This window comes from Salvelinus namaycush, chromosome 13 (assembly GCF_016432855.1).
Source record: "Salvelinus namaycush isolate Seneca chromosome 13, SaNama_1.0, whole genome shotgun sequence".
Taxonomy (NCBI): Eukaryota; Metazoa; Chordata; class Actinopteri; order Salmoniformes; family Salmonidae; genus Salvelinus; species Salvelinus namaycush.
Window position 1 is genome coordinate 14,339,885 of NC_052319.1, and position 144,179 is coordinate 14,484,063.

At 42.6% G+C, this 144,179-nt stretch overlaps 3 protein-coding genes across 4 annotated transcripts in view; all 3 read right to left on the reverse strand.

Moving 5' to 3' along the window:
- Positions 1-1,829: 1,829 nt before the first annotated feature.
- On the reverse strand, positions 1,830-17,322 carry slc15a1a (solute carrier family 15 member 1a). The gene is made up of 21 exons (XM_039006809.1): positions 17,184-17,322; positions 16,868-17,009; positions 16,651-16,770; positions 16,397-16,496; positions 14,482-14,572; positions 14,242-14,325; positions 13,719-13,801; positions 13,492-13,578; positions 13,295-13,384; positions 13,145-13,189; positions 13,020-13,052; positions 12,846-12,934; positions 12,650-12,731; positions 10,927-11,046; positions 10,330-10,476; positions 10,190-10,236; positions 9,947-10,042; positions 2,813-2,924; positions 2,580-2,717; positions 2,280-2,387; positions 1,830-2,051 (listed from the first exon to the last, which is right to left on the reverse strand). The coding sequence occupies exons 1-21, from the start codon at positions 17,320-17,322 to the stop codon at positions 1,830-1,832; spliced, it is 2,175 nt and encodes a 724-aa protein (XP_038862737.1).
- A 2,336-nt stretch (positions 17,323-19,658) lies between these two features.
- LOC120058271 (dedicator of cytokinesis protein 9-like) lies at positions 19,659-106,265 on the reverse strand (the record flags this gene model as incomplete). The annotated part of the gene is made up of 53 exons (XM_039006810.1): positions 19,659-20,969; positions 21,349-21,487; positions 21,610-21,710; positions 21,968-22,158; positions 22,977-23,187; positions 23,321-23,467; positions 24,995-25,108; positions 25,238-25,360; positions 26,025-26,131; positions 28,540-28,597; positions 28,817-29,032; positions 29,172-29,285; positions 29,446-29,628; positions 29,733-29,870; positions 30,175-30,290; positions 31,186-31,325; positions 32,533-32,580; positions 32,720-32,786; positions 33,002-33,116; positions 36,429-36,562; positions 36,682-36,796; positions 36,889-37,005; positions 37,103-37,281; positions 38,922-39,033; positions 39,130-39,213; positions 39,374-39,520; positions 40,090-40,161; positions 40,267-40,392; positions 40,488-40,557; positions 40,776-40,891; positions 41,969-42,058; positions 42,184-42,264; positions 43,122-43,240; positions 44,438-44,561; positions 44,696-44,788; positions 44,907-44,972; positions 45,265-45,452; positions 45,595-45,674; positions 46,056-46,178; positions 46,634-46,716; positions 47,170-47,292; positions 47,415-47,627; positions 48,245-48,385; positions 48,475-48,549; positions 49,109-49,161; positions 50,308-50,482; positions 55,279-55,413; positions 55,707-55,802; positions 58,206-58,275; positions 59,108-59,190; positions 63,142-63,231; positions 71,434-71,550; positions 106,179-106,265. Coding segments are annotated over 53 exons (6,231 nt in total), but the record flags the coding sequence as incomplete, so codon positions are not given.
- Positions 106,266-139,974: 33,709 nt separating this feature from the next.
- The window catches only part of LOC120058272 (FERM, ARHGEF and pleckstrin domain-containing protein 1-like), an 81,892-nt gene continuing 77,687 nt past the window's right edge, over positions 139,975-144,179 (reverse strand). For both annotated transcript variants that reach the window (XM_039006812.1, XM_039006811.1), the window contains exons 25-27: positions 142,278-142,385; positions 140,784-140,935; positions 139,975-140,686 (exon numbers count right to left, since the gene is read on the reverse strand). In XM_039006812.1, coding sequence (XP_038862740.1) covers positions 140,605-140,686; positions 140,784-140,935; positions 142,278-142,385 — 342 coding nt within the window. In that variant the 3' untranslated portion in view covers positions 139,975-140,604. The remainder of the gene's footprint in view (positions 140,687-140,783; positions 140,936-142,277; positions 142,386-144,179) is intronic.

A 144,179-nucleotide genomic window follows, 5' to 3' on the forward strand; every position in this document is an offset into this window, starting at 1 on the left:
AATTTTCCTAACTCATGATGCCATCTATTTTGTGAAGTGCACCAGTCCCTCCTGCAGCACAGCACCACCACAACATGATGCTGCCACCCCCGTGCTTCACAGTTGGGATGGTGTTCTTCATCTTGCAAACATCCCCCTTTTTCCTCCAAACATAACGATAGACATTATGGCCAAACAGTTCTATTTTTGTTTCATCAGACCAGAGGAACGTACGATCTTTGTCCCCATGTGCAGTTGCAAACCGTAGTCTGGCTTTTTTATGGTGGGTTTGGAGCAGTGGCTTCTTCCGTGCTGAGCGGCCTTTCAGGTTATGTCGATATAGGACTCGTTTTACTGTGGATATAGATACTTTTGTACCTGTTTCCTCCAGCATCTTCACAAGGTCCTTTGCTGTTTTTCTGGGATTGATTTGCACTTTTTGCACCAAAGAATGCATCTCCTTCCTGAACAGTTTGACGGCTGCGTGGTCCCATGGTGTTTATACGTGCGTACTATTGTTTCTACAGATGAACGTGGTACCTTCAGGTGTTTGGAAATTCCTCCCAATGATGAACCAGACTTGTGGAGGTCTTGCCTAATTTCTTTTGATTTTCCCATGATGCCAAGCAAAGAGGCACTGAGTTTGAAGGTAGGCCTTGAAATACATTTACAGGTACACCTCCAATAGACTCAAATTATGTCAATTAGCCTATCAGAAGCTTCTAAAGCCATGACATAATTTTCTGGAATTTTCCAAGCTGTTTAAAGGCACAGTCAATTTAGTGTATGTAAACTTCTGACCCACTGGAACTGTGATACAGTGAATTATAAGTGAAATAATCTGTAAACAATTGTTGGAAAAATTACTTGTGTCATGCAGAAAGTAGATGTCCTAACCGACTTGCCAAAACTATAGTTTGTTAACAAGAAATTTGTTGAGTGGTTGAAAAACAAGTTTTAATGACTCCAATCTAAGTGTATGTAAACTTCCGACTTCAACTGTATTTTAGGCAAGTCTAAAGAAACATGATATGAATAAAATGTATTTAAGAAGAGCAGAATATGAGTTGGCCTAATGTATGTTATCTGACACATATTGTCTCATTATGACCCAAAAAGTAACTTAATTATAAATGATTGGCCTGTGCAAACCCAGTCCTCTTTTAAAAATGTATGTTATAGTCTAAGGCAGATCACATGGACTATAAATTGTATTATGCCCAAGCCACAGATGAATGTAAGTGAGCCTAAATGAGAGCCATGGTAAAAATGTCTTCTTCATGTTTATTTTAGCAATGACAGATTTTTTTCCAGTTATATAATTAAATGTTTAGAAAATCTAGCTTTTTTTTTTAATACACACTAACTTCTATATTAATAACAATGCAACCTATACAGTATAATCATACAAAATTAATCCTGATCGATGGACATTGGGATGTTTTACAGTTTTTTTCAAAAACAGATTGTCCATTTGTAATGTTTTGTTGTTTTCTCTTACAGCCGAAAGCTTAAAACAAGTCTGGAATTTAAATGTATTTTAAATGTAGCAAAAATGTTATTTTCCCTCTCTGCACCATACTTGGAGCAGTTATTTTGTGCATATCAAAACTATAATATAATACAATTGGTATTCATGTTCTTTCTCTTGCCCCTTCTCTCTTTCTCTCTTACGCACGCACGCACGCACACACACACACACACACACACACACACACACACCTCCACACACACCTCCACACACACCTCCACACACACCTCCACACACACCTCCACACACACACACACACACACACACACACACACACACACACACACACACACACACAATTATGCAAATTTACAGAAATTTACATTTTGGATTGTTTGGCTTCATCATCTTGATTGTGATGGGCTACGGAATCTTTCTTCTGCATTTGAAACTCCTCTTTGTCTGATTCTTCCTTACCACCTTCGTCCCTGAACTGGGCCTCGATCTCTGCAGGGTCCATGTAGGTATAGAAATAGGCCATGATGGAGAAGATGACACACACTGCCACTAGGAGCGAGGCAAAAAGGACAAACTCTGCCCACTGCAGGAGGAAAAAACACAAAGATTTGACACGTCACATATTTTCCTCATCAGATCTGGCCCTTGAGGTATGATTCATGGGCACTGAACACTTCAACTCTTTCACCCATAGAGTCAGGGCTGGCTTTCCCAATATGCAGACAACGTGCCGCAAGAGGGCTGTGAGTGTGTCCTCAGAGGACATAGAATGAGAGGTTTATCTTTAGAGTGTAGTGTAGTGTCACTGTACCTGTTCTTCGATCTGTGCAATCTCAGCCACAATAAGGACAATAAAGTTGCCAATAGCTACAGTGAACAGCCAGCCTGCTTGTAGCACTGCCTTCATGTTGCTCGGTGCCTTTGAAGAAAGAAATATAGCTTGGTAAATTAGGCTGCAAATTGGAGTACAGCCACCCATTATTTTACAACTGAAAATTCAAGAGATTACTTTATACTTTCCCCTGTTGTTGGGCAGATCAAAATGATTCAAGTTCAGCACAGGGTCTAACATATGACTAAATGTCGACTAATAAGGTTGTGTGTGCTTCACCTGTGAATAAGAGAACTCCAGGCCAGTAACAGAGAACACCACCTCTCCACAGGTAATGAGGAAGTACTGTGGGATCTGCCAGCCCATGTGGAAGGAGTTGGGCTGGATATCCTCAACCCCAGAAATGGATTCCGAGCACTATATAAAAGAGAATCAAAACTGTAACTTTCTGAAGCTGATTATGGGATATATCACTGTATTATTAAGTGACACGTAGAAGGAGTGAAACTTACAGTCGGGCCCCATGCAAAATGACTGGGGATAAGCAGAGTGTAAGAACTCCCGAATCCAAATTCTCTGGAGTATTCACATGTGTTTGCACCATTGGTAATGGTGAAGGTGGCTCTGGAAATGAGTAAGAAGAGATGCTTTGGAAATCTGTGTTTGTGAGTCTTATAACGTAAGCAAAATCAGTTAAATACACATTTTAAGGATTTAGCTGCATATTCCTTTTTTTTTTTTTTTTTTTTTCTGGGGGGGTGGATCAGCTTAATATTGCGGAAAGAATGTTGCTTCCAATGTAATTGTCTGCATCATTTCCAATCCCCCATATTTTTTTGGGTAAACATATATATCCATTCACGTATGCATACATATACACATATATACATACACATACCTACATAGACATACATACTTTTTTAAAGAGTATACCTTTATTATTATTCCCCGCAAACCCTACCACCGATCCCCCAATTGGAGTAAACTGATAAACATTTCTGTTTTTACCTTCAATTTATACATCTTATACACATTTTACAGACACAGTCTACTTTATAATAGTTCTCTCTTGTTTGTTCTTAGTCCTTCCTCTATTTCTGTTGTCCATCCAGTTTGATTTCCACTTGTAACTGTGCTATTTCACAATAGCTCCGCACCTATACACATTTCACAGATCCCGTATGCCCTACATTGTTTATCTTGTTATTAGTCCCACCCTTCAGCTCCACTCAACCTTTCCCATCTATCTTCCAACATCATCCATTTCGGATTTTTATTTGCCATATATTTTTCAACTGTGCTGTGATGCTTCACAAAAGATTTGAATCTTCCTATTCTCATAGCTTCCACGGATTGTAAATTAAAAATAAACATTTTTGCTAAAATAATTATTATATTATTGATTGATTGACTATGGCTTTTCAAATCCCCCAGTATTGCTATCTGTAGCGTTAGTTCTACGCAAATGTTGCAATTCTTCAACCATTCCTGGACCTGTGACCAAAAACGAGCTACATGCGGACAATACCAAAATAAATGGTCTAATGACTCTGCCTCCTCACAGCAGAATCTACAGAGCTGGGAAGATTGTATCCCCCATATATATAACATTCTATTAGTTGCAAGAATTTTGTACAATAATTTAAATTGAAAAATTCGAAGTTTTGAATCCGGCGTTGTTTTGCGTATCAATTCATACACCATGTGCCATGGAATGGGTACATCGAAAATCTCTTCCCAACTATTTTGCAATTTATATGGCACAGCTGTAAGTTTTTTGGTCCTTAAATGAAATTGGTATATGTTTTTATTTATCACACTTTTCTTTAACCATTTATGTTCTTTAATATAAGGCCGACATACAAGTTCCTTACTTTTATCCCCTTCCACCTGCCTCTTCCATTTTTGTGGTAATGCTGCAATTAATTGGTTGTAATTTTGGGTAGAGCAGACATTTCCATATGTCTGTGTTAGCTGCATGTGTGACATTACTCCACCAGTCCTATTTATGATATCATTCACAAAAATTATACCTTTTTTAAACATTTCTTCGATAAATACAGTTTTTTTATCAATTACTATATTTGAATTTAACCACAAGATTTGTTGTACTATTTGTTCCGTCCTTTCAGGTGGATTAAACTGAAATTGCAACCAACTTTCTAAGGCTTGCTTAAAAAATAAAGATATTTTGGAGATTATTTCCTTTTCAAGCAACCGAAAGTGAGCAGGTGTAATCTGAATAAAGGGAAAAAGGCCCTTCTTGAACATAGGATGAGACATTCGTACCAATCTACTAGAGAACCAGTTTGGATTTAAGTATAACTTTTGTATGACTGATGCCTTTAGTGAGAGGTCTAATGCTTTAATATTTAATAATTTCTGCCCTCCGAATTCATATTCGTTATATAAATAGGCCCTTTTAATTTTATCTGGCTTGCCGTTCCAAATAAAATTGAATATTTTTTGTTCATATAATTTAAAAAGCAGGTCACTAGGTGTAGGCAAAACCATAAGCAAATAGGTAAACTGTGATATGATTAAAGAGTTAATCAGGGTGATTTTCCCACAAATAGACAGGTATTTTCCTTTCCATGGTAGCAAGATCTTATCTATTTTTGCTAACTTTCTATAAAAATTTATTGGAGTGAGATCATTTCTTTCTTTTGGGATTTGTATACCGAGTATGTCCACATCACCGTCAGACCATTTAATTGGTAAACTACATGGCAATGTAAAATGTGTATTTTTTAGTGATCCAATACGTAATATGGTACATTTATCATAATTTGGTTTTAATCCAGAGAGGATAGCAAATGTATCTAGATCCTCTAAGAGGCCGTGGAGAGATTCTAGTTGTGGTTTTAAAAGAAAACATGAATCATCAGCGTACAATGACACCTTAGTTTTTAGGCCCTGGATTTCTAATCCCTTAATATTAATGTTTGATCTAATTTTAACAGCTAACATTTCGATGGCAATAATAAATAGATATGCCGATAGTGGACAACCTTGTTTTACTCCTCTAGATAGTTTAAAACTTTCTGAGATGTAGCCATTATTTACTATTTTACACCTAGGGTTACTATACATAATTTTTACCCATTTTATAAGAGATTCCCCAAAATTGAAATATTCTAGGCATTTATATATAAACTCCAGTCGTACTTTATCAAAAGCCTTTTCAAAATCAGCTATGAAAACCAGGCCTGGTGTCCCCGATATTTCATAGTGTTCTATTGTTTCCAGTACTTGCCTTATATTATCTCCAATGTATCGTCCATGTAAAAAACCTGTCTGATTAGGATGAATAATATCTGACAAAACTTTTTTTATTCTATGCGCCAAGCATTTTGCTAGGATTTTTGCATCACAACACTGAAGTGTAAGAGGTCTCCAATTTTTTAAATGGACTGGATCTTTATATATACCACTTGGGTCCTGTTTCAGTAATAATGATATCACACCTTCTTGTTGCGTGTCTGATAATCTATCATTTATATAGGAGTGGTTAAAACAAGCTAATAATGGTCCTTTGAGTATATCAAAAAAATGTTTGTATACTTCCACTGGTATGCCATCCAGTCCTGGAGTTTTCCCATCCTTAAAGGCCCCAATTGCATCAAGTAGTTCCTCCTCTGTAATTAGGCCTTCACATGAGTCTTTCTGTACAGATGTTAATTTTACATTATTATTAGGGAAAAAATCCATACAATTAGTTTCAGTTAGTGGAGATGGAGGAGCCTGAAACGAAAATATATTCTTAAAGTACTTTACTTCCTCTTTCAAAATATCATTTGGTGAATCATGCGTGACTCCATCATTTGTAACAAGTTTTAATATGTTTTTTTTGGTAGCATTTCTATATTGAAGATTGAAAAAGAATTTGGTGCATTTTTCCCCATATTCCATCCAGTTCGCTTTATTTTTGTAATATATTACACTGGATCTTTCTTGAATAAGTTCCTCCATTTCTTTTTGTTTTTCCTCTAACTTATTCTGTGCCTCTATGGTACCGTTTTTATTGTTATCTAACTGTACTGTTAGTCCTTCAATTTCCTTTGTTAATATGGACTCTTTTGATCGAAATTGCTTTTGTTTTATAGATGAGTACTGAATTGCATGGCCTCTAAAGCCACACTTAAAAGTGTCCCATACAATATGGGGATCTGCTGTACCTATGTTATGTCTAAAAAAGTCAGTTATAAATTCTTCTGTCCTAGTTCTAAACAATTTATCATCTAGTAGGCTTTGATTAAATTTCCAATATCCTCGCCCACGTGGAAATTCTGTAAGAGTAATATATATGCCAATTATGTGATGGTCCGACCGCATTCTGTCCCCTATCAAACACTTTTTAACTTTTGGTGCCAGAGAGAATGATATAAGAAAGTAGTCAAGGCGACTAGCTTGATTAAGCCTCCGCCATGTATATCTCACTAGGTCAGGGTATTTAAGTCTCCATATATCCACTAATTCCAATATATCCATGACATTCCTGATTTCCTTAAGTGCCTGAGGGTGATAGTTTGTAGTGTGATTTCCTTTCCGGTCCATAGAGGTATTTAAGACCGTATTAAAATCTCCCACTATAATAATAGAGTCTAGTGTTGCTTGTAGAGTTGATACATTCTTATATATATTGTCAAAGAAGCTTGGATCATCATTATTCGGACCGTATAGGTTAATAAGCCATATATGTTTATTGTCCAATAACATATTTAAAATAATCCATCTACCTTGAGGATCTGTTTGGACAAGTTGCACATTTGGATCAAAGTTATTATTAATTAAAACCATCACCCCTTTTGAATTTCTTTGCCCATGGGAGAAATATATTTCGCCCCCCCAGTTCTTTTTCCACAAAACTTCATCTAAAACTGTCGAATGGGTTTCCTGTAAACAGTAGATATTATAATCCTTCTCTTTTAGCCAGGTAAATACTGATCGTCTTTTCTTATTATCTGCTAAGCCATTACAATTGTAACTGGCTATACTTATTTCACCACTTACCATAATGAGACACACCTTTCAATTATTTTTATCAAAATATATGTTTGTAAACGTCCTATTAAAAAGTAACATAATGGTTGAGTGTCTATATAGTTGTACCATGACATTTGCATCTCCACTAAGCAAACCTCCAATTGGTCCCCACTATTCCACCCGCCAAAAGCCCCCATCTCGAGTTGGGTTGTCATCCCAATGACCGGCAGACCACCCCCGACCCCCCGCATCGCACAGCCCCGGACCGACTGGGATCCATCCTTCGAAAAGTGCACACAGCGCCATCCACCGAACCGAAGCAGATCCATTGCCAAATGCATTTCCATCGCCCTCACCTCTATTTTTATTACATATTGCTGTGAATCATCCTCTATAGTCCCTAACATCTTTTACTTCTTCCTTCGCAACAGTTGTGGGATACACACATACACCCACACACATTCAGCCCTTACCCCCACACAACCATAAGCTCACCCTCTCAACAATTGCACCATCCCAGAGCCCAACTCAAGATGGATCATGATTTACAAATGTACTTGCAGTTGCAGCTGCATGAGAAGGCCTGCAAGACCGCGCAAAAAATGAGCATAAATGTAGAGATTTATTTACCATTGTCACATCCTAAATGATGGAGGTCAAATGTAGACCTTCTTCCTGAAACACCCACAATACGGTCATCCATTTTGACCATGTTCCCAAGCATCTCCATGCAGTCCGACTTGATTTCGTGCCACCAGGGCCACAATAATATACCCCCTCTCTGAATGTCCGAGTGTGACCCCCTCCCCATGGGTTACTGCAGCTAGTGTTGCCAGCACTGCCACTGCCTGGGTGGGGGCACCCCACCGGAATCCCCACCGGCTAGGTACAAGGTCGTCAAGGTTCTCATTAGCAGCTTTGAGAATTTCCTTGTTTATTATGCTCTCCCTTTAGGGGGCTTTGGCTTTGCAGGACCAACCCTGCCAAGCAGGCTCAGAATCTTGAGGGGGCAGTGCTGCTCTTGGTCCCTGACCTCATTTTGGCTGCATACAGACCGCTTACAGCATGCACATAAAACAGTTAGGGACTTCTCCTTAGTATCTGGGCCATTCATGTGGGTGTCTAGGGTATAGGGCCATGGACCGTACCATTAAAATAGGATAATAAATAATTAGATATAATTTATTTTAAAAATGTAGTTCCCCATGATAGGACAATAAATAAATAAGACGTATAATTCATTATAAAAGTATATCCATCATCTGAACAACATTGAAAGCCCTCTCATACCCGGCCCACAGCAATACACTGGCTCTGGGATATGCAACTATTTCATTACTCACTCACTCAACTTTCCAAACATAACAAATAAAAATAAACACACACCACACCATCCACACATACTGTGCCTTCTGTTTACTTAGTTTTTATCTTCACTATGTAGAAATAGTGCTTGTGTTCAATTAGTTATATATGAAGATTTATAGAAAAGCTATATTTTGTATTGTATTGTTACAATCAATAACCGGGCTTGAATTGTGTTTATTTTCCTCATCTATGAGAACTTTGTAATTTTTAAAATAACCATGGAGTAGTCTTTGTGTCTCTGAACAACTGGTTATCAATATATAGTTTATCAACGACGAGAGCTACTCGTTTCGCTTTTAATCTATTTTCTTTGAAAATTGGATACAGAACTTTGCGCCGTTCTGCAATTTCTTTCGGAAACTGATCATTCATGCCAATTTTGGTCCCAGCAAGTCTTTTACCCAGGCTTTTAACCATTATTTTATCTTTAAATGAAGCAAATTTGGCAACGATTGGGCGTTCGTACCTCTGCCCTCTCTGTCCGAGGCGGTGTACACGTTCAAGTTGGATCTTATCGATAACTTCGTGTGGAATCTGAAGCGCTGCAAAAAGGAACTCTCTAACTACAGATTCAGGAACCTCTCCTTCTTTCTCTTGGATACCTGTAAGTACCAAATTCTCTCTCATGGATCTAGTTTGTATGTCTAGTAAGCATTCCTTCAGAACGGTGTTCTCCTTTTTAATTTCATTCATTTCGGTTTCAATTTTATTGACTGTCCCTTTTAGCGCGTGTGTTTCCTTCTCCAATGTCGCAGCTTTTTCATCACTCATCTCTAGGCTTGCCTTCAACTCTTTTATATCTTTACTAACTAATTCAAGTATACCCAGTTTGTCATTTATTGATTTTAACAGATCGGTTTCGACCTTTACCATTGCCGGTGGTGAGAATATTAAATCATCAGTGTCGGTTGAGGAGTCACGTTTTCGTTTTTGAATCGGTTCCCCTGTCTTACTCTCCGTCATGTTTGGGTGTTGCTTGTTTTCGTAATATTTGTCGATAAATGTCTCTAATCTTAGGATTTGTTTTGTGTTATTATCCAGATTGAAGGTTATCACCCACCAGATTATTTAGTGCTAATATTTTAGTCTAATTTAGCAGATATTTCGAATATTATGTTTTATCTTGAGGTGCTCTACATAACTTCGTTCAGTCCGCCATTACCTTTACGTTACCTTTACGTCCGCCGTCCTACGTCCTACGTCTACCCTTGAAGTGCTAGCTGCATATTCTTTATGTCATCCTCTTTATTATACTACATATTTGCAAGTATAATCAATAAATAATTCCTTACTTTCCATTTGATATGAGAGAGTAGTTGGAAGCAGAGGAGTAGTCAATGCTTCCAAAAGTTGACACATTCACCGCTCCAGCCATACCATTAACAAATCTGGAAATGAATACACATAGAGTTGAGAAACAGCATCAACAAAAAAACACATCCAAATTAACCATGAATGGCTATAGATTATCTGGAAATGTATGTTCATTTCGGTCATCTCGGCAAACAAACATTGGGAAATGCATCCAAATTTACCTGATTGCATTGGCCCCTTGCTCTGGCTTTGCCATCACATCATCAGTCTGCAACAGAGGATCCGAGAAAATGTATATTGACTTAATACATGATGTTAATACTGTACTTTTATAAGGGTGCAATAATAGGTATGTACTTACCACCTCCCACATTGGTGCACTGAGGTTTGAGGGAATTAGAAGTGTTTGTCGCTTGTCCTTTGCTAAGGAAATAGTCCTAGATATTGCAGGACTCTGAAATGAAACTTGGATGCTTTCTTCCTCAAATGTAAGGTAATTTGCACTAGCCTGTAAAATATATAAGTGGAGTCAGTCCCACAACAAGGTGTAAACACTTGACAGTTACAGTGAAGCACTTGGTTTAATTAGAAAAGTTACTACAACTGATACATGTCTTCATGTAATGTTTTGGTTGATCATAACTTCGCCATTCTACTTAAACCATTACTTGAGGACCTTATTACTGACGAATGGCTTTGTTTTTTATGACCGTGTGTTCTTTCTGCTTGCATTTTGTATTTATATTTTGATGTGTGTATTTTCTGTAAATTCTGTAATTCAGGGCTCATCTGTAAAAGAGACCTTTCTCTCAGTATGACTCCCTGATAAAATAAAGGTTAAATAAAACATGTAAAAGATATTCTTCTAGTAGACATCAACATCTGTGTAAGATTTCTGCCAATACAGTCAGGTTTTGTGATATGAATGCCTAAGAGAACCTCCTCAAGATGGTTTTACCTTAGCTGCTTCAATGACGAATGGATCATTATTGGGTAGGGTAACTGTCAAGGGGATACTGCCCATGTTGAGTAATTTTAATTGGCTCTGGGAGGATGATGGGAAGGTTGGCAAGGTTTTCTGAAATAGATACAAGCAGAGTCATATATTTATATATACAGTTGAAGTCGGAAGTTTACATACACCTTAGCCAAATACAAATGTTCTATAGGATTGAGGTCAGGGCTTTGTGATGGCCACTCCAATGTTGTCCTTAATAAGCCATTTTGCCACAACTTTGGAAGTATGCTTGGGGTCATTGTCCATTTGGAAGACCCATTTGCGACCAAGCTTTAACTTCCTGACTGATGTCTTGAGATGTTGCTTCAATATATCCACATAATCTTCCTAACTCATGATGCCATCTATTTTGTGAAGTGCACCAGTCCCTCCTGCAGCAAAGCACCCCCACAACATGATGCTGCCACCCCCGTACTTCACGGTTGGGATGGTGTTCTTTGACTCGCAAGCTTCCCGCTTTTTCCTCCAAACAGAACGATGGTCATTATGGCCAAACAGTTCTATTTTTGTTTCATCAGACCAGAGGACATTTCTCCAAAAAGTACGATCTTTGTCCCCATGTGCAGTTGCAAACCGTAGTCTGGCTTTTTATGGCGGTTTTGGAGCAGTGGCTTCTTCCTTGCTGAGTGGCCTTTCAGGTTATGTCGATATAGGACTCATTTTACTGTGGATGTAGATACTTTCGTACCTGTTTCCTCCAGCATCTTCACAAGGTCCTTTGCTGCTGTTCTGGGATTGATTTGCACTTTTTGCACCAAAGTATGTTAATCTCTAGGAGACAGAATGTGTCTCCTTCCTGAGCGGTTTGACGGCTATGTGGTCCCATGGAGTTTATACTTGTGTACTATTGTTTGTACAGATGAACGTGGTACCTTCAGGCATTTGGAAATTGCTCCCAAGGATGAACCAGACTTGTGGAGGTCTACAATTTGTTTTCTGAGGTCTTGGCTGATTTATTTTGATTTTCCCATGATGCCAAGCAAAGAGGCACTGAGTTTGAAGGTAGGCCTTGAAATACATCCACAGGTACACCTCAAATTGACTCAAATTATGTAAATTAGCATATCAGAAGCTTCTAAAGCCATGACATCATTTTCTGGAATTTTCCAAGCTGTTTAAAGGCACAGTCAACTACGTGTATGTAAACTTCTGACCCACTGGAACTGTGATAAAGTGAATTATAAGTGAAATAATATGTCTGTAAACAATTGTTGGAAAAATTAAGTGTCATGCAGAAAGTAGATGTCCTAACCGACTTGCCAAAACTATAGTTTGTTAACAAGAAATTTGTGGAGTGGTTGAAAAACGAGTTTCAATGACTCCAAAATATGTGTATGTAGACTTCCGACTTCAACTGTAGATAGATATATGTTAGTATATGGCTCTGGGTACAAGTAAGGATTTAGCAAATAATATAATCTCTTTGTTATGCGTTCCAATTCTATAGACAGTGAAAGTATTGCCATTAAGAGGGTCAAAATGGGATACTCTCCATTTTGACTTCGTCATAATAGAGATTTCCTGTAGCCCGGGTTCTAGACTGTTTCTGCTTTCAACAATGCTACATCTATTCCTAGCCATACAAGGCATGATAGCATCAAAGAATACTTTACTAAACCAGAAACAAACTGCCACACAATGTAGATGTATCGTACACACTTACATCAATCTGGATCTGTACCAAAGCTGCAGCAACAAAGGCCATGGCTGCCAAAAACATCCCCACTGTCATTCTCCTCAAAGGACTGTTGAGGAAAGGTTCATGGTTAGATTCCTAAGCATGCTTACACCTGCCTCTTCACTGTTTTGGAGATACTGCACAGGCATTTGTTTGATCATTTTCTTTAAGTAGAACTTACGTGAAGTTCAGGCCACATTTCTTTATCAGTGGGTACACCACACTGTCCATGATCGGTACCAGAGTCAGGATCAGGATAGGGTTGACAGTCTGTCAAAAATATGGTTTCTATGGTAAGAAGTGCATTTAGCCATGGATGAAAACAAACAGGAACCATAAAGTACCTCTAACGTACCTGCATTTGATCAGGCTGCAGAATGAGGGCTCCCTGGAAAGAGAGCAAGGTTATTACTAACAAGAACAACTTGCAAACTGTAGCTTTAGTTGACTTTTTACAGTGGGATGGTTTTGCAAACGTACAAAGTTCCCATCCATGGTGGTGGCCTGAAGAGTCCACCTAGAGCCCTGAGAGGGAGCAGAACGTTTTACTTGATTATACCATATGGATATTACAAGTTACATCACATATTGCAGGACAAACTAGATTATTTACCAACGTATGTCAGATACCTTTTGGTCAAATAGGGTCCAGAACATGGGAAGGGGAATGTACAGAAATAGAACCTTCAGCACCATCTTTATCTGAGCAATGAGGAGTTTCTACAAGCACAAAAAGAGAGAAAGACAATATGAGGTGTTGCTCATATATTTGAGACCGAACATGCCATTTAGATAGTACTGTGTAGTTTGCAGTGTAGATAACCTACCTCGTGTTTCTCTTCGGCCCAGTCCATCCAGTGGGTTCTCTTCGGGTAGGAGCTACTCCTGTGCCTGAAGCGGTTCTTTATTGCAAACTGTAAAGGCAGACACAGAAATGATCCTTTCAGAAACACCAGGATGGCTGCAGGGAAGAGTCCACCAGTCATTTTTCACATCGTTGTGAAAGTTGATGCAATTATGCTGAATGCTGGTACTAGATAATGTTTTGACTTACCCCAATACATTTACACACATCCAGCATTATGTTTCCCTGCGGTTCAGTCTTATGGTACATACCACTTCCAATTATGAACACGACTGTAGGGACAAACAGCAAAACAGCACTTTCAAACTACATTTTTATACTCTTTATCAGAATTTTTTTTTACAGCAAAACCACGGGACAAGGTACAGTTGTAGGATCTTAATTTGATCACTCTTTTGTTGCTGAGAATTTTCCTTCACCGCAGGAAATGCAAAAGAGCTTCGTGATTTACATAAATTCACTGAAAACCCACACTAACACATGGTTATATTAACAGTATTGCACTTTTCCTGCAGCCTACTTTTGCCCGGCTAATAGTCTGACCACTGAACAAGCAAAATTACAGACTGAACATTCAAATACTGTTGCTGTAGGATTTAACTTGCTGTGACAATATAGGTCAAATTAATATAGGTCAATATAGGTCAAACAATAGGTCAAATTAAGATCCTACATCTGTAGGTAGAATAAAGAAGATGGTAGAGACACTAACCAAGGGCGACCACCATGAGCGCAGCAGGAACACCGAAGGCCAGAGGGTAACACTTCTGCTGGCTGTGGATGCCACACTCCTGGCCTAAACACAGGGACACAGCACAGACATCACTCATCTATACACTAGCTGCAGTTGTGTTGTGTATTAAATAGTTATTTATGCAGATTTGTGGTAATATCTTCAGACGGCATTAGAGTTATTATACATAGCCTGGCCTGGCTTGGACATTCCCCCTACCTCTGAGGATTGGTGTAATGATAGTAGACAGGAGACTCCCACCATTGATACACAGGTAGAAAACCGAGAAGAAAGTGCTCCTCTGTTTTGCCTGCGAAAATAAAAAGGAATAGATTTGTATCGTGTGTAAAGTTTGTACTGTACCAGTCAAAAGTTTGGACACACCTACTCATTCAAGGGTTTTTGTTTATTTTGACATTGTAGAATAATAGTGAAGACATCAAAACTATGAAATAACACATCTGGAATCATGTAGTAACCAAAAAAGTGCTATATAAAATATATTTTGATTTGTTTTTGGACATTATTCAAAGTAGCCACCCTTTGCCTTGATGACACCTTTGCACACTGTTGGCATTCTTTCAACCAGCTTCACCTGGAATGCTTTTCCAACAGTCTTGAAGGAGTTCCCACATATGCAGAGCACTTGTTGCTGCTTTTCCTTAACTCTGCGGTCCATCTCTTCCCAAACCATCTCAATTGGGTTGAGGTCAGGTGATTGTGGAGGCAAGGTCATCTGACGCAGCACTCCATCACTCTCTTTCATCACTCTCAAATAGCCCTTACACAGCCTGGAAGTGTGTTGTGTCATTGTCCTGTTGGAAAACAAATGACAGTCCCACTAAGCGCAAACCAGATGGGATGGCGTATCGCTGCAGAATGCTGTGGTAGCCATGCTGGTTAAGTGTGCCTTGAATTCTAAATAAATCACAGAGAGTGTCACCAGCAAAGCACCCCCACACCATCACACCTCTTCCTCCAAGCTTCACGGTTGGAACCACACATCCGGAGATCATCCGTTCACCTACTCCCTGTCTCACAAAGACACGGAGGTTGGAACCAAAAATCGCAAATTTGGACTCATCAGACCAAAGGACACATTTCCACTGGTCTAATGTCCATTGCTCGTGTTTCTTGGCCCAAGCAAGTCTTATTATTGGTGTCCTTCAGTAGTGGTTTCTTTGCAGCAATTTGACCATGAAGGCCTGATTCACGCAGTCTCCTCTGAACAGTTGATGTTGAGATGTGTTTGTTACCTGAACTCTGTGAAGTATTTATTTGGGCTGCAATCTGAGGTGCAGTTAATTGCCCATTTCTGAGGCTGGTAACTTTAATGAACTTATCCTCTGCAGCAGATGTAACTCTGGGTCTTCCTTTCCTGTGGCGGTCCTCATGAGAGCCAGTTTCATCATAGCGCTTGATGGTGTTTGCGACTGCATTTAATTAAAGAAACTTTCAAAGTTCTTGAAATGTTCCAGATTGACTGCCTTCATGTCTTAAAGTAATGATGGACTGTCGTTTCTCTTTGCTTATTTGAGCTGTTCTTGCCATAATATGGACTTGGTCTTTTACCAAATAGGGCTATCTTCTGTATACCACCCCTACTTTTGTTACAACAATACCGAAGGAAAGAAATTCCACAAACGAACGTTTAACAAGGCACGCCTGTTAATTGAAATGCATTCCAGGTGACTACCTCATGAAGCTGGTTGAGAGAATGCCAAGTATGCAAAGCTGTCATCAAGACAAAGGGTGGCTACTTTGAAGTATCTAAAATATATTTTGATTTGTTTAACAGTTATTTTGTTACTACATGATTCCATATGTGTTATTTCATAGTGTTGATGTCTTTACTATTATTCTACAATGTAGAAAATAGTAAAAATGAATCAGTAGGTGCCCAAGCTTTTGACTGGTACTGTATATTATGTGCCATTCATAGGAGATACATGTACATTACACTTATCAAAGGAGCAAGGTTCTCCTACACGTTCTTAATTTCAAGGTTAACATCAGTGTTCGTGGGTATTAAAATGACTTGGCAGCTGTAGTGAGGAAATATCTGCCTACTGACAAAGATACAGACAGACACAGTGGTGGTGTTATTCTCCGAATACTGAGTTATTCTGCTAACCTGGTGGTCCTGAAACTGGTCTCCTCCAAAAGCAGCTACACATGGTTTGATACCACCTGTACCCAGCGCAATGAGGAGCAGGCCCACCATGGACAGCACACTGAGAGAGGAGGGATAGCAATATTGTTAGGCCATGCATTCAGTAGCACCTCACAAAGTCCATGTAGTCAGGACATACCCCAGCAAGCCTTCGCATGTGACTTGTGTTTGCGGAAGCGAATCTATGAACTTGACTTTAAATGAGGACGACTCACATATGCAAGGTCAAGTTGTCTGGCGTGCCATCTCTGTCTGTGTCCGTGATGTCATGAATGGCGCTGACTGCCATCACAACCTGGCCAATTGCATAGACAATGGACAAGTAGATGATAGTCCTGCAGGAAGGGGAAATCAAGGTGTTAGCTACCAGTGCAAGAACAAATTCCTGTTCTGTAATACACCCTAGTTCTAGGACTCCGAACAGTCACTTACTTAAACTTGCCCAACCAGGAGTCTGCTACAATGGCTCCCAGGATGGGAGTCAGGTAGCACAGAGCCACAAAGGTGTGGTAGATGGAGGTGGCCAGGTCATCATCAAACCGAAGGAAGTACCTGAAGTACAGCACCAGCACAGCTGTGGACAGGAGAGAGAGAAGGGGAAGCTCCTCAGGATGGGCACTCCACAAAGCCACTATAGTTGTTCCCAGTGGGCAAAACTCGTGGAAATTAGACATTTTTAACTTGTTTTGCTCACTGGGTTAGAACTGTTGATTACTCCCATGTAGTAGATACTGTGTCATATTCTTACCTCGCATGCCATAGTAGGAGAATCTCTCGCAGAACTCATTTACAACAATGAAGAATATGCTTAGGGGATAGCCACATACCTCCTGTTCATACAGACACAAAATAAGGGCCATATTACGCTGGTATCTGTATAACTTCATCTATACTATATCTGAATAAAAGCCAAGTTACTTTAAAATTGCAGAGTGCAGTTAAAAATAAGGATTCCCTTACAGCTATGATATTGAATGAAATACACATACACTATATATACAAAAGTATGTGGACACCCCTTCAAATTAGTGGATTTGGCTATTTCAGCCACACTCGTTGCTGATAGGTGTATAAAATCGAGCACACAGCCATGCAATCTCAATAGACAAACATTGGCAGTAGAATAGCCTTACTGAAGAGCTCAGTGACTTTCAACGTGGCACCGGCATAGGATGCCACCTTTCCAACAAGTCAGTTTGTCAAATATCTGCCCTTCTAGAACTGCCCCCAGTCAACTGTAAATCCTGTTATTGTGAAGTGGAAACGTTTTGGAGCAACAATGGCTCAGCTGCGAAGTGGTAGGACACACAAGCTCACAGAACGGAACCACAGAGTGCTGAAGCACGTAGCGTTTAAATAGTCTGTCGTCAGTTGCAAAACTCACTAATGAGTTCCAAACTGTTTCTGGAAGCAACATCAGCACAAGAACTGTTCGTCGGGAGCTTCATGAAAAGGGTTTCCATGGCCGAGCAGCAGCACAGAAGCCTAAGATCCCCATGTGCAACGCCAAACGTCGGCTGAAGTGGTGTAAAGCTCGCCGCCATTGGACACTGTAGCAGTGGAAACACATTCTCTGGAGTGATGAATCACGCTTCACCATCTGGCAGTCCGACAGACAAATCTTGGTTTGGCGGATTCCAGGAAAAAGCTACCTGCCCAAATGCATAGTGCAAACTGTAAAGTTTGGTGGAGGAGGAGTAATGGTCTGCGGCTATTTTTCATGGTTCGGGCTAGGCCCCTTAGATCCTGTGAAGGGAAATCTTAACGCTATCAATCAATCAATCACATTTATTTATAAAGCCCTTTTTACATCAGCCGATGTCAAAAAGTGCTATACAGAAACCCAACTTAAAACCACAAACAGCAAGCAATGCAGATGTAGTAGCACAGTGGCTTGGAAAAACTCCCTAGAAAGGAAGGAACCTAGAGAGGAACCAGGCTCTGAGGGGTGACCAGTCCTCTTCTGGCTGTGCTGGGTTGAGATTATAACAGCACATGGCCAAGATGTTCAAACGTTCATAGATGACCAGCAGGGTCAAATAATAATAACAATAATCACGGTGGTTGCAGAGGCTGCAACAGGTCAGCACCTCATAAGTAAATGTCAGTTGGCATTTCCATTCTAGACGATAATGTGCTTCCAACTTTTTGGCAACAGTTTGGTGAAGGCCCTTTCCTGTTTCAGCATAACAATGCCACCATGCACAAAGTAAGGTCTATCCAGAAATAATTTGTCAATCGGTGTGGAAGAACTTGACTGGCCTGCAGAGCCCTGCCCTCAACTCCACCTTTGGGATGAATTGGAACGTCGACTGCGAACAAGGCCTAATCGCCCAACATCAGTGCCGGACCTCACTAATGCTCGTGGATGACTGGAAAGCAAGTCCCCGCAGCAAAGTTCCAACATCTAGTTGAAAGCCTTCCCAACAGCAAGGGCACCAACTCCATATTAATGCTCATGATTTTGGAATGAGATGTTCGACAAGCAGGTGTCCAAATACTTTTGGTCGTGTAGTGTAGCTGAATATGCAAGCTTGAATTGCGTATATCAATTGGTGCTAGTTAATTTAATCTATGAAGCATTTATTGATTTTTCAGAGCATCACGTGTAAAATAAATTAATCCAGACAATGGACAGTGCACTAGAAGTCTTACCTTTGACTTGCCCTTCTTAACAACGTCTTCATCTTTTTGTGTGTGAGAAATAAAACCATTAGGTTAAATATATAAAATATTAGAGATATCTAAGCAGGGTACTGATGTAACAATTAAATAGATGCATTTTTTTCCCACCAATAACATAAGCCTATCAGAAAATGCCAGATATCTGAATAGCATAGATCCATAATATAATTTAACAGATGCAATTTTTGCAATTTTAATAGCATTTTGTTGCCTGACCTGTCATGATGGCAGTGTATAGAGACTGCTCTTCGTCCTGTAATGTTTAGTATCCTTTAGTGATCCCTTCCAGGCTAACACAGTGATTCCTGCCACTAAGACTAGGAGGCACGACCCTGGAATGGTATCCCAGAATGCTGTTTTATGGTTTTATCTTGTGCGAGAACACCAGAGCCAGGAAGGTGAGAGTGAGTCAATACCTCAAATTAGCTAATAATTAGATAATACTGTATCATACAAAACAACGTTACAGTCAATAAGCTACTAGACTACTTCCATCAATGTTGTTGTGAGAAAGGTTCATAAGTAAATCAAGTAGAAGTGCAGAGAAATAAGGGAATTTTATTTAAAAGAAAAGCATTAGGGAACATTTCTGTATACAGCAGAACAGTGACTTTCTGTTAAATAAAAATAAAAAACCCAATGCTTCCCAAATATAAAAATGATTTCATTAACATTTGAATGAACACTAAAATGGTCAAAGCTTCATATAAACTACCACAGTAGATCTCGTCTCTGGATCCACACCTCATTGCTTTGGCAAGAAGGACAAACATCTTTACAGTGTATTGAACCCAACACAGCAAGACACCTTGCAAAAGACAAATATTGCACTCCTTTTTTATATACAAGAATTAACAGCTTGGAATATACTTATATGCAACGGCTGTAAAAAAAAAAATATTAAAAAAAATCCCATTCTAAGACATTTCAGTGATTAAGGTTGAACACTAATGTTTTCATAGGAGGCTCTTTTTCCATTAAGTTGCAGCTTTGTAAAAACATAACGAGTCTTCATGTACAGAGAGATGAATGCCAATGTATGCAGCAAATATAGTTCGCCAAGACATCAATATGAGATTTATCAAAGTGGAATAATGTACATACAAGATCACTTGAAGAGTTCAGAGCAGAAGACCAATGATCAAAACAAAAAGATGAAAATGAGACGACAGGAGGCTGATGGGGAGCTAGTGACATCACATGCACATTTGTGTTGCTTTAAGGATCCCTACAGGAACGTCTCCACAGGAAACACTACCAGTGATGTCATATACAGTATATATCATGGAACCCCAGTCAGACTCAAGACACAGGGTGGAGGATACACCAGTCCCCCCTCATTCTGTATGTCTGCTCCACAGATAGACAGCCCCACCCTGCCTCACCTCACCTCCCCCCACCCCCCTATGTTCATGTGGACCTCCTTTAGTTCAGTCACCCTCATGGATCAATGTCCCTTGTCCCATCCTCCACAGAGGGGCTGTACTGTATACGATAGTGAAAACAGAAAACGACATGGTCCTTTGTCCTGGCCCACGGTACAAGCCAAAGGAGGTGGTGAGAGAAGGTAAAAGAACATTAATAGTGTCTCACTTTAGCCAGAGCAAACTTGATGATAAGGAGAGCAGTGAAGCAGGAATGGGGGCTCATGGCAGCACTGGCACACTGGTTGGCGCGTGCATGCGGAGCGTTGAGGTCAGGAGTCAGCCAATCCCAGTGGATCTCACACCACAGAGGAGGAGTTGGGCATGCCCGCAATGGTGGCACCGCTGGGGGTACCACTGATGGCATTGAAGATGTGCAGCGAGTCTGGAAGAACGCTCTTCATGCCATCCTCCACTGGAATGATCTGGAAGGCGGAGGAAGGGAGCGAGGGAGAGAGTTCAAGGTGATGCTAAATGATAAATGGTCTATTTTAGACAATTTAATTAGGATTAATCACACATAATGAAGCCCATGCCAAAGATGTTTTACCATCCAATCTGCTCATGTCAGCACAAAGGAAAAACAGAGGGAAAAGGGGGATATCAAAGACCAAATATTAGACTATGCAATTCCCTTATAATAACGATTACGTTCATAACATTCCTCAAACTAAACTGTTTCACCAGCATTACAATCAGAACAAATAGAACAGATTCATCCAAAATGTACAAATCATTAAAAACAACTGATGCACAAACAATATTGAGTCCCAATGTTTGTTATGCTAGCAGGTAGCTCCTTACTGGCTCGTGCATGATGGCGGACAGCTCTCTGGCCAGGTCTCTGTAGTTGGCCTTCATCTCGTCATGGTACTCCTGCTGGTCCTCTTTGATCAGCCGCTCGTTGATGCCCAGGCCATGGCCACACGCCTCCACAAACTGCCTGCTCCACAAAAGGCCAGTGTCATACATAATACATAGTGTATGTAATTCATGGTCTTCTGTAATTACTTAGTGGATAGATATGTTGTGTGGCATGGGAATGTGTATTCTGTAAGAACTCACCTAAAGACTTCTTTAAGTTGTTTGACCTTGTTGTCAGGATACTTCTTGGTGCTGGCATCATCCAGGAAAGCTCTGGCATATGCGAGGGGACCAGCATTTACCTAAAAGGTGAGAAGAACATTTATTTCAGATTGGAAAGTTAAGGGATGTCTTTGCCATATAGAATTTCTATATAGTGAATAAAATAGGTGAATGGGTAAAAAAATGAGGAAGTTGTGTTTCTGTGCTCTGTGAGGACAGAGGATGTGGTTTGTGAGGACAGAAGATTTGGCTTGTGAGCAGAGGATGTGGTTAGTGAGGACAGGGGATGTGGTTAGTGAGGACAGGAATTGTGGTTTATGAGGACATAAGCCTGCACCTGGACACTGATGCTGCCCTGTAGTTTGAGCTGCAGGCGGATCATGTCCACATCACTGGTGGAAACCAGCTGTCTCAGCTCGGCCACCTTCTTGCTCATCTCGTCTATAGCCACCTCTATGGGGTTCAGGTCTGTGTGATGTTGGTACATCACCGCAATACGCTTCTTCACATAGGGGAAACAGTGTGTTGCTATGAGAGAGAAAGAGAGAGAAAATGGATGTGAACATGGTTGCTCAACCTATTAGGTGCGTAAAACATCCTCACCCTCACATACGTTTATTAGGGGTTCAGACAGATATGTGTCCTAAGCAGTTTGATGGCGTGAGACTTGCCCATTCACTCACTAAAGACCTTTGAGGCAAGGCAGCCTTATCAGATAATGAAGATATAAGATTAAGTTTGTACATTGGAGTGTTTTACACTGTAAAACAATAAAACACAACCAATTGGGATGAAGAAATATTATTAACAAAGAGCTGACATACTCAGAACCTAATCAGATATTTCCATTATTGCACAGGACCCTTCCTACAGCAATATTATGCCAGGTACAGGTACATACATACATGCCAGTACTAGCAAAGGTTTCTATGGGTATAAGGTGCTTGTCTAAGTAAATACTATAGATGCTACGACATGTTTAACATCAATATTCCCCTGTGACTGGAACTGTGTTGACCGATGTGTTTTATTACCGTTGTCTGCGCCACAGCATGATCCCATGGACTGTACATATCTGTAGATTACCTGGATACCCTCCCCTTTCCCAGCTACACGCAGGGAGTGTTCTAAGCAGTATGCACGGATCATGTTTGAGTGATAAGGAATGTGTCTGATATTTGCGTCACATTATTTTCCGTGAGAGTCATCTATAGGTTTGTCCCACTGTGTAAGCAATAGGAAAATCTTTACAAATCTGTACATCCATGAACATACATTTGGAATAAGATGTCGACCTATGGGTCCCTTCATTGGCCCTAACTGTCTAGATGAAGTGGAACACCTACTGGTCAGGATGGTCCTGCGTTTGCACTGCTCCTCCACCCCTCCCTGCTTCTTCCCCGACACGGTGAAGGGCATCTCGAAGACAAAGCGACGGATGTTGTGGCTCTTCTCAAAGTCTGTCTTCCTGTCCACCAGCTCCTTCTCTTCCAGGAACGGGATGACATGGGTCACCTGGATGTAGGCATACTTCGAGTCGAGATCTTTAGGGTTGATCTGGATAGGACACATAACACAAAATACCAATCAGAACACATAACATAAATGACCAATAAGAGGAATGACCAATCACAACCATCGAAAACACAAATCGAGGGTCAAATACCAAGAGTAAAGATTTGACACTTACCCTCCCAGAGTCCTGAATGATCTTCACATTCTCTGGGCCAAACTTGTCAGAGTAGAGCTTGAGTAGCCTCTGAGATATCTCTGACAGTGGGGTGAATTTGGGTTCTTTGTAGATGTACTCTTTACCATCTTCATCCTCAAAGAATCCCTAGCAGGTAGCCAAAAATACACACTATGGTTACAGTACTAGAGAAAAGGAAACCAACGAAAACCCAAATGTCAAGGTGTTCATGTAACGACGACGTCAAAAGCAGTATGAAGACTTAAAAACAAGAGTATAACAGACAAATGAGCAAGGCACTACGCCGTGTTGACTAATTGTCTGTGGAAATGGGATGAGTGACAGCAACAATTTCATATCCTGACCCTAAGAGCAAGAAATATTCCCAAAATACATATCCCTGGATCAATGTCACAGTCAAAGCCCAGAAACAAACAACAAAACTGATCTAGAATCAGTGCTACTGGACAAATAAAAGGACGGATGAAGGGGTTTGGATTTCACACCATCAAAGGATGCACAGTATTTATACCCAAAAAACAATAATACAAAAATCCCTCAGCACTGTAGCTGAATGGGGAAGTAGCTATCACCTGGATGAATGGATACAGAGATGAAAAATGGAATCCTCCCATTGAACCTTGAATAATATGCTTGTTGTCAGGGCAACACTAAGCCAGAGAGTAGTAGAGGGTTGAGATGGATAAGCTAGGCGGCGGTTAATACCACTGACTGCACTAACAGGGGCACATCACAAGCCTTAAGCTCTAACGCAGAGTGCCTACCACGTTATTCGCTTTCTCATTCATTTACCTCAGCCTCAGAGTCAGTAAACTGGTACTGCTACGGAGTTGTAGGTAGAGCAACAGAAAACAAAAAAATCATAGTTATTCCAACACTACCCAGACTACAACTATAGCATGTAAGTGTTCACACTATAACACCACATACAGAAGTAACATGGTTCTATGAAAGTTATCCACGCCAACAAAGCAAACTGTCAAAAGCAACAACTGCAAAACACAAGAGTTAACACAGTGAAAGACGAGGAAGAACCAGATGTAAGAAGACTTTGAAAATAACATTGGAAAATGGAAGCTAAGAAGACAGTCTATTACTCCATTGAATCAGCAACATGCAATGCTGTTGCAACAACCAAACACAAATAGTTGGCGGAAGGTTAGTGAGTTAATGTAACTGCTAAGAGCTTTAAGCAGCACACTTTGGCTGAAAAAAATGGCATGGATTACAGCAACAGCACACCACACACAGATTTTGGCTGTTCAGGAGCAGATCCTACTGCAGAACTTACCGCTGCCTTTAAAGAGGATAAAAAAGCAGGGGGAAAAAGTATTAGATTGGATAATAAAAAGGGCACGTGACGTGGTCATGCTTTTATCAATCAAAACGCTTCCAGCATCTCCCATGCTCAAATCAAGACTATTTTGGGGGGGGACAAAGGGCACTTATAAATTTAGCCATTTGCGCCTTGAATTTGAATTAATCTTAAACAATACATTGAAAATATAATTAGTTAAAAATCTAAAATACCTGCATACTGTATTTGAAAGAGCAAAGCAATAGTATAGCGGGAAAGTGAAACAATTTGTGAGATCTCCATTGCATTGTTTTGTGATACAACAGTCTACCGTCAGACTTCAATCGCTAGCTCACCTGACCAAAGAAAGCCACTCTGAAATATGTGCCCAGCAGCCTCTTGCCCGTGTGCATGACCTCGGTCACTTTGCTGTAGGCACGATGGAGCGTGTCATACAGGTGAGCTAGTTTCTGTGGAATTGAGAAACACACCGATAAGAACCAGCATCTTTTAATCAATGTTTGGGCCTTTATCCTTTACTGTTGAGCCCCATGACCTTGAGAGTGGAACCAACAGTGGGTGCAGGTCTGCTGCTGTACCTCAAAGTCCCTACGCTTCTCATAGATGGGGATGATGAGCTTGTAGACGTCTGAGATGAGCTCATAGCGCTCAGCCTTCCACAGGCCATCAGCACACTCCTCCAACAGCTCCATCAGTACATCCTGTTTTGGAGAAAGGACGAGAGAAAACACCACTTTTCATATGGTGTCCACACGAAGGTGATCTGAACATAGACAACACGAGGGCTTCATTTCAAAGCTTTATGAAGGTTAGTGCAAAGAGAAAGTACTAGAGGCCTATTGTCCTTGACTCAACCCAACATGAACGGTTGTATAACTCCAATGACATCCTGTATAATGAGGATATGGTGAACAGGATATGAAAATGGGATTTAAAATGCACATTTGTTCGGCATCAACTCTAAATGGCTATTGGACGGCTATCATATGCCACAATGATAAGCTACACTGTGCCTTATTAGAGAACAGCGAGGATTTATTTGTAATAAATTCAAGCGTATCATTAGATGTGGAATTGGTTGCATGTTGTTCAGTAAGTGCTTTTGTTTTGCATGTTGTTTGATAGTGTGGAGCAGAGCTGATTCACAGATAACATCTCTACAAGATAGCTGCCTAGTTATCTCCAGGAAAGTGCAAACTCCAAAATTTAGCAGCAAGTGTGCTGGAAATGATCCAAGGATATAAACTGATCATAAAAAAAAAAGATAGAGTTGTGAATGCCCCGCCCAAAACACGACATTCAAACGAGCACCAGAACTCATGTCATGACCTAGCAGCAGAGAGCAGCGGGCTCCTAGTCTCTCACCTCGTTGAAGTGGACATCCTGCATGCCCACATCCTCCATCATGGACACCTCTTCATCAATGTTGGGAGTGACCACCCGGAAGGCTGAGCAACCCTGTTTGAACATGCCTACGGACGTTAAGGAGATGGGACCATCAGCAATAAACCAAATAGACAGACATTTTATTCTTTCTGAGGTGTTTTATACAGGTTCTACACTAAGGGGAAAATAGCTTCATTCAGAACATTATCTGGTGTACTAACAGGCAAAAGGTCAAAGTTTGTTGTCAGGGAAACAGATAATTGCTCTCTTATACAGTGTGCTATGAGTGGACCTGCTTTCACAGAGCTGATTAACCCTCTGGTGTTAAGAAGCTGTGTGTGAAACAACACAGACGGACAGATTACAATGTTACATGACAAAATATGTGGCTGTATGTATCAAGCATCTCAGAGCAAAAGTGCTGATTTATGATCAGTTTAGCCTTTTAGATCACATTGAATACGGACAGGGAGGACCTGATCCTAGATCAGCACTAACTCTGAGGCGCTTGATACATACTAGGTCTGGGAACTCACGATACAATATTATCACGATACTTAGGTGGAGATACGATATCTTTTGCGATTCTCACGATTCTACAGTTGAAGTCGGAAGTTTACATACACTTAGATTGGAGTCATTAAAACTCGTTTTTCAACCACTACACAAATTTCTTGTTAACAAACTATAGTTTTGGCAAGTCGGTTAGGACATCTACTTTCTGCATGACAGAACAAATTTCTCCGACAATTGTTTACAGATTATTTAACTTATAATTCACTGCATCACAATTCCAGTGAGTCAGAAGTTTACGTACACTAAGTTGACTGTGCCTTTAAACAGCTTGGAAAATCCCAGGAAATGTGGTCAAGACTTTAGAAGCTTCTGATAGGCTAATTGACATAATTTGAGTCTATTGGAGGTGTACCTGTGAATGTATTTCAAGGCCTACCTTCAAACTCAGTGTCTCTTTGCTTGACATCATGGGAAAATCAAAATAAATCAGCGGAGACCTCAGAAAGAAATGTAGACCTCCACAAGTCTGGTTCATCCTTGGGAGCAATTTCCAAACGCCTGAAGGTACTACGTTCATCTGTACAAACAATAGTACGCATGGGGACAAAGATTGTACTTTTTGGAGAAATGTCCTCTGGTCTGATGAACACAAAAATGGAACCGTTTGGCCATAATGACCATCATTATGTTTGGAGGAAAAAGGGGGAGGCTTGCAAGCCGAAGAACACCATCCCAACCGTGAAGCACGGGGGTGGCAGCATCATGTTGTGGGGGTGCTTTGCTGCAGGAGGGACTGGTGCACTTCACAAAATAAATAGAATCATGAGGGAGGAAAATTATGTGGATATATTGAAGCAACATCTCAAGACATTAGTCAGGAAGTTAATGGTCGCAGATGGGTCTTCCAAATGGACAATGACACCAAGCATACTTCCAAAGTTGTGGCAAAATGACTTAAGGACAACAAAGTCAAGGTATTGAAGTGGCCATCACAAAGCCCTGACCTCAATCCCATAGAAAATGTGTGGGCAGAACTGAAAAAGCGTGTGCAAGCAAGGAGGCCTACAAACCTGACTCAGTTACACCAGCTCTGTCAGGAGAAATGGGCCAAAATTCACTGAACTTATTGTGGGAAGCTTGTGGAAGGCTACCCGAAATGTTTGACCCAAGTTAAACAATTTAAAGGCAATGCTACCAAATACTAATTGAGTGTATGTAAACTTCTGACCCACTGGGAATGTGATGAAAGAAATAAAAGCTGAAATAAATCATTCTCTCTACTATTATTCTGACATTTCACATTCTTAAAATAAAGTGGTGATCCTAACTGACCTAAGACAGGGAATTTTTACTAGGATTAAATGTCAGGAATTTTGAAAAACGTATTTTAAATGTATTCGGCTAAGGTGTATGTAAACTTCCGACTTCAACTGTATATGTATTGCGATCTGACAGCGCCATTTTATTGCGATTTGATGTTCTAAACATATTCCTCACCATATGTCTGCTGCAGAGGGACAGAGAGCCTTGAGAAAACTACTTTTGATCAGTCATAGAAATAAAAGTGCTATTTAAAAAGAAGACGGAGAAAAGGCTATGAAGGAGTTTTGGTGCAGGTACAGCCAACTAGCGCAAAAATAATATTGCGATATTGTCAAAACAACACCCTATATCGTCAAAAATAATATCCCTTTTTGTCACTGTATCGATTTTCTCCCCCATCCTTAATACATACGGCCCCTGATCGTATCGGAACGTAGAAAGAATGACAAATTACATAGTGCTATGTACACTCAATCACAGTATAGTATTGGACTACTGACTAATAACAAACTAATAACTACCAATAATTTCATTAAAATCACATTGCTCTGACCATTCATGAACCCCTTGTGAAGTTCTCCTGTCTTGAAAAGAGACAACGGCACCATCGAATGACAATCATCAGCAACATCTCTACTGCTGACGGAAAACGCACCTTTTCTCCGGAGATACTCGGCCACCAGTGCCGCCACGTGCACATAACACATGGCTGCCTGTGAACAACAGAGAACATCCCAGATAGATCAGTATGTTTTACCAGCCACCCACATGACTTGAATTCAACATATAACATCATCATACTGTGTAGAGAGATTCTACCATAATCCATTCCTTAAATATCTACACCTATCAAAATAACACCTATCCCTCTGGCATTGACTTATACTCATATATTTTTAGGCCCAAACTCTGACCCCTAGCCTGGTACAGACCTCGGACAGGTCTCCATTCTTCACATGGATGCGGGCCATGCTGTCCAGCCAAGTCTTGCGGAGTTCGGGCGTGCTGGCGTAGGACTTGGCTAGGCTATACTGCAGGTCCACCAGCATCTCCGGGTCCCTCTCATGCTCCTTCATCTGAGCCGTGGCCATCAGGACCGTCCGGATCCGCTTGGTCAGGTCCTTCACATCTGACGGGAAAGCGGTGTTCTACACAGGATAATACAGCAGATTATTCAAGTGGTCCAACCTTGGCTGTAATATATTTCATATAATATGTCCATTAAAGACCAAGCAATACTGATGACATGGAGTTTGAATGTGAATAGAGTGTCCATCGGGATCTGACCTTGATGGTCTTATCACTGTTGGCACAGTTGTTGATGATAGACAGGGACTGTTGGAAGCGGGTTCCTCCAATACCGATGACGTCAGCGATCAGCTGACTGACAGCGATCACCACCTGGGCGTGAGGACAGGAAATGCACATCAATACGAAACTACTAACACAACCATCAACCAAACCGCTCTTTATGAAAGCTCCATAGAGCGTGCTGCTACATAGAGATGTTCTGAGGAGACAAATGTATCAGCATGTGGAAGGGAAACCCTCTATCTCTCACTTGGAGGTGAGTGCGGACGAAAGACTTGCGCCCGGTGTAGTCAAAGTTACTCTTCATGAGGAAGTAGAGGAGGTGGGCGGCATCACTGCGGATGGAGCTCAGCTTGGAGTTGCAGCACTTCAGGATCTCGTAGCAGAACGAAGCACACATGTCCGCTCGGCCCTCGAAGAAGGTGCAGGGGAACTGGAAACAAACACATAGTGACAATTAGATACTCGGCACATTTAAGACCGGGAGAGAAAAACACTTCACTACTGCGAAGTGTTGAAGACCAATGGCCTCCTTACTTTGTAGATGAAGGTGCGCAGCGAGGTGAAGACCTGCTTGAGGGCCGTCTCTGATTGGTTGATCTGCAGGAAGCAGAGGTGTACCTGGAACACCTTCTTCATGAGCGGGTTGTGGCCATGGTCCGAACAGAGCTGGGTCTGACAACATAAAAGTACAGACAGTTATCTTCAAAATCCCGGGGACTGGCAGTAATAGACAACATCAAGTAAGAAGTGTGGAAAAAGGTGACATAATCCAATAAAATGGCAAACAAGACATATCAAATGCATGCACTGTATGTACACAAACAGGATTGTGTTCTTGTCAGGGATTGGTAAGGCAAAACTGAAGAGGGAGTTTCAACTTTTAGATAACATAATCACATAAGTAAGGCATTGAGATTACTTTTACATGTTGAGGACTGCTTATTATAACCAACAGAAAGCACAGCTAGGAGTGTACCTTGAATCCCATGATGAAGATGCTGAGAGTGTCCAGCACGGTGAGGCAGACCTCCGTGGCGATGTTAGCTTCCAGGACCGATTGGTTCATCACGTCAGCATCAGAGTGGCTATAGGCTGCAGGGTACACACACACACACACCACACTGCTGGAGCACTTTCAAATCACCCCTAAATTCTTATGCTGCTCCGACTGAGTCTCAAATTGCAACGTATTCCCTATTTAGTGCACTACTTTTAAACAGGACCCATAGGGCTCTGGTATAGGGAATAGGGTGCCATTTGGGCTGCAGCCTGAGTCAGGGCTGCATAAATGCCGTCGTGAGAAATCCTTACAATACAGTCAGAGAGAATAGTCATCATTAGTATCAAGGTAAAAAACCTTGCTTCAAAAGGAGGAAGTAATATTCTGTGGAGTTGAAAACAAAATGCATTTTACTTGTGATTTTTCAAAGGTTTGAATACAATGAAATTAGTTAAGGGAACAGAAATGAACAGGATAGAGGGATCAGAGGGTTTAAAATGGCATGCTCTTAATTCAACCAGATGAACAGAGCTAATAGTAAATAGTCTGAAAGCTGCCTGTCGTTGACCTGATACATTCTTACCATGGTCTACAGATATTCCAAGAACACTTGAAATCTTTCTTACACTGAAAACACAAAGAAACTCACTTCATTAAAGGGAATCATGTAACAGACACCCTATACTATAGAGTTGAATCTCTTTTGCTTTCGGTGAAGTCAGTATAACGTTACACAGTGAACTTGGCCCGATGAAAACCATCCCTTCAACACAAGGGTTCATGTACTCTCTAGGATAAAACCCCTAACTTTTATTCACTCAAAACCACAACATCCATGGACGGCTCTAGAACGGCTGACTTTGGACTTGGGTTTGGCACACATGATTCTAATGAAGAGGAGGATGATGATGATGATGATGATGACTGACTACAGAGGGAGGAGCAGAGGGGCCTTTGGTTTAGGGGTGGGTGTTTGGGGGGACTTACTGTGGTTAAAAGTGTATGAGTTATCCAGGCTGCTGAGTTGCTGTAAGCGGGCATGCATCATTCCCGCCCTGTTACGGGACACAGGCAGAGTCTGAGACTTCCGCTCATGTGCTGCTACGAGTCCCACCCCTTCCTGGTTCCTGATGAGGAAACAGGACACTGTTAAACGAGTGGCTCATTACCAGCAGGACCAGGGTTAGTCAAGCAGGTTAGAGTGGATATTACACATACCTAACTATTCTATTGATTTAGAAAATGGTAGGATATACTGTATAGCCTGGAAACCAGATCAGTTTAAGACTCCTTTGTGGTCGTCTTAATCATAAACTGTTTCCCAGGCTAGAAATAGGGTTAAAGAGAAAATCAAGCGCACCTCTAGGACATGAACAAATGTCTGTTTTAGGTATATTTTGAGCATCTTTTAGCTAATTTAACACACTGCTACTCTTCCCACTTGTGATCATCTATACAGTCTTGATTCAGTGTTGAGAAGTAAAAGCATAGCTGTGAGGCGTTTCAGAGAAGCGTGTTTCTCATGCGATGGGTCAGACAGTGCCAGATCAGCATCACAGCAGTTAGTAGCAGCAGAAGCCAGCGCATGCACATGACAGTGACAGACACTATATACGGTGACGCTTATGTCAGGGTAGAGTAGTGAGGTGCTATTACATGCCCAATCAGTTGTGTGCTGTTATAAGATGGCCAATCAGAAAAGAGAGAAGACAACATGCTTTTAGTATAGGAGAGTTAATTCCACTTCTAGTCTTACCCAAGCAGGAGGGGCAGGAGCCATGTTTTTTTTAAACTATATTAAACTTGCCAGCATTTAAATGAACAGAAAAACAGAGAGAGTGGTGGTGGGTTAGAGAGAGTGGAGAGTGAGAACCATAGCCATCAGTGTGTCCGGCGCAGAGCTCCCACAGAGAATGTGTGTGCCAGAGTCCAAAGGCAAATTATGAGCGTACTGTATAGTGTGTTTATAAGGTGTAGTGTTTCAGGGGCTTTACTGTACACACAATGTTAACCAAGCTCAACAAACCACACATTAGTACTGTTTTGGGCCTATTGGTAGAAATATCAGTCACAGGTTTGTGTTCTGGTCTCAAGTGTTACTACAAAACGACATTCATTCCTATACCTTAAAATAGCACAATATTATGTCACTAAAATGGTTGGACAATATTCACACAACATTAACATAACATTTGAATCAACACAATTATATAAACAATAATATAAACATAAAATATATGAAACTGTAATAAATTATGAATGTAGAGTAGTCTCATACAGGTATTACATACAAGCTCCATACAACTAATTGAACCATTCTGACAACAACATTACCTTGCGATGGATCTTTTTCCTATGTATCTGAATTGATGGAGACACACCCTGGAAACAGAAACGTTGGGAGACTCATCGTTACACAATGTGGACAGAGGACGCTTAAACATCCCCTGATATGCACGGTAAATGGTATGGAGTAGCATCAGGTCAATAATAACACGGCCAAGCCGAGTTCACTTCTTACTCTACTAGTGTGAAGAAGTCCATGAGCTCAGAAGATGAGGCCTTGTTCCAGTATGTAAACAGAGCATCTGAACGAAGGATAGAAGGGAGTTAGAGAGTCACCTGCGCTGCTTCCCGAATGGCACTGGGTCAAAAGCAGTGCACTAAATAGAGGATAGGGGATGTAGTCTTGGGGAAACTACTGGCTGTAGAAAACACAGGTCACTAAGCATATCCTAACCCCCCCCCCCCAAAAAAAAAACATATAATCATGTAATTGTACTAGAGAGAGGTGTGGTCTTACCCTCAGACATGCTCTTGAGGACATGCAGGAAGCACATGAGCAGGCTCTTGATCTCAGTCTGGTCCAGTTTGTCACAGCGCAGTAGGCTGCTGCCCAGGGCTGAGGCTGGCTGGTTCTGAGGGACAGATGCGCTGGTCAGAGATCAGCTGGAATACACTACAACACACTACTTATGCCCTGTTGCATGACTCTATTCACAGCATAATGCTATTGGGAGATTTGTAGTATTTGTCCTATTGCTGTCTTTGTTGACATATTTGCCATTTTGTTGTCTACTTCTTCATCTTATCTTAATCCGTCCATGTTCTAAAAGGCAAAACGGGTAGAAAAAAAACAAGGACATTTTAAATATTGAAAACAGTAAAACATTAGAGTTTATCATTGTCATTATTATGTAATACTAAATTGCACTTCAGTACATCTACATCCTATACATTAGTATTCATGTGATATGATGTGCTGATAAGCATGTAGTATGACTCACGGTGCAGTATGACTACACTAATGGAGTCAGTCACTCAGGCCCTGTTGGCCTCTAGACGTGGGTGAGACTTCCAGATCAACTCTACGTGCAGGGCCTAATCACTAGAATTCTCCAAGCCGGGACAGAGAGCACGGAGCAGGAACCAGCAGTTATAGCACAGCGTGGGTTTGGTGGAATACAGCGTCTTCCGTTGCCAGCGGTGAGTTAGTCTAGACCAGAACTCCTAACTGAGGATGACCTCACGGAAAGACTGAAGCTATGTCTTGTCTTGGAGTGTTGACAGAGAAAGTTAGCAGCTAAACTTAGCTGCCCCAAATAAGTCTGGGAACTTGACTGAAGAGGGTAGGTGATCATTTGCATGAATTCTTTATTAAGAAGGATTTATAATTGGAAATATACTAGATGGGTATCATTCACAGCCTAAAAATTAAGCAGATATTACACATTCATGTTTTTCTTTCCCCTTCTGGCGAGCTGTCTCCTCAGAGTATCATTCCCCCCCCAAAAAAATGGGAAAAAAAATGGAGAAACATAACACAAAGAAAGGGAATATCCTACAAAAACTGGTCCTCGGAACTCTTACAGACTGAGATAGAAAAGTCACACAGCACATGTGAGCGAGATCAAAAATAAAGAGGCTCCAGCTGTGTGTATCACTCCTACAGAAAGCCCCCATGAAGCCACACAGTAGCTGTGCTTCATGGCACCAGAGACGAAACTGTGTATCATCCGCCTGGCAAAGAAAGGAACTCGGCAAAGACTAAAACACACACACTCGCTCACACACACTCCCAGATGGGACACTCTTGGGAGGAAGGGGGGGTGAGGGAGGTTTATTGGTATTCTGTACTTGGAGTGGAGTGGTGGTGTGATGCGGGACATGATTCTCTGAGACACTGGGGACAGTGAGCAGGGAAAAGTCCATGGTGGCGCGCTTGGAGCGAATGGATAGCACGGAGTCCTCGGGCTCGGAAAAGAAGCGCAGCACGTTGGCAGAGTGTCTCCGCCTGATATTCTCCTTCGGCCAGCAGCAGGAGTGTGTGGGTGGGTGGAGGAGTCAATGGTACAACGATAAGTTAATAGGGGGTAACCTCATAACTGTCACAGGTATACAGTGGCAAGAAAAAGTATGTGAACCATTTGAAATTACTTGGATTTCAGCATAAATTGGTCATAAAATTTGATCTGATCTATATCTAAGTCACAACAATAGACAAACATAGAAAACTAATAACACACAAATTGTATTTTTCTTGTCTAAAAGTATGTGAACCCCTAGGCTAATGACTTCTCCAAAAGCTAATTGGAGTCAGGAGTCAGCTGACCTGGAGTCCAATCAATGAGATGAGATTGGAGATGTTGGTTACGCTCACAAAATTTTAGTTTGCTATTCACAAGAAGCATTGCCTGATGTGAACCATGCCTCGAACAAAAGATCTCAGAAGGCCTAAGATTAAGAATTGTTGACTTGCATCAAGCTGGAAAGGGTTACAAAAGTATCTCTAAAAGCCTTGATGTTCATCAGTCCACAGTAAGACACATTGTCTATAAATGGAGAAATTTCAGCACTGTTGCTACTCTCCCTATGAGTGTCCTTCCTGCAAAGATGACTGCAAGAGCACAGCGCAGGATGCTCAATGAGGTTAAGAAGAATCCTAGAGTGTCAGCTAAAGACTTACAGAAATCTCTGGAACATGCTAACAACCTACGATACGTAATAAACTAAACAAGAATGGTGTTCATAGGAGGATCCCACGGATAAAGCCACTGCTGCCCAAAAAAAACATTGCTGCACATCTGAAGTTCACAAAAGTGCACCTGGATGTTCCACAGCGCAACTGACAAAATATTCAGTGGACAGATGAAACTAAAGTTGAGGTGTTTGGAAGGAACACACGACACTGTGTGGAGAATAAAAGGCACAGCACACCAACATCAAAACCTCATCCCAACTGTAAAGTATGGTGGAGGAGCAACATGGTTTGGGGCTGCTTTGCTGCCTCAGGGCCTGGACAGCTTGCTATCAGACGGAAAAATGTATTCCCAAGTTTATCAAGACATTTTGCAGGAGAATGTAAGGCTATCTGTCCACCAATTGACGCTCAACAGATGATGGGTGATGCAACAGGACAACGACCCAAAACACAGAAGTAAATCAACAAAAGAATGGCTTCAACAGAAGAAAATACGCCTTCTGGAGTGGCCCAGTCAGAGTCCTGACCTCAACCCGATTGAGATGCTGTGGTCTGACCTCAAGAGAGCAGTTCACACCAGACATCCCAAGAACATTGCTGAACTGAAACAGTTTTGTAAAGAGGAATGGTCCAAAATTCCTCCTGACCGTTGTGCAGGTCTGATCCGCAACTACAGAAAACGTTTGGTTGCGGTTGTTGCTGCCAAAGGAGGGTCAACCAGTTATTAAATCCAAGGGTTCACATACTTTTTCACCCTACACTGAATGTTTACACGGTGTGTTCAATAAAGACATGATAACATATAATTGTTTGTGTGTTATTAGTTTAAGCAGACTGTGTTCGTCTATTGTTGTGACCTAGATAAAGATCAGATCAAATGTTATGACCAATTTATGCAGAAATCCAGGTATTTTCAAAGGGTTCACATACTTTTTCTTGCCACTGTAATGGATGCACCTCTTATGTGTCAGTGAGAAATACACAAAATGATGCATGAAACATCAACTAAATACGTGGCCTGAATCTCATTCACTGAATAGCTGCTCAACTCATATTGACTCGTACACATTTATTTCTAGCCCAAATGGACTAACAGCACTGCAGTGATCTGATATCCTGATGGAGGTCATGTGCCAGTTGGACACATGCAACAGACATAGGCTACACCCTCAATAAGTGAAAGCAGAAATGATCAACTTTAAGTAATAGTCCATGACAGTGGCTGTACTCTGACTCCATGGAGTTGTACCTTGTCCAGAGAGTTGGTCTTATCATTGCTCTTCTCATGAAGACTGTTGCCAGAGTCAGTGCTGATGAGGGAGCCCCGGGAGTCAGCGTGGCGGACAGAGTTAATGTTGGGGGTGGAGGACGCGTGGGGGGAGGCTGGAGAACACAAAGACAACAGCACAGTTAAACTCATGGCCCGCATGCCGCTCAATCGCCACGGGACAACATGAGTCGAGTGTCATATCGTTGCCTGCCAAAAGCAGACTGAATCTCACCGGTGCCAGAGATAACCCCAAACACATCCTTGTGCAAACTGTTGTCTAACAAAGTACTGGAGCGTGGAGGCGTCATCATCATGGAGTTGCCCAAGAGTGGGTCATCTCTTCCATTCTGAAAGGAAAATGGACCATTAGTAAAGCCAAACATTTACAGGTAGGGCCTTTGAGTTGTGGTGGTAGTCAGCCACTAGATGTCAGCCTTACATTGTTGGAGTGGTTGATGATGAATGGGGAGACTTCCTTCACATTGAGCCTGTTGACGTTCTCCTGGAGCAGACCGAACAGGGGCAGGTAGAGAGTTGCCAACCTAGCCTGCTGGCTCTGAAATAGAGATAAAGCTCTGATTAAACTTCATTGTCCCTTATGATGAATTTTGAAACGACTAGAGGAAAGAGGCAGGGAGAATTAGTCTGCTTACCTTGGAGGTGTAGCGTTCGTCAAAGGTGTGCTTGACCATCAGGTTCTTGAGCACGTGGATGGATATTTGACGGATCTCTCGAAACTCCTGCAGGGCCCCGCCCACCTCCCGCAGCAGCAGCCCAACCAGGAAGTGGTTCTTACAGAAGTCGTCTGTCAGCGAGTAGTCCAACTGGAGGTCTGGAAGGAGGACAAACAGGAGACAAACTTTAGGAGGAAGTCCTGAACCTAAACTATCTGCCCCGATGTAAACAATACCACCAGTGTAGCACTGAGCCGACCTTTGCCCTTAAATAGACTGGCGCCATCCGAATGAAGTTCAACTGCACTTAAACTCTAATGAAGATTGTAATCAGGGCCACAAAACTATTTCCAACGCTGAGAAACTTTTCCAACAAGATAAAGTATTCAAACAAACCAACAACAAAACAACCCCAATACATGCTGATAATCTATTTGCGTAAGGATAGGATAACACATATTGGTTACAGTGAGCTACTATATGATTCCATTTCTTATGATAATTGATTAGATAAAATAATTTAAAAAAATACACAACTAAAATCAAAGAAGAGTGGTTGTAAAATTATGACTTTCTAAAGTATTACAATAAAATGTATATAACAGAGATTATCAGTCAAAATAGACAACCAGACAGGAGTCATAACCTCGTACAACCATCCTGGAAGGCTCACGAGCTTACATTCTGTTTTGCTACACAGATCGGCAATTTGTCTGGTAATTATGAGTCTAAAGGAGTCGGGGACCAGGCAGTGAATAAACAGATACAGTTAGCAAGCAGGGTGGTTGTTATGGGTAACAGACCGGCAAATAAACTGATCGCTTCACAGAGCATGAGGCACAAGTCAAATCAAATCACAAGTGACACACAGAAGGTGTACTGAAATGATGGTGCTAAAATGTCACATCCACTATTAGCCTCAATATGAGCTGTAATTGGTTTACATGCACATTTTAAATGTAAACACCTCCGAAATGTTAAATTGAAGAAAAAAAAAAATGGGAAAAAAATTGTTTGCCCTTAAGTACAAACCTATTGCTATAGTCGCACAATCCAAACCCTTGACACAGAAATAAGAACGCTTTGTAGTCCAAAGAATTAAAACGTACACACACCCATACCTTTTCTAACTCACTCATTACAGCCAATTACAGTTCATAGAGACAGAGATCATTTTTATGATTTATCATTTAGTATTAGACATGGGAGAGACAAATGAATCATTCTACATCCACACCAAATGTATGCAATGACGCTGTTGAATGAATGACTCAATTGAGTTGTTCAAGGGGATTCTTTTGCCTAAGTGGTCATAATTAAAAGGGGGGGGGTCAAAGTATTTTTTTTTCTGACAGGACAAGCAGACAGCACACCTTGAACCTACCTACAGGATTACTGTATGACTCCATGTTGGGAGAAAGTAAAGCTAATTGGCAAAAGAGAGAAGAGGAACAAAGTGGAAACAAACAAATAAGCTCTATTCCAAAACAGAGGTAGCAAGAACACAAAGAGAACAGTACATGATATACTGTAACGTGTCTTTATGACATTTGGCTGACAGAACTTGGACAGTACGGGTATTGTGCTTGAGTTCGACGAGATGCTGCTGGAGAAACGATTGAATCCACTATCTGCTGAAACACTATGTAAAAATGGACAAGAGCCTTTGGCAGACAGCCCTCAAAACTTCATATTACAAAAGCCTTGTGCTTCTAGTTCAATAGATGTACCTCATATGACCCTGGTATACCTGCATACAGTCGCTTTTATTTTGCCCAAACGATAGAAATGTGCTCACCTTGAAATCTCTGTATCCTCCCCTTTCCAAAAGGCATGGGCAGATTCAAGGGAATATAGTGCTCGTGGTTGCATATGACACGCAGGAACTCAAACTTGAACTCAAACAGAGTCTGAAAAAAGAGCACATTAGTGTAAGAAACAAAAGGTCTAGTGGTGGACTATCATTTGTAATGACTCATCGTATTTATTTAAATCATGATAACTACCTTGGGGTCTCCGGGCACAAAACAGTTGATGTAGTTGTTGATCTGCTTGAAGACAAAGCCTCTATCCATCAGGGTGAAACAGCGCTGTGGACACAGGAAGGAAAGGACATTCCCACATACAGTTCAGTATAGTACAGAGGATATCATCAACCTCTAATGAACACCAATACATTGTTACTATCCAGAACCGACTACAAGGAGGACCAACGGTGCTAGACTAGCCAATCAGACGGCGCCAGCTGACCTTGATGAAGACAGCCAGGCTGTGGTTGGCGTTGCGGGCTGCGTCCAGGTTGTCCTTGTACTTCTGGGTGATGTGGGGCATCATCATGTTGACCAGGGTCTCCACCGTGTGGTGGAAGCCGGCCGAGAAACGCTGGTTCCTGGACAGCTGAGAAACAAGAGACAAGCTGTTACCGCCAGAGCTGTCACTGTCCGTGGTGTTACAGTACATTTTTTATTTGATTGAATTACCTTTTTGGTTAGTATTACAGTAGGGCCAAGAGGATAACACATGAAATTCATATACAACACTAATTTCCAATGTGGTGCTTGAGGAGCGACAACAACAACTCGCTGTTGTGTTTCTGATCCCACCACAGCTATTCCCAGAGAGAGGCCATCCCAGTGAACCACCACAAAACCACAGCAGAGGGGGAATCCTTAATGGAGTGTCCCTGTTTCCTCTGTTTAGTGTGGCACACTCCTAATGGTTCCTACAGCAGCTTCCTGATTATACACGGCCATGCCAGAGAGGAAACTCAGGGCTATGGTTGGTTAGGAGAGATTGCTGTGGATAGCATTGAGGCGATGGTTAGTTATGGCTGTGTTTATTCTGTGGGAGGAATGTGGCAGCCCACATGGCTGTGCATGTTAGGAGCTATCACTGATAAGCTGACATTTCTATTAAAAGAAAAAGGAAGACTTAGTTGGCTTAGTAAAGTTTTACATCTGACTTACCTTGACTTTACTGCTCTCAATCAAGTACTGGGCCATGGACTTCACTAAGGCTTCGAAGAAATACCAGGAGTACTACGAAACAGAAATACGGAAACAAATACAAATCAATGCCAACATGAAACCTGATGCAAATGTCCATAGCCTCCTTTTCCACACTAATGCTGTGCTATCTATTACCTTGAGCAGCTTGTTGCTGGTGAGGAAGTCTGTGGAAGGCTTTAGAATTGCAGTCATGGCTTTGGCCAGCTCCTCATGTACTGTTCTCGTGGCAGTGGCTGTGTATGGCTCGGTCTTAAACACATACTGAACGAGGAAAGAGACAAAAAAAAAGAAGCTTTTCTAGAAACACAGCATAAGAAAATGTGCCATTTAAATAAATGGACCAGTATGACGATTACCTTGACATATGATCGTAGGTGGTGCTCCAACCCCTCTTCGTGGCACTGGGCAACAATGTGAATCATGACTCTGAACGGGGCAAAAAGCATGTGTAAGAGTTGTGCAATAATAACATGTTTGTGGTTTATGTCTCAATACTCAGGCTTCACATAGAGAATCCAGTGTACCATGTCTATGGCTACGTGCATAACGGCAGCCTATTCCCCATATAGTTTCCCTATGGGCCCTAGTCAAATGTATTGCACTAGATAGGGAATAGGGTGCCATTTGGGAGCCAGACTACTGACCTGGTGACGTTGACGGCCACCTCCTCATGGGTGGCACTTGTCAACACCCGGAAGAGCTGGTTGAGAGTGGTGGGCAGGAACTTAACCATCACGTGACTTTCCATAGCATGAAGACTCTGAGGTGGGTGGGGGGAGAATGCAGTAAATCAGATGCTCAAGGCATTGTGTTTTTCTGTGCTCCCCTCCCAGCTAAAATGCTGAACCTGCAGAATATCATCCACAAGCACATCAAATGTCTAGACAGGTTTAACTGCATGATCAGAATTGACTTAAAATGATAAAACTATTCTGAGGGGGAGATAAAACAAGGCTACATGAGAACAAGAATCAGCTTCAACGTAAATGCTTGGTGGCGTACTGTAAACATTCCCTCCCATCCTGGCTCTAATCAGTCTCGGAGTCTATGAGGGGGTGAAAGTTCCATCCCACATCCAAAAGAGGCGGAAAAAAACCCAACAGAAGCTTGCGTAAGAGGAAACGGAAGTCGCACAGAATAACAGGACACACCTGAGAATAAGCATGTGTTAATCACACACAAACACGTCTATCCTGGAATGAGGCAGAGCGGGGCACTGGTGCATCACTGGCTATTTAGGATCTTAATTTGAGCCAGTTTGCTAGAGTAGGAAAATAATCCTGTGGCAACAGGAAATTTGAAATATGTGGATTATAATTAATGGACATTTTTGTAGGGGTTGATAAAAAAAAATGATAACAGAAGATCAAGTGTAAAATTTCAAAGTGGAAGTTAAAAACTTCAGCAGCCTTTTTAAACCGCAACATTGCAGGAAAGTTCCCCTGCAACAAAGTGATCAAATTAAGAGCCTACATTTGTAGGGGCTGCTAACACAGCCAAAGCCAGCCAAATACTTTGGCAACCTGCCAGTGAAACGCTCTCTGCTAAATCCTGATCTTGTGTGACCCTCTTGCAATTGTTTGTGTGCTGTGGACTCGTGTGTTTACATGAGCACCCCAGAGATGCATCTGAAAATGTCGATGTCCACAGGGGGACAATGGAGAGAGCACCCGTGGATTAGAGCCTAGGGTCATGTTAGCATTGTCCCACCCCGGCCTGAGGAAACAAGCACAGATTTCTAAACATCCTGAGGAAATCAGAGTGATGGGTGACAGGTGTTGGGGAGAGAGATGTGACATGTCTGTCAGACCCAGAGGTGCCACAGTTACTGCTTTACCTTCAGATACTTGACCAGCTCTCCTGCTGCCACCGGGGCTGCACACTCTGTGCTCTGACAGTGGGCAAAGAAATTGTGCAAATGTTGATCCTACAGAGGAAAGAAAAAGGTAGAGATGTTAGAACACAAGATTTCTAGAACAGACAATGGAGAACAAGCCTTTAAGAATCCTGGGTCAGTTGTGTCCCTGAGCTAATCTGTGAAATGATACCAACCTGAGTGTACACTGTGGAGACGAGGTGAGTGGACACCTTGAACAAAGGTTTTCCTCCATCCACCCATTTGATTTCAGGATGCTGCTGCGTGAGACATAGGACATATTTTAATCATAAAAACAACGACAGTGGTTATCATTGGTTTTGTACTGGATCACGCAACATGTATTGGTGAAGTATTTAAAACGGCACTCCGTGATAGGAGTCACTGTCGCAATGCCACAAGAGGGTAGGAGATACTTCAAACGTTGCTTGTTAGGGGGAGGTAGTTGCAGAAACGTATACAAAATGAAAGGCATTTAAGTTTACCGTAGGTTGATCCAAAACAACGCTGAGAACAGATCTAAAGCTCAACATTAAGTTGAAACTCACATCAGTAAATAATTCAGCCATATATTCTCATGCAATTAGCTTAATATTGTTTGGTCACACTGTTGTAATTATCCAATCAGGGAAGGTGAAAGCGTACATCTCACACAACCTTGAGGCAGACAACAAGTAATCCCCACAGTGCCAACTCTAATTTACAGGCAGGGCACTACACACAAAGGTTAAGTCTGTGGCTCACGGCTCTACTTTCTTTCACGGCTAAAATAGGTTCGATTTTACTGATCTAAAATGACTGGATAGGTTTAAATCCGATTGCTTTAAACCCATTATGTTCTTTCAGTCTTGTGGTGATGAAGGACGGGGCAGCAGGTAGCCTAGTGGTTAGAGCGTAGGGCCAGTAACCGAAAGGTTGCTAGATCAAATCCCTGAGCTGACAAGGTAAAAATCTGCCCCTGAACAAGGCAGTTAACCTAGGTCGTCATTGTAAATAAGAATTTGTTCTTAACTGACTTGCCTAGGTCAAATTGTTTTTATAAAAAAATAAAAAAAGGAGCCACGGAAAGGGAGAAGGACAGTGTGTGTGTCTGTGGGAGTGAAGGGAGCGCTACCTTGCTGACACCGTCCTGACAGCTGAGGTAGCCAGCGGGCAGGTTGGCAGCCACGGGGACGTGACTCTCATTCATGATCACCCTGCCATCCTTCAGCAGAGGCAGCCAGGCGTAACCCACTGGGGAGAGACAAGGACAAGAGACAGGACTGTCAGTCTGCTCACAGACAGTGTCATACCCATAGAATTAGGAATTAGAATACTAATTCATTTACTAGGATCTCTATGGTCACGCCCAACAGTGACTCAGCACTGGGAGAATAGGGAAGAATGGAAACTGGCACAGATACAAATCGTTATACTGGGGAGGGCAATGGATAGAAAGAGGGTGGATACAATGAATCTGCAAGGCTTAACACTGGATCTAGGCCTTGAGGGCTGTATCCTAGGTAGGGTTGCAAAATGTCATTCCCGGTTGGAGGATTGCCTGAAATCAGGAGGGAATAAGTAGGAAATCTGTAATGCTCCAACCAGGATAAAAAATATATATATTAAAAAAAGGGAATTTATTGAAAATTCCCGGAATTTTGCAACCCTAATCCTGGGTCTGGTGTCTACCTGCGAACTGGATGTAGTCTATCTATCCGTTTTGTCACCAAAGCCCCATATACTAACCACCACCGCAACCTGTATGCTCTCGTTTGCTGGCCCTCGCTACATATTCATCACCAAACCCACTGGCTCCAGGTCATCTATAAGTCTATGCTAGGTAAAGCCCCGCCTTATCTCAGCTCACTGGTCACCATAGCAACACCCACCCGTAGCACGCGCTCCAGCAGGTATATTTCACTGGTCACCCCCAAAGCCAACACTTCCTTTGGCCGCCTTTCCTTACAGTTCTCTGCTGCCAATGACTGGAACGAATTGCAAAAATCACTGAAGCTGGAGTCTTATATCTCCCTCTCTAACTTTAAGCATCAGCTGTCAGAGCTACTTACCAATCACTGTACACAGCCAATCTGTAAATAGCACACCCAACTACCTCATCCCTATATTGTAACTTATCCTCTTGCTCTTTTGCACCCCAGTATCTCTACTTGTACATCATCATCTGCACATCTATCACTCCAGTGTTAATGCTAAATTGTAATTATTTCGCCTCCATGGCCTATTTTTTGCCTTACCTCCCTACTCTTCTACATTTGCACACACTGTACATATATTTTTCTATTGTGTTAGTGACTGTAAGTTTGTTTATGTGTAACTGTGTTGTTTTTGGTCACACTGCTTTGCTTTATCTTGGCCAGGTCGCAGTTGTAAATGACAACTTGTTCTCAACTGGCCTACCTGGTTAAGGTGAAATAAATAAATAAATACCTTGTGTCTCCACCACGTCTCTCTTCTTGGTGCTGGCCTTGCTGTTGCTGTCACAGCTGACGTGGAAGAAGGTGAACAGCAGATGGTGCTTCTCATTGAGCTGGGTGGGAAGCTCCATCTTAAACTGAGGGACAGGAACAAAAATATACACCTTATGAGTTAGCAAGCATACATGCTGACACTGCTTCGTCTGCTCACTAATCATGATTGGAGCTGTCTGTATAAAGATGGCCAGGTTGGCTTGTTATAACAACGTACCTCATCATAAAACTCCGGGCTATGCTGGTGATGTAATACTGCAGCAAATGCATTTTTGGTAAACAGGGGTCCTCCTGGTCGACCATAGATGCACTGTGGGTAATAACAACAGTACGTTTACTCCCCTAAGTAGTACGCAGTTCTTCTGCTACCAAATGACACTGTGGCTTCAGGAACTCTGCCAGAAGGAGTCATATGACTAGGAGCTTACCTTGAGCGAAACAGCCTCCTCCTCATCCGAGTCCTTGAACTCGATGCAGACAGCTATGTTTCTAGCCTGAGGGGAGAGAGAGAGGAGAAAGACAGAACAAAGCTGACCTACTTGAAGATGCTGGCGGGAACACATTTCTGCTGTACTGTCTAGAGCAAAGTTTCTCTCTCAGAGAAAGTTAGACAAGTTACAAGTACCTTACCACTACTATGCAGTCATATGAAATGCAATAGCAAATAGTGGAGTTTACCACATCAGTGTATAGACTGCGTCAAAATATGATTCATGATTTGAAAGTCACGTAAATGTACAGTGCACATAATTTGATCAAACAGAAATGTAGGGTTAATGTTTATACCTTTGTGAAGGATTTTTGGCTGTCGTACTTCAGGTGCCTGGGGTAGACATAGAGGTGATTGTTGTAGATGGTGAACGGCTGGGAGCACTTGGCTATGCAGGGAACAAACTCCTCCACTTCAAAGAAGATGTTCGTCTTCTCACTGCTCTCAAAAGTCTTCACAGGAATGTAGGATGAGGTAACACAACCTACGTACATGCAGACACAGAACAGAGGAGGGGGGGGAGGGGGTCAAATAAACAGCCGACAGACAATCAGACCAATCTGACGTGAAGAGAAACAGCTTTCATCTTTCATGTTCCCAGTGTGAGCTGAGTTTGGAGGGCTTACTTGTCAAGTCAGGGGCAACATTGTCAATGGTAACGTCTAGGTTTCCTAAGATGACAGGGAGCTTGGCCATCTTCTCTGGCCTAGGGAGGGGAAGCAAAATAAGCAGCGGTTAATGCCTTTGTTATCATCTACCTAGGAGGACCTGATGGAAAACAGGCAAGCCGCCTGGAAACTACCCTGTGAACAGACAGAACCAAAGAGGAGAACCAAATATTTGTAAAGGTGGGAAAACATCTGGGGTACAGGCTTTCATTGTGAAAGAGAATCTCTGACCATCTAGTCTCTTCAGCCAACAAATCACTATATGGGATTCAGCTTAAGAAATACCCACTGTTATAACACTGTACTCATTCAGAATAAGCAAGAATAATCCAAATTCAACATTTCTGTAAGATATAGTACCTCAACAATTAACTACATTTTGAATTCCATTAACTGCAGACAGTAGGAGAGTTACTAACTTTCTGAAGTCAGCCAGCAGTTTGAACATGTCGTCGTTGGACAGCTTGTTGCTGTCCTGTCTGTAGATGGCGGAGAAACGAGCACTTTTATCCAGCGTCCCCGATGCATCTTTGAACAGAGTCCTGCAGGGAAGGAGAGATGAGAATCATTAAAACCCAGGTCTGTTTCCACTAGGTCTCTGGACAAAGATCTGCTGATGTTCCTGTCAGGGTTTTTTCCCCTGGTCTGGTATCCTGTGACACCTTTATTCTCTTTCCAGACACCATGGGTACTGAGCTTTTCCACAATTCATTGAAGAGTGATACATTTACCAGTGCCAAAAAGGGAAAAACAGACATAGGAAATTCCCTACCTTTACTGTGCCTGGGAAAAAAACTCAATGTTTTTTATTTTACAAGTCTTTTTCATTTAATCGCGACATTTTGTACTCTATCCTTTCAAAGCGATGCCATATTCAGTAGACGTTGCTTACATATTGTCAAATTTCTCTACTGATGAAAATACATTCCAAAAGGTAAAACATCTGTCAATAATCTCTTACTTTAAACATCAGTTCAGGTTAGTAACCGAATAGTACCTGGCGGCCCATGCAAAAGGCATCCTGTACTGGCCCAACCGGCTGCAGGCCAATTTGGCATTTTTCAGGACCTTCTGTGCCACCTGGTGGGAAAGAGGAACAGTGTGTAAGTGAAACCACGCTGGTCTGACAACACAGACAGAGGTGATGGTCAGCACTCCAGCATATCTCATTGAGTTAGCTCTGAGGCCTGCCAATCTCCACAAACAGGCACGGACACACAAACACATACGCAAGCGTGCACAAACACATACGCAAGCATGCATACACACACATGCACCTTGAAAACGGTCCCTAATGCATTTCAGATTCTCTCTCTCGGATCCCATTACTGCTCGTTGTACCCCCTTTAACAGCACGTAACCAGATTTGTATAGCCAAAACCAATGCTTGTGGAGTGTTGTTGTAACCATCCAGCACTTATGACATGGATGATTCTCTCATTTGTTATGTGTGGAATAATCAAATAAAATTTGCTGAGCGTGGGGGAATTGACTTTTGCGTTTTGTGATACAGAGGCCTGGTACAGAGCGTACCTTGGTGGAGTCTGAGCTTTTCATGTAGGGCTCAGCACAGTGGGTGATTCCCCCCTGCAGGACCTTCTCAATGCGAGCCACCAGAAAGATATCTGGGTGTGGACACGTTACAGAGAACACTCCCTGTGGAGACAGAAAACCAAGTCATAACAGATATGAGTGAACCTCGAAAACCACATGGTCATATTGAGAGATTAATAACTCAAAAGATTGTACAGAGATTAGTATCTCTAAAATCTCTTCACCTGTCTGGGGTACTGCATGGCACCCTCAGGCAGGCCGTGGACCCCCCTCTGCGCCCCCGGCAGAGCGTCCCCTCCCCCGTTCATGTACGGGCTGCTGGGGTTGGGCACTAGCTGTCTGACGGATGGGTGATTCAGGTCCACGTAGAAGTCCGACGAGATCTTCCTGCTGTTCTGGATGTCAAACAGCGACAAGGTCACGTAGAACGGCTCCACCTGCAAAATTAAGCAAAGGTTTAAACAACAGAGTCTGAGAATGAACTTCCAGTCTACGCCATTTATAGATGAGCACTGTGATGACATAGTGAGCCAGAAAGTTGGACAAGGGACTGACAGTGTCATTATGCCAAGTTTCTGTATTCGTCAGGTCTGTATATGTGTATCCGTCAGGTCTGTATCCGTCAGGTCTGTATCCGTCAGGTCTGTATCCGTCAGGTCTGTATCCGTCAGGTCTGTATCCGTCAGGTCTGTATCCGTCAGGTCTGTATCCGTCAGGTCTGTATCTGTTAGATCTGTGTTTCTCTGAACAGGTTGACATGTTCTCTTGGCACTGGACAGCCTGCTGTGTGTGACAGCAGGAAACTGCCCTCCATTAGACAGCTCCTTCCTTCATTACCGTGGCTCTCGGCTGGTTACTATGCCAACCCAGTGCTCCCTCTTGACAAAGACAAACAGCAGTGATGACATAGGCTAGAGATGTGATCCCTCCACCCCTCTCTTTCGCTCTCTAATCCATTCTCCAGAGCAGATACTATACACTACGATGATAACACACTGACTGTACAAATTGAGCACTGACTCATTGAGGACTCTGAATAGGACATCTGGCTTACGTTTGTTGTTGGTCCCTCCTCATTCTCCGCTACACAGCTTTGCAGGTTGAAGGCCAGGTCATTGCAATTCACCAAAATGCGCTTTCCAAACTTCTCTTCAAACTGCTTTATATCAGGCTCAATCCCTGAGAAGTCAAGTTTCTAAAGATACAAAAAAGGGATTTTGAATCAACATTTGGAGCTGGGGGGGGATGGTCAAATACCTTTAGGGAAACTTGATAGTTACTAACCTGTGTGTCAGGGTCCAAGGTGAACAGTTTCAATCTGGTCTCGTTCCTCATTTTCGATTCAATATCTCTTGCACTCTGAGGACAAGAAATTGAAACCTCCTTAAGCAAAAGGTTTTAAAATTGAACTGCTTTTATTATTTGAAAAAGGCAGACTGTTCTTCAGGGCTGACACATGGACATGTGCTCCTACGAGACAGTCAGATGTCCACCTTAGAGCCCAGGCCGTTACTGGAAACCCAGCCGTTGAAGTCTGCACAAGCACTGAGTACTTCAGCAAATGGCCATGGAAATCTCATACTGTAGCTTTTCTCTAAAGGAACGTATTAGATTTTGGTTCCTCTCCTTTTTTTGGTCACTTTTCAAACAGCGGGAGCTGTCATCTGTCTGTGTATGTCTAACCAGAGATAGAGAATATCGTTTTTTTTAATGAGTTGCTTATCTAAACACAAGCAGAGTTAAAGCTAAATAAATATATTTTTGTAGAGGCAGCTACACTCCTCTGAGGCCTGACTGGCTGCTCCCTACCTCCCATGGTGAAGTGATTTCATGGTGCACCTACAGTATGTCTCATGTGAACAGGCCCTGTAGGGCTCTTATGCTTGAGGCAGCGCATTAGTGAAAAGACAGGACCTACCTGAAAGCTGTCCATACTCCCAGGCGAACCATCTGCCTTTCCCAGCTCGTCATCTGCAACAGAAAAGAGAGCAGAGCACTCACTGGAAACAGAGCCAACACACGGTTCAACAAATCCACTATTTCATAGGTTACAACTCCATTAACCACACCTCTTCCTTAAATCGTACGCTACTAACACTTAAGTAGAGTAAACAGTGACTTAGACTGCCCTGAGAACAGAGCAGGCCTCAGATCAGATCCTAGAGCCCCTGGAGGTACCAGGGTTGTTTCCCCCTAGGAGAGCGTGATTAATAAAAAGCTGAGGGGTTACTGAGATTAGCGGGGTTCTTTTGTGCAGACATGGCTCTTTCCTCCTGGCTCAGGCCTGGGATCAGACAGGAGGGGAGTATTAAAAACCTGGGTGGCCCTCTAGCTACAGCACCACCACAGACCAGGAGAAGGAGGTGTCTGGGAGGTGTGTGGGCGTAAACACCGAGTTCAGATTGACTGGTATTGTTTGCCACATAGACAGACAAGAATGCTAATGATGTGCATTAGCTTGTACAGGATCTAGTCTATGTATTTATACCACTGTCCTCTCGGATCTACCTCCTAGGCGTTTTTAAACTACTCTGAGCCAACTACACTCAATTAATGTGGTGCTTATGCCATCAATATGAGCGGCAGGTAGCCTAGCGGTTAAGAGGTTGGGCCAGTAACCAAAAGGTTGCAGGTTCGAAACCCCGAGCTGACTAGGTGAAACCTGTCGATGTGCCCTTGAGCAAGGCACTTAACCCTAATTGCTCCTGTAAGTCCCTCTGGATAAGAGCGTCTGCTAAAGGACGTAAATGTAAAAATGTAATACGCTAAAACAGGGTTATTTACATGGGAGTGTGATTAAAGGGTGCAGGCCAAAGACATCCTCTTCTCTGTGGCATACTGTAAACTACAGACTGTAGAACAGGCCTAAGTACACCTTATTTACACATTCCTTTCCCTGACAGGCAGATAAGTGTACTGCAGTGATCCCTGGGATGTTTTCTTTCTTTTACTGGCACTATGAGAAGCACAGTATCCTTGTACTAGGGGTTTTGTTGGTGGATGATGTTTTAAACAGAATTCACAAAGAAATCTAATGCCCGTCTATGTCTCTCATTACCTCCCATCCCATGAACCCACGTGAGCATGCACGCACACAGACAGAGCACACAAACACACCATCTTGGATGTCCCCGTTACGCTTCTCCTGCATGGCGATCTCGAAGCTGCTGTGGAGGATCTTGTTGAGAGTGCTGATCCAGTCCTCCATCTCTCCCTCGCTGTCGGCAGCCAGCAGGTACGTGCTCTTGTCCTGCATCTTCAGCTCAAAGGCAAAGCGCCGCACCTTGTTATTCTGCAGACAGACACACAGAGGAGGAGTAAACCCGGTGAGACCATCATTGTCTATGTAGGGCTGGAGTGGAAGTTGCTAAGGAAAAGCAACAGTTTGATTAGAGAGCAAGGGTCAAATACAAATACCGAGGGACGTGCTCTTCATTAAAAGAAACTAAGCCGTAGCATCACACAAAACAAGTTGAGCTGACTTTTTGAAAAGATGACGATTACAGTGTGTGCAGGTCGAGTGTGCCTGAGTTTCTTACAGTCGAAAAACAAATGCCCAACTGTGAATCAAACGTTCCGATCCACCATCCAAAGTTAACATCCAATATTTAGTCAGGTCACCAGAAGGCAGCTCCTGCTTAGTTTTCTGATTTATTTCTTGAAGAAAGCGTTACTGAAAACAACTCCTATCCTCTCCCTCATTGCACATATCATCTAGTCACACACTAGGTTAAGAAAATACGAGGAAACAGTAAAACTGGTATGTGTATATATTTGACAACGATAGCATCATCGTCCATAAATCCTATATTTACGAAAGCTTTAAAAAGTGTTTCTTTGTGATGGTTAAAAAAGAGACATGCAGGAGAAAAAAACCCATCTTACTACCATAAGAGTGAACACACAGCGGAGCAGGGTGGAAGAGGGAAAGTATTTCCATATGCGCAACAAAAAGCGTAGTGCTGCCAGGACTGGAGCTGAGCTCTTATAAAGGGACTGGGTCTGCTGAGGGAGTCAGTCAGCAGCACTGGGCCCGAGCTGTGGAGTTGACCTACGACCCCCAAATCAGCCAGCCAGAGTGATGTCACCGCCTCAGGTGGGCCTCAGAACCTCCCGATGCTGGTGATTCAGTCAGCCACCATAAACTAACCACCGTAGTTGAGTAATGTTACAGTATGCATCCAGGCTTTGATCCTTACGGAGTTAACATAAAACGTCCCGGAGAGCTAAGTGAGGGAGGCTGAGGTGCAGTAATTCCGCTGTTGTGTAAACAACCTCCCCAAAACATTGCCGGAACATTTCTAAATAAATCATGGACTGAGTTGGCCCACGTGGGAGTTCTGATAAAGCACTGTATTACATTAGGCCATGCTTTAGCCACCATGGTTATTATTGCAATAAGGAGGAGACTTTCATCCTGCAGAGAGGGAGGAGGATGGTAGGGAGGGTCATTAGCTCAAGACCAGTAAAGTAAACAGTAGATATGGGGGTGTTTGGGATAGGAATCAGAGCGGATTCATCATCACGGGATTAATAACCAAGGTTATTAGAGAGATAGGAGGAAGACATTTTCTATATATTCTCAAAATAACACATTAACATTGAGTAAAAGTTTTATACTTAGAGATATGAGCAGATAATCACTCTACTGAGCCACATTCATTTCTGTAGGTTGTGAATCCATCCTTAACGCAGTGCTATTCAAACCTTTTCAGCGGGGACCCCGTTTTTTGTGCCAGAATTTCTGATGGGCCCATTTTTTGGCTACCCCACTGCAGTTCCCCCACAACCTGACTTTGAATACCACTGTCTTAACTTCACCCTTAAGCAGCAAGGACTCCAACGATGCAAATGAGTGAAATATGCAGGCCTGGTGTTTAGGACAGTGGTGGATAATTTAAAAAAACACCCATTTGTCATACTTGAGTAAAAGTAAAGATATCTTAATAGAAAATGACTCAAGTAAAAGTGAAAGTCACCCAGTAAAATGTAGTGAAGTGAAGTAAAAGTTGTCAAATATAAATAGTAAAGTACAGATATCACAAACAAAAAAAATAAGTAATACTTTATAGTATTTTTATTTAATTAATTTAAACCACTGGTTTACAACACAAAGCCTTGGTAACTCAACTCCATACATTACGCAGAGGGAGATGAGGATCTTGGAAGCATCCTCTGGTTCTCTCATCATGGAAAGTTTGAGCAGCACTGGGATGGGAAGGATTACGATGGGGGTGTAAGAGAATGGCTGGAGACAGGACACCAGACCTGAGATCTCAGATCACACAGAGCAGGTCCTCCTAGTGAGAGAGGCTCAAGAGGCTCCTTCAGAGAGACGGCCGGCAGGCAGCTGGCCACAGGGCCGTCAGGTGGATAGCCTCAATAAGTTTGTGTGTGCGTGTGTGTATGTATTCCTGTTCATGTGTGATGGCCTATCATAAAAGAGCAGGGCAAAGCATGCTGAACGAGCTTGGGGCCAGAGGGGGAGTATGACGTCACTCCATATGCCAATAATTGCAGAGTTAATCAAGAGCAGATCCCAAGACCAGCTGTTGTGGTTTACAATTAGGAATATTATCTTGCCCATATAATGTGAAACCTCCGCAAAAATCAAACACAGACCTGTCCAGAGTGGAGTTGATAGCATACATAGACAACTGACAGGAAACAGAATTTACCAAACAACCTTTTTTTACGGAGGCAGAGGCACCACCATCTTTGTTTACTTTGTGGAGGGACACATCTGGTTGGCTAAATTTAGCTAGCTTGACCCGCTTTCGGATACATACGTACGTACTGTACATTAGGGTTGCAAAGGGTCAGAAACTTTCCAGTAAATTTCCAGAATATTTCCGTAAATTTTCCATGGGAAGTTAAGCCATGGAATTTGGGAATTTTGCTTAAATTCATCAAAAAAGTTTTTTGTGGGATACACATAAGGCAATTTTCGGTATTGTGGCATATTTTGGTTAAACTAGCCCCAATTCAATGGAATTGCAACCTTCTGCATGCACAGTGCATTCTTCCATCACATGTACAGCTGATTCTCAAGATCTTGCACACTAATGAGATGCTATTGAGCCCACACTACTACACTGCCTGAGCCAAGGACTACAAGCTTTCTGGTAAGTTTTGATTACAATACTGGGTGTGGTGAATATATTTTATATGACACATAATTTTTTGTTTACTAGTAAATAGTAGCCTACAGCAAAGTGTGTTGAAATCATTTCTAACTTGTTTACAATATCTGCTAGTTAGTCTCATCAGCCACCTGGTAGAAGGGACTTTGTGGATCTGAGGCTCTTTCCCCTGTTGCCTCCATCATCCTCCAAATCCCACCAACAAAATCTATCTTACAAATGAGTTGTGACCAAAAGTATGTGGACACCTGCTTGTCAAATATCTCATTCATGGGCATTAAATGGAGTTGGTTCCCCCTTTGCTGCTATAACCGCCTCCACTCTTCTTGGAAGGCTTTCCACTAGATGTTGGAACATTGCTGCGGGGACTTGCTTCCATTCAGCCACAAGAGCATTAGTGAGTTCGGGCACTGATGTTGAGCAATTAGGCTTGGCTTGCAGTCGGCGTTCCAATTCATCCCAAAGGTGTTCAATGGGGTTGAGGTCAAGGCTCTGTGCAGGCCAGTAAAGTTCTCCCACACCGATTTCGACAAACTAATTCTGTATGGCCCTCGCTTTGTGCACGGGGGCATTGTCATGCTGAAACAGGAAAGGCCCTTCCCCAAACAGTTGCCACAAGTTGGAAGCTCAGAATCATCTAGAATGTCATTGTACGCTGTAGCATTAAGATTTCTCTTCACTGGAACTAAGGGGCCAAGTCCGAACCATGAAAAACAGACCCAGACCATTATTCCTCCTCCACCCAACTTTACAGTTGGCACTATGCATTGGGGCAGGTAGCGTTCTCCTGGCATCCGCCAAACCCAGATTTGTCCGTCAGACGGCCAGATGGTGAAGCGTGATTCATCACTCCAGAGAACGCATTTCCACTGCTCCAGATTCCAATGGCGGGGAGTTTTACACCTCTCCAACTGATGCTTGGCATTGCGCATGGTGATCTTAGGCTTGTGTGCGGCTGGTCTGTCATGGAAACCGATTTTATGATGCTCCCGATGAACAGTTATTGTGCGGACGTTGCTTCCAGAGGCAGTTTGGAACTCGGTAGTGAGTGCTGCAACCAAGGATAGATGATTTTTACGCGCTTCAGCACTCGGCGGTCCCGTTCTGTGAGCTTGTGTGGCCTACCACTTTGCGGCTAAGCCGTTGTCGCTTCTAGACGTTTCCACTTCACAATAACAGCACGTACAGTTGACCGGGGCAGCTCTAGCAGGGCAGAAATTTGACAAAACTGACTTGCTGGAAAGGTGGCATCCTATGCCGGTGCCACGTTGAAAGTCACTGCGCTCTTCAGTAAGGCCATTCTAATTTGAATGTTTGTCTATGGAGATTGCATGGTGGTATGCACAATTTTATACACCTGTCAACAAAAGGTGTGGCTGAAATAGCCACTAATTTGAAGGGGTGTCCACATAATTTTGTATGTATAGTGTACCTCCTTTTAAAGTATCTGATTAATGTCAGCTGAATGCTTGGTAAGTAAAAGCAGGACCTTTCCATCCATTTGTGTGTAGAAGACACTAATGCTTATAGCCCATCTTGGGACTTGGAAATGTGCGCCTGCTAGCTATAGCATGTGGTATTGATTGCTAGCCTGCTGCAAAGTGCATGGTAGTATGTTATCGGCATTCACCTTGTTTCAGCAGCTGAGAGTCAGCAGTAAATTATGACCTTGGAGAAGGAGGGAGTGAGCTCAGGTTTTAGGTGGGGATTGGAGAAGGGTCCGAGCAGTGATACAGACAGACACATTTCCTCATTAGTTCCCTGTTGCTAGCTTTAACTTGTGCCGAGTTTAACTGATCATATAACATTCTACATGGGTAAATATATTATAGGAAGTAAAAGACTTTGGAAGGGAAGTATGTCTGGCTGGATGACCTATCCAATATAATGTTAGTGTGGTGGTGTAATCAAAGCACAATCCCAGACACAGAGTTTCCTATATTACCTGAACAACTCCCATACAGGAGTCCAGGAAGATGGTTCCTTTGGGTTCTTTGGAGATCTTCTCATCCTTGTAGAAGTTCAGGTTGTAAGAGCCATCACCCAGCTGGGTTAGATGGAAATACCTCCTCTTGAAAGACTAGAAAGTAGAATACAACAATAAAAAAAATCATTTCTGTTATTAGACAACAAGAGGCACGGTTTTGGCACGGATAATTGCAGCAGCATGGTTTGAAGGAAGTCAAGAGCCTAATATTGCAAAACTACTATCAGTTTTTCTGAGAAATGGTATTAATGAAAACCAGGCTCCATCCTTCTGTCACGGGAGACACGAGCACTGACTATTCATCATCACTGCACATCTGGCACACCGTGTAATAATCATTCCTAATAGAGACAGCTAGTGTCATCATTGTCATTAGGATCACTCACCCTCATGGTGACACTGATGGCACTGTTCATGTTGCCTTTGTACAGCCAGCCATGCTTTGTGATCCCACCTTTCTGGGAACCTAGAGAGGCTGTGTCCTGGAAGAGACATGAGCACGGGATCAGACAAACTCAAGACTATATACACACATACACAAACTGTACCACATCAAAACATCACTCTGCCCACTCTCTGCCAAAACATTACCAAACTGTCCATTTCAAGAGAGGCCCTTGATCCTGTGGTCGAGATAATGTTACAAAAACAGTATCGGAGACATGGAGAATGAGATGAGAGAATGCTAAGTTTAATGTCGGTCTATCTGACTCCAAACAATCAGCCAGCCACACAACAAACCACCGCTATGAACCCAAATAAACAGCCCCTCTCAATGGCTTCTTCACTGAGGCATGACCATATCATCCCAGTTCTCAGGTACCATAAAACCAGCTAAACCATTGGCACAAAGCAAGTATGACTAGACACATGGCTTCCATCTCTATTCCACGGAGACGTAATGATCTGTGTAAATAAATCAATTAGGGGGGTAGTGAGGGAAGAGGAGCTGCTGCACCAGTGTTTTACCCTTCGCATGGTCTCCTTCAGGTCCTTGCGATCAGATGTCCAGAGTGTTTAAGCCTCCTCTTCGAGAGACTACAGAGGTAAAAGCCATTGTTCCAGATGATTTTGGATATAATTAATGGGTTTTCAAGAGGACATGATTCCTATTCCCTCTCTCGTCCAATAAAATGGCTTTACAAAGTGTTGGCAAAGAGCAGAATATTTCCAGTATATCGTCGACTCATATGAGGAGGGTCTGGAAACATTCAGGGCCTGCTTCCACTCATCTTTCACTGACCAGAATACGCCAGTCCCTAGGAGAGCTGAGAAATGACTTGTGTTTGCTTTCAGTGAACCCCAAAGCTCTGTAAATGTTGCCTGGCAACACCCAAACCAACCAGATTAACTAAACTGCAACACAGTGCATAATCATTTCATAAATCAATGACACATGTGACCATAAACATTTTAACTTTGGTCACATAGCCCCAGCCTGTGGCAATGCTATTGTCATTAAACACATGAACAGACTTGGGGCTGAGGTTTCCATGTACTGTATATGTGTGTGAGGATTTATTTGGGGATTTCAGGAGAAATGGCTCACTTCCTTAGCTATCATCTGCTCGGTGCAGACCTACTTCCCTGCGTGCGACAAACTGAGGAGAGGGGTATGTAGCTGGGACGCTCTTGGCTGCTGGGCCGGGGAGCATTCTTACACAGCTGTGTGGGAGGTGAGGGACGCTCTTACACAGCTGTGTGTGAGGTGAGGGTAAGGGTGAACTGGGAGGGGTCTTGTCATCAGGCAGTCTATCTGATGAAAGGAATGCCCCTTCCTTGTCAGATCTAATGTTCACTGAAAGGTTCACTGGTCAGGCCCTGACCTCTGGTGACCTGGGCTAGTCTCTCGGCTCAAGAATCCATTTGCCTACATCCCAGTTAAGTGAGCGAGGTCACTCGAATCCCTATTAATTTGCTCATGTATGACATGACATAAAGAAGACATAATGAACAGTATGTGACATATGCAAATGTCAACATGACCCTAGCAGTTTAATAGATGGCAGTATAACATCAGTGTCATCAACAGCCTGAGACTGCCTCCGGTCATGCTCCGCAGAGCACCGTCCCTCTGAGGGTTCTGCAGGCATCAGTGATCCAGCCTCTCTTCAGGGTTGGCTTGAAAAAAGGTGACCCCATAGCCTCCCTTGTGTGCACTGACTCGCACAAGCTATTCCAAGGCCAACAAAGACTAATTTAGACTGTTCACAGCACAGAATCAGACATCTCTATGGTTCACAGACCAAAGGTTTCTAGCTAAGAGTTCACAGTTGTATAATCAGGCAGACACGAAATGTTATAAATTAGCTCACAACAAAGAGAGCCAAACCCATGGGCTGTGAGGAGTCTGGGGGCCATGAACACATGGAGCAGAGAAGAACCCGAGACCATTTGAGAGGCGGCCAGCTAACCAAAGTCCGGCGGCTAATTACACTTTATACTTCACATTAAAATGTGCTATTTAGACTAAATGACGCTTTCATCTCATGGCGGAGACGTTTCACAACTGGGATTGGAACAGGACAGCCAAATCAGTTCCTAATCTGAATTAAATCACTTAATAGATCTGGTGCTTGTGTTCTAGGAAAGACTGGTTTCTAGTGCGAAAAAACATCAGATACCGTGGCCATTCTGGCAACGTCAAAGCTGCTGGACTGAAAGCGGAGCGCGGAAACCTTGTTTGTCTGTCTGTATGGAGGATTATTTGTTCAGTCCAGGTATTTACAGTAAAGACTTAGAAGACTTAGAAGGAGAAAAGGGTATTGAGGTGATTTGTACATGGAGCAGGTGGTTAAGGTTGAGAGTCGAGGGAATAAGCGGCTTAACTAAATTGTTTGTTATTTGTAACCTTCCACTGAACTGTAGCTAGAACATTCACTTACTTCATCTTTATCGACATCTTCATCCACCTCAAAAACATGGACAGCCAGTTTGTCTGGTCTGGACACTTTGCTGTAAAACACAAGGATGTGAATAAAGTTAAACAATTATTATTTTATCTAATCTCTGAGAGGTCATTCATTGATCTAAGAAATGAAACCCAATGTAATGCGCATGTCCCACTTACATAGGAAGCCTGAACGAATTCACCTCAGGAAAACATTTCTATTTCCCTCCCTGGACACTGAATACTGACCAAAGGTCTGTTGACATCAATGGCAAGTCTCAAGGTCAGGGCAGCTTTGTTTTGTGTATAAATTCCAGCACAATGACACTGGAAACCATTGCCCTCAGGGCAGAAGGTGGAATTGATGACACTCTTAGAACCGGGGGTGGTTTCCAACCTGACTAAATCCCCACATCTTTGGGAATAACCCAAGTGTGGCTTGAGGAAGTCTCTATTGTTGATGTGGGTTAAATCATAAAACCTGCATTTCCTTGTAGACTATCCATGCCAAAATATCCTGAATGATCAGCAACTAAGGCTGATTGAAGATTACCGACAGAATGACATGGACACGGGTGTGTGCGTCAGTGGGGGCTGGTTGGAGGAGCTATAAGAGGACTGGCTCATTGTAATGCAATGGAGTCAAACATATGGTTTCCGTCCGATTGATGTGTTTGATACTGTTCCATGTTTTCCGTTCCAGCCAATTACCATGAGCCTGTCCTCCTATAGCTCCTCCCACCAGCCTCCACTGGTGTGCATGCACTTCAGTGTGAAATCTCTGCACAAAGAGGGTAGCTGTTCTAACTTGCCCAGGAGGAAGTCACAACTTGGTTACACATTACATAACATTGTACCGTCTGTCAAGACACCATACTGACTGAGCAAAGGGTTTACTTTGGAAGTTGCCGAAAGTCCCCGGAGTAGTCCTCGTACTTGTAATTAACGACATGCCAATCAGAATTGTAGGTCTTGATGCACTGAAATAAAAAGAAAGAAAATCAATGGTTTACAAGTGTAATCTAAGACAGTTTCAATGTTTAGCCTAAAGAAACAGGAAACAGGCACACAACAACCAAATCAGTGTCGGCCAATAGCATCTTTTCAGATAGCTACAGTGCCTTCAGAATGTATTCCCAACCCTTGACTTTTTCCACATTTTGTTGTGTTACAGAATTAATTTTAAATGGATTAAATATATTTTTTTGTCACTGGCCTACACACAATACCCAATAATGTCAAAGCGGAATTATGTTTTTTGACATTTTTACAAATGAAAAACTGAAATGTCAATAAGGATTCAACCCCTTTGTTATGGCAAGCCTAAATAAGTTCAGGAATAAAAATGTGCTTAACAAGTCACATAATAAGTTGCACGGATTCACTAATAGTGCAATAATAGTGCTTAACATTTTTGAATGACCACCTCATCTCTGTACCCCACACATTAAATTATCTGTAAGGTCCCTCAGTCGAGCAGTGAATTTCAAACAGATTCAACCACAAAGTCCAGGGAGGTTTTCCAATTCCTCGAAAAGGGCACCTATTGGTAGACATTGAATATTTCTTTGAGCATGGTGAAGTTATTAATTACACTTTGGATGGCGTATCAATACACCCAGTCACTACAAAGATACAGGCGTTCTTCCTAACTCAGTTGCCGAAGAGGAAGGAAACCGCTCAGGGATTTCACCAAGAGGCCAATGGTGACTTTAAAAAACAGTTACAGAGTTTGATGGCTTTGATAGTAGAAAACTGAGGATGGATAACATTGCAGTTAATTCACAATACTAACCTAATTGACACAGTGAAAAGAAGGAAGCCTGTACAGAATAAAACATATTCCAAAACATGCATCCTGTTTGCAACAAGGCACTAAAGTAAAATAAATGTGCCAAAGCAATTAACTTTTTGTCCTGAATACAAAGTGTTATATTTGGGGCAAATCCAATACAACACATTACTGAGTACCACTCTCCATATTAATCAAGCATAGTGGTAGCTGCATCATGTTATGGGTATGCTTGTAATCGTTAAGGACTGGAGTTTTTCAGGATAAAAAAAAAGAATGGAATGAACTAAGCACAGGCACAATCCATTCATTCAACTTTCAGCAGGACAATAACCTAAAACACAAGGCCAAATCTACACTGGAAGAAGACAGTGAAAGTGGAGTTACAGTTTTGATTTAAAATCTACTTGAAAATCGATGGCAATACCTCAAAATGGTTGTCTAGCAATGATCAACATCCAATTTGACAGAGCTTAAATAAAAAGAATAAATGGGCAAATGATGCACAATCCAGGTGTGGATACTTCTTAGAACGTACCCAGAAAGACTCAAAGCTGTAATCGCTGCCAAAGGTGCTTCTACAAACGATTTACTCAGGAGGTGTGAATACTTATGTAAATTGACATATTTCTGTATTTCATTTTCAATACATTTGTAATGTAAAAAAAAAAAAAAAAGTTTTCACTTTGTCATTATAGGGTATTGTGTTTAGATGGGTGAGAAATAAAATCTATTTAAATCGGTTTTTAATTCAGGCTGTAACAACAAAATGTGGGGTATGAATAGCTTCTGAAGCAACAGTAACTCCATAAACATGTTTTGGGTCCTATATGAAGTCCTTTTTTTTTTTAAACGTAGTGGCTTTCTGAAACAGCCCTTATTCTGGGAATCCTTTGCTCCCTATTCAAATCAGATTAGTACATCTGAAGGAAGGAAGGGGAAGAAGAGGGATCAAAGTGAATGCTCGTCTTGAGCAGATAGTTGGTGGAAATTAAAGCCTTCCACAGGATCTGGAACTAAAGAAAAATAGTTCCACAGAGCACTTTCTCATCAGCCTACATCATTACTTGCTGACTTTACACATTTAAAAAGTGTTTGACGGTAACATGAAGAAACACCGACTTACTTTGTCTCATCTCACACCCTAGCTATCCAATTTACAGTAATTATCCTAATTGCTTTGAAGACAAATATTAAGATGGAAATGGTAGAGTTTTTCGGGAAAGTCAAATCCACCAACGAGAAAAGAAAATATTTTATGATTAGAGCAGTATGGCATAAATCCTAATTATGACCCAGCAGTTATGCCTGGGCACTTCAGGAGGAATGCTACAGCCCCACACAAAGGATACTTTCTCATTTCCCATCCACACAGTATGACACTTCACCCCAGACTCAAAAGGATCATCAAGTAGGCGTTAGAACAACCCAGTACAAACTGGGAGGGAGTATACTCCTATATCTCTCAGTCTGGGTGAGACATCTGTTCACTGTTAAAACTTCCAGATTGATATGAACATCCAGAATGGTATTCGTGCAGAGAGGCGTGTAGTTTACAAGAAACGGTCTGACAAGGGAGTCCTGAGTTGCGGAAAGTCCATCTGATCAGTGGAGGAATGGAAAAGAGAGAGGGTTGTACTCTGCAGCTGTCCTGCTGATGTCATATTGCACTTGACCAAAAGGAAGTGTTTCTTCATGACTGAAGACAGGACTCCCTAATCTGTGACCCATGATCTGAGGGGTCAGCAGCCGGTTGCCTCTGGTTTATGTTACAATGGGAGCAGTGTCCATCTGTCCACATAGGACACAATGACAGTAAACCATTGTGTAGCTCAGGTATACTGTGTGTGGAAGATTGTGTGTTTAAGCAAGATGTTAAAATGTCAGACTGTGTTATTTTTCATTTAACATTTATTTATAAATAAAGTACTGTATGGGAACAGAATGTACAGTAAGGTTGACATCTGATTTTAAGATACATTTGAAACACTTAACGCTACTTGGTTGCAGAAGGCATTTACCAGGCTTGGTACAGGGAGGCACGAGTGTAAACAGTGCTCTGAGAGGATGAAGACCCGAAGGCATTTACCAGGCTTGGTACAGGGAGGCACTAGTGTAAACAGTGCTCTGAGAGGATGAAGACCAGAAGGCATTTACCAGGCTTGGTACAGGGAGGCACTAGTGTAAACAGTGCTCTGAGAGGATGAAGACCAGAAGGCATTTACCAGGCTTGGTACAGGGAGGCACTAGTGTAAACAGTGCTCTGAGAGGATGAAGACCAGAAGGCATTTACCAGGCTTGGTACAGGGAGGCACGAGTGTAAACAGTGCGCTGAGAGGATGAAGACCAGAAGGCATTTACCAGGCTTGGTACAGGGAGGCACGAGTGTAAACAGTGCTCTGAGAGGATGAAGACCAGAAGGCATTTACCAGGCTTGGTACAGGGAGGCACTAGTGTAAACAGTGCTCTGAGAGGATGAAGACCAGAAGGCATTTACCAGGCTTGGTACAGGGAGGCACTAGTGTAAACAGTGCTCTGAGAGGATGAAGACCAGAAGGCATTTACCAGGCTTGGTACAGGGAGGCACTAGTGTAAACAGTGCTCTGAGAGGATGAAGACCAGAAGTCGGAGAAGAACCATCCATTTACTTTGGAACTGGATTCCGCTTATCAGTTTTTTGGTCTCCTGGCCTGAATAGATGTTATTGAAGAGAATGAAAATACTCCTGTTGACTGGATGGCTTCCAGTAACGGCCCATAATTCCTACTCCTGCCTGTCCTGAACAATAAAACACCATTGTGTCACAAACTATGTGCTAGGTGAAATGGAAGTTCAGTTTGGCTGGACACATTCTATAAACAATGGGGAAATCAGAGACACTAAAAGTGTGTGCAGTCCAGTGTGTTTCCATATCTATTGATCTTGTGCAGGCTGCCATATACATCAATGCCAGGTCAGAAGCTGGCTGAAGACTGACACTAATGTCTGTATTTATGGTAACTGTATTTATGGTTATATATGGCTATAGGGTACACTAGCAAGTAATGGCACATCATAATGCCAACATCCAACTGTCAATAAAACCACTGCTCTCTCTGCACAAAGGTTCATTCCTGCAGGTGCACTTGTGGGTTCTTACCTCTTGGACAAACAGACTCTGCGCCTCCTTCACGGCGTTCTCAGGCACTGTGGGGTAGAGAGTTCTTCCTTGGCGTCTCTGAGTCGCAATCTGTGGATGGAAAACAGTTTTATTTAGCTAATTAAATCAAGTACAAGGTCTGACTAGATTATGACACTGGATGAGTGATGCTCTGAAAATGAACTTAAAACCATAAATCACCACAGATTTTTTTTAAATGAAAGTATACAAGATATCCTTTGGGAATGACACAACACAGGACTGCTAACATCATATTTTCTCAGTACTACAGTATGTGGTCTCAGCTGGACATGATTTCCCTGAACACTCCTACAAATATTACTCCATGCCAGAGAAAAGTCTCAGGTCTGTGGGGGTTTCGGGAGGGTAGAGAGGGAGGCAGCGTCAGGATGTGATGCTACGCTACATTGTTGACCTCCAGGCTGGGCCAGGGAACCATGGACAGACACACCCAGGGCCTTAGCCTGGCTCTCAGCCACCCAGCCCAGCCATGGGGCTCCCTCCATGAGGAGCTGGACACTGTCTCAACACCACCTCCTTCTGCACCCTCTTTAATGGCCATGTCCTTCACTCTGCAGGCTTATGGTGGTTGTTTAGTGATGGGAGGGGGAAATACACCACAGACACCCCTAGTGGTATCGACAGTATCAACTTAATACCACTAGAATAACCTGGAACTCAGTGTTTTCAGTATCCTATGTCAATCCTCACAGAAAGTCTATCCACACATTCAACCTAATTTCCCATTCACAAGGCCTCTAACGGTTTAACCCACTCTTAAAACTACACAGAACTAATTCAGTATCACTTTATTTTCAGAAAGACCGTCTTTAACTAAGACCGATACAATTCAATTTTATGAATCAATTACTCTATATGTGGGACTAATTTTAGATAGGAGTAATGTTGATATGTCGGCAGATTTATTAAAGGAAAATATTGCTGGAGCTCCCTTCTGATGTTCTTCATTCTTAATAGGACATTTAAATCCCAGTTAGGAGCGTAACCTAGTTTTGAGCTCCCCTTTGAGACCGGTTTGACATATCTCACTTAAATGGAGATTCCCCTTGATAATAAACTAAAAGAGAGTGTTTTGTAATCCTATCTTCTCTAGCATGTTAACCCATGGTGATTCCTTTAGCAGAAACCTTTCAACTTTACATCTTTAAAGTAAGGGAAACAGAAAATAAACACTAGGGGCCACAGCAGATTACAGTTACCCCACATGAGTGATAGAGAAACAAACTACAGCAAAAACACCAGAGAAGAATAACAAACCTCAACCTCAAAACTTAACTCATATCATGCTAAAGCCAAACTGGACACAGTTCAAAGGTGAACCATGACAGAAATGTGACTGTGGTACCTGACTTACAGTAAAGAATAGTTCAAGGTCAAGACAATGGGGCAGGAGTAAGGTAAGCAATTAAATACAGCAGTAAATCCCCTGTTCATGCAGCTTTTCCTGAGCAACCTAACCAATAGGCCTGCTTTAGTCATTATCTCTAGCCTTCAGCAGACACATAGCCAGGATTTTTCCAGCATGCAGAGCAAAGCAGCTCTCCAATTAATCTTAAATTGAGTCACAGACTGTGAAATGAAAAGCAGAATCAGGTTAGTACAGACATCATTTTTCTACTCCCTATGCCCAAACAAAGGATGGAGAATAGAAATTCTAAATCATAGACCAAACCTCACCACCCCAAGGTTAATCATTGTACAATGATACAAAACAGCACCACAAAAGAAAGAGAAAAGTTATATCTCAAATTCTCTGCAGAAATGACTCCCTTGGGAATCAATGGGATATTAGATGCCTAGAGGTCCATTTAGGCATTTAAATGCCTAGAGGTCCATTTGGGTACCTAGCCTAAAGGCAGTGGGGGAATAGGGCTCCAGGTTACAGTCAGGGCATTTCAAAGGGAACTCTGGAGGTGAACAGGTAACTTATCGTTAAAAATACAGTGGCTGTTACAGTAGAGGTTTATTGATAATCAATACAGTGAGACTGGTTGATGTGACGAGTTGGCTAACACTGAGCATTTCTTATTTAACCTTTATTTAACCAGGAAGGACTCTTTGAGATTTGAAATCTCTTTTTCAAGAGCATCCTGGCCAAGATAGGCAGCACCAAGTCATTACACAATTACAGACAGACATGAAAAACTACAGGTAATCTAGTCAAAAAAAAAATAGAATAGCCTTCTCTCTGAGACTGCCTGGTGTTAGTGCAGCCTAGCCCTGCGCTCCATTCCAGGAATACAATGCAGAGGTCCTATTTGTGAACCTGAGTTCTCTCCAACCATTTCCTCTCTCTAGCCCAGGTTTCCTGCTGGGAGATGACAATCTCACCATAATCTAAGCAGCAGAAACAAACAGGCTTGTAAGCCAGAAGAGTCCAGAGGGAGTCATGAAGTGGACCAGAAGAAGCACTGGGGATATGAGTCTCTATGGAGCACTAAGGTTGTCACAATACCAGTATCGCGGTACTCAGAGAGAAACAAAACATGTAGTGTCCTCAATTTCCTGAGGAAAACCCTGCTAATTTTGGAAACAAACAGCCTTATGTTGTGATCCAGAATCCCATTTCTCTTTTCCAAGCTACTGCACACAATAATGTACATACAGTAAGTTTTTAAAGGACCAAAGAGTTCAGTCTGCTTTTGCGTTTGCCTTTTTGCCGATGCTCATGCTATCATAGTATCGCGATACTGGTGACAACCCCATGGAGCACAGTGGAGATCTTTAGTGAAAAGACTAGTATGAGATACAGGACAATTCCAAAGTGGCGCTGAGAATTAGATTTTTCCCTTAAAATGTATGCCAAACATAAACCATTGATTTCAAAGTTTAACAAACCATACTCTTTTACAAACTCTATGCACAAGAAATACTTTTAACAATTTACATTATTTTTTTTTACAAAAACACATTTACTGGAAGAACTGTGCAGATGCAATGTTTGGCAACAGAATTTCGATAAAATCTGTTTTTTATGTGACCACGTTTTCCAAATATGTGTTACATATCTGCTCTAAATTAAGATTCAAAGATGTCTTCAGAAAGAATGGGGTGTCAGCTATGACATGGCACCTTGAGTTCGAAAAAATCTATTTGTGTTATTGAACAGTAAGTGATCTGGTCCGGTCCGGACCAAATCTGAACCAATCATGGACGTCTATGTATGGGTCAAATTAAGGTCGGTCCAGATGTCTATGGATGTTGAAATCAAGGCCAGGGCGGACTGACCAAATTTCAGCGTCTGCGGATGTCCGATGTTGGTCGATGCTCAACGCGTGAGGTTGCTGTATACAGTAAATGGAAAGAGAGGGGGCACATGGGTAGAGGTGACATTAATATATAAATATGAGAGAGAGCGAAGAGCGAAAGAGAGAGAGAGAGTCCAGACCTTTTACGCTCTTGCTTTGACCACCAGACGACAGAAAGAGGAAAAACAGTCCGCGGAACATAACAGTATGCCAGCGGAAGGGAGGACAGTAGCATGTGGTTTGTGAATATGACTTCTCATTGTAGTCAATTCAAATTGTACTTAATATAATATTCTTCTAAAAATTACCATTAGACTTCTCCCCATCTCATGTTTCCCTCACAACTTCGACTCTTTGAATCCTGAAACTTGAAGGTATACGTAGATTTTATTAAAACCACCCTGCCAAGCTGAAGTCGTTCAAATAGGGAGAAATAGGAAGAGGAAAATGCCTTGCCATTCCTGGGAGTAAATCCAGTGACAGTTTAGAGATCTTCCTGATCCGCAGGCTTTATGACCAGCGTACATCTCAAGTTTAAGCAGGGAGGGAGGGTCCCTTCCCATTCCCTTCCTCTCCCTTTCCCAGTAATCCCAGACAAATTCCCTAAGAAGACACGTTGACAAAACGTGCTTGGCTCTCCTAATGCCGAGCGACGTCTGATCAAATCCAGATGAGGTAATGTAAACACCATCTCACAATTTATTTTCCTAAACAGTTAAGTCCCTGTTCTCTCTGAGATATAATTTGATAACAACCTCCAATGAGAGGCCTTGGATCCAGAGGGGGGGGAGAGAGGACATGAGAAACCTGACAGCGGTTCCTGAGCTGAGGCGGTGTCTGCCAACAAAATGATTTACACACCAGCCGAAAACAGCCCACAGACTAGCAGTGTGGTCAGATGAGCTCTGCCGGGTCTGGACTGGATTTATAGGCTGCTATCACTACACAGTCAGAGTCTGGGAGTTTAATAGCATCAGAAACCTCCCTTCTCTGCCTATAACACTGAATACACACAATCGAAAGGTCTTGACATACAACCGGATAAAACCACTTGTGTAAGGAAGATCTCAGAGAGCCATGCGACCTAAACAGATGTGGGGCTCAGTCTTCCCAATCTGTTTTCTTCTTCCAGGATCATCACCTGTCGCTCCCCTCACAACGCACCGCTTGTAGTGTATGCAGTACTCGTATGTCATGGCCAGAGCAGAGGGTTACTCCGGAGCACCATGAGAGCACAGCAGACACGGCTGGTCAAGGCCGTGTCACCAAGTTGAGTGGTCCAGCTGTCTGGCCTTCACATACACCCAACCGGCAAGAGCCCCTGCCCCCCGCCTCCGTTCCCTGTCCAGCTCTCACACCACAATGCTCCCTTTCCCTCACAGCTTTTTGCAAATGCAATACAGAGTTTTGTTTTTTACTGGGTTGATCGCGAAGCATCAAAGACAGGCCAGGAGGTTTTCTCAAAAAGAGCGAGGTCACGATTGCAGTGTAACGTAGTAAACGTAATGAGGAGTTGGATAGCTTGTGAGCCAATAAGTAAGCCCAGTGAGCATTCTTATTTTTTGGCAATACAGCCATAAGACAAAAACATTTTTACATGCTGAATAAATATAGGAAATCGAACCCTTCTTTAAAATGGTTGATTCTCCAACATATATATATATTCTAATGAAAGATGTAAAAACCATTATGGCTTGTGAAACAAAGGAATCTCTCAGTAGACGAGAGAAAAAGACAAAAAAATCCCTCTTCTGAAAAATATCAGTTGGATTGTGAGACAGAGGAAGGGTCAAATTTTGCGGACACAAAAGGGTCCGTCTTGCCGCTGTTAAGAGCATCTTCCTAAGTGTTCTCACTTCCTGAAGGGCTTCTGCCAGGCCAGATTCCCATTTCATAGTTTCCACACCGGGCGTCACGTGTTGCGTAGCGATGGAATGTTTGAGAGGGTGACAGGGGCTACGTCCTGCTGAACGAGGATAGAGATAACCCTTACTCTATCACAACAGCAGAGGCAGAATGAGCCAATAAAACATATGACCCCTGAACTTTACAGCATGAATGGATGTAAACAGAAGAAAAGCCTCTGTGGAGGACCTCGCCCTACAATCAACATGGGCCTGGCTGGGCCGCACTGAAATATCATGAAATCACAACAAACATAACAACCATAACATGCATGTGGGAGGCAGAGACGACTGATGTCGATAGATGAACAATGAATAGATCATGGAAATTATTGACATGGTACACTGGTATGGAAACTATAAAGATCTTATCAACACTTGACAGATCATTTACCTCACTAACTATTCTGGAGCATTATCCAGTAGCAAACTCCTCAGATGGGATTCTATTTTAGCCTGGACCCAGATCAGGTTGTGCTCCATTTCTGTCCTTGTCAAGCCAAACATAGTTTGTTACAATGATTTGGCTAGTTCTATTCTAGGGTGATTCCTCACGAAACTAGAACAAAACAGGACCAGGATTTTGATTTTGTTCACAAAATGATTTTCACGATTTTGTTCACGAAATGTCATCGATAGAAAGGATCTTTTGGAGAAAGGATTGTTGACATATATTAGACATTTGTATCTTAAAGCACAAGTGAGAAATAATGAATTGAAGTTGGAACATTTTAGTCTTACCCAGGCCTCCTTTAAGACAACATAATGATTCATCTGTATTTTCTTTTTTTTTAACCTTTATTTATCCAGACGAGTCAATTAAGAACAAATTCTTATTTACAATGACGGCCTGGTGCATCAAGGGAAATATTTATGTAATAAAGCTTTACCACTTGCCCTGTAATATAAGTCCAATTTTCTAACATTAATATGTGAATATTGAAAAAAATAAACATTCATATTTTTTGTTGAACATAATATACAGTGCATTCTTAAAGTATTCTGTATTCAGTATTCCACATTTTGTTATGTTACAGCCTTATTCTAAAATGGATAAAATAAAATCCTCATCTATCTACACACAATAGCCCATAATGAAAAAGTAAAAACATTTACATAAGTATTCAGATCCTTTGCTATGAGACTAGAAATTGAGCTCCAATGATCATCCTTGAGATGTTTCTACAACTTGATTGGAGTCCACCTGTGGTAAATTCAATTGATTTGGAAAGGCACACACCTATCTATATAAGGACTCTCAGTTGACAGTGCATGTCAGAGCAAAAACCAAGCCATGAGGTTGAAGGAATTCTCTGTAGAGCTCCGAGACAGAGTTGTGTTGAGGCACAGATTTGGGGAAGGGTACCAAAAACATATCTCCAGCATTGAAGGCCCCCAAGAACACAGTGGCCTCCATCATTCTTAAATGGAAGAAGTTTGGAACCACCAAGACTCTTCTTAGAGGTGGCCGCCCGGAAAACCTGAGCAATCGGGGGAGAAGGGCCTTGGTCAGGGATGTGACCAAGAACCCGATGGTCACTGACAGAGCTCCAGAGTTCCTCTATGGAAAATGGGAGAAACCTTCCAGATGGACAACCATCTCTGCAGTACTCTGCAGTGGCCTCAGTTAAAGGCACATGACAGCCCGCTTGGAGTTTGGCAAAAGGCACCAAAAGAACTCAGACCATGAAAAACAAGACTCTCTGGTCTGATGAAACCAAGACTGAACTCTTTGACCTGAATGCCAAACGTCATGTCTGAAGGAAACCTGGCACTATGCCTACGGTGAAGAATGGTGGTGGCAGCATCATGCTGTGGGGATGTTTTTCAGCGGCAGGGACTGGGAGGCTAGTCAGGATCGAGGGAAAGATGAACAGAGCAAAGTACATAGAGATACTTGATGAAAACCTGCTCCAGAGTGCTCAGGACCTCAGACTCGGGCGAAGGTTTACCTTCCAACAGGACAATGACCCTAAGCACACAGCCAAGACAACGCAGGAGTCAAGTCTTTGAATGTCCTTGAGAGGCCCAGCCAGAGGCCGGACTTGAACCCGATCTAACATCTCTGGAGAGACCTGAAAATAGTTTTGCAGCGACACTCCCCATCCAACCTGACAGAGCTTGAGAAGATCTGCAGAGAATGGGAGAAACTCCCCAAATACAGGTGTGCCAAGCTTGTAGCATCATACCCAAGAAGACCCAAGGCTGTAATCGCTGCCAAAGGCGCTTCAACAAAGTACTAAGTAAAGGGTCTGAATACTTACGTAAATGTAATCAGTTTATTATTTTGAATAGATTTGCAAACATTTATAAAAACCTGTTTTTGCTTTGTCATTATGGGGTATTGTGTGTAGATTGATTTAATCCATTTCAGAATAAGGCTGTAACGTAACGCGTAAAAAATCAAGGGGTCGGAATATTTTCCAAATGCACTGTCCACTACAGGCATATCAAAGTTCCAGAGTAGGTGGGCTCTCTGCTAGTTTTAAAGTTATGGTGTATTTTACAGAGAAATTGGCATAGTAGGCAATCACAGCCCTCCTTTTACTTGTATCATTGGACATCCTGCAAATTCTCAGCAGAGGATGGCCAATTTGAATCCATTTTCACATTCACTCTGTTGGTAATGCTTACAAAAATGGATTATAACTCTAAAAGTAGCAGAGATCCCACTCTGGAACTTTGGGTGTATTATGTTCAACAAGATCTTGAAAAATGTACCAATGTATGTTTATATTTTTTTACATTCATAATTTAATGTAAAAATGTTTTATTGAAATCAAGATACTACAGAGCAAGAGGTAAAGCTTCATATGACACCAATTGTTGCTTTGTGACACCTACAGATGAAACATTATCGCGTCTTGAAGGAGGCCTAGGTAGGCCAAAATGTCACAAATGGTCCAACCTCAATTATTTATTTCTCAATTGTGCTTTAACATACAAATGTCAAATATGTCAACAATCAATTGTCAACAAACAATTGATTATGAAAATCCTGTTTTGTAGTTTTGTGAGGAATCACCCTCTACCTGAAAATATAATTCAGTGGTCTGTGAGCCTATCAGTGACAGGTCAGAAGATCAGAGGTCACTCACCTGGAAGTCCTCCAGGGGGAACTGCAGCATGTCCCGGAGGACATCACTGAGGATCTGGGTCTTCCTCTGGACCAGCACACTCTCATAGTCCAGCGGCTCAATCACCTTGGGCTTCACCTGGGGAACAAACAACAAAACGTGCTCTGTTAATATACAGGTATTTATTCAGACACAACTAAGACAGAACAATGTCATCATCCTCACCAGGGAAGTGTAATTTGGGAAATCAAGAAGACAGGCAAAGTGCCGTGAAGTACATTATAAGGCAAGGGAAAACACCATAGCTGTCTGAATATCTAGTCAGTCGGAGGATTTAAGTCACCCCATAGACTATTTAAAGGATCCCTTCTAAATCGAAAGTCTCTCTCTCAAACCCAAGGAGCACTAAAAGTGGAAACTATTGTGCATGTGGAAAGTGGGCTCATTTACCCTAGGTATGGGGGAAATGTGGAGTAAGTGATGCCAGTGTATTGCTCTCCAAGGCCTCAACGGCCTGATTTGACAGAGCACAGCATCTCAATGCACCACAGATGTTATAACATCACTTTGCCATAGCGGAGTAGGATTTCCTCACTCTGAGGCATACATTAGGTAGACCTATCAATTTTAAAACGCTGGTCTGGTGTTGACCAGAGGACTGCTATGAAAAAGGTGGATATCTTTGTTTTAAGGAGGAAACTCTCAGATCTAACGCACAACATAAAACATGGCTGAGTCAGATTGTTGATTTCAGCTCAGAAGTGACAGCGGGCCCTGGTCAAAAGTAGTCTACTGTGGGACGCAGTCAATATCGCAAGTTGTGCTCAGAGAATCTGTAGCTGGCTGGGCCCTGTCCTCACACATGCTATCTGTCAGTCCAACCATGACGGTCCTATGAGAGCTCCAGCCTGCAGCTTCCCACATAGAATACATCCGCCTAGCCTAGCTCACAGATGGGAGGATCATTATGACTTCACCTCACTGACAGCTAACACACAGCTCTGTCCTGTCACCGAGGAGCGACAACGCAACACCACAAGTAGGAGCATTGTTACCTTACGTACACAGAATGTCGTGATCTCAAATATGAATCTTTGGACGTCCCCTTCCAACCCATCTGGCTTTATGATTGATATGATTACAGTTAGCTAAAATATCGGAACGCTGTATAAATGGACTTTCAGGTATTTTGAAAACAGCCTTGTTGTTCATGTCAACATAATGCCTTGCGCAGATAGGAATCTTGATTTCATTCCAGAGGAAACGAACTGTAGCCTTTTCGTCTCACGTAACGTCTTCTGCTTGGACAAGTTGTACCACAACAGGCAGTTGAATAATTACATAAGCTACAAACCACATCCATTAGTTCCAATGAAAAAGGTCCACTGAACTATCTGAATAACCGAAAACAGAGGTGACATATGATTCTGTTGAATTCGTGGTAGGCTACATCACGGTAGTGTATACGACACAAGTCAGATCTCCCCTCATCAAGCAGTAAGAACACAGTGGCCATAGAGACACAGAACACTTGCGATGCCCATGCCTCAACGCTCTCACCAGCTCCACTACAACTCTGAAGCCTGTGGTGTTGATCTCAGAGAGATAGTGAGGTGTGAAGCGTGTACAAGCCAGGTCTTGGGGTTGAGCTCCAGTACAGTTTGCTTGTTGCGTCGACATCTGGGCCTGATAATACGAAGTATGATCTCAGAGGGAGAGTCTTGGAAATGGACCAGTTTTAAGACGCGTTTCTAGCGGCCATGCTAATAACACAGCCAGCACCTATCAACGTTGACTGGTGAGATCCGTGTTCGTGTCCCTCTCACAGTCACAGTCCAGAGGATCAGTGGAAGACAGTGAGGAGGAGGGTTCCTTCCTGGCTACTACCAGCCTCTGAGGGATCATCAGACATTCTCCAGTTCGGAGGAGCGACGACGGCTTACGCACGCATGAACACACACCTACCCCCGAAGAACATGTCATGCACACAAAAGTGCCCAAACATACCTGCAGAGAGGTGTCACACGAAAGGCATGCGCGCACACACACACACTCACGCTCTGACACACTGAGACAAGGGGAGGAATGACGTCGGAAGTCACGCTCTGCACTCAAGCAGACAGGCCAGGTGAGTCAGGATATTACAGATGAACAGCTCAGCGTGATTACAGACTAACAGGAGATAACAGTCCGACAGACTACCGGTGTGTGTGTTCATTCTGTCAGCTGATAACTCCACATCGTTATGATCACAGAGCAGAGTCGCTGATTTGTGTAGGGCCCCACACCTACAGTACACACAGGTAACCCGTCAGAGACAGCTACTGTAAAGCTATATAACATCACAGAGCTACCTCTCCTGAACCCAGGTATTAACCTGTTCATCGCCTGCTGCATTCTTTGAGACCCAAACCCGCCTGTAAGTCAGTGACCGTTCATTGAATATGACAGTTATGTTCACTGTACATGGGTACACTATTAGCCCAAAAGGAGACAATACTGTTGGAACCTCATTACAGGGATTTCCCCACACACCCTCTGGGTAGGACACACCTGGGGGGGTCAGGTGACTGCTGCCTGATTTTACAACAATAAGTCAACCATCAGCCTACAGTCGCTAACAATACTCTACACACTAGGAATAAAAATACACAAAAAGCTTGTTGCGTTCAGTACATGGATTTGAAGAGAACTAGTACACACGTGTCCTACTTTATCAATATCGGAACTACTGTAACGATATCACTTTACCACCCCACAAGTCCTCATCCAACATGAAAATCATTGTATTCATTGCATTCTGAAAGTTCAGACCCCTTCCCTTTTTCCACATTTTGTTACGTTACAGCCTTATTCTGAAATGGATTCAAATGTTTTCCTCATCAATCTAGACACAATACTTCATAATGACAAAGCAAAAGCAGGTTTTTAGAAATGTTTGCAAATGTACTTAAAAAAACAAGTTAAATGGAATATCTTATTTACATAAGGTTTCAGACCCTTTGTTATGAGACTCGAAATTGAGCTCAGGTGCATCCTGTTTCCATTGATCATCCTTGGGAGAGGTTTCTACAACTTGATTGGAGTCCACCTGTGGTAAATTAAATTGATTGGACATGATTTGAAAAGGCACACACACCTGTCTATATAAGGTCCCACAGTTGACAGTGCATGTCAGAGCAAAAACCAAGCCATGGTTGGAATTGTCCGTAGAGCTCCGAGACAGGATTGTGTCAAGGCACAGATCTGGGGAAGGGTGCCACAATTTCTGCAGCATTGAAGGTCTCCAAGAACAGATCCAAGAACAGACCTCCATCATTCTTAAATAGAAGACGTTTGGAACCACCAAGACTATTCCTAAACTGAGCAATCGGGGGAGAAGGGACTTGGTCAGGGAGGTGACCAAGAACCCGATGGTCACTCTGACAGACCTCCAGAGTTCCTCTGTGGAGATTGGAGAACCTTGCACCAATCAGGCCATTATGGTAGAGTGACCATAGGGAAGCCACTCCTCAGTAAAAGGCACATGACAGCCCGCTTGGAGTTTGCTATAAGGCACCTAAATACTCTGACCATGAGAAACAAGATTCTCTGATCTGATGAAACCAAGATTGAACTTCATGGCCTGAATGCCAAGCATCACGTCTGGAGGAAACCTGGTATCATCCCTACAGTGAAGCATGGTGGTGGCAGCATCATGCTATGGGGATGTTAATCAGCGGCAGGGACTGGGAGACTATTCAGGTGCGAGGGAAAGATGAACGGAGCAAAGTACAGAGAGATCCTTGATGAAAGCCTGCTCCAGAGAGCTCAGGACCTCGGACTGGGGCCGAAGGTTCATCTTCCAACAGGACAACGACCCTAAGAGCACAGCCAAGACAACGCAGGAGTAGCTTCGGGACAAGTCTCTGAATGTCCTTGAGTGGTCCAGACAGAGTCCAGATTTTAACCCAATCGAACATCTCTGGAGAGGTCTGAAAATAGCTGTGCAGCGACGCACCCCATCCAACCTGACAAAGCTTGAGGATCTGCAGAGAAGAATGGGAGAAATTTCCCAAATACAGGTGTTTCAAGCTTGTAGGGTCATACCCAAGAAGACTCAATGCTGTAATCACTGCCAAAGGTGTTAAAACAAAGTACTGAGTAAAGGGTCTGAATACTTAACTGTGATTTCAGTTGTGTTGAGGTTTTTTCTTGCAACAATTTTTGAAAAACCTGTTTTTGCTTTGTCATTATGGGATATTGTGTGTAGATTGAGGATGGAAAAAACTAAATCTATTTTAGAATAAGGCTGTAACGTAACAAAATGTGGAAAAAGTCAAGGGGGCTGAAAACTTTCCAAATGCACTGTAACTGTGGCTTGACATTTCAGATGATTGGAGGCTAAATGAGTTGTAATAACCTTATTGTTAGGTGTCTTCCTCCTCTCACCATTGATGAATTCCTCAGCCTACAAACTCTGCCTCATGACTAAAATCTTGCCTATTCTCAGCCTTCCTCCCACCATCCACATCACATAAGTGTTGAGGTTTTCCATATGCCTTTGTCAGGGACCATACGAGCCTGTTCAGCCAAACCACAGAGTAAGCATCGGATATGAAAATGTCTATTCACTGACTGGAGCCCAGTCATTTTCACTCCCTCAGCAATGACCACAGTCCAGTCCACTGCTGTACCAACAACCCTGTTCCTCCTACTGTACAATACAGCCTCCACTATATTATTTTAGACTTGGTGATAATAGTACATAACCTCCTAATTCTTCCTGTAGAGTACGTGTCAAAGTCAACTCCCGCGGGCCGGAGCCCATTCAATGCGGCACGGGAGGTTTGAGTAAAACATTTATTTGAAAAAAAATCTCCCTGAAATGTCTAAAACCAAATCGAAATTGTATAGAAATTATATTGGACCTATATTTTATATAGTCTCTACACTCTTTTCAGGTTGCTAAGAAACACCAAAACGAAAGCTGGATAGTAAGGAAGCATAGACAATTCCAAAAATGATAGTGTCCAGAGGGCCGCACTGATGCGGCCCGCAGAAATAATGAGTTTGACACCCCTGCTGTAGAGATTTGCAAATCAAACGCCTGTTGAGGGCTACCAGAGACATACCATAAACAATGGGTAGTGAGGCTCAGTAATAACATGGTTAAATAGTGAATATGATTTGAAACAGAAGGATAACTATCCCTTACTCAAAACAAGTGCCTCTGGGAAACCTTTTGATATAAAATGACAGTTCCACATTTGCAGTAACCAAAGCCTTGCAATTATAGGACAATCAGTCCAAAGGAGTATAACATAGCTATTACTTAATCTCTCACATCTGGATATTAGCTTCATAAACAAACCACAAACCCTTGAAGAGAAAGAGTTAACAAATAGCTGCTTCTGGAGCCAAATCTTCCAAGTCCAACTCTCTACCCCTCTGACAGCTGTGTTTCCCCAGGCCTTGGCTCCCATCTCTCTCTACTCTGCACCTCTCACTACTGCACACTGGAACAATGGTGATCTGTGATGCCTTTATATTAGATACAGTTGCTATTTCACTTTGATTCAAATATGCTGTTAAATGACCGTTTAGGACAAATCGGATGAAAAGTTCAACCTGCCGTGGATTAAACAGTACTTCTTATTATGTTTGACTTTTGAGCTTAAGGGGCAAATAGGGAACTTTTATGAGTGGTATACACCACAGTAATTACCCTCTCAAGAATGCAATTCACTGCCTTGGTCTTGTCCATGCAGCTAATTTAGCACCAGCAGAGTCCAACGTTCCTCTCCAGTGGCGCACACAAAGCACTTTGAAATGTGAGCCTGCACCATTGTGTAGAATAATTGAGATCTGATAAAAGGAGAGCGGATTTTTAGACTAGCCATGAAGCTGCATGGCAGTGCAAGGCCAGCTCAGAGCTTCCAAGCGCCTGACCTGCTTCACACAACAGTTTTGCTACAAGTACGCCACAACAAGCAACACTTAAGAGTGCTACAGCTGTATATTACTCTAAACCATATCCTTGACAGTGCTGCTGAAATGTGATGAACACAACCGTTTCAGCTCCTACTTCGAGTTTCCAAAGTAAACTTAAAACATGTGGTAAGGAAATTCAGTAACTTTTAGTGTCTCAACAAAAACCATGGCTAAGTAACCCCCCATGCCGTGACTTACCACCACCTGTGGCACCGCCTCCACCTCCGCCTCGGCTCCAGCCAAGCTCTTGTACTGCTGGGGTGACTCGATCACCAGCTCCTTTTTAGGACCTTTGTTAGCCCTTCCTTGCATTGTCAACAGCTGTGGCCACTAATCTCCTCACTAGATCCCAAAGAGCAGCAACAGGCAGCCAGCATGTCAAATGGAGAAATGCCTTATGCAGGGTAACGTTAGGGAAGTTCTCCAGAACCCCTATAGCTCTCTTCAGGCACCAACTCCCCTCTCTCAGACTACTCTGTCTGAATGTCTGAGCCTCCCAGTCCTAGACTCACACCCAGGCTACAGAGAGAGGAGCCCCTCCCACACTCAGCTGTGCCTCCTGGCTGGGGGAGTTACAGCCTTCACACACACACACACACTTGTGCTTCACACACTCCTCCTCCTGCAGCCTGACCCCCTCACCATCCACCTGCACTCTAATGACAAAAGGCTGACAACGACAGACAAAGACGCATTCCATTCCACTGGTCTTCTAGTCCAACCAGGGAGTGTCCGGTCCACCGCTCCACGACTTCTGTAAGACAGCTGCAAATAGAGCAGCTTCCCATTTCAGCATGACGAACAACAAAGAGAGAAGCAAGCGAGACTATAATAGACACGGAGACTGGAATAGTGTACCATCGTCAACATAGCCCATGTCATTTATTCAAGGAATTAAAAATAACATCTGGAGAATTCATATCTCACAGGATAGTAGACGCAGCAGCACAGCACTGATGAGGAGTGATTTTCCCCATGTCAACATCAGTTAAGCTGCTAGAATCGGCTCCTCAGATTGAGTTTGTCGTGAGTACCTCAGAAAACATCTTTCACAAATCCTGAGTGACCCACATAAACTGCCATCTAAACAGTGAACACCAAGTTCGTTCTCTCCTGTTCCCACTCAGTTTGAAACTCTTTGGTACTCAGTTTGAAACTGATTGAAAGTCAGTTTTCAACTGAAGATGAACTCTTGAATTAAATGAAATGTGGCAACTTATTTGATGATACTAGTGACTACCGACTGAATCCCTCACTTCCAGATATACAGTATGAGTAAACAAGTCACCAGTTTGTATCTGTCCATTGTATGTAGCGCTGGGATGTAATCTTTTTGTGTCCAACTGCCTCTTTCTTGGTTGTCACAGGGCCTTGCCAGGGCCTCGGACAAGGAGATTATGCTTGTCTCCTGTCTGTACGAGCCTCTGGTTGTTGATCCATCTGCCGGAGAGCCATTCCATGGCTAACATAGCCCTGCTAACCCACCTCCGTGTAGGGTCGACCCTTCAGATTCCTCAGTGGGCCACAGCAGGGAGGATGTTATCTTTTCGTGGTTGTGTCAGAGCTCAGCGTGAGGGCCTCAGTGGGGACTACAGCTGTTCCCATCCAACTATCACCTCCCCCCTTCTGGCCCCCACAGTTAACCCCCGTCCCACACTAGACCGCTCACGTGCTGGAGCCCCAGGCTGTGAAATGCACAACCTTCTTCCAGCCTCACCTAGGTTCAAGGCACAGAGACTCTGGGAGAAGGACTGGAGAACATGACAGGAACAGGATTCATGACAGGTTCCACAGTGGAATGAGTTACAAGTCTGTCTTCCTGAGGGCAACAAGTGTCAGCGCTCTCTGGGTTTCACAGAGCAGCAGTGAGTCAGAGTTCCTGTCTCTGATAAACACCGTCTGCAACGTCAATTTGGTGCAAGACTGTCATTACTCATACTACTAAACAACCATTGCTCATTATGTTTTACAGTATGCATTTCCATTAAAAAGGACCCATGAGCACCATCATGTGAAATGTATGGGAGCATATCAAATGAAAGCTAAAGAGTCCATGTTTTGGGGGAAATGAAGGCATAGATTAGTTGGTTCATTTTTCTTACCTTCTGTAAGTTTAAGAAATATTGCCGTTACCAAAAACCCACATATATTTAAGATATTTCCCTCATGAGGAACGAGGATAATGAAAGCTCACAGAAATAAGTAATGATAGATCTACCAATTATAGTGATTTTACTGATTTTTGTTTATGAATTATTAAGTTGCCTAAATCCCTGCTGTTTCTATCTTCCCTGCGACCTGCCCTGTCTGAAACTGCGAGGAGAAACAGCGTAGCCTACGTTGCTACCACAACAAAGACTTAAGCCGGTGTCAGTAACGTCGAGCATAGTGGTCTCTCTCTATCACAGGTGAAGGATATTTTAAACAAACATTTCTACAAGCAGTACGACGGCTTTGCTAAGAGGGTGGCAGGGTAGCCTAGTGGTTAGAGTGTTGGGCTAGTAACCGAAAGGTTGCAAGTTCAAATCCCCGAGCTGACAAGGTACAAATCTGTTGTTCTGCCCCTGAACAAGGCAGTTAACCCACTGTTCCTAGGCCGTCATTGAAAATAAGAGTTTGTTCTTAACTGACTTGCCTAGTTAAATAAAAAAAAAATAAAAAAATAAAAAAAAAAGGTTAAATGTAAGTCGCTCTGGATAAGAGCGTCTGCTAAATGACTTAAATGTAAATGTAAGGGTGCAAAGCTGTACTAAAGGCAAAGGATGGCTACTTTGAAGAATCTCAAATTGAAATCTATTTTGATTTGTTTAACACACTTTTTTAGTTATTTCATGATTCCATGTGTTATTTCATAGTTTTGATGTCTTCACTATTATTCTACAATGTAGAAAATAGTAAAAATAAAGAAAAACCCTTGAATGAGTAGGCGTGTCCAAGCATTTGACTGGTACTGTATATTTTTTTTACTGTTGCAAGTTAGAATAGTAGAATACAAAAAAGGTACAATTTTAAAATGTGATATACACACACGTCGTATGCAGACCCGCAAGTAACTGCGGCCCCTCATGATGATTTCAGATTTTTGTGGTCCCCACCCCCATCAAAGTTGCCCATCCCTGTTCTATGCACATGTTGTTGATAATAAAATATGTTCTCCTAGCAGTTGCCAATAAAACAAGTCCTAAATGGAAGGAATTGTTTGTCATCTGTAGCCCCATGAAATCAGCTCAATAACTCAATGCATGCACACACTCCTGCTGCATAATATGCATTCACCTGTATTGTGAATAGGCCTAGGCTACATCCGGATTTACCCAGTTTATCAATAGAGATTTACCTTTCAAATAAATGATTACCATTATGTTGTTTTGTAGTTACATTGTTTTCACCAGAGTCAAAATGATTGCTACAACTACGCCACATTGATTGTAACATGTATTCATTAATGCATACACGGCTACCTCTAAAACATGTAATAATATTGAATTCAAAAGATGCCCAACGATTGAACAGAGCAGTAGCTGAGTTTATCTGTCTGGATCAAGTGCCATTCTGTGACTTTGTCTAATAAGCCTTCTTTCTTTTGTTATGGTATCGAGTATCGTGATACTAGACCTGGTATCGAAGTCAAAACACTAGTGAGTAGAACACAGCAGAGTACAGTTCAATACAGTATATTGTACTGTACAGAACTCTGCTGTATTGTACTGCACCGAACTCTACTCTGCTGTATTGTACTCTACTCTGCTGTGCTGTATTGTAGTCTACTCTGCTGTGCTGTATTGTAGTCTACTCTGCTGTGCTGTATTGTAGTCTACTCTGCTGTGCTGTATTGTAGTCTACTCTGCTGTGCTGTATTGTAGTCTACTCTGCTGTGCTGTATTGTAGTCTACTCTGCTGTGCTGTATTGTAGTCTACTCTGCTGTGCTGTATTGTAGTCTACTCTGCTGTGCTGTATTGTAGTCTACTCTGCTGTGCTGTATTGTAGTCTACTCTGCTGTGCTGTATTGTAGTCTACTCTGCTGTGCTGTATTGTAGTCTACTCTGCTGTGCTGTATTATAGTCTACTCTGCTGTGCTGTATTGTACTCTACTGTGCTGTGCTGTATTGTACTCTACTGTATTGTACTGTGCTGTACTCTACTGTATTGTACTGTGCTGTACTCTACTGTATTGTACTGTGCTGTACTCTACTGTATTGTACTGTGCTGTACTCTACTGTGCTGTACTGTGCTGTACTCTACTGTGCTGTATTGTACTCTACTGTGCTGTGCTGTATTGTACTCTACTGTGCTGTGCTGTATTGTACTCTGCTGTGCTGTATTGTACTACACCGAACTCTACTCTGCTGAGCTGTATTGTACTGCACCGAACTCTACTCTGCTGTGCTGTATTGTACTGCACTGTACTCTACTGTGCTGTGCTGTATTGTACTGCACTCTACTCTGCTGTGCTGTATTGTACTGCACCGAACTCTACTCTGCTGTGCTGTACCAAACTCTACTCTGCTGTATTGTACTGCACCAAACTCTACTCTGCTGAGCTGTATTGTACTGCACTCTACTCTGCTGTGCTGTATTGTACTGCACTCTACTCTGCTGTGCTGTATTGTACTGCACTCTACTCTGCTGTGCTGTATTGTACTGCACTCTACTCTGCTGTGCTGTATTGTACTGCACTCTACTCTGCTGTGCTGTATTGTACTGCACCGAACTCTACTCTGCTGTGCTGTACCAAACTCTACTCTGCTGTATTGTACTGCACCAAACTCTACTCTGCTGTGCTGTATTGTACCAAACTCTACTCTGCTGTATTGTACTGCACCAAACTCTACTCTGCTGTGCTGTATTGTACCGAACTCTACTGTGCTGCGCTGTGATGTCCAAACTTGTGAAACATGAGGAGAATGACATTCATATCCATAATGATGTATTTCTGTTACCAAAGTTTGCATCTGCACAGTTCTTCCACCAAATTTGTTTTTGTAAATGTTTTAGTGGAAATTGTGCATAGCCGTGTGGTTTGTTAAACTTCTAAGTCAATGTTTTTTGTTTGGCATACATTTTAAAGTCAAAGCAAAGCAAGTCAAAGCATTACGTGGAATTGCCCTGATGCAATGCAAGGACACCACATTTTGTTGACAAAATTATTTTTGGGATGTTGACTCTACATAGCGAACAACCAAGTTGCGGACAACCAAGTACAGTAATCTAGCTACTCCTACTGCTGCCCGCCACAATTCCATGAGGAATTTCATCAGACATCCTTTGAAACACCCACTTGTTCATTATGTCACGCTCTCAGCGGAATCCAAATGAATTACTGTGTGGTTAATATCGATTGTGACATCAAATAAAATAAAATTGTATTTGTCACATGCGCCGAATACAATAGGTGTAGACCTTACTGTGAAATGCTTACAAGCCCTTAACCAACAACGCAGTTCAAGAAATAGAGTTAATAAAATAGACTAAATCAAGTTAAAAAAAACATATAAAATCAAAATCTAAACGTAACACAAGATATTTTCTTAACAATAACAACGCTTACTTTAGTGGGTACGGGGTACCGGTACTGATAATAAACAGGGGGGGGGGGGGTCAATGTAAATAGTCCAGGTGGCCATTTGATTAGTTGTTCAGCAGTCTTATGGCTTGGGTGTAGTAGCTCTTAAGGAGCCTTTTGGTCCTAGACTTGGCACTCCAGTACCGATTGCCGTGCGGTAGCAGAGAGAACAGTCTATGACTTGGGGGACTGGAGTCATTGACAATTTTACATTTACAAATCAGCATGTAAACAGTTCTTAAACAGTAATGGCAGTCATGCGGTGAAAGACTCCTAGATCCTGGATTGCACATTCAAACGAACACAGCACCCAGGACACAGTGGACTAATTGTATATTAGTCAAGCAGAAACAACCAGATATCAGCTCTGATGCCTAATTGTTTAGTTATTCTATATGAGGAACAATAACACATTAACAGTCCATAATGACGTTGATCAGAGAGCTGTAATGTGTTTATACATGGACAGGAGTCAGGATCTGCCGGTTCCACCCCCTGCTCCTATCTGCAACAGAGAGAGATAATGTACTGTAGAGGACTTCAAAAGACATTCCCTCCCCCCTCTGCAGTGCAGCTCCGCTACTGTATTCCCACACAGCCGTCAAGTCAACTACACAGAAGGGGGAAAGATTCTGGGTGAATTTGGGGTTTTTGTTATGCTTATTGTTCAGTTTCTACTGAGACCAAGAATCACGCCAGACTAAGTTGAAACAGTGTATCAGTATGATAGGATGTGTATATATATATATATATATATATATATTCCTGAATACATTATAACTACAGTACTATAGGATTGTGAAAGTGCAGAGTAAATACAGAGCTGTTTTCTATTGCATCCATAATGTGTATCTGTATCTTTAAGATATGAAATATATAGAGTGTGATGAAACACAAAGCAGAGCAGGGACAGAAGTCTGCTACAGTTATTGTCATGTTTCATCATTACTGTTGCCCTTTATTTCCACCCAGACATTTTATCCAAAGCACTCTCATTAAGAAGAAAGAGTTGCTTCCTCTACATCAGTCCTAGACTTTTATTGAGTTTCATTCTGCGTCATCACTGAATCACCTTGTTATCCTTTTCGGGATAAGGGACTTTTATGGCATGAATGTAAATTGCTAGGGCCTATGACACTGCATCTGGCACTAGAGGACGGTTATCAAATTGTGTAATGATAGCAGTGTTTTCATGAGGACTTTGCTTCAGCTCTGTATACCAATGATAAGGTTAGCACATAGTGAAAATCCCTCAACTAATCTCCCTCTTCAGATGATTTAAGCCCTAATACAATGGCTGCCAGGTCTCAGTATGGACTGGTGTTTGCCTAGGCCAAGCTAGCCAGACATCCACACCCAGCTATCCCATTCCGGCCTGAACGGAGCAGGGCTGGAGGGAGCAGGGCTGGGGCGGTGTGTTACATAACAAAGACTTGATGCAATAATTGGGCCTTCTCTTCCCAGTAGGAGCCAGGGGAAAACCAGATGGGTGTAACCCTGGAATGTAACAAAACACACATCCCCTCTTCATCAGAACACACCCTTCCCAGGACCAGCACCCGGGCTGTTTTCACTCCAGTCCCCCCGGGGAGCTCCCAGGCGCCAGGTAAGATGGAGAATTCACACTGACTGCATGGCGATAAGGCAAATCATAATACAGTCAGTGTCAGTCCACATCTACGCCCACTGCTGCTTACGTCAGTACTGTATAAAGAGGTGAGAACAAGAGTCTCATCTCACACAAAGCAGCTGGGAAACAAAACATGACCACAGTAGGGATGGATACAGCACACTATGGCATTTCCAGCCTCCTCCTCCCTGCATAGATACATGTAGTCTTTTTCACCCAAGGCCGAACGCAACGCAATGCAATTCTATCGAACAAATGTGTGGCTCGTCAAGTTTGAACAGCTGCACATTGATGTACACAATGTTGCTCTCGTCTAGTGTCTCTAGGACTTGTTGCCAGAGCAGGTCATGGTGAAGGAGCCTAGCTAAGTGCTGGAGATAATGTTCTCCTGTCCCAATCAGTGTGTGAGAGAGGGCAACGGAAAGCACCTTAATGTTATTAGCATGTCTGGAAACAACCCATTCTAGGCAACTTCACAACGGCCTGAGACACCACACACAGTTACACACAATCATGACAAATCCAAAACATTGCCCTAGCTAGCTAGATAGCTACGTCTGTTGTTATTTAGCTGTGCTTACGGCTAGTGTGTAAAAAGGACAGGGGAGTGATCTGATTGTTTGTCTTCTCTCTGCAGAGAGTTAACGGCACATTGCTTTCATGTGGATGTTCTGGTGAACGCCCAGCCTGTGTGTATAACACTGACTATCTATGGGGGCTGGTCAGAGTTTCCACTTGTAGAAAATAATTATAAGGATGACATAGAGGAGAGGGATTGTATGCCTATAAGGAATTAGGCTAGGATAATATATTATGGTCTTAGCAACGGACATTGCAAATAAATGGTCCTACACCTCGTCCTAACAACATTAAGACAAACACAAGACTAAAGTCAACGTGGTCACCATCTAAAGGAACAACAGCCACATTTGGCTAAGTAATTCAATTTATCCAGTGGAGTAACACTAGGGCTAATTCAGTTATGCTGTACAGCAGGGGTATTCAACTGGGGCCCGAGGTACTGTAGGGGTCCCCAAAAATGAATATTTTATTGTCTATGATGGGTGATTGGAGTTACACTGCTGCTTCTCGCTGTTTATTATCTATGCAGTCACTTTACCCCTACCTACATGTACAAATTAACTAACTAACCTGTACCCCCGCACATTGAGTTGGTACCGGTACCCCCTGTATATAGCCTCGTTATTGTTATTTTATTGTGTTACTTTTTATTCATCTAGTAAATATTTTCTTAATTCTTAACTCTATTTTTTGAACTGCATTGTTGGTTAAGGGCTTGTAAGTAAGAATTTCACGCTAAGTATTCAACATGTGACATTTTTGGGGGGGGATTTGATTTGATGAAAACCTGCTCCAGAGCGCTCAGGACCTCAGACTGGGGAGAAGGTTCACCTTCCAGCAGGACAACGACCCTAAGCACACAGCCAAGACGATTCAGGATCAGTTTTTTATTTTGAATAAATTAGCAAAAATGTCTATACGCCTGTTTTTTTTCCTTCTTTTTTTTCACCCCTTTTTTTCTCCCCAATTTCATGGTATCCAATTGGTAGTTACAGTCTTGTCTCATCACTGCAACTCCCGTACGGACTCGGGAGAAGCCGAAGGTCGAGAGCCATGCGTCCTCCGAAACACAACCCAACCTAGCCGCGCTGCTTCTTGACACAATGCCCATCCAACCCGGAAGCCAGCCGTACCAATGTGTCGGAGGAAACACCGTACACCTGGCGACCGTGTCAGCGTGCACTGCGCCCGGCCCACCACAGGAGTCGCTAGTGCGCGATGAGACAAGGATATCCCTGCCGGCCAAACCCTCCCTAACCCGGACGACGCTGGGCCAATTGTGCGCCGCGCCATGGGTCTCCTGGTCGTGGCCGGCTACGCCAGAACCTGGATTCGAACCCAGAATCTCTAGTGGCACAGCTAGCACTGCGATGCAGCGCCTTAGATATACAGAGTAATTGAGTCATTAGCCATTTGTTATAAGTGAAAACATTGTTAGTCTATTTTTCAAGCATTACTCCTCAACACACCACACGATAAAGCTTATTTTATCATGTCCCAACTTGACGTCACCATTCTCTCTCCCTCTCCTGCTCCCGAAACGACATTCCATTGATAAGAATAGCTGGCACATTTGCTTTTGTGTTGCAATATTGGTTTTGGCCTCAAATCTCCTGGAGCTCTAGAGGAGGAAAGGAGCTGTGCACTTGTCAACAGTATGATAAGAATGTAAACATAGTGATGATGTACAACATAGCTAAGTAGTTTAGCAGGAGTGGCAAAGACAAATCATGAAAAACTTAGAGAGCAGAATCCTAATAGCAGTGACCTTTGTCCCCTAAAGGCATCTAACCCCACCCCTGAAGAGCGAGAGATGTGAGTTTCCTAAAGGAAGGAAAAGGGTGCGCTGGTGTAATTAGAGAGGGAGTAAAATAAGAGAACAGTCCAACTCCCAAAACAAACCCCCCTAATAGCATACTGTATGAGTCTGGACCGAAGAACTACCTACTAATAGCCACCCCTATCTCTCTCTCTGTGTGTGTGTGTGTGTGTGTGTGTTTGGCCCACCCAGTGGCTTTTACCCCTTTAACCTTTCCTTTAAATTCCCCCACACAGAGATAATGACTTCAAGCCATGGGGAATGTATAGGACAACACTAATGGTTGCCGTCTTTACAGGTTGTGTGGACCAAAATACCTGCTATAAATCAGAAGCATAACAACACGGAGAGCAAAACTCCAGTCCAGGGGACAGGGGATTCCAGTAGGGCTGGTCAATCTGAAACATTGTTTTATGAGGGCAGTCACCAAGGAGCTAAACATGCTTCGGTTTCAACCATATTGCATTTCTTCTGACGTCCTATCAGTTACAGTATGACACCCATGGGTGTCATGCGGCATCATTCTCCCTCCCTACACCTTTTCGCCTAATGATTTGTGACACAACCAAATGCTGAGAGGGAATTCAAATCAGCAGAGCTAGATGACCAGAGCATCTCTGACCCATGGAAGGTCACAATGCCCTTGACCTATACATCTCTCCTGTCTCTTCGGGCTACTCTACCATGGAGCCGTCCCTGTCAATCTGTTCACATCACAGTTAACCCAATGGCTGTCACATTCAGCAGGAGGAAAGAGCCATCAGTATCCTTTAGACACAGTTAGGAAGCATCCCAAAGGGCACCCTAATCTATAAAGTGCACTACTTCCGACCAGGGCCCATAAGGCTTAGTTCAAAAGTAGTGCACTATATAGGGAATAGGGTGCAATTGCATGCATCCTTAGAGAGCAAACAAGACATAGACAAAGGTCAAGACAGACAAGCTGGTACTGGGTAGAACAGAGGATGCAGCCAGCCAGCAGCCCAAAGATGATGGATTTGTAGCAGACACAGAGCCCACTGTCTCTCCTGCACAGGGTTTAACCCCCGGAGCGCATCGCAGAGGGTGAGACTCAAACCTCCTCCCCTTATATTTCACACACTGGTGCTTCAAGTCAAATATACTACTGAAATAGGTGCACTTCTGCAGCTGAAATGCAGTAGGTCAGTTAAAAAGGAGGAATTCATGATTCATTTATCAACAAAAAACCGATTATTATGCTCATTTTAAGTACATAAAAGCTGCCTTGTGGCGTTTGGTACCTCAAATGGAAGGATAAGAGGTCCATTAAAAACGAATATAGCAACACAATGGGGTTCGGCCTACTTTCCTACAGATCATGTGCCGTTTCCTGAGTAGGAAAAATGGTATCACATTTTGCTTCAATGGAAGTTTAGTGTTAAAGGAAACTTTGAAAAGTTCCCTATATAATTCACAGGATATGGGAAGACAGTTGAGTGGATTTAGGAAGTGAAATCCTGTCTCCGGACACTACTTTGATTTAAAGAAGCACCTGGCTGCTGAGGGAGGTCAGGACTGGTGTTGTATTGATACTGTATGAAGAGATAGGACCAGAGCTACAGTCTGGCAGGCATGTCATAAGTAATAACGACACACACAAAGACACACACTGCACACACACACACACACACACACACCTTCAGTACTCGAGGTGTTGGCCATGGGACCCTGGACTCCCTCCGGCTGCACGCGGCTTGTTCAGCCTCGTTCTGCCCAACGGGCTCGGCAGCACCACTTTTGCAGATGTACCCACAGTTCCTCTGTAAGACCGTACGCAGTCCGTCAAACACAACCACACTGGTGGTGCACCCCATCACTCCAGGTCCAAAACAGGCATTCCTCACTAGCCCCCTCAGTAGAGCCGGACGATGACCCAGTTTCCCAGATCCAAACCTACTACAGCCTGGTCCATCCTGAAACCCAGCTCCACAACTTCCTATGACTGCACCGCCAGGGCGAGGCTGCAGTCTGGGCTCCGAGAAAGAGAGATCGCCTGGGAGCCTGGAGAGAGAGTTTATCCAGCCAGGGAAAGGAGCCTCGGTCAGAGCCACAGCAAAGCAGAGCTGTCCCAGCCCGTGTTTGCAGGAGTGCCTCAGTCAGCAGGCAAGCGAGAGAGGGAGAGAGACGGGGGGATGAGGGATGCTGTGAACGCTACTGCAGCTTCAGCCAATGCTGAGCCTCGACACAACGCCAGCTTCTATCGGCTGCTGCTGATGCTGTGCATCGCTCTCCCTTTCGCTCTCTCTCTTTTCCCCCTGCCTCTCCCTTCTTTGAAACCTCAACTCTATCTTTTCCCTTACTCACTGTCAAGACCACATCTGTACATGAAAATATTTGCTTTTATTGCATTCTCTGGGGAATGCATTCAGAAATAAGCAGCCGGCATAACCGCACCCAAATACAATAGTTGTTCTTGTACAGTAAGGGGAGGGAATGTGATGAATATCAAGGCGTTGACTAAGGAGTAAATGAGTGTGTGCTAACTCTAGGATAGATTGTTTCCACAGTCAGGCAAAGCGCAATGTGGCTGAGCGCTTATTTAGTTGAAGTGAGAAACAAGGGGCAGCGAAGGGACAAATTCTCCAAGAATCAAATGAGTTAATAATTTACACTTCTCTAAAACATGAATAATGATGGCAGCATATTACAGTTGGATTAATGAAAGCCTTAATAAAGACAGTGAGTAAAAACTTCCTCCACCTCAGCCAGACTGCTTGGAAAACTGTTTGCTAAACGGACATGATCCTCCGTAATCTCCTCGATCAAGGAAAAGCTCATCTAAAAAGAAGAGGATTTGAGTAAAACCTACTCTGTGACTTAACATATTCCAATTAAAGTGCCCACACAAACAACAGCTGAGTCAGTCAGCCTGTGTTCAAAGACAAATCTGTTTTACTTTAGAAACCTGGAGAAAAAAAGCTAAACATATACCGGCCAGTGCTTTTGCTAAAAGGCATCTTTATTTACAAAGAACACCAAGGAAATGTACGGATTTAAGCCTTTTATGCCGAGACGTCACGCAGAGAATAAATTCTAAATAAAAGATTAGCCTCTGGCTGGATGAGAGCCTGTCCTCCCTGTTCTACCAAGTGCACAAAACATATTAGAAGTAGGACAGCAAAAGTTGATTAAGCCAAGACCTTCAGGATGTCAAACTAGGATTCATCCAGATACAACCCATCAGCCACACAGTTTACCTAGGGCCTGGAACTTTACCCATAAAACCATGCTGTTTAATAATCAACCTGAACTGGCTCCACATTCATGAAGAAATGAATCAATATTCACTTATGGGCTTTACAAAAAAAATTGATTAATATCTCCCACCTGCAAATCAGGCCTGATTGTATGGACTCTCTGCCTTCGAGCCATTGGACATGTTTGTACTGACAAGGGTCTGCAGCGCCATGACTCATGTCCTGATTGGGGAAAGGAAAGACAGAGACAGACAGGGAAACCGGGCACTGTCCATCTCTTGTTTATTTATCAATTTCCCATCATTCTGAGGCGGCCCCTGTTTCCTGCTGCAGCTGTGGGTCGCATGCTCATAAAGTACCCCAGTACACACACTTACAGGACAGTAGCTGGCAGGGAATCATCCACGTCACCTGGGGTTGTATTGTCACATGCACATATCAGCTACTGAAGTACATACAGTGAACGTCTTCCTAGATACTGGAGGGATTTCATGAACCAGAAAAATAACACTGATGAGAGTTCACCACTGAGAATGAGATTCATACTAAAACATTCATATTTCATTTGATATGAATTTACAAGCTGAAAATACATGCAATGTAAAATGTCTAATGCAGAGTGGCTGCGATCTATGGGGGCAAGGTAATTCCCCAAAGCCATGCAGTGTTCAGTTGACCGGTCAAAGGCTCAAACTCTGTGTGACTGGGGGAGATTTGCTACCACCATTACAGTAAAAGTCATACTGTGGGACAATAACATTGATCAGGACACACACACAACCATCTGCAGCATTAGAAGTGCTTCCACAGGGCGCACAAGTGTAGTGTGCTGCTGAACTCTCTCAGCATGTGCGTGTGCTGTGTTAATATTTCAGCAGCACCTGACACACTGAACTACATTCGATTGGGGGGGGTGAGGAGTGCAGCTGAGCCCGGGGTTGATGGAATTCAGATATGAGAGAGGAGAGAGGAAGAGAGGAAGAGAGGAAGAGAGAAAGAGAGAAAGAGAGAAAGAGAGAAAGAGAGAAAGAGAGAAAGAGAGAAAGAGAGAAAGAGAGAAAGAGAGAAGGAGAGAAGGAGAGAAGGAGAGAAGGAGAGAAGGAGAGAAGGAGAGAAGGAGAGAAGGAGAGAAGGAGAGAAGGAGAGAAGGAGAGAAGGAGAGAAGGAGAGAAGGAGAGAAGGAGAGAAGGAGAGAAGGAGAGAAGGAGAGAAGGAGAGAAGGAGAGAAGGAGAGAAGGAGAGAAGGAGAGAAGGAGAGAGGAGAGAGAGAGAGAGAGAGAGGAGAGAGAGAGAGAGAGAGCAGGAGGAGGGATGGATGGATGAAGACTTCAATTATACTCATTGATCTCTAAGAAATACATCCTCATTTCAACCTCATGGCTTCAACACACTCTCCCCATCCCCCATGGCCTGCAGTCTACAGCAGGATAGACCGTCAGATGGTGGAGAGAGGGCTTTTAAGCTTAACATATAGAACAGAAAGAAGTAATCTGCTGTAAAATTGCCAAGTCAAACCCTACATTAGGGACTGATAAGAGCAGACAGCAGAGTGGACGGTGAGGAATGAAAGCTTCATGTCTCCTGCTTGAACTGTTGCTACTCTAAGAGCAGTGATCACATCCCTAAGTAAGGTAAAGGGCAAGAGGATCATGTACTATAGGGTTATGACAAAGGAATATCAGTGACTTCAGTGTTATCGCTGGCTTTTCATTCATAGTTATGCAGCACAGCAACTAAAATAGCATGCCCCTAAGCGGCACAATACATGGACAGTCCGCACACCCACACACACGTCTTTGTCTAGTCAAGTAGGTTCTCTTTTGAAAACACTGTCTGTCAACAGTGAGACAGTTATTATTGAGTGAGAACCATTGCAAATAAAAAGGTTAACTGGCTAATAATTCATTACTAGAGGACATGGTTTGAAGTGCCACAGCTGGTTGGGATAAATCTCGCCTTGAGGACACAGATTCTTCCTGTTGTGCACACTGAGGTATGTCTAAAACAATGCTATGACACTCACTAAGTCCCATTATGAATCCATTGCAGGGTAGAAAGACTGCCACCTCTCATTGAAGCCATGGAACTTCAAGGCCGACAGCGGTACTGCAGGCATCGTTTCAAGAAAAAAGGATCCCCATTATAGCCCTTGGTTCACTGCAGACCTCACTGCCCTTGACCAGCACAAAACATCCTGTGGCGGACTGCAATAGCATCGAATAGTCCCCGCGATATGCAACTGTTCAGGGAAGTCAGGAACCAATACACACAGTCAGTCAGGAAAGCAAAGGCTAGCTTTTTAAAACAGAAATTTGCATCCTGTAGCTCTAACTCCAAAAAGTTCTGGGACATTGTAAAGTCCATGGAGAACAAGAGCACCTCCTCCCAGCTGCCCACTGCACTCAGGCTAGGCGACACGGTCACCACCGATAAATCCATGATAATCGAAAATGTCAATAAGTCTCTCTACGGCTGGCCATGCTTTCCTCCTGGCTACCTCAACCCCGGCCAACAGCTCCGCACCCCTCGCAGCTACTTGCCCGAGCCTCCCCAGCTTCTCCTTCACCCAAATCCAGATCACAGATGTTCTGAAAGAGCTGCAAAACCTGGACCCGTACAAATCAGCTGGGCTAGACAATCTGGACCTCTCTTTCTAAAATTATCCGCCGCCATTGTCGCAGCCCCTATTACCAGTCTGTTCAACCTCTCATTTCGTCCGAGATCCCTAAATATTGGAAAGCTGCCGCGGTCATCCCCCTCTTCAAAGGGGGTGACACTCTAGACCCATCCTGCCCTGCCTTTCTAAAGTCTTTGAAAGCCAAGTTAATAAACAGATCACTGACAATTTCGAATCCCACCGTACCTTCTCCGCTGTGCAATCCGGTTTCCGAGCTGGTCACGGGTGCACCTCAGCCACGCTCAAGGTACTAAACGATATCATAACCTCCATCGATAAAAGACAGTACTGTGCAGCCGTCTTCATCAACCTGGCCAGGGCTTGACTTGTGAATCATCACATTCTTATTGGCAGACTCAATAGCCTTGGTTTCTCAAATGACTGCCTTGCCTGGTTCACCAACTACTTTGCAGATAGAGTTCAGTGTGTAAAATCGGAGGGCCTGTTGTCCGGACCTCTGGCAGTCTCTATGCGGGTACCACAGGGTTCAATTCTCAGGCCGACTCTTTTCTCTGTATATATCAACGATGTCGCTCTTGCTGCGGGTGATTCCCTGATCCACCTCTACGCAGACGACACCATTCTGTATACATCTGGCCCTTCTTTGGACAATGTGTTAACTAACCTCCAAACGAGCTTCAATGCCATACATCACTTCTTCCGTGGCCTCCAACTGCTCTTAAACGCTAGCAAAACCAAATGCATGCTTTTCAACCGTTCGCTGCCCGCACCCGCCCGCCCGACTAGCATCACTACTCTGGACGGTTCTGACTTAGAATACGTGGACAACTACAAATACCTAGGTGTCTGGCTAGACTGTAAACTCTCCTTCCAGACTCATATCAAACATCTCCAATCCAAAATCAAATCTAGAATCGGCTTTCTATTTCGCAACAAAGCCTCCTTCACTCATGCCGCCAAACTTACCCTAGTAAAACTGACTATCCTACCGATCCTCGACTTCGGCGATGTCATCTACAAAATAGCTTCCAATAATCTACACAGCAAATTGGATGATGTCTATCACAGTGCCATCCGTTTTGTTACCAAAGCGCCTTATACCACCCACCACTGCGACCTGTATGCTCTAGTTGGGTGGCCCTCGCTACATATTTGTCGCCAAACCCACTGGCTCCAGGTCATCTACAAGTCTATGCTAGGTAAAGCTCCGCCTTATCTCAGCTCACTGGTCACAATAACAACACCCACCCGTAGCATGCGCTCCAGCAGGTATACCTCACTGGTCATCCCCACCTCCTTTGGCCGCCTTTCCTTCCAGTTCTCTGCTGCCAGTGACTGGAACGAATTGCAGAAATCGCTGAAACTGAAGACTTACATTTCCCTCACTAACTTTAAACATCAGCTATCTGAGCAGCTAACCGATCGCTGCAGCTGTACATAGTCCATCTGTAAATAGCCCACCCAATCTACCTACCTCATCCCCATATTGTTTTTATTTACTTTGCTGCTCTTTTGCACACCAGTATCACTACTTACACACCATCATCTGCTCATCATCATCTGCTCATCTATCACTCCAGTGTTAATCTGCTAAATTGTAATTACTTTGCTATTATGGCCTATTTACTGCCATAACTCCTCATGCCATTTGCACACACTGTATATAGACTTTCTTTTTTTCTATTGTGTTGACTGTACGCTTGTTTATTCCATGTAAATCTGTATTGTTGTTTCTGTCACACTGCTTTGCTTTATCTTGGCCAGGTCGCAGTTGTAAATGAGAACTTGTTCTCAACTAGCTTACCTGGTTAAATAAAGGTGAAATAAACATTTTAAAAAATTAAATAGTGAATGGAAAAATGGCAATCACCCACAAAGAAATTCCACAAATTAACTTTTAACAAGGCACACCTGTTAATTGAAATGCATTCCAGGTGACTACCTCATGAAGCTGGTTGAGAAAATGCCAAGAGTGTTCAAAGCTGCCATCAAGGCAAAGGGTGGCTACTTTGAAGAATCTAAAATATACACTGCTCAAAAAAATAAAAAGGGAACACTTAAACAACACAATGTAACTCCAAGTCAATCACACTTCTGTGAAATCAAACTGTCCACTTAGGAAGCAACACTGATTGACAATACATTTCACATGCTGTTGTGCAAATGGAATAGACAAAAGGTGGAAATTATAGGCAATTAGCAAGACACCCCCAATAAAGGAGTGGTTCTGCAGGTGGTGACCACAGACCACTTCTCAGTTCCTATGCTTCCTGGCTGATGTTTTGGTCACTTTTGAATGCTGGCGGTGCTTTCACTCTAGTGGTAGCATGAGACGGAGTCTACAACCCACACAAGTGGCTCAGGTAGTGCAGCTCATCCAGGATGGCACATCAATGCGAGCTGTGGCAAGAAGGTTTGCTGTGTCTGTCAGCGTAGTGTCCAGAGCATGGCGGCGCTACCAGGAGACAGGCCAGTACATCAGGAGACGTGGAGGAGGCCGTAGGAGGGCAACAACCCAGCAGCAGGACCGCTACCACCGCCTTTGTGCAAGGAGGAGCACTGCCAGAGCCCTGCAAAATGACCTCCAGCAAGCCACAAATGTGCATGTGTCAGCATATGGTCTCACAAGGGCCCCACAAAGAAATGCCACCCCACACCATGACTGACCCACCGCCAAACCGGTCATGCTGGAGGATGTTGCAGGCAGCAGGCAGCGTTCTCCACGGCGTCTCCAGACTCTGTCACGTCTGTCACGTGCTCAGTGTGAACCTGCTTTCATCTGTGAAGAGCACAGGGCGCCAGTGGTGTTGCTTCCTAAGTGAACAGTTTGATTTCACAGAAGTGTGATTGACTTGGAGTTACATTGTGTTGTTTAAGTGTTCCCTTTATTTTTTTGAGCAGTGTATTTTGATTTGTTTAACACTTTTTTTGGTTACTACATGATTCCATATGTGTTATTTCATAGTTTTGATGTCTTCACTATTATTCTACAATGTAGAAAATAGTAAACAAATATATTAAAAACTTGAATGAGTAGATGAGTAGACTTTTGACTGGTACGGTAAGTATTCACAACCCTTTGCTATGACACTCCAAATAAAGTTGGATGCACCTGAGCTCAATTTGATCATCCTTGAGATGTCACTACAACTTGATTGGAGTCCACCTGTGGCCAATTCAATTGTTTGGACATAATTTAGAAAGAAACTATAAAAGGTCTCACAGCTGACTGTGCATGTCAGAGAAGAAACTATACCCTGAAGTCCACAGAACTGTCTGTAGATCTCTGAGATTGTGATGACGCATATTTCTGGGGAAGGGTATACATTTTTTTTTTGTGTTGAAAGTTTCCAAGAGCACAGTGGTCTCCACTCTCCATCATTGGGAAATTGAACAATTATGGAACTTCCCAGACTCTGCCTAGAGCTGGCTGTCTGACCAAACTGAGCAACCGGTCGAGAAGGACCTTGGTCAGGGAGGTGACCAAGAACCCAATGACCACTTTGACAGAACTACAGAGTTCCTTGGCTGAGATGGGAGAACCTGCCAGAAGGCAGGGACTGGGAGACTGGTAAGGATAAAGGGAACAATAAGTGGAGCCAAATACAGGCAAATCCTTGATGAGAACCTGCTTCAGAGTGCAAACGACAGATTGGGGTGAAGATTTATGTTCCAATAGAACAGTGACCACAAGCATAAGCCAAAGCAATGCTGGAATGGCTTCAGAACAAGAATGTGAATGTTCTTGAGTGGCCCAGCCAAAGCCCAGACTTGGTTCCATTGAGAATCTGTGGAAAGACTTGAAGATTGCTGTTCACCGCCGCTAACTTAACAGAGCTTGAGAAAATCTGCAAGGAAAAATGGTAGAAAATCCCTAAATCCAGATATGCAAAGCTGCTAGACATACCCAAGATGACTCAAATGTGTAACCACCACCAAAGGTTACTCTACAAAGTATTGACTCAGTGGTGTGAATACTTATGTAAATGAGATATTTCTGTATTTAATTGTTCAATACATTTGCACAAATCTAAAAACATGTTTTCACTTTGTCATTATGGGGTATTGTGGGTAGAAGGGTGAGAATTATATATATATTTTTTAAATCCATTTTGAATTCAGGCTGTAACAACAAAACGTTGAATAAGTCCAGGGGTATTAATACTTTCTGAAGGTACTGATACATTGTCAGACATTTCTCGATTTCAAAATGTATGCCATAGCAAACAAGATGATTTATGGTTGTATCAGGGTTGAGGTCGACCTCTAAAATACAATTTCTCAGACCATTTCTCAGAGTGGTCCATAAAACCTAACAAGCTGTTAGAGAAATGGGTCTTTTGCAACACTGCTCATCCTACTCTCAGTAGTCTTGTTATCTGGTAATGGTTCTCTTAGCAATGCAGTGCAGAAATCCTCATGCCTATGCAGGAGGTACAGTCCATGAGTACTGCTGGGTGTCTGCAATCCCACTCCACCCCTCACCACCAACCAAACACACTATCAAGAGGTGGAAGTCTCTGAGAGGGTTACCCCGTAGAACAAACAGCTAATGATAAACCGGTACCGATAGTGCTGCAGCAGCAGTGTGGGGGAGAAATCAGATTGTGTGTGTGTGTATTTGTGTGTGTATGGAGTAGTGTACAGTACTGGGTTTGTTGTTCTTTTCTGTGTTGTGCTAATGATTAATAATTCAGGCCTTGCTGGGTGGTGAAGACTGCTGAGTCACAGGGATCAGCTGTGTCTCTACTGCTCCACTTCACTCCTCCTCAGCAGGCTGCAGCACCGATATAACCTCTCCTCTGGACAACAAACAAACCACTGGGCCAGGATGTGGAGGGTAAACTCAGTGCCCCCACACACACACAGTCCCTAACCACTCAATAACCTCAATAACATTGTGACCTACAAGCAGAACATCCACAATCACCAGCCTCAGCAGAAAATCTGTATTCTGTATGGACGCACTGTGGAATGAGACTATTCTGTACAGCAGTAGTTAACTACACCAAGAGCAGCACTACTCCCTATACAGCAGTGATAGTACCATTGCAGAGTGTCAGCTACGGGAAATCGGAGTTGAAGCTTCTAAGCGCAAATGACTGGGGGATTTAAAAATCGGCTTAATGTATGCCATGGCAGAAGAAGAAGGCGGTTGTGTGTGTGGATGTTGGAGTGTAAACATCCTGTATTAGGGCATGGAAGCTGTACCCGGCCCACGCTGTATCTGGACACAGCTGCCTGCTGCTGGCTTCTAGATAAGCACGGTCTGTCTGGGACTCAGCTGCACTGATGTACATGGCTGGATTACTGCTGCTGGTACTACAGCCAAACTGCAGCTCTTCTCACAAGTCTGTTTCGTTTGTCCTCCATACTGATTACATCCCCCTCCCACCCAATGTGTTTTGAAAGTTGGTGGCACGCATTTTCAGATTGATACCAACTGCTCAATCATACTTTTTTAGATGACTGGTGAATTCCCTGATTGATGTTTACTGCTGTTTTCACATCAATATGAAGAGTCAGTGACACCGGCTGGGAACACTGCTGGACTGTTCTTCCCATCAGTCTATGGAATATACCATGTCACCGGCGGCTGCAGGACACACGTCTCAGGGGCCAGCTCAGCTGCTGCAGCCAGCTTAGGGCTGCCATGGTGCACACAAGAGGTCGACCGATTATGATTTTTCAACGCCGATACCGATTATTGGAGGGCCCAAAAAGGCGATACCGATTAAATCGGACGATTTTAAAAAAATGTCTTTGTAATAATGACAATTACAACAATACTGAATGAACACTTATTTTAACTTAATATAATACATCAATAAAATAAATGTAGCCTCAAATAAATAATGAAACATGTTCAATTTGGTTTAAATAATGCAAAAACAAAGTATTGGAGAAGAAAGTAAAAGTGCAATATGTGCCATGTAAGAAAGCTAATGTATAAGTTCCTTGCTCAGAACATGAGAACATATGAAAGCTGGTGGTTCCTTTTAACATGAGTCTTCAATATTCCCAGGTAAGAAGTTTTAGGTTGTAGTTATTATAGGACTATTTCTCTCTATACGATTTGTATTTCATATACCTTTGACTATTGGATGTTCTTATAGGCACTTTAGTATTGCCAGTGTAACAGTATAGCTTCCATCCCTCTCCTCGCCCCTACCAGGGCTCGAACCAGGAACACATCGACAACAGCCACCCTCGAAGCAGCGTTACCCATGCAGAGCAAGGGGAACAACTACTCCAAGTCTCAGAGCGAGTGACGTTTGAAACGCTATTAGCGCGCACCCCGCTAACTAGCTAGCCATTTCACATCGGTTACACCAGCCTAATCTCAGGAGTTGATAGGCTTGAAGTCATAAACAGCGCAATGCTTGGAGCATTGTGAAGAGCTGCTGGCAAACCGCATGAAAGTGCTGTTTGAATGAATGCTTACGAGCCTGCTGGTGCCCACCATCGCTCAGTCAGACTGCTCTTTCAAATCATAGACTTAATTATAACATAATAACACACAGAAATACGAACCTCAGGTCATTAATATGGTAGAATCCAGAAACTATCATCTTGAAAACAAAACGTTTATTCTTTCAGTGAAATACGGAACCGTTCCGTATTTTATCTAACGGGTGGCATCCATAAGTATAAATATTCCTGTTACATTGCACAACCTTCAATGTTATGTCATAATTACATAAAATTCTGGCAAATTAGTTCGCAATGAGCCAGGCGGCCCAAACTGTTGCATATACCCTGACTCTGCGTGCAATGAACGCAAGAGAAGTGACACAATTTCACCTGGTTAATATTGCCTGCTAACCTGGATTTCTTTTAGCTAAATATGCAGGTTAAAACAAATATACTTCTGTGTATTGATTTTAAGAAAGGCATTGATGTTTATGGTTAGGTACACGTTGGAGCAACGACAGTCCTTTTTCGCGAATGAGCACTGCATCGATTATATGCAACGCAGGACACGCTAGATAAACTAGTAATATCATCAACCATGTGTAGTTATAACTAGTGATTATGATTGATTGTTTTTTATAAGTGAGGCAGGTGGTTAGAGCGTTGGACTAGTTAACCGTAACGTTGCAAGATTGAATCCCAGAGCTGACAAGGTAAAAATCTGTCGTTCTGCCTCTGAACAAGGCAGTTAACCCACCGTTCCTAGACCGTCATTGAAAATAAGAATGTGTTCTTAACTGACTTGCCCAGTTTAAAAAAAATAAAAAATGTACACCTTTATTTAAGGCAAAATCGGCATCCAAAATTACCGATTTCCGATTGTTATGAAAACTTGAAAATCGGCCCTCATAAAATCGTCCATTCAGATTAATCGGTCGACCTCTAGTACACACAGTGTCTAAAGATCTATCTGAGCACTGAAAATAAATGAAGCGGATCCACAATGATAGACATTTAATATCCTACCAATTGAGTTTAATTTCTATTCAGATATACAGTGCATTTTGGAAGTATTCAGACCCCTTGACTTTTTCCACATTTTGTTACGTTACACCCTTATTCTAAAATGGATCCCCCCATCAATCTACCCACAATACCCCATAATGACAAAGCAAAAACACGTTTGTAGAATTGTTATAAATAAAAATAAAAAACGGAAATATGTAAATATGATAAGTATTCAGATCCTTTACTCAGTACTTTGTTGAAGCACCTTTGGAAGCGATTACAGCCTTGAGTATGACGCTACAAGCGCGGCACACCTGTATTTGGGGGGTTTCTCCCATTCTTCTCTGCAGATCCTCTCAAGCTCTGTCAGGTTGGATGGGGAGTGTCGCTGAACAGCTTTTTTCAGGTCTCTCTAGAGATGTTCGATCGGTTTCAAGTCCAGGCTCTGGCTGGGCCACTCAAGGACATTCAGAGACTTGTCCCAAAGCCACTCCTGCATTGTCTTGGCTGTGTGCTTAGGGTTGTTGTCCTGTTGGAACAGGGATCTCTCTGTACTCAAGGATCTCACAGGTTTCTGTGACACTTGACGTGTCGCTTGGCATTCAGGCCAAAGAGTTCAATCTTCATTTCATCAGACCAGAGAATCTTGTTTCTCATGGTCAGAGAGTCCTTTAGAGACCTTTTGGCAAACTCCGAGCAGACACTCATGCCTTTTACTGAGGAGTGGCTTCCGTCTGGCTGCTCTACCATAAAGGCCTGATTGGTGGAGTGGTGCAGAGATGGTTGTCCTTCTGGAAGGTTCTCCCATCTCCACAGAAGATCTCTGTCAGAGATGTCGGGTTCTTGGTCACCTCTCTGACCAAAGCCCTTCTCCCCCGATTGCGCAGTTTGGCCAGGCGGACAGCTTTAGGAAAAGTCTAGGTGGTTCCAAACTTCTTAAATGGAAGAATGATGGATGCCACTGTGTTCTTAGGGACCTTCAATGCTGCAGAAATGTTTTTGGTGCCCGACACAATCCTGTCTGGGAGCTCTACGGACACTTCCTTCGACCTCTAGGCTTAGTTTTTGCTATGACATGCACTGTCAACTGTGGGACCTTTATATAAACAGGTGTGTGCCTTTCCAAATCATGTCCAATCAATTGAATTTACCACAGGTGGACTCCAACCAAGTTGTAAAAACATCAAGGATGATCAATTTCACATCTTATAGCAAAGGGTTTGAATATTACGTAACATAAAAATTCTAAAAAAAAAAGAGTAACAATTTCTACAAAACTGTTTTCACTGTCCTTATGAGGTATTGTGTGTAGATTGAAGAGGGTTTTTATTTATTTAATACATTTCAGAATAAGGCTGTAAGGTACAAAATGTGGAAAAGTCAAGAGTCTGAATAATTTCCAAATGCACTGTACATGGTTATCATGATGACACTGCGGCTAGACCGTGTAGTAATAGCAGTTATATGTAACCAAGACTGCCCTGGTGTCACACAGTATGGATTCATAATACCATGCTGACTTGCTCAATTAATAATGCCCCATCTGAACCCCTTAGAGACTTGAGGTCAGGAATCCCTGTGATCACTGGTTGTTACCAGAACCCTTTTCCTCTTCCACTTGGGGACACAGACACTGTACTCCACATCTGGTGACTGTGGACAGTGTCACTGTCCTGCAATAGCCCCTAACGGTGTCACCCTCCTGAGGTATTATGTCATATAAGTGTAATGTCAAGCTGTGAGAGCAGAGCGGGTGGGGTCTAATTAAAAACATCAAAGGCTGAACATGTGGACACAGAAGGGTCAGCTGGAGTCCCCCACCCCATAGTGGGGAGGTAGAACGTCCCATCGTGTACACTACATTACACAGCCCCATAAAGTCTCTGGATTAGAGGAGTGGAGGGGGCGGGGAGTCATGAGGAGTTGGCATCTCATCTGAGGAGTGTCCAAGTCAGGGGTCAGGTCCACAGCTGGCAGTGTTTCTATGCCCTGGGTCGGCTAGGAGCTCTGCGGGGGGAGAGTGTGTGTGCTTAACGGGGCGATATATAGAATAGTGGACAACAGTGACATCACCATGGCGTCCAACAGAGCAGGTAAGATAACACAGCGCTGCTCCCAGCTGGGTCTCTCTGGGGAGGTGGGGAGAGGGAAGCGGCTGTTTCCTTCTGATGTGTAAACCTTATGACAACAAAGCTACTCTCTTTGCCTACTTTCCTTCAGACTGACTTAAACCTCCTGAACGTTTGTCACTTGAACGTTAACCTCCTGGAGAGTTGACTCGCACTAACGGGAAGTAGAGTGAAGGTTCATTCTTCCAACGTGCCTTTTCCTGGTCAAAGGGTGTCTAAAGTGAGACAAAGTTCAGAGCCACGATAGACAGTTACAAGGTCTGAAGGGAGGGATAACAGTTGTGCATACGTACTGGCAGAAGGGAGAGGGAACGGGGCTGCAATTCCATGGTAACGGAATTAAGCTTTAAAATGTGTGCCAAATAAAAAACATTAAATTCAAAAGTTTAACAAAGTATACAACTCTATGCACAAAAATTACTTTGAACAAGTTAGAGACAATTTCACAAAAACACATTTACTAAAAGCCAATTTCACAAAAACACATTTACTAGAAGAATGGTGCAGATGGAAAATCTCTCGGTTTTTTATGCCACCACGTTTTCCAAAACTCTTAAATATCTACTCCACATTAAGATTCAAAGATGTCTGCAGAAAGAATGGGGTGTCAGCTATGAACAACAAAATTATAATGGGTTATTGAACTACAGTAGGTGAAGTGGACTTACATTCGGTAACAGAATTACATCATGGGACCCTGACCTGTACTACACAGAAATTAATAATGATGGATATGAATATCATTCTATTCATGGTGATGTATCCTGAATAGATACACAAAAAAAGGTAGAAAAATGCAATATCCTTCTTTTGCTCTCCGCCCCAAAACAAGATAACATTTGGTTGGTCCGAACCAGACCAAATCTGAAACAATCATAGACTACAGTGTTTGGGCATCACAGTACATTTTACTATAGTCTAGTGTGTTCTACTGTACTGTACTCCACTCTATTGTATAGTACTGTACTGAAAAAGTAAGGATTCTAGCTTTAATACCTCATTTTTCATTGCTCCTACATTTCTTTTTGTGCGCCAAAATTATCCAACTTAGGCACATACGTGCTCCTTGTAAAAAAGGTCAGTGTAGAGCCCTGTTTAAGTGTTTATATTAGTTTGCAGGAGTCGTTACTTCAACATTATTGTGTTTTGATGTACACGGAGTGCACAAAACATGAGGAACACATTCCCGATATGGAGCTGCGCACCCCCCTCCTGCTCCTCAGAACATCGGGACATGGACTCTAAGGTGTCGAAAGCGTTCCACAGAGATGCTGGCCCATGTTGATTCCAATAATTCCCAGTTGGCTGGATGTCCTTTAGGTGGTGGACCATTCTTGATACACATAGGAAACTGTTGAGCGTGGAAAACCGACACAAACCGGTGCGCCTGGCACCTACTACCATACCCCATTTCAAGGCACTTCAATCTTTTGTCTTGCCCATTCAACCTCTGAATGGCACATATACACAATCCATGTCATAATTGTCTCAAGGCTTACAAATCCTTCTTTAACCGGTCTCCTCCCCTTCATCTACACTGATTGAAGTGGATTTAACAAGTAACATCAATAAGGGATCATAGTATTCACCTGGTCAGTCTGTCAGGGAAAGAGCAGGTGTTCATAATGTTTTGTCCACTCAGTGTATTTCTTATACCTTTTAAGACCTTTTCTGGTAGATGTTGTCGAAGACCCTTTTCATCTGTTTGACCAGAAATCAAAGCATTTGAATATTCCAAATTCCGACAACGGAAATGGTTTGATTTTTAAAAATTTAAGCCTTAACAAAAGAAAATACTCCTAGCTTTCATTTGATATCAAATTTGATATGCTCATACAAACTTCACATGTTGATCTCATCGGTCATTTTAGACAGAAATGCCCACAAGCCAAATGCTACACATTTCAGATGCCAATGCATGAGTTGACGTTACAGGCCACAAAATACCTCCCTACTACTACGGACCGCACATGATTAAGTGCACAACAGGCTGCAAATACTACAGAGCGCTAGGAGTCTGCTTTACACACTATATAAGCTCTACTCGAGCTTTCCTCTCTACTGACCCAGGATTACAGGCCCTGCCTGAAAGCATACCCCCATTGGCCTACACAAACTAAACTCAAGTCTCTCTTTTGACCTGCAACTGAGGTTACCCTGTCCCTCTCCAAAACGGCACAAATAAAAGGGGCCACATCCTCTTCCTCTCAGTATTTTGGGATGGTTTATTTATCCTTGGAGAAGAAACCGACCCATTTTCCTGAGGGGCTTGGGCCCTGCTTCCGTTACTTTGTAGTGTTGCCACTGGGTGAGGCATAACTAACTTGGCCCGTTGTAAAAAAACATACACATAAACACAAATGTGGACGAACAGACTTGCGCACACCACCCCCCCACACCAGCCTATTGATTGTCAAGTGTACAGAATACAGGAAGACACATAGGCTACATCTCGGTCTTTTGAAGTATCCGCTTTGCATCCCAATGACTTACTTAATTCAGTCCTAAGCCCCCCTGGGACACAGATAAAGATTGCTGGGGAGTCTCTACAGTAGATTTGCCACATCATCCGGCTATGCCCTCTCCTCTCTGCAGTTCCCACTGCAGCACCAGCGTTGGCAGTCTGAAGCAGTGCCAACCCCCATGCCCATGGGCCTGCTGTCAAAGCATTGTCACCCGGAGCCAGCTTGAGTTGGCACAGAAAAAACACATTTTCAAATTCTGTCAAATAGTGCTGTGTAGTGAAGATACGCTCCCAGGATTAGGAATGAGGATCAAGCTGTCATATGGGTTGATATTGGTGGAACTAATGCTTAGATGACATTGGCACCATTGCTATTCTATCTGCATTGCCTTAAGGCAGTAGCCTAGTGAAACTATATTTCAGATTATTATCTCATGTATTTGATTTCAACAACTCAATGGTATTTTCCAATATTCCACTGCTCATCTTATTCTGTTCTGTTAAGTCAACACACCGTAAAATCTAACACAATCTTACATTTCTACCCTTATGTTTTTGTGAAAATGTTCCCATAAAAGATGAGCCATTGAAGTTCATCTGCTCCTCCTTCCATCACAAGCAGAAAAGTTATGCCGGCACAGAAAGACATCACTACCAATGCAGCTACTGCCACCTAAAGGCAACTGATCCTACTTCACACAACCATCCTCTTGTTTTTAAAATGTTCATTAATACGATATTTTCATAACGCAAAAATACATTTGCATAGGTTTGTGTTCAAGCTCGTATTGCAAGCCATCTGGTTCCAATTAGACCTGAAAACACACAAACACACTACGCAATCAGTCTTGTTTCACCATACTCTACTCTGCCAAAGTTATTATGTAATTGCTAAGGTCCGCTCCAGATAGTGAGTCATGATTGAGTATTGTGTTTTGGATATGAAAACTGCTTTTAAAAGCCCATATATATTATTGCCCTGTAAGCATGAAGCTGTAGTCATGTTCTTTGATGTGCAATGTTCTTATTATTTTTATAGTCTAGTCACTGAGCTTCTAACATTGTTCAGTCATCCCTACTTACAGGACTAGCCTGTGTTCGAGTAAGCGTGAGTGGTGTCATCGCCGTCACTGTCCCTCCATGTCCCCACCAATGACGGTGCAAGACAAAATCACAGCCTGACTTGCCGGGCAACACTTGGCCGTCTTCACCAGCCACAGAGATGACCAACTGTAACCCGAGCGTCAATCAACACACTGCCGTCATTGTTTATAGCTTACAACTACGCCCTGGACAGCAGGTCAGTGAGAAAACAATCAGTACTCACACTGGGAGACTTTCTGACCGCAGGCAGAGGGAGTACAGTGCAGTGAAGGCGGCCCCAGTTCCTGGAATTCCTGCTTATATTACTTACTCAGCCTAGAACCACATCTAAGTCCACAAGCATGACCATTACAGCAGACAGCCTGAGGGAACCAAATACCTACTGATAACATTGCGATACCCAAAATGTCTAAGCAAAGCTAAACATGACTACTCATTCAATTATTTTAGCGACACAAACATGGCTTTCACGGAGTAGCTGTGACTGTAAAACCTGCTTCCCATTTGACAAGAGGCTACAGAATCCACAAATCAATCATTGACCTATAAGGGTTAAACAAACAGACTTGCCAAACAGAGGAGTTGAGGGAAAACCATGTGCTTTGTGGGAAAGACAAGGCTTTTCCTCAAATCAGACACAGTATTTTGTCCACATGTACAGCGTACAGGGCTTAGGTGTGGGGTCTTTTCAAGACAGCGATGAGGGTCTTTTAAGGGACGGGACCCAACATGCAGTCACCCAGCTGGAGGAGGAGAGATCAGCAAACAAGCCCACTTGCCTGCCCCAGGGGTCACCTCTGTGAGAAAGGATATGACTGACTACATACTGTACATGACTCCTCATTGACAGCTACTGTCTACATTCCCGTGCAGAGCTGTGGTCCAGTGGTAACACTCCAGGGTGGCGGCTCCATGGACATATACGACTCCCCAACATAGACTGGGGCTCAATCTCTGTGTGCTCCCAAACCTCCTCACCTCCAGTGCATTCGGAAAGTAGGAAGGTGAACCTTTGCCCCAGTCTGAGGTCCTGAGCAGGGTTTCATCAAGGATCTCTCTGTACTTTGCTGTTTATCTTTCCCTTGATCCTGCATAGTCTCTCAGTCCCTGCCTCTGAAAAACATCCCCACAGCATGATGCTAACATCACCATGCTTCACCGTAGGGATGGTGCCAGGTTTCCTCCAGACGTGACGCTTGGCATTGAGGCCAAAGAGTTCAATCTTGGTTTCATCAGACCAGAGAATCTTGTTTCTCATGGTCTGAGAGTATTTAGGTGCCTTTTAGCAAACTCCAAGCGAGCTGTTATGCGCCTTTTACTGAGGAGTGGCTTCCGTCTGGCCACTCTTACATAATGGCCTGATTGGTGGAGTGATGCAGAGGCGGTTGTCCTTCTGGAAGGTTCTCCCATCTTCACAGAGGAACGCTGGAGGTCTGTCAGAGTGACCATCGGGTTCTTGGTAACCTCTCTGACCAAGGCCCTTCTCCCCCGATTGCTCCGTTTAGCCAGGCGGCCAGCTCTAGAACGAGTCTTGGTGGTTCCAAACTTCTTCCATTTAAGAATGATGGAGGCCACTGTGTTCTTGGGGACCTTCAATGCTGCAGACATGTTTTGGTACAATCAAGTTGGAGTCCACCCGAGCTTCACCGTAATGCACCCGAGCTCAATTTTGAGTCTCATAGCAAAGGGTCTGAATACTTATGTATTTTTTTGTTTATTTAAATTAGGTAAGTCAGGTAAGAACAAATTCTTATTTACAATGACGGCCTACCGGGGAACAGTGGGTTAACTGCCTTGTTCTGGGGCAGAACGACAGATTTTCGGGGATTCGATCCAGCAACCTTTCGGTTACTGGCCCAACGCTCTAACCACTAGGCTACCTGCCACCCCAAATACCCCAAGGTATTTCTGTTTTTGCTTTGTTATTATGGGATATTGTGTTTAGATTGATGAGGAAAATAGTATATTAAATACATTTTAGAATAAGGCAGTTACGTAACAAATTCCTACTTTCTAATAATTATGTCTGTCAATAAAAGCATTAAAATACATTGATAGTCTCAGAATGGTGTTATGTAGTGCCCTACAGTAGGTTAATGGGTTGCTTATGAGATCAACAATTGAATGGACATTGGACAAGCCTTACAGTACAAACTGTACAGTATTATTGACTTGGTGTGGAAGGAGCAGCCAGTTGTATTGCACTAATGCATCAAAGTGAATAGAATTGTACAACAACTTGCTGTTATTTATGCAAGCATATGCCTGTGTGCAGACAAAGGCATCGGAATATATCAAAACATATTGTAAACATAAGATAAAATGACAGACTCCTAAAATGTATCTAAGGAGTCTATAATTCAAAACATGTTTATCAGTCATTTATTACAGAGTTAACCATTAATAACAATGGGATTCATTTGAAAATGAACCATGCAAAAATCAGTGGTTAAACCTTTTCTTTTGGAAACCAGTCTTCCAGTTGAGGCAGCTAAGAGGAGACGCTTACTGAGAATAGCATGGGAAATCCCCACATAAGTGTAGTCATTAAGAGATTAACTTGCTGTCCCAACAGATGGTACAGTATGTAACAAGATTCCCTTAAAAATAGTTACTCCGAATAGATTAAAAATACAGATCACTTCCTTCAATTGGCATATGTCATTTGAGATGCTTAAGCTTAGCATTGCCACACACCAACATAGCGTACTGTACAGTGTGTAACATGAGATATGCGATGGGTGGAGGGAGAGAAAGAGGGAAGAATGTCAGGAAGCGATCGTCGCCCAGCTGGGGGGGAAGGTGCAGAGAGTGTCCGAGTCACAGCGGGAGGGGACTCTAATCTTTAGAACCCCCAGTGACAACCAGCATGGGACAGAACTCACTGGGCTAGGAAAGAAATGCTCCTGAGACAGTAAGTGAGCGAGAACCTGATAGCTAGGAGATCAAAGCTGTTACTCATTCATCAATAGTCTATTTTTAAACCGATAGAGGGCTATAGGAAAAGCCATCCTTTCACATGTGCTTATTGAACATAGTGGGGTCCGGAATTAGTGGATCCCTTGATAAAGATGAGCAAAAAAAGACTGTATGAAATATATACAAATACTGAACTCCACAACAAAAAAATTGTAATTAATATAATGTAATATAATGTAAGTATAATTATTTTATACTAATACAATTGCTCAGAGAAAGATATTCTGTTTAAGAAGTAACAAAATACATCTAAAAAAGGGTCAATATTATTATTGGATCACTTGTTTTCAATACACCAGCACCCTGCCCTTGCGAGGATAACGACACAGCCTTTTTCTAAAATGTTTTATGAGATTGGAAAAGACATTGGGAGGGATCTTAGACCCTTCCTCCATACACAATCTTTCCACACCTGTGGTTTGAATTGAAGAGGGCAGTCCATAAGCGCAGATGAAGGATATGAAGGATCTGGTCATTTTTTTGAGCATACAATATAGCTCAGTATTTGTATTATACAGTCTTTGTTACTCATCTTTATCAAGGGTGTCAATCATTTCAGACCCCACTGTATATTCCGCACGTGTTCCTTACCACATTATACCCTGTGTAAAGCACGAAGATCCTAATATAAAAGGATCACAAATAATGGTTTGTGACAGATGTCTTATGATAGGGAGGTGAAGGAGCAGCAGGGAAGGGCAAGGAAGTGGTTTGGATCCTCAGCTTTTTCTTCTGTAATCAGTGGAAAACCTATTGAGCCTTGCTTCAGCACCCTGTTGACAATCAGTGGGAAAACAGAGGGGATGAACGAATGAATGCCATGCATCCTTCCACCTGCACTGCTGTCGCTGTACCACTGAGAACCTTAAGCCTCTCCGATGGGCTGTGGACTGACACTGTAGGGTTGGCATACACACAAAAGGTGACTGGACCCTGGACAGAAAACCTTGCGCATTCTGAGCTTTAGCAGAGGCAAAGAAATGCTGTCAGCATTCCAGTTAAATATAAATAAAAAATGATCTGGGTCAGCGTTTAGTTCTGTTGTAATGGATGGTGCTATAACTGCAGGCGGTGCCTTTACGACTGCCTCCCTGGCCGGCTGGAAATTGGCAAGGACACTGGCTCGGTTTACAATGGCAGAAAGGTGGCACACAGCCCTCCTCCTGACATGGCAGTGTGAGCTGGCTGCAGCACGGTAGGGCTGAGGGTGAAGGTGGGGGTGGTGCCCCTTGGAGCCTCCCACCCTTCCTGACAGAGGAAACACATGTTCTGGCATCCCTGTTTTAGAAAGTCTGGGACAGTCAATATTAAACTGCATAGTTTCGTCTCATGGCCTGTCTGTGACTTGAATAGGCCACATTCTGCGTGTTCCAGTGTACAGTGCCTTCAGGAAAGTATTCAGACCACTTGACTTTTTCAACATTTTGTTACGTTTAAAAAAAAAAAGTAATCCTCAGCAATCTACACACATTATACCCCATTATGACAAAGCGACAACAGAAATACCTTATTTACATAACTATTCAGACCCTTTGCTATGAGACTCGAAACTGAGCTCAGGTGCATCCTGTTTCCAATGATCATCCTGGAGACGTTTCTACAACTTGGAGTCCAGCTGTGGTCAATTCAATTGATTTGACATGATTTGGAAAGGCACACACACTTGTATATGTAAGATCCCACAGTTGACAGTGCATGTCAGAGCAAAAACCAAGCCATGAGGTCGAATGAATTGTCCGTAGAGCTCAGAGACAGGATTGTGTCGAGGTAAAGATCTGGAAAAGGGTAACAAAACATTTATGCAGCATTGAAGGTCTCCAAGAACACAATGGCCTCCATCATTCTTAAATGGAAGAAGTTTGGAACCACTAAGACTCTTCCTAGAGCTGGCAGCCAGGCCAAACTGAGCAATCGGGGGAGAAGGGCCTTGGTCAGGGAGGTTACAAAGAACCCGATGGTCACTCTGACAGAGATCTAGAGTTCCTCTGTGGAGATGGGAGAACCTTACAGAAGGACAACCATCTCTGCAGTACTCCACCATTCAGGCCTTTATGGTAGTGGCAAGATGGAAACCACTCCTCAGTAAAAGGCACGTGACAGCCCGCTTGGAGTTTGCTAAAAGGCAACTAAAGGACTCTCAGACCATGAGAAACAAGATTCTCTGGTCTGATGAAACCAAGATCGAACTCTTTAGCCTGAATGCCATGCGTCACGTCTGAAGGAAACCTGGCACCATCCCTACGGTGAAGCATGGTGGTGTTAGCATCATGCTGTGGGGATGTTTTTCAGAGGCAGGGACTGGGAGACTAGGCAGGATCAAGTGAAAGATGAACGGAGCAAAGTACAGCGGGATCCTTGATGAAAACCTGCTCCAGAGAGCTCAGGACCTCGGATTGGGGCGAAGGTTCACCTTCCAACAGGACAACGACCCTTCGCACACAGCCAAGACAACGCAGGAGTGGCTTCGGAACAAGTCTCTGAATATGCTTGAGTGGCCCAGCCAGAGGCCGGACTTGAATCCGATCAAACATCTCTGGAGAAACCTGAAAAAAGCTGTGCAGCAACACTACCCATCCAACCTGACAGAGCTTGAGAGGATCTGCAGAGAAGAATGGGAGAAACTCCCCAAATTTAGGTATGCCAAGCTTTTAGCATCATACCCAAGAACACTCGAGGCTGTAATCGCTGCAAAAGGTGCTTCAACAAAGTACTGAGTAAAGGGTCTGAATACTTATGTAAATGTTATATTTCCGGGTTTTATTATTATAAAATTTGCAAAAATGTCTAAAAACCTGTTTTTGCTTTGTCATTATGGGGTATTGTGAGGATTGATGAGGGGGAAAAAATGATGTAATCAATTTTAGAAGAAGGCTGTAACGTAACAAAATGTGGAAAAAGTAAAAGGGCTATGATACTTTCCGAAGGCACTGTAAGTATAGCACACAATGCAGCACTCCAAGCTTTTTAGTGACCTTTCAGCTGATGCACTTACTACTGGGATCAGGATAGCTGCAATAGAGCTTTAAACTGTGTGACTGGTTGCTATGGCAGCTGAGGTTGACTGTGGTCACACGACACTAAGCTAGTCACCAGGGGGAGAACAAGAAAGGGCTTCTCCAGGGTTGGTGGTTGGACCGTCATTAAATCATGGTCACCTGTCCTCAGGAACAGAGAGACATCCAATAGCCCAAATAACACTTTAAATGATTAACTAATAGCTTAGTGAGAGGGGGGTGGTATGACAGGTCACGCCCCTGTAACAGTGACTAGAAACACTAATAAGAGAATTAGAGGTCAGAGCTCTTTATAACCTCTTGCTGCAGGGCCACGCTGGTTAGAACAGACAGCAGTGGTGTGATGCGGCACGCTTCTGACACTCCCTTTTAGGGCTTTTAGGTTTTAGCCCCACATACGCTGGGACGTAAACAAAGTAGTGTCTGGGATCACCTTCGAGTCCTCGATCACAAACAAGGCTGATTGGGAGCACGCCCCAAGGCTTACATACACAGCACGTCCGTGCTTTATTTACACGGTCCCGTCGCAGCAGCAAAGTGCAAACACAGTGCAATCCTGCTTCCTCATGATAAGTCCCTGTAAAACAAACGAGGAGCAAACAAAAACAACTCCTCAAGTTGAGTCCTCATTCCACTGTATACACAGCCTGGGACAGAGAAACCAAATACTGTCACATGGGAAGATCATTTCCTGCTTCATAATACATTGGTTTATGTCTATCGTTTTTTTGTCGCCTTTTGACTTTAATTTTCAACATGTCAGCTGATGTAACGGACCACACACGCATCAATGATCATACCTAACACTGGCCCTGCAAAAACACAGTCATTTGTATGCAGGCTAAGCTATATTGTGGGAGAGCAAGAGGGGTACAGCACAATAGGCTTGTGTCAGGTTTCCAAAACAACAGTTCAGTCTTTCAAGTACATTTGCCTCGACTGGGACACCACTTATCATAATTCCTCTACGATTGAAAGGTTCTTAAATATGAGCATTTCTCCTGAGCACAATAAAGAGAAGGATGAAACACCCACAACTCAACTTTAACTTTTCCATCCAGATCAGAACTCCAAACAGCTTTACAGGCTATAAAACATTACCACCAACCCCCAACCCACAGGCCACACACAATCCAAATAGCAGGCCAGGCAAACTGAACACGAACCCTGCCCATCCCCACCCGGTCTCTGAGAACAGCCCCCACCCGTGGGCCAGGCCTCCTCCCTCCTCCCTCCCTGGACCTACAGTTTCAGACTTAGGAATTCCAACTATGCAGCCAGCCTGATGAAAAGTAATTAAAGTTGATCCCCACTGGCTACGGCAGACAGGTACCATACAGATACAGCCAGTGCAGTGCACAGAGCCATACGTGTGCTAGGCTGATGATAAAGAGCTTCTCAATCCCATTTAATCAAACTAGCAGCAGGTAACGGGGAGGGGATATGATCAGAGACAGTGGCGACCCATCATTCAGGGCAGGTGGGGCAGAGCCCCTTGGGTGCTGCCATAGAGTTACATTAGAAGTGCCCATCCAAGAAGGCTCAAGGTCATTGGCCACATATAAAATGGATGTCAAAACATGTTATATGTACAGTAGCTTTGATTGAACTGATCATGTCAACATCATACTTTCAAAATCTTAGCTAGCTGTTTTCGACATCTGCTGGAAAATCCTTTTTAATCCTTGTCGAAATAATGAAGAGAAATAATGAAGAGAAATCATAGATAAAACGTATCGGTGCTCATCGGCCATTGGACAAACATTACACAACAAGTCGGAAATCGCAAATTCAACAATGAGTGGTTTGGAAGGAATCAGTGACAGTGGCTAACTGCAAGCATTGCAAAGCAATCACTAGCCTGCTACTCAGTGGAATGGCTGTGTGGTCCCAAATCTGGAATTAAGGGGATCTTTTCCAAGTTTAACATGATAAACATTCAACATTGGCCATGCTGTCAATGAAGCATGATTTGTGCCGTGCTCAAACCAACTAAACTCGGAACTGCCGAAAACGTGACTTCAGTGAGTTCGGGAATAAACGAGCTCCGACTGGGAAAATAAGTTTTGAAAGGTCATCCAACTCAGAATTGTAAATCCGGCCTCTTTCTAGTGATACGACCTGAAAATCAATGACGTCATCATTACCTTTTTCCCAGTTGTTTTGAAAGCACCATAAATCCAGAGAATGCCAGACTTCAATGACAAAATTTGCCCACGAAGGACCGTAGCTACATTCTACATATCTCCCTGGCATATTACATAATTTATGCAGCAGGTGCCACCTTCCTGTTCAAGTGAGCACAACAAGGTGAGTCCAAAAATGTATTGTATGCTGCTGCATAAATTATGCCAGGGAGATATGTAGAATGTAGCTAAGAAAGTAATACTAAGGGGTTGTTGTGTAGTAAGATGTTGGTAGCCCATGTGCCTCACCCTAATCATTTGGTCTATTTACCCCTCTTAATTTCACCTACTGTTCTGACTTGGTGGTGCACATTTAGCCTATAACCTGTTTTAGAGAAATGTAATCATTGAATATTGTAAGAGGTTTCATTGTCTGCTTATATGGCCCCTTTATTTTTCCTACAGTTCTGACTTGTTGTACAGGGAGAACAGTGTAAGAACGGCCCATGTTCTGATTTCTGTCACTGTATATTTCAAAAGTGCTAAACAAATAGTTATATTGACTACGTCCGTCGTAGCTCGCTCATTAATGTCTTAAACGAAATTACGGATTGCCTCTTATCCGCTTGTCGTCCCCTTATGCTATAGTTTGCGCATCTCAATTGTCAGTAGAAACCACATTTGTTTAAACAAGTCAGCCATATCAGCTATGCTTTTTTTAAAGGTAGTAAATGAGGCTGAATCAACTGTTTCGCTGCCATCAAGTCTCCGCTGATAGCCAGGTGTAGCAGTGGTAAGATGTTGGGACAGCTGTTGGAACTCTGCTGTTGGGACAGCTTTATGTAGGCCGTTTGTGGGCACCGTTTGTCAACGTTATAGTGCAACTAATGTATTGTTTAGTGGCTTTGCTGGCATGCATCCCACTTTTTTTTATTTTTTTTACCCCACCAATATGTACATGCTAAAATGGCCACTGATCAGAGACATGGCCTAATCTCTATTTAAGGTTTTATGATTTGAATACAAAAACACATCTAAACTTGCCTGTTGATAACAAAGCATAGATCCAATGGGACGAATGAAATACTATGACTGCAGTAGCAGATCTAGATAAGATACAGACAAATGGCACTGAAACACACAAACAGACTAAGGGGGAAAATTCCAGAAGAACAATAAAGATTTACAAACTTTCACTTTCATCTTCCAGCAGACTCCAGTGGCAGAGACCTGGAATTTTAAGTACATCTCCCAACACACCTCAGCATTCCTCCAACATCAGAAGACAAATATACTTTACCAGAACACTTTTCCCTGTATGAGTCAATAGTAAACACTCTTTAATCTTTCAATTTAAAAAAAACACATTAGGTTCTAAATGTGTGTTATCAAATTGAACATTGACTATAGCTATAAAAGGAATGTATTGATGATTTCAAAGTGTACTCTAATCCCACTCGCTCTACAGTAGATGACCGCATGGAGCGAGTCTGGGTGAAAGGTCAATGATCACAGTTAACCGAAGTCAAGGTGGGCTGTGTGGCTGCGCAGATATGACAGTCTCCTCAAAGCAGATGAACCTACAGTATAGTAGTAGTCCGCTCTGGTCAGTCAATAGTTTGGCTCTGGGACTCCACAAATAGCCAGTCAATGAGACACATACCCCTAAAATCACCAGGGACTTTAACCTTGGTGTGGAGCTTGACCATACACTATACAGTAATACTTAATCTGAGCTGGATTATACGTTAAGAAATAATTCACAGGAAACAATTCGGTGCTATAGGCTCTGATGGAGGAGGATGTGGCTCTTCATTACCTATGTTATAGGAATAAGAGGGGAGCAAAATGTCTCATGAAGAGGGCTGGGCAAACAAAAATGGGGGGGTATATTGGAAGTGGTTCAAAAATGGAGAAAAGGCCATGTAGAGGAGTAAAGAAAACAGATGAGAGAAAGCTTGGCTTCAATTTCACCCTTCAGGGGCACCAGTCGATTCCCACAATTACAACGTTAAGGTAGTTAGTGGGGGGGGGACATAATCCCCTGAGTTTAATCTACAAACTAGGAGAAGGAGGAGAGGCACAGCGCTGATCATACCCATAAAGGTTTTATGCTGGACCAATTTCATCTGCTGGTTATTGGAACATGGCCATGCACTCACAAGCCAATGGATCAGCCGTGTATGTGTGTGTCCAAGCACAGCCATAGACTTCCTCTGATTCACTTCCTGTAGAAGGGCTGGGAGGGACATGTGAAGGCCTGCAGTCTTTCCCCTAAATGACCTCATTAATATGGCTACTACCTCCAATCTGCTTAGGGCTAATGAAGACATACTCATATCCTTTCTTTAGAATTGAGTCTCTGGTATTACCGGGAGTTTCTCAACATATGACGGGCACACCCAAAAGACAGAGGTATGTGAGATTAGGTTGAATATCTCTTCCAGAACTAAAGCGTCTGTGGGAACATACTTCCCGGTGTCTGGTGAATATGTGGTTTATGGGGCTTCCCTCCAGGGGCTGAGGGGATGACATGACACGGTACCATTCCATATGCCTCCTGCCTGCCTGTCACTACGTCTCCACTTCAGTCACACAACAGGACAGGAATACCTTATTGGATAACAAATGAAGATTACTACAGTTCTAGCAGTTTACACTGGAATGTAAACTGGCTTTGCAACATTATCAGAGGAGGAAAAAGTGGTCAGGAGGATATGACTCAATCAGTTAGTCAGTACCTCCCCGCCACACCTACAGTTGAAGTCGGAAGTTTACATACACTTAGGTTGGAGTCATTAAAACCTGTTTTTCAACCACTCAACAAAATTGAGTGGTTGAAGTTTACATACACGAAGTTGACTGTGCCTTTAAACAGCTTGGAAAATTCCAGAAATGATGTCATGGCTTTAGATGCTTCTGGCTTATTGACATAATTTGAGTCAATTGGAGGTGTACCAATCAACCAAGACCTCAGGGGGGAAAAAATCACCCTGGGGAGCAATTTCCAAATGCCTGAAGGTACCACGTTCATCTGCACAAACAATAGTACGCAAGTATAAACACCATGAGACCACGCAGCCATCATACCGCTCAGGAAGGAGACGCGTTCTGTCTCCTAGAGATGAACGTACTTTGGTGCGAAAAGTGCAAATCAATCCCAGAACAACAGCAAAGGACCTTGTGAAGATGCTGGAGGAAACAGGTACAAAAGTATCTATATTCACAGTAAACCGAGTCTTCTATCGACATAACCTGAAAGGCCGCTCAGCAAGGAAGAAGCCACTGCTCCAAAACCGCCTTAAAAAAAGTCAGACTACGGTTTGCAACTACACATGGGGACAAAGATTGTACTTTTTGGAGAAATGTCCTGTTTGGCCATAATGACCATTGTTATGTTTGGAGGAAAAAGGGGGAGGCTTGCAAGCCAGAGAACAGCTTCCCAACCGTGGAGCACGGGGGTGGCAGCATCATGTTGAGGGGGTGCTTTGCTGCAGTAGGGACTGGTGCACTTCACAAAATAGATGGCATCATGAAGTAGGAAAATTATGTGGATATATTGAAGCAACATCTCAAGACATCAGTCAGGAAGGTAAAGCTTGGTCGCAAATGGGTCTCCCAAATGGACAATGACCCCACATACTTCCAAAGTTGTGGCAAAATGGCTTAAGGACAACAAAGTCAAGGTATTGGAATGGCCATCACAAATCCCTGACCTCAATCCCATAGAGAATTTGTGGGCAGAACTGAAAAAGTGTGTGCGAGCAAGGAGGCCTACAAACCCGACTCAGTTACACCAGCTCTGTCAGGAGGAATGGGCCAAAATTCACCCAACTTATTGTGGGAAGCTTGTGGAAGGCTACCTGAAACGTTTGTCCCAAGTTAAACAATTTAAAGGCAATGCTACCAAATACTAATTGAGTGTATGTAAACTTCTGACCCACTGGGAATGTGATGAAAGAAATAAAAGCTGAAATCAATCACTCTCTCTACTATTATTCTGACATTTCACATTCTTAAAATAAAGTGGTGATCCTAACTGACCTAAGTTAGGAATTTTTACTAGGATTACATGTCAGAAAATTGTGAAAAACTGAGTTTAAATGTATTTGGCTAAGGTGTATGTAAACTTCTGACTTCAACTGTATGTGTGGGTGCTGATCAACCGAAATAGCATCCTTCAACTAAAGGATACAGGCTGGCGTGAACAGATATCCCACCGATTGAATTACATAATGGTATGGTAGCAAGATAATCTGTAGAATGGAACATATATTGCACACCATTCATACACTTTAGCAGGTCTTAGGAAGTACTTGAGTAAATGAGGGGGATGTTTTATCATGTAGGGAGGTGGTCTTTAAACCAGCCTTTAAAAGCCTTGCAGAGGCATGGCTGACCCCACGACCACCCAAAAGCTCAGTGCACCCAAATAACACCCCATCTGGATGGATGAGAGAGCACCAGAATCAAACAAACTGTCAGAGCAGCAGCGAGAGCATTCCAGACTCCAAAGAAACTAAACTCACTTCAGCAACAAGCCTTGACTAGACCAACGCTTGCCTCACTCTTTATATATACACACACACACAACAGATCAGTGTTTTGGTAACAAACCAACATTTCTGAGTTCAGATATTATCATGAGAATACTTTCAACATTTGAAGGAGAAGCAGTTGTGTGGAAGCAGTCGATGTGTTGTCATGGGTGGTAGGGCGAAACAGGTCCCAGAGCAGTTTCCCTGCACTTGTTAACAGGAAAACACCATCTAGCCAGGCTCTTTAGAACTCAGGCACTTTGTTATGGTAACCTCCCTTGTGTTCCAAAACAGTCAGGCTCTTTTAAGGAGAACGGTCACAGTGGGCAGGTTTCCCAGCACTGCCTGCCGGTCTGCTCTCCCAGTCCAGCTACAACCACAGGAAACCACCTCTATCTAGGAACTCTCAGGCCTCTCTACTCTCACAAGATGGGAGACAGGAAGTCATGGGCACTTCCTGTTTGAGCAGGGTCTATCGATTTTGGGGCAGTGCAGGTCAGTGGCGTATTCAATGGGGTGCAAAGTTGAGTGTTTTCACTCAGAGCTGGAAAATGGAAAGAGTTGCTCCGTTCTCTCGCCTCTGGTCCAAATGGAGGGTTATTTCTATCTCACCAAACACAATTACATAAGAGCCTTTAAATCAGTACACACAAATGGAATCCCAGGCTTAGCCACAGAGAAATCAATGGGCTATTGTGCCCAAGGGCCAATATATCGCACATCTGAGAATACAATAACCTATTGGAGAGAAGAGTTGGGAAACATAGAAGAGACAGTACTTTTTTTGTTGTTGCAGGAAATGGTTAAATAAGCCACAAGTCTGAAATGACCACACCTCTGGAAAAGTGTGATTGTCTGCTGGCACGGTGCACTTGCTGGGGGTGCAAAGAATGTCTTCTGGTTGGCGGTCACAAATATATTTACGGCTATGTGTCAGTGCAAGAATCAACAATGGTTAATCACTTTTCCAAATAAATGTTTTGTAAACAAAAGCGATCTCTGTTTGTCCTTGAAATAACTTGAGTTGGACACATTGCTATTGGGTAGTTACAGGAAATAAGTGCCTTTTGCTGATATTTTAAAGGGCAACTTAAATTTCCAGATTTGGCCTCATTTTAGATTTGGTTAATTAAGAAATGCTAGCGGCCATGACATGAGTTAGTTTCAGTGTGTGGTTTGATGTGGGTGTCTCGTGTGTGTTTGCAGGTGGGAAGAGTTAGCCAAATCATTTAGCAAATTAGCTTCAGCTTGCTGGTGTGCCACTGTGGCAAAATTGGTTTTACTTTGGATAGCCTATTTCTGGGGATAGTTAAGAACCAGGCTTTCTATGAGGAAAATGTGGTGCCGGACATTGAATTTACCAGACATTTGAGAAATGTAAGGGACCAATAATAATTGGGTGCGTAACCTGATTATGCATCCACCCACGGCACTGAGAATAACAGAAATCACATTTAGATTATGGTAATTTTTCTTAACAGAACATGCAAGTCGAGGATGCAACGATGTGCGGTTCTTCTTACTGAATTTCTGATGCCCACATTTACTTTTCCAAAGCCAACAATACGAGTAACGAACAGCAAAATCACTAGCCTGTCAATCTACTATCCCCTATAGTAGAAAAGTTGACCTATTATATTGGTCAGCATGTGGAGAAAGAAATGGCCTATTCCAGACAGACTCTGGGAAAGTTGTGGAACGATAGGTCCCAAATTCATACTGCCAGTAGGCCTAGGTTACACATATTTTTTTTATATAGCAATGAGTCTGATGGCAACAGATCAGAACGTTTGGCTTAAAAACGTTGACAAACTATTATTTCTTCACATTATAGGCACAGCAATGTGCACAAGGCAGTAGGCTACACGCAAATGTTTGTTCCATAATGCAATTAGCGGGAAAACACTTGTCAAAAGCAAGCGGTTTCATGTGACAAATGAAAATATCAGTTCTACATTTATAAAGAAGGGAGATGTAATATGCAACAACTAGCATGCATGACTAGGATTGTGCCTTTGGCTAATGAACTGTGAAAGAAAGTTGATATAAAATAATTGCGTCTACATATATGGTCTGATTTTGGCTAGGCTACTTTGAAGCAAGGTAACACATGCCTCATAATATGCAGTAAAACGTTCAGGTTTGCAATGATTAAGTATGTGTTTTCAAAATGCATACAGCCTCCAGCTCATTACAAAGTGGTGTTTATTGCGCTGATGAAGTCTGCCTTCCGTTGCCTACGCACTGCTGTTTGAGATGCTGTACTGCAACAACAGCGCTGTCGGACAGATTTTCCGCTCTAAAGCTCTGTATGCTGTGCGTGTGTGATAAGATACATACCGAACATACATGCGCACCAATTTAATTCCACTCAATTATGCAAACTAACCTATAGACTGATAAGCATGACTGTTCAAATGTATTTACATCGACTGGTATTTACATTAATGAATAGGCTAAAAAACTATTACCAGCTAACGGAAACCCTGCCAGGGACTGTCAATAAATTACATAATGTAAATGGGACAATCATTTTCATATTGCACATCTTTTAGTTGTCTCATTAAATGCTTTCAATATTTGTATATGAATTTCTACAATTTATAGTTGATTTGAGATTAAGTCATTGAAATTTGGAGCCGTTGACCTTTTAAAAATATTGTCCCATGTACATTGTGTAATTTACAGATGGTCTCCCTAACTAGCCCCATGGGAAAATCAAATGTCAAACCAAATTGACCATTGGCGTTACGATCGGGTTGCGTGCAGCTATGCTCCGAATGAATGATTACTTGGGTGCTGCCAGCCGTGGGCAGGATTAAGGAAAACTGTTACTGTACCCTTCATTCCATGACACCATTTTTTCCTATCATCTCGCAAATCTGTTTTGGACGAGACTGACTTTTACCAAAATTATCCTATTTACATTTTCTAGTCAATTTTGACTCATATCAATGCCTCTGTAGGCCATTTTCAAAACGAGAAGGTGCTTTTTAGGGGGGCAGTCACTCTAAATTGAAATTGAATTTTAAAAGCCTGTAATATATTCGATGAAGTGCCCTTTATTATAGACCAGATTGATAATTCAATAAATCGGATTGTTTTATATGAATAAAAGACTTGCTAAAGTGCCAAATTGTTATATTATGACATGTTCCTCCATGCACCATCTGACTTTAAGGAAGATTTTAATCCACTTAACCACAAAATGTCTCCAAGTTCTCACCGTCATTGTAAAGCCCTAGTTATTTTGCTGCTCTGACAAAGTCATTTCTGAAGATTAGTGATTCATTTTAAGGTAAAAAAATTAAATACCTGTCAGTCATTTTAAGGTCAACCCTGTTACGTGAACTGAACTCTCGTTTTAATATGGTTAATATATATATTTAAAGAAACATTGAACATGTCATAGTCAAATCATGGTGTAAAAGCAGGTGAGCTGTTCTCTTTTTGGTCATTTTCTGGTGTTTTGTGGTGGAAAACTGAGTGGGTATGTGTTAACAAGAGGCAGACAAGCTAGAAATGTTTTAACAATTTCATATTATTTTGTGAAGCTTGCATTCAATTGCCCCTCCATGTTGCACACAACAAGCTTCCCTTTGTCACAAGGGGATTTATGCCTGATTTAAGATGAAATTGACAAATGTGTTAAGGTCAACCCTGCTACTTTATTCACCTCTACGGGATTGTTTCCCCTCCACCGGGACTGTTGAGCTAACGTGCGTTAATGTGCATGATGTTGTAAGTAACAAGAACATATCCCAGGACATAGACATGTCTTATATGGGCAGAAAGCTTAAATTCTTGTTAATCTAACTGCACTGTCCAATTTACAGTAGCTATTACAGTGAAAAATAACTATTGTTGATGAGAGTGCACAACATCAAACTTCTTATCACGGCAATGGCAACCTCTGAAGGTAAATAATGTACTTCTATTCAGTAATCTTGTTCTGATTTGTCATCCTGAGGATCCCAGAGATCAAATGTAGCATAGTTTTGTTTGAATAAATCTATTTTTAAGTTTGAACCCCTGCTGTTTTAGATTTGGGTATGTCATTTTAGGCGAAAATTGAAAGAAAGGGTCCGATCCTTAAAGATAAACTTCTCCTTACTGCAACCGCTGTGTCAGATTTCAAAAAAGCTTTACGGCGAAAGCACACCATGCAATAATCTGAGTACAGCGCTCAGCCACCAAAACAAGCCATACAGATACCCGCCAGGTTGTGGAGTCAACAAAAGTCAGAAATAGCGTTATAAATATTCACTTACCTTTGATGATCTTCATCGGAATGCACTTACAGGAATCCCAGTTCGACAATAAATGTTAGTTTTGTTCAATAAAGTCCATCTTTATGTCCAAATACCTTTGTTTGCGCATTTAGTTCACTAATCCAAATGCACAAAGCGCGGGCACTGAGTCCATACGAAAAGACAAAAAAGTTCCATTAAAGTTTGTAGAAACATGTCAAACAATGGATATAATCAATCTTTAGGATGTTTTTATCATAAATCTTCAATAATATTCCAACCGGACAATTCCGTTGTCAAATGCTTAAACTTCCGGGTTGGAGCGAGTAGTCGCATTTCGCTTCGCTCCACAGGTAGTATTACATTTAATTTCATTTCATTACAGTACAACGGTTTGATTTGTTTGATCTTAGCACTTTTTTCTTAGCTAGCTACATAGCCGTCTTTGTATCAAAGATAATTGGGTAGTTTAGATTATTATCGAATTATCGAATCTTCTAACGTTGTCAACACTGCTAGCTAGCCAGCTAGCCAACTTCTACCGAAACAGTACAACGGAACGATTTGATTAGTGTAGTGTTAGCTAGCTACATAGTTGTCTTTGCTGTCCTTGTATCTAAGATAATTGTGTAGTTTAGAGTAATTATCTAGCCAGTTATCGAGGTTACCTAGCCAGTTATCGAGGCTACCTAGCCAGCAACACTTTCAAACAAAGTCAACTACGCAGCCACTGCTAGCTAGCCTACTTCACCAGTCAGCAGTACTGCATCATTTTAATCATTTTAGTCAATAAGATTTTTGCTACGTAAGCTTAACTTTCTGAACATTCGAGACGTGTAGTCCACTTGTCATTCCAATCTTCTTTGCATTAGCGTAGCCTCTTCTGTAGCCTGTCAACTATGTGTCTGTCTATCCCTGTTCTCTCCTCTCTGCACAGACCATACAAACGCTTCACACCGCGTGGCCGCTGCCACCCTAACCTGGTGGTCCCAGCGCGCACGACCCACGTGGAGTTCCAGGTCTCCGGCAGCCTCTGGAACTGCCGATCTGCGGCCAACAAGGCAGAGTTCATCTCAGCCTATGCTTCCCTCCAGTCCCTCGACTTCTTGGCACTGACGGAAACATGGATTACCACAGATAACACTGCTACTCCTACTGCTCTCTCCTCGTCTGCCCACGTGTTCTCGCACACCCCGAGAGCTTCTGGTCAGCGGGGTGGTGGCACTGGGATCCTCATCTCTCCCAAGTGGACATTCTCTCTTTCTCCCCTGACCCATCTGTCTATCGCCTCCTTTGAATTCCATGCTGTCACAGTTACCAGCCCTTTCAAGCTTAACATCCTTATCATTTATCGCCCTCCAGGTTCCCTTGGAGAGTTCATCAATGAGCTTGACGCCTTGATAAGTTCCTTCCCTGAGGATGGCTCACCTCTCACAGTTCTGGGTGACTTTAACCTCCCCACGTCTACCTTTGACTCATTCCTCTCTGCCTCCCTCTTTCCACTCCTCTCCTCTTTTGACCTCACCCTCTCACCTTCCCCCCCTACTCACAAGGCAGGCAATACGCTTGACCTCATCTTTACTAGATGCTGTTCTTCCACTAATCTCATTGCAACTCCCCTCCAAGTCTCCGACCACTACCTTGTATCCTTTTCCCTCTCGCTCTCATCCAACACTTCCCACTCTGCCCCTACTCGGATGGTATCGCGCCGTCCAAACCGTCGCTCTCTCTCCCCCGCTACTCTCTCCTCTTCCATCCTATCATCTCTTCCCTCTGCTCAAACCTTCTCCAACCTATCTCCTGATTCTGCCTCCTCAACCCTCCTCTCCTCCCTTTCTGCATCCTTTGACTCTCTATGTCCCCTATCCTCCAGGCCGGCTCGGTCCTCCCCTCCTGCTCCGTGGCTCGACGACTCATTGCAAGCTCACAGAACAGGGCTCCGGGCAGCCGAGCGGAAATGGAGGAGAACTCGCCTCCCTGCGGACCTGGCATCCTTTCACTCCCTCCTCTCTACATTTTCCTCTTCTGTCTCTGCTGCTAAAGCCACTTTCTACCACTCTAAATTCCAAGCATCTGCCTCTAACCCTAGGAAGCTCTTTGCCACCTTCTCCTCCCTCCTGAATCCTCCTCCCCCTCCCCCCCCCCCTCCTCCCTCTCTGCGGATGACTTCGTCAACCATTTTGAAAAGAAGGTTGACGACATCCGATCCTCGTTTGCTAAGTCAAACGACACCGCTGGTTCTGCTCACACTGCCCTACCCTGTGCTTTGACCTCTTTCTCCCCTCTCTCCCCAGATGAAATTTCACGTCTTGTGACGGCCGGCCGCCCAACAACCTGCCCGCTTGACCCTATCCCCTCCTCTCTTCTCCAGACCATTTCCGGAGACCTTCTCCCTTACCTCACCTCGCTCATCAACTCATCCTTGACCGCTGGCTACGTCCCTTCCGTCTTCAAGAGAGCGAGAGTTGCACCCCTTCTGAAAAAACCTACACTCGATCCCTCCGATGTCAACAACTACAGACCAGTATCCCTTCTTTCTTTTCTCTCCAAAACTCTTGAACGTGCCGTCCTTGGCCAGCTCTCCTGCTATCTCTCTCAGAATGACCTTCTTGATCCAAATCAGTCAGGTTTCAAGACTAGTCATTCAACTGAGACTGCTCTTCTCTGTGTCACGGAGGCGCTCCGCACTGCTAAAGCTAACTCTCTCTCCTCTGCTCTCATCCTTCTAGACCTATCGGCTGCCTTTGATACTGTGAACCATCAGATCCTCCTCTCCACCCTCTCCGAGTTGGGCATCTCCGGCGCGGCCCACGCTTGGATTGCGTCCTACCTGACAGGTCGCTCCTACCAGGTGGCGTGGCGAGAATCTGTCTCCTCACCACGTGCTCTCACCACTGGAGTCCCCCAGGGCTCTGTTCTAGGCCCTCTCCTATTCTCGCTATACACCAAGTCACTTGGCTCTGTCATAACCTCACATGGTCTCTCCTATCATTGCTATGCAGACGACACACAATTAATCTTCTCCTTTCCCCCTTCTGATAACCAGGTGGCGAATCGCATCTCTGCATGTCTGGCAGACATATCAGTGTGGATGACGGATCACCACCTCAAGCTGAACCTCGGCAAGACGGAGCTGCTCTTCCTCCCGGGAAAGGACTGCCCGTTCCATGATCTCGCCATCACGGTTGACAACTCCATTGTGTCCTCCTCCCAGAGCGCTAAGAACCTTGGCGTGATCCTGGACAACACCCTGTCGTTCTCAACTAACATTAAGGCGGTGGCCCGTTCCTGTAGGTTCATGCTCTACAACATCCGCAGAGTACGACCCTGCCTCACACAGGAAGCGGCGCAGGTCCTAATCCAGGCACTTGTCATCTCCCGTCTGGATTACTGCAACTCGCTGTTGGCTGGGCTCCCTGCCTGTGCCATTAAACCCCTACAACTCATCCAGAACGCCGCAGCCCGTCTGGTGTTCAACCTTCCCAAGTTCTCTCACGTCACCCCGCTCCTCCGCTCTCTCCACTGGCTTCCAGTTGAAGCTCGCATCCGCTACAAGACCATGGTGCTTGCCTACGGAGCTGTGAGGGGAACGGCACCTCCGTACCTTCAGGCTCTGATCAGGCCCTACACCCAAACAAGGGCACTGCGTTCATCCACCTCTGGCCTGCTCGCCTCCCTACCACTGAGGAAGTACAGTTCCCGCTCAGCCCAGTCAAAACTGCTCGCTGCTCTGGCACCCCAATGGTGGAACAAACTCCCTCACGACGCCAGGACAGCGGAGTCAATCACCACCTTCCGGAGACACCTGAAACCCCACCTCTTTAAGGAATACCTAGGATAGGATAAAGTAATCCTTCTAACCCCCCCCCCCCCTTAAAAGATTTAGATGCACTATTGTAAAGTGGCTGTTCCACTGGATATCATAAGGTGAATGCACCAATTTGTAAGTCGCTCTGGACAAGAGCGTCTGCTAAATGACTTAAATGTAAATGTAATAGAAAGGAAAGAGAACGACCGTCGCGCTCACGGCCACATGCGAGACACAATTTATGGCTTTCAGGTTGACCACTTGTTGAAACAGCTCTTCTTCGCTCCCTTTTCACAATAGAAGCCTGAAACAACTTTCTAAAGACTGTTGACATCTACTGGAAGCCTTAGGAAGTGCAATCGGACCCCATTTACACTGGATATTGGATAGGCAATCACTTGAAAAACTACAAACCTCAGATTTCCCACTTCCTGGTTGGATTCTTCTCCGATTTTTGCCTGCCATATGAGTTCTGTTATACTCACAGACATCATTCAAACAGTTTTAGAAACATCAGTGTTTTCTATCCAAATCTACTAACAATATGCATAATTTTATTAATATGCAACTGCCTGAGTAGCAGGCAGTTTACTCTGGACACGCTTTTCATTCGGACGTGAAAATACTGCCCCCATCCCAAAGAAGTTAAGTGGTTTTAATTCAAAGGAAAATGCCACACAAAAACTATCTTTTGGTATGTTTCAATAGTCCATTGTTGATATAGTCCAAAAATGTTGTCAGCAATTCAGTTTAAGATATAACTTTCAAAATATAGAAATACAGCAGGTAGATCCTTTTTGGGTGGAGTTTTCCTTTAATACACACTTAAAGTATTTTTTTAAATTTAACTTCTTGAGATGGAAAAACTAGTTTTTTTATTAACTTGAACATGTGCTCTTTATGACAGAATGTTAAAATTAGGTGAAATCAAACTTTTTTTCCCAGCAAGTAACATCTCAAAAAGGCACTGAATTGGTGGAACGACCCTACTGCATTCAGACAAGTGGAAAAACCAAGACTTGACAGACCCTGGCTTAGAACGATCCCCCTTTCACTTGGGCATGATGGTCTCTAGCACCTCTAGCACCTCTCCTCTGACCATGAGGACCTCAAGTGGTGGATCTGGTTTGGATTAAAACCACAACTGCCAAGAACCCTGCCCTGTGCCAAGCTGACGTTGTTTATGGCCGGGTGTGTGGGTGTGTTTAATTCTTTACTTTCCTTGACGCTTCCACGTCACAATTCACACATCAGGTTTCAAGTTATTAGTCGAAAAGGACCCATGGGCACCAACATCTGAAGTTCATTGGAGCATATCAAATTGGGTGTCAAATGAAAGCTAAAGAGTATGTTTTTGGCATAGATGATGGCATAGATACATTTTTCAACCATACTCCATCTTAAAAATGCAGGAAATTTCTGGATAAACCGATGGAAAAGAGGTATTAGAAAACGTCTTAAAAAGTATTAGAAATACATCAAAACACACTGATGTTGACGTAAAGACCCCTGCCAACTAATATCAACACTTATATTTAGGTTTGGAGAAATTGTTTACAGTCTGTACGTTTAAGAAATATTGCCTTGTAATTCCATTACCCCCAAAAATATTTTCTAACTTCTCTCCCTCATGAGGAGAGAAGATAATGAGAGTTCATAGATGTAACAAGTAATGGTAGACCTACCAATCAGTTAGTGATTTTACTGATATTACTTTTTGTTTATGAATTATTAAGCGATTAAAAACGTGAAATTCTGTTACCAAAGTTCGCATCTGCACAGTTCTTCGACTAAATTCGTCTTTGTACAAATGTCTGTGGAAAGTGTTAAACATAGTCCTAATAGATTTGTATGGTTTGCTAAACTTTGAAATCAATAGTTTTTGTTTGGCATACATTTTAAAGTGAAAAAACATTAACTCCGTTACCATGGAATTTCCCTCGTATCATTGGTCATAGCTGTGTCATATGGGCTTTAAAATGTTTCCAGTCTAGTTAAATAGCTTTTTAACATTAAAAAGCAACCCCTTTCTGACATTTAAACGTGGAAAAACATTTGACAGGAAAAAGCATTCCAGTTGTATACTAGGCTAGGGCATGAAAAGCAGCTGACCTCCTATTCCAGTTCTCTGTTGTCTCGTCCTATTTAGATAACAGATAGATGCCACTGAAATAGAATGCACAACTCTAGCAGATGATCTGTAATTGAGCATACAAGGCCTCTTCAACTCAGTCCAATTCCCAAATGAGGATTCTCTCCCAGTGTCAGTCATTACATGGAGTTGGAATGATGGACAATACTGTAATGAATACAGCAGACCAGAGCCCATTGCTGAAAGTAGTGTATCTATTAAGGATATCAAAGCAGTTCAAACGCTGTCTACAAGCCAGACTGTTGTGTTGGGGGAGGCGCAGAGGGCTTGTTCAGTGGCTCTACATTTTGCCTTGGCCAAACCACAGAGGAGAGAGTGGGCCTCTTGATGGTCACATGGGCTCATGTATTATTGAACAAAAAGAAAAACCTGCACTCACTGAAATATTATTTAAGCAGTAATGTATTTTTTTTTAGCAGCAGGTCAGAACAAACGGACTTGTTTTGGTAAACGCTGACAAAGGCTACCACCGAAACGTGTCTGTTTGTTCTGACCTGCTGCTAAAATAAAATACATTCAAATGTCAAGAATATTTCAGTGAGTGCAGGCTTTCCTTTCTTCAATAATGCCTTTTGAACCCAGCACCCAAATACTTTGTTACTACACACATTTGAGCTGAGCACGCCAATTTCTCTTTCTCATGTATTATTGACCCAGGCAGGCTGACAGCTGATCTGTTTCACCATCTCACCCCCTGGACAGGTGTTCACGCTCTACAGTTACGATTACAGAAACACATACACACATTTCCCCAAAATGTTCTCCATGTTTTATATGTTTAATTAAAGTACAGTTGTATATGTTTAATTAAAGTACAGTCCCAGCAATTACAAAGCATCCCAGTTTAAAATGTATTATCGAATAGTCTTACAGCTTGCTCTGTGCTCGGGTAATATGACACGAGTATAAAAAGAGTGGTGCATGCAGGCCCAGGTAGCCCTAAGCGTTTTATTCAGCTTGACCCCCTGTGGGATGGTGTGGCTTCCTTGACATGCCCTGCTGAATGAGAGAGAGCATGAAAGAGAGAGAGAAAGAAAGAGACCAGAGAGAAACCAGATAGAGATCGGAGAGAGTGCGTGTGGGCAAGCTGCTTAGGGCGCCACTGGACAACAGTGATAACCCACTAATCTCCTGACTGGCCTGGTGGCATACAGAATGTCACAGCCCACCCATCACCCTCTCTTACTGACAGGAAACCAAATCATTCATACACTAGGCTCACAGGGCCGAAGCTCAACACTGGATTCATGATTGTAAAGGGCCAAAAAAGGGAATTACACATTTAAAAACGCAGTTATGCACACATTCATAGTGCAGGTGGGGTCGAGTGCAGGTGGAGTTTTCCAAATTCAACAGACATGAATCACATTAACCAGCCTGATAATAGCTCATTTCCAGTTTGATTATTTTTCTCTAAACTCTGAATAGAATAAGAATGGAGTTATAGGCCTATTTAGGTTGGTTACGGACAGACTATCACATTTGGCCTATACCCTAGCCCATATATCCCATCTATCCTATTTAAAAAGGACTGAAGACTTAAGTGTCTTTGAACCGGGTATGGGTTTTTGCGCTCAAAAAGTTTCCTGTGTGTATGAAGAATGATCCACCACCCAAAGAACACCCAGCCAACTTAACACAACTGTGGGAAGCTTTGGATACAACATGGACCAGCATCCCTGTGGAACGCATTCGACACCTTGTGGGGGGGAACAACTCAATATTAGGAATGTTTTGTCATTAATGTTTTGTACACTTAGTGCATATACAGTGCATTCGGAGAGTACTCAGACCCCTTGACTTTTTCCACATTGTTACATTACAGCCTTATTCTAAAATGGATGAAATTCACGTTTTTCCTCATCAATCTACACACAATATCCCCTAATGATTGATTGGAGTCCACCTGTGGTCAATTCAATTGATTGGACATGATTATATAAAAGGTAGCACAGTTGGAAATGCATGTCAGAGCAAAAACCAAGCCATCAGGTCGAAGGAATTGTCCGTAGAGCTCTGAGACAGGATTGTGTCGAGGCACAGATCTAGGGAAGGGTACCAAAATATTTCTGCAGCATTGAAGGTCCCCAAGAACACAGTGGCATCATTCTTAAATTAAGAAGTTTGGAACCACTAAGACTCTTCCTAGAGCTGGCCGCCCAGCCAAACTGAGCAATCGCGGGAGAAGGGCCTTGGTCAAGAAGGTGACAAAGTACCCGATGGTCACTCTGACTGAGTTCCTCTGTGGAGATGGGAGAACCTTCCAGAAGGACAACCATCTCTGCAGCACTCCACCAATCAGGCCTTTGCGGTATGGTGGCCAGATGGAAGTCACTCCTCAGTAAAAGGCATGTGACAGCACCTAAAGGCACCTGAAGGACTCTCAGACCATGAGAAACAAGATTCTCTGGTCTGATGAAACCAAGATTGAACTCTTTGGCCTCAATGCCAAGCGTCACGTCTGGAGGAAACCTGGCACCATCCCTACGGTGAAGCATGGTGATGTTAGCATCATGCTGTGGGGATGTTTTTCAGAGGCAGGGACTGAGAGACTATGCAGGATCAAGGGAAAGATAAACAGCAAAGTACAGAGAGATCCTTGATGAAACCCTGCTCAGGACCTCAGACTGGGGCGAAGGTTCACCTTCCACCTTCCCGAATGCACTGTAGGTGAGGAGGTTTGGGAGCACACAGAGATTGAGCCCCAGTCTATGTTGGGGAGTCGTATATGTCCATGGAGCCGCCAAGCCCGGAGTGTTACCACTGGACCACAGCTCTGCACGGGAATGTAGACAGTAGCTGTCAATGAGGAGTCATGTACAGTATGTAGTCAGTCATATCCTTTCTCACAGAGGTGACCCCTGGGGCAGGCAAGTGGGCTTGTTTGCTGATCTCTCCTCCTCCAGCTGGGTGACTGCATGTTGGGTCACGTCTGTAGGAAACCTGGCACCATCCCTAAGGTGAAGCATGGTGGGGGATGTGTTTCAGTGGCAGGGACTGGGAGACTAGTCAGGATCGAGGGAAAGATGAACGGAGCAAAGTAGAGAAGACTCTAGGTAAAGGGTATGAATACTTATGTAAATGTAATATTTCCTGTTTTTGCAATGTCATTATGGGGTATTGAGTGTAGATTGATGAGGGGGAAAAAACGATTTAAAACATTTTAGAATAAGGCTGTAACATAACAAAATGTGGAAAAAGTGGTGTGAATACTTTCCAAATGCACTGTAAATTAAATCAAATAGTGTTTTGATTTATGTACTAGGCTATTTCACATAAAAACGTGGACAGTCGGGTGCTTTGCAAATTCAGAACCACTGGACAGCAGCATAATAAACTAAAGCACTGATCATTGAGAACGAGATCAGAATGACTGCTAAGGCTTGATCCATACATTAAATTAGGAAGCCTAGCCTACAAAACTGAAACAATCTATATGTTGAAATCAAACGGCCTGATTCAAATGATGCATCTACATCTCGAGTCCCCGGTGCCGACTCATTCAGAAACCAAAACATGGTTTAGTATTTAGTTTAAAAGCTCAGAGAAAAGGCCAAGTGAACCAGAAACACTTTAATGAGAAAACAGAAATACAAAAAATAAATCCAAAATAAATGTTCAAAGATGTCACCTAAGACAAAAACTACTTAGCCTACATTTGAACACCACCGCAGAAGCATCGCTATTCTGTATCTTCCCAATTAAGTAGCCTAGTTTTGTTGTTTGGCTACTTGAAGAGAACTAGGGCCTATTACTCGCAGCCCACCTCTTCCAGTGTATTGAATTCTACTAGATGAAGAGCTGAAATGAGTAATATCAACCTGGCATTTAAATCAGAGTATATAATAAATATATAATACATATCACATATAATAAATTATTCTATTCTCGCCTACTGAAAATGCGTCATGCCCGATTGCGTTGTTTCCCGCTATTCGTTGATTTCGGTAACGCATCCCCATATCTAATTGATCAGCTTCCGTCAAAACCCAAATGAGTATGACATCCGGGCATTTAAAGTATACTTGATTTTCAAAATGTCGCTTACTATTACATTTTATTTTTCCGGATACTCAAAAACGGCCTAATATTTAAGACGCAAGTATGGGTATTCGGGACACCGCCCAGTGTTCCCTCTCTGTGGCGTGGCCGATTCTTAACACGACCACCTGAGGTATCCCTGAGATGTTGCACACGTGTTATTTCTTCTATCTGGACCAAAATGAACAAGGGAACAGACAGCCAGAGACGACTTCAGCAGGTACTATAGATACTAGATATTCCTGAAGTTCTTTTTTCAGGCTAATGGAAGTTTAGCAATACATCCTGAGACACAAAGCAGAACAGCTCAGGGTCTGTCCTGTTGACCTTACTGTACAAATGGCCATTATGTCTCATCCTTTATCCTCAATGAAGACAGCTGGAGCTACTTATGAAATTAAAGTCAAATATCTGAGGACACATGGACCCTTACAACTCTTACTGAGCGGTCTGTCAGTACACCGCTGTGAGGATTCATATCATGGAATAATAATGGCATGACTCACAAAAACAATTGTGACTGTTACTAGAAATGATGCCTGAAGAAAAAGCATCATGGACAATAACAAAAGAACACAAGTGGAGGAGGGAAATGGACAATTACACGGGTAGTGAGCGGATGTGCTTGACGACGGTTTGTTGATGCTCAGTAGGTTAGGGCCTCTTTACACTACACTACTTTGACGACACAAACTAGGTCCAGAAGAGATACAGTGCCTTCAGAAAGTATTCACACCCCTTGACTTTTTCCACATTTTGTTGTGTTACAGACTGAATAATTGATTACATTTAGATTTTGTGTCACTGATCTACACAAAATAACCCATAATGTCAAAGTGGAATTTAGTTTGTAGAATTTTAAAAAAATTAATTAAAAGTCTTGAGTAAATAAGTATTCAACCTCTTTGTTATGACAAGCCCAAATAAGTTCAGGAGTAAAAATCTGCTTAACAAATCGCATAATAATTTGCATGGACTCATTCCGTGTTCAATAATTGAGGTTAACGTGATTTTAGAATCTCTGTACCCCACACATACAATGATCTGTAAGGTCCCTCAATCGAGTAGTGAATTTCAAGCACAGATTCAACCACAAAGACCAGGGAAGTTTTTCAATGTCTCGAAAAGAAGGGCACCTATTGGTAGATGGGTAAAAAAAATAGCAAAGCGCCCAATATCCCTTTGAGCTGGATGAAGTTATTAATTAGACTTTGGATGGTGTATCAATACACCCAGTCACTTCAAAGATACAAACGTCCTTAAAAACTCAGTTTGGAGAGGAAGGAAACTGCTCAGGGATTTCATCATGAGGACAATTGGGATTTTAAAATGGTTACAGTGTAGAATGGTTGTGATAGGAGAAAACTGAGGATGGATCAAAAAGATTGTAGTTACTCCACAATACTAACCTAATTGACAGAGTGAAAAGAAGGAAGTCAGTAAAGAATGTTTGGAAAAAGGCCCTTAAGAAATACTGCAAAACATGTGTCAAAGAAATTACCTTTATGACACAAAGTGTTATGTTTGGGGCAAATCCAACAGTACCACTCTTCATATTTTCATACATGGTGGTGGTTGCATAATGTTATGGGTATGCTTGTCATCGGCAAAGACTAGGTATGTTTTTCAGGATAAAAATAAATGGAATACAACTATAAACACAGGGAAAATTCTAGAGGAAAACCTGGTTCAGTCTGCTTTCCAACAGACACTGGAAAACAAATGCACCTTTTAGCAGGAAAAATAACTTAAAACACGAGGCCAAATCTACACTGGAGTTGCTTACCAAGATGACATTGAATGCTCCTGAGTGGTCTACAGTTTGGACTTAAATCTGCTTAAATCTATGACAAGACTAGAAAATGGCTGACTAGCAAAGATCAACAATCAACTTGACAGAGCTTGAAGAATTTTCTAAAGAATAATGGGCAAATATTGTACAATCCAGGTGTGCAAAGCTCTTAGAGACTTACCCAGAAAGACTCACAGCTGTAATCGCCATCAAAGGTGCTTCTACAAAGTATTGACTACGGGGTGTGAATACTTACTTAAATGTGATATTTCTGCATTTAAATATTTCTAAAAACATGTATTCACTTTGTCATCCTGGGGTATCGTGTGTAGATGGGTGAGATTTAAAAAAAAGATTTAATCCATTTTGAATTCCGGTATGAATACTTTCTGCAGACGATGTACTTGTGTAGGGTAAAGAGATGGATCTAGATTCAAATCTCTTGAAGACATCTACACCACATATCCTCAAAATAATTACCAGAATTTCCGTAATACCAGTAGACATCATTTTTGCTCTTTTAGGCACATTGAACATGAAAGGCTTTTAAAATATCCACACATTTGTGAATCATCACATTAAACAAGTATGCAAAACTACGTGCGATATGGTTTAGATGAGAAGCTCCTGTATAGTTTGAATATTTATCCTTACTTTGTTTGTCTGTATACTATGGTATTTACAGTATGCCAGTAGCTTCACTCACAAATAAAGCAGGAATGTGGCTTTGGCAACAGCTCATCCAAGGCTAGTTTAAAGCGCAAATATGATGAAGATAAATACTGTAGATCTCACTAGACATATTTTACCATTATTATATAACTAATGTAAATCCACCTTTTGTTTGATTGAGACATGAAATGCTCTGCTGCGCCTTCTGCCAAACAGTTTATGGGACATCTGATTTCTCCATCTCCCTCTGAGACAAATAAAGTGGCCCACGCGAGACTCCAATGGCCTTGGCTACACAGACATTAAACAAGTGTCTTAAATTGGTCTTTCACACAGGCCCCTGGACCATGTGACAGGCCTGGAGGCTGTGTGTGATGACATTCCTCTAGGCTCCAACCAACAGCAGGGCCAGTGAGGATCTAAGTTTATCCCCATTAGCTGAAATCCAACATGGACTATTGATTGCAATTACACAACTGCCCCCAGCTGTTTTATAGCACTTGTGCATTAACAGATCATATCCAGCTGCCATCGATGGATTAGTTTCAACACTTTTCCAAACAAGGAAAGCAGAGCTGGAATACAGAGCCTTTAAATCGAGAGGAATCTTCTCTAATGTATCCAATGCATTTCTGTTCTAATGTAATACGGGAGAGAGAGAATGCTGAGTCCTGTTTTGTTTCAAAGGCAGACTTTGGAGTTACTGCCACCACCACGACCCGCAGCACAACAAATTAAAAGCTGATGACGGCCATTATGGTTGTAATGGTTTTCACAAAGAGAGAACTGGCTCTGCTCTGAGCGTGCATGGAGAAATAGAGGGACATCTCAGCTATGAGCCCTGTCTACTGGCACCTCCCTTTATTCCAACAATAAACAAAGGGTCTCTGCCCAGTGTGTCCTCTCAGAAACATTACATGAACTGGCTAATCAGTGGAACAGTGGATAGTATTTGCCTCTGAAATCTAACTTTTGCATTTGATCCTATCCATGATCAGTTTGAGTAATAGTTTGAGCCATACAATATCTACTGACCAAAGTGGATCTATTCAGTTCATTAGGACTTCTTAGTGGGTATTTGGATTTTACAATCTTTCAGACAATACAATACATTTGTGTTTCAATGCAGACTGAAACACAATCGTCCACGATGGGGGGGATCCGTCACAATCTCCCCTTTATGTCACTGAAAGAGATCCTTCTTCCTCTCGTTGGGTATTTACATGTTTCATGGAGGAATTAATTACAAGTCGTGTGTATGGATGATGGTCTTGTGTAGAATCACATTCCTGTCCCACTCCACTGAGAGGCTCCACCAGAACAGAGCTATACTTCACACTTTATTCTTCCTACCATTCACCTTATGTTGGTCAGTGAACTTGGGAGTTGTTCTTATTCACAATGACTTCCTTATAAAAACACATTATTTTGCATACCCTTAGTCTCCTCCAGAATCCTCTGGCTTGGGTCCATGAGAGAAAATGAATGAATGAATAAATGAATAAATAATATGAAGGTGTGGTTGTGGGTCTGGGATCTTGAGTCAGGATTCCATTTCCCTGACAGAGAGCCTGGACGGTGTCCGTTTCGGTTACCTAGCAACTTCTTCTAGAAAAGTTGGAACAATTACTCCAAACACCACACCAAACACAGTACACACAAAAGGGTCAACTCCTTTCCCTCCAGAGCCTTTGCAAAATTAATATTGTGATATCACAGGCCCCCATTGCCCAAATGTTCCAAACTGGATGGTCAAATTCATCATTAGACAAATGGCACCCGATACTGTCTGGGACACCGACCATGAAATTGATTCCAAATACTTCTCTTTGTAATGTGGTGCCTCAGAGCCTTTCTATGGACATAGACTACCTCACTGATACTAAATACCCTATAATGGGGCAGAGATTCCTAACATTTATTTGGTCATTATATAAATTGTAATTTATAAAAGCAAAGAAAATAAAAAAAATCTTTACACATAAAGGGGTTTTAGTTATGTACTACATTTTTTCCTTGTATCATGCAAATATGTTGACCTAAAGGGACAATATGGTGGCCTATTGAGTACAGTGTGCTAATACCGACATGTTGTGCATCCAATTAGAACGTAGGGCTAATATAGTCTCTACAAGATTGGCCTTCCAAGTGCTCCATGGACCCCAGTATAGATGGCAGCTTTAACACGTTTTTCCCAACAGGTTATAAAGATGTAGGACTAGTTAAAACGTGCACTATGCAGAAATAGACATTTCATGGTTGCTAAAATTCTAATAGTTCGCCGAATTTCAATTTATATGACAAAACAAACAAGCATAGTGCAGAGAATCCTTGTACCATCTAAACAGTTGTGAAATATATTTTCCATAAACCAAAATATTGTGTTCTCTGTTTGAAGCTGGTGTACAAACCCTAAAGTAAAAGAATGGGAAGCATAGAAAGAACAGATCTACCGCTTCTTAGACGTGCTTTCAAGGAGAATGACAGATCCATAACTCACATTTCTATGTTAATTTTGTAGGGTCGGCCAAAAAGTTACATATTGCAGCATTAAAAAAAACAAATGTACAGGATTATTCATATCCATGATAATACATGTATAGGCCTACCATTGCTGATGTGTGCATCTAATTTACATGTTTAATCAATGATAGAGGGATGATTGACCTTGCTGAAGGGTCAGAGAGCAACAAAAGTCTTTGACTAGAATGGAATACAACTCAATGAAATGAGGGAGGCAGCTGAAGTTGGTTTAACACTGTGTGCACCAGTAAGTAATGTAGGCCTACACAATTAACTGTTAAACCAAGTCAAATAATAGGTAAACTCCCAACATGGAATGCATAATGTAATGCTTTCAAGTAGGCCGACATGTAGAAAATGTGATACAGGTCTTATTGGGCCACATTGAGTATAATTATCTTAGTGCTGCACCTGCTGACCTCGAGGGTGGTTGGCAATGGGCGCACATCTCTACGGGCTAGAATGTAACACACAAGGCACAATAGCAAACAGACGTGTAGCATAGAGTTTAGAAGAGGATGGAAATGATGTAGTGTACTTACAACAAGCACGGAGGTCCTGACAACCTCAGAGACACTTTGCCTTAGTTCAGCCGCAGTGCCAGGTTTACTTAGTCCCCTTGTAAATTTCCTGGTCTCCGGGTGTACTGGAACTGACATGGTCGAGTCCTGCCTTTCATCAATTTCTTTAGGAATTTATAAAACGTCAAAGAAGAAGAGTAAAAACTGAATCATCAGCCGGCTTTTCCCGTTTCTCCGTCAGCACAAGAGCGCACCTTGAGTTTAAAACTGGGTCATGTTGTGCTGGTTCACTCTGCCTTTTTGATCTCATAATTTGCAACAATTACTAGTGAAAGTTGTATTGTATTATCCCGCAGCTGTTACATTCCCCCACTGAGTTGTTGTTGTCATAATAAACCATTCTTCCGCGCGTTCACCGTCTCATTACGGCTGTCCCTCGTTGGTCTCGCTTTGGTCGGTGTACATGCGACGCCAGCCAGAAAGCGTAATCTGCGTGCGTCGTTCTACCACGCTTCTCCACTCCTCCCTTCTCCAGTGATTTACAAAGGCCTGCCCAGTTCAGTTTCTATTTGAGCAGGCTAGGAACGTACTGTAATCATTGTTACAATAATATTCATAGGGGGGAAAAACTGTTTTTTTTTTATCGACATGTAACGTTGAAAGTAGAGAAGATACAATGCCATGTCTGTCACCATAGTGGAAATAATTGTTCAATGAATGTAGAATAACTATTAAAACGTGCATAATTTAAATAGAGTAAAGTAGTTCACACAACATTCTAAATTGGACGGTAAAAACCTAATGAGAATGACCAAGTTTGTTTTTAGGAGGACTACGTAGAATTCTTTCATCAGATTAAAATGATGCAATAACTTCGGGCCAGTGTGTGACTAGCACAATGGCACAGGTCTTATGTTATTGAGCAATGATGCCATCTATGGGAATACAAGAAACAAAATGTAAATTCTCTTGTAGTGTACTTAGGTGAAAGTGGTTAAAAACATTCCATGGGCAATCACACCTCTGTTAGCTATTATGGACTAGCAAAAGAACCCACAATACAAATGTTCAAATTAGGTTTTTATTGCTTTCATTTCCAAAGCGCTCTCTGGTGTCTGGGAAAACACAGCATTCCCTCAATAAGGAAAACCAAAGTTTTCCCTCTCTGTCATATGCATATATCCATTTAATTTAGACTTGTAAAGGTCTCTTTACATATGGGAGGCAGCCTAGTCCAACAAGGGCAATGGTGCTTGGAACTGAAAGTTTATATTTTGTTTCACACATATTCTTTAAAGCTTTCCATTACAGTTTCCTTCATAATACACAGATTATGAACATCTCACATTTCTCACACAATTGAGGGTGGAATATAATAATCTTCAGAACACCCTCTGAAGTATCCTTACAACAAAGCATAACAGGAATATTCACTTTACTTGAATAATGGCGTTAGTGGTGATGGTAACTACCCTGATAGCTTTATAAGTAGTTCTAGAGTTATGTTGATGATACAACAAAATATTCTGATATCTTACTTATCACAAGGTCTCTCACTGTCCAGAGACATCTTATTAAAAGAAAAATGTAATTTAAAGTGACCTTTTTTTTTTTTACAACACATTTCAAGTCTCCTTACCACCAATGTAGTAAAATTGCATTAAAAGTGTAGGAAAATGGTAAAACTGTTTGGCACTTTTTTATTATTATTTTTTATTATTATTTCCCCCCATAAAATAAACAAGGAGACAAAAATCTTGAGGATGCAGTGATATTCTAATCATCTATGAAAAAAACAAGTTTAAAAATGCAGAATCTCTGTATCAACAATCCAATGACAGAATGTGAAACCAGAAGTACAGTAAGTGATTCAGCCCGTTAGAAAACAGTATAAAATGGCATCCTACAAAAAGAGGTTCAGAGCTGAGTAAAAATGCTGAAAATGCAGTCTCTGATGCAGTCTAAACCAGCGGACATGTCACCATTAAAGCATTAAAAAGCACCAAGATTGTGCATGGACACTGCTCAATGTACATATGTCCCAGATATGTGTAGAAAAGGAAATCAAGAGTGTCCAGAGAAGTGAAGTAAATGTGGCGCCAGAGGGGCTCTGCTTCAGCTTGCTGCTTGGGGAGTCGTAGTGTGATGAGAGGCTAGATGTGGCCAGACCGTATGGGAGATTGTGGTAGGGAGAAGAGGCATGGAGACAGGGAGAGAGCCCTTGCTCTTTGGATCAGTACGGATGGGGCTCTTTCCGGCTCAGAATGCGGGTGATGCTGGCAGAGACTGTGGCACTGCGAATGACCTCCATCCACCTGTATGGAGAGAAAAAGACAGGGTTTCACACTGCCCAGTAACATCTGTAAACAAACATACTATACACAATACAGGATAGACAGAAGTGTACTGTACCTCTCAAAAGTGTATTCGCTCTCAGATCTGAAGTAGTAGACGTGGGATTTGAAATGCAGTTTGAAGACATAGTCCTTGTGGATGTTTTCAGACTCAGTGGGGATGGTGACAGAGTATCCCAACAGGGGGAGACTGGCCAGCGGATAGTCATCCTGAAGAGAGGGGAAAGGACCAAACAGGACCAAGCATTCTGAATGTTATAAAGCTACTAACATCCAGTAACAAACAGTTAAAGCAATCGGAATTTCAAGGAGCTACTCACTTTCACTCAGTGGTGTAAAGTACTTAAGTAAAAATACTTTGAAGTACTACTTAAGTAGTTTTTTGGGGTATCTGTACTTTACATGACCATTTTTATTTTTGACAACTTTTACTTCACTACATTCCTAAAGAAAATGATGTACTTTTTATCCATACATTTTCCCTGACACCCAAAAGTACCTAGTACATTTTGAATGCTCAGCAGGACAGGAAAATGGTCTAATTCACGCATCAAGAGAACATCCCTGGTCATCCCTACTGCCTCTGATCTGGAGGACTCACTAAACACACATGCTTTGTTTGTAAATTATGTCTGAGTGTTGGAGTGTGCCCCTGGCTATCCGTAAATGACAAAAACTAGAAAATTGTGCCGTCTGGTTTACTTAATATAAGCAATTTGAAATGATTTATACATGCACTTTTACTTCTGATACTTAAGTATATGTTTTTAAATTACATTTACTTCTGATACTTAAGTATATTTAAAACCAAATACTTTTACTCAAGTAAGACTTTTACTCTTTTACTTTATTTTACCAATTTTCTACTAAGGTGTCTTTACTTTTACTCAAGTATGACAATTGGGTACTTTTTCCACCACTGCTTTTCACTACAAAAACACTTGATAACACTATCATACTTTCATGGCGCATTTTAAAATGATAGAAAATCCCCCACGGCTACAGGTCACAGAACATGTGACAAAACATGAGTAACTAACTATAGCATTACTAACAATGGTTTCTTTCAGGTGGTGATTCTAATGGATTCAGGGGAGCTGTGCTGAAAGTGAGAGCAGATCAACTGGCATGGGGATGTGCGGAACTCCCTTACATGGCACATGGATTTGAAATTCCACAGAGAGATGGGATATTCTTAAATTAATAGGACATTGTTAGATTGTAAACAATACTGCCATGTTGAAGATCATGGATGATGAGCAGGAGGGTATGGGGTAATCCCCAACATACATTGCTGTGCTTCTGGCCTTCACCATCATACATGGATCATAAGGAGGGGGAGAGAGGAGAGTGTCGTCTTCCCCAGAACACATTGCTGTAGTTCTGGTACCATATGTATCAAGCGTCTCAGAGTGCTAACTTATAATTAATAAGATTACATGGACATGGGGGACCTGATTGTAGAGCAGCAATCCTACTCTGAGACACTTTGTGAATACGGGCCATGGTCTACACAGACAGACAAACACGAGGAGTTGGTGCTAGCCCTCACCTGGTGGGTCTTGTAGAAGAACAGGCTGAAGTTGGTGAAGACCACCCAGAGCTTCTGCCAGCCATTGCTGTTCTTGAACTTCCTCAGCAGGTTTCCTGACAGCTGATTCTACAGTAGAAAAACAATTTACAATCAGTGAACTTTGTTCATGTACTACATAGAAAAATTACATGACAAAAATAAAAAAAACAAGTAGAGGGAATTTCAACAAACACTTACAGCACCTTCAGTAACTATTCACACCCCATCACCTGTTCCACATGTTTTTGTGTTCCAGCCTGAATTTAAAATTGATTACATAAAAAAAAAAAATAACACTGGCCTACACACAATACCCCATAATGTCAAAGTGGAATTATGTTTTTAGAAATGTATTAAAAATGAAAAGCTGAAATGTCTTGAGTAAAGTATTCAACCCCTTTGTTATGGCAAGCCTAAATAAGTTCAATAAATAAGTTCAGGAGTAAAAATACGCTTAAACAAGTCACATAATAAGTTGCATGGACTTACTCTGTGTGCAATAATAGAGTTTAACATGATTTTTGAATGACTACCTCATCTCTGTACCCCACACATAAAAGTACGTAAGGTCCCTCAGTCGAGCAGTGAATTTCAAACACAGATTCAACCACAAAAAACAGGGAGGTTTTCAATACCTCGCAAAGGGTACCTATTGGTAGATGGGTAAAAAAATTGAGCATGGTGAAGGTATTAATTACACTTTGGATGGTGTATCAATACACCCAGTCACTACAAAGATACAGGTGTCCTTCCTAACTCAGTTGCTGGAGAGGAAGGAAACCTCTCATGGATTTCACCTTGAGGCCAATGGTGACTTTAAAACAGTTACAGAGTTTAATGGCTGTGATAGGAGAAAACTGAGGATGGATCAACAACATTGTAGTTACTCCACAATACTAACCTGAATGACAGAGTGAAAAGAAGGAAGCCTGTACAGAATACAAATATTCCAATACATGCATCGTTTGCAACAAGGCAAACTGCAAGACATGTGGCAAAAGAAATTAACTTTTTGTCCTGAATACAAAGCTTGGGGCAAATCCAACACAACACATCACTCAGTACCCCTCTTCATATTTCCAAGCATGGTGGTGGCTACATCATGTTATGGGTATGCTTGTCATCGGCATGGACTAGGGAGTTTTATAGGATAAAAAGAAAATGAATAGAGCTAAACACAGGCAAAATCCTAGAGAAAAACCTGGTTCAGTTTGCTTTCCAACAAACACTGGGAGACAAATTCACCTTTCAGCAGGACAATAACCTAAAACACAAGGCCAAATATACACTGGAGTTGCTTACCAAGATGATGTTTAATATTCCTTAGTGGCCTAGTTGCAGTTTTGACTTAAATCGTCTTGAAAATGTATGACAAGACTTGAAAATGTCTGTTTAGCAATGATCAACATCCAACAGAGCTTGATGAATTGTTAAAAGAATAATATGCAAATATTGTACAATCCAGGTGTGCAAAGCACTTCGAGACTTACCCAGAAAGACTCATAGCTTTAAATCGCTGCCAAAGGTGATTCTAACATGTATTGACTCAGGGGTGTGAATACTTATGTAAATGAGATATTTCTGTATTTCATTTTCAATAAATTAGCATTAATTTCTAAAAAACATGTTTTGACTTTGTCATTATGGGTTATTGTGTGTAGATGTGTGAGAAGAAAGAAAAAAAACAGAATGTGGAATAAGACAAGAGGTACGAATATTGTCTGAAGGCACTGTATGTTAGTGCGTAAGGAATAGTGTGCGCTGCACCGTAAGCTCTGAAAATAAACCCACTAATTAAGCCTGAGGCCTCTGTTCACTTCAGTGGTTTATCGGAGGTAAGTATAGCTATAAACAGACAGTGTCTATCCTGGGGTCCATCCA

Excerpts from the sequence above, each read along its gene's own strand:
- slc15a1a (XM_039006809.1), bottom strand. The coding sequence starts at position 17,322 with ATGAAGTTATACAGATACCAGCGTAATATGGCCCTTATTTTGTGTCTG. Across the intron at positions 16,497-16,650 it reads GACAACTTGACCTTGCATAT|TGTGCTGTCCATGGTGGGCC; the intron begins GTGAGTCGTCCT and ends CTCCTCTCTCAG. Across the intron at positions 2,718-2,812 it reads ATTTTGCATGGGGCCCGACT|TGCTCGGAATCCATTTCTGG; the intron begins GTAAGTTTCACT and ends TCTTTTATATAG.